We start from the raw sequence: 144,179 nt of genomic DNA on the forward strand, positions 1-144,179 counted from the left end.
CCCAGATCAGTCCCCTTGCTTGATATTAGTGACCTGGGCTTCTGTGGACACCAGCTTCCTATTGTGTTTTATCAGCACAGCCTCCTAAAGTAAATTGTTGTTCTACAAAGTAGTGAAACCCAATCTTGCCTACAAACACGCTCAAACACACACAAGCCTTCCATCTCTGGACAAACGACAATCCCAGCTGTTTCTGCCTGGGATCCGAGTTCTCGTGGCCAAGCACGCCCTCTTTGAAGTGGAGAGCACCTCTGCTGACCTGCATTTTGCAAACTTTGCACTGTTTCTCTAAGCCTGACCCCTGAACTGATTGTCTGATGACTAATTCACATGCTAAGCTTGCGGTATATCAGTATCACTGGTCTGCCTGCGTTTGTCATTAAGGGTTTGTAGTAAAAAGAAAGATGAAAGGGAAAGGTGTAATATTAGACCAGGAGCCAAACATCTTATGAATGTGTTTTGAAAATGTGACTTATAAGAGAAATAAGCAACTCATTTTAAATATGTCTTTCAAGTTAGAAGGAAGACCTATATATTTTTAAGTTCCCAAACTTTCATTCCTTTCTTTCCAAACTCTTGGCTACTGTTAAAAGTGTACCTTATGCATAAATAATGTCACTGCTATGTGAGTTTCAAAATTGTGTAAGAAAGTAAAGATTAATTCAATAGTGCTTGCATTTGAAACTAAACTGCCCTTCTGCTCCATTTGTTGCCACCAAAGTAGTCTAACAGAAATTAAAGATGTATATGGATGCCCCTGATTGAAAGAAAAAGCTAAGTGACTTGTGAATTACCAATTTTTCTGAGTTGTTAGGATAACTTTTGTCTTGCATGTATATTCGGAAGGTGAAAAATCGAATATATTTTAACGTTTCATCACAAGAAAATAATTTCACTAAGCATCATTTAGTCCACAAGATTTATGTGCTATTAATACTGTGAAAGATAGTCTGTTGAGACATCTTGGCAAGTGTTGCAATGAAATTCTTTAGAGAAATAGTAGGGCCTCTAACTGTGGATAATGGCTCTTTGAACAGCCTCTGAAGAACCATTTCCATAGACTGGACCGATTCTTTTAAAGGAGTACATAACGAGAAGTCAAATAAAAGGGGTGGGGCAAAATGAGAAGATTAAAAAGAGAGTAAAAGATTAAAAGAGAGAAAGAATATAAGGAAAATTCAAAAGGAAAAAAGATCAAAAAGGGGATTAACCATGTTACTTGTTGTTTTTCAGAAATTAAAAAAGTATGGTGGATAAGGAATTTGTTTCCTTTTGGCCCAAGAAAAATGCCAATTATGGTAGCTAAATGGCCTGGATCACATATCAGCATGCTTTGGAAATGTGAGAAATGGATGGGAAATATAAACATGGAGCAATAGCTTACAGTTATGTTATGAATTAAGCCAGAAAAATATCAAGATTTAGTCACTGAATAAGCTGCCAACGTTAATTTTCCCTGATGAACTTGAGCAAGATCAGAATAGAAGCGATAGCACTGTAGTTCCACGTTTTGTGCGACACCCCCACTGCCTTCGAGAACCAAATTCTTCATTTTCTCATCAAACAAACAAACAAACAAAAAAACTCAGGCAAAGAGAACACAGTCAACAATAATGTCATGAAATCTCCTTTCATTTCTTGATTTTTATTTGATCAGTGCCCTAGGTTCTGAGTTGAAATCTCTGATACAGTGAAACCAGGTAGCCAACACTGCCATGTAGAGTCATTTTAATTGTGGTCTTTGTATATTATTACCTTTTGGCTTTTTTATTATGTCATTTTGATATCAGGAGCTAATCACTTAAATTTACTTTAAAATATAGAAAGTGTTTCAGATTGTATTAATTTTATATCAAATTGATTTGAACATCTTAAAATGGAGTATTTAGTTTATCATTAAATATGTGTAGGTATTAGACTAGTTGATTTTAGTCCTGGTGAATTCATTGGCAGTTTTTTCATTATGTTTTTCCTGGTCCACATATTTGCTTTGGCTTTTTTTGGTGGTTGTAGTTGCTGCTCCTTTAACTTCCGTTAACCGAAAACTAAAGATTTTTTAACCACCAAATCCTAATTGCCAAATACTACTTGCTTGAAAAATACAAAAACTAAGTAACTTAGAAGCTCTAAAAGATAAAACTGAGAACTAGTAAATCATGAAAGAGAAGCCAGGATGAAGAGACAAAATCAAAAAGGTTATTCTATTACCCTAATGCCAACTGAATTCCGATAAAAATACAGATTTGAATTCTAAATCATTTGGTGGAATTATTTAAACAACTGTTTATGGCATTTAGGTGCTCTAATGGTGTATTTCATATATTCCTTCTCAAACACTCGGGGGCATATATTCCAGCGACACAACTGAATGGGACTCGAAGCAGCAGCACTTTCCCCTGCTCTTTTATGAATGAACTATGTAAAAATTTTCCAAACTTCCCCATATGTTTAGTTTTATTCAAAGTTCTCTTAAAGGCAGGTAGCACAGAATTACAATCCAGAAAAGCACATGAATTTCATATTAATTGCCCTCTTTGTCAGTGGTCAAAAGGAGCACACTGCTTCTGAGGTGGGGTCACTATAAACAAACAGCTTAGGTCAGGAGCCACAACAGCTACTTTACCTCCCGCTGTCGCCATCTTGTGTGCACTTAGGTGGGGCCGTTGGGGTGGGAGCCATGACCAAGCTAAGAAAAGAGGTCAGGCCTCCTTTAGCTTCACTAGAAGGACTGATGTTGAAGCTGAAACTCCAATACTTTGGCCACCTGATATGAAGAGCTGACTCATTTGAAAAGACCCTGATGCTGGGAAATATTGAAGGCAGGAGGAGAAAGGGACAACAGAGGATGAGATGGTTGGATGGCATCACCGACTCAATAGACATGAGTTTGGGTGGACTCTGGGAGTTGGTGATGGACAAGGAGGCCTGGCGTGCTGCAGTTCATGGGGTCACAAAGAGTCGGACACGACTGAGCAACTGACTGAACTGAACTGAAGCTACTGAAGTGTTGGGACACTGACTGAAAATGAAGTAGCTCACCACAGCAAGCCCATTTCTAGAAATCCACCCTATAGAAACTAAAGTGCCAATATGGAAAGAGATACAGATAGAGACAGAGGTGATAGAGAGATAAACTTACCCCAGTATGTTTGTGTGGAAGCTATGTGCTCGGTCAGGGGCTTCCCTGATGGCTCAGATGTGGGAGACCTGGGTTCGATCCCTGGGTCGGGACAATCCCCTGGAGAAGGAAATGGCAACCCACTCCAGTATTCTTGCCTGGAGAGTTCCATGGACAGAGGTACCTGGTGGGCTACAATCCATGGCATTGCAAAAAGTTGGACACAACTGAGCAACTAACACGTTATGTGAAAATGATATAGTTACATCAGAAAATGGTGTAATTAATTAAGATAGATCCACCCTCTCCAGTATTATGCAACACATACACACACAAATAAAGCACAGTAATGTGCCAGAAACAACTCCGTATATGCAAATATAGGCTTATACGTTTGTGTAAGCATAAGGAATAAGATTGTCGGGAGAAATATCAGTGACCTCAGGTACGCAAATGACACCACCCTTATTGCAGAAAGTGAAGAACTAAAGAGCCTCTTGATGAAGTGAAAAAGGAGAGTGAAAAAGTTGGCTTAAAGCTCAACAGTAAGAAAACTAAGATCCTGGCATACAGTCCCATCAGTTCAGTTCAGTTCAGTTCAGCTGCTCAATTGTGTCCAACTCTTTGTGACCCCTTGAATTGCAGCACGCCAGGCCTCCCTGTCCATCACCAACTCCCAGAGTTTACTCAAACTCATGTCCATTGAGTTGATGATGCCATCCAACCATCTCATCCTCTGTTGTCCCCTTCTCTTCCTGCCCTCAATCTTTCCCAGCATCAGGGTCTTTTCAAATGGGTCAGCTCTTCTCATTAGGTGGCCAACGTCCCATCACTTCATGGCAAATAGATGGGGAAACAGTGGAAACAGTGTCAGATTTTATTTTTTGGGGTTTCAAAATCACTGCAGATGGTGACTGCAGCCATGAAATAAAAAGACGCTTGCTCCTTGGAAGGAAAGCTATAACCAACCTAGACAGCATGTTAAAAAGCAGAGACATTACTTTGCCAACAAAGGTCCACCTAGTCAAGGCTATGGTTTTTCCAGTAGTCATGTATGGATGTGAGAGTTGGACTATAAAGAAAGCTGAGCACTGAAGAATTGATGCTTTTGGACTGTGGTGTTGCAGAAGACTCTTGAGAGTCCCTTAAACTGCAAGAATATCCAACCAGTCCATCCTAAAGGAGATCAGTCCTGAATATTCATTGGAAGGACCGATGTTGAAGCTAAAACTCCAACACTTTGGCCATCTGATGTGAAGAGCTGACTCGTTTGAAAAGACCCTGATGCTGGGAAAGATTGAGAGCAGGGGGAGAAGGAGATAACAGAGGATAAGATGGTTGGATGGCATCACCAACTCGATGGACATGAGTTTGAGTAAACTCTGGGAGTTGGTGATGGACAGGGAGACCTGGCATGCTGCAGTCCAAGGGGTCACAAAGAGTTGGACACAACTGAGCAGCTGAACTGAACTGAACTGAAGAAATAAGTGGAAAGATACTGTTAATTTGGGGAGCTGGAGGGAGCTAGGCAGATTCTAGACTTTTTATAGAGGTGCCTCTTTCTAGTTTGGTAATAAAAATTATAGAATCTTATATACATATACCAGAGAAGGCAATGGCACCCCACTCCAGTACTCTTGCCTGGAGAATCCCATGGATGGAGGAGCCTGGTAGGCTACAGTCCATGGGGTCGCTAAGAGTCAGACACAACTAAGCAACTTCACTTTCACTTTTCACTTTCATGCATTGGAGAAGGAAATGGCAACGCACTCCAGTATTCTTATTCTTGCCTAGAGAATCCCAGGGACAGAGGATTCTGTTGGGCTGCCGTCTATGGAGTCACACAGAGTCAGATACGACTGACGCGACTTAGCAGCAGTAGCAGCAGCATATACATATACTAATAGATGATCATAAGAAAAATATACTAGCTTTGCTCCTCATCCATTTTTTTAGATCCTTTGTCCTAGAATTTAACTTTTTGAACCAGCCTTTAGGCTTCTGAAAATGACAAAGAAAATGGAAAGTTTCTAAGGAAGGTTTCTAAGTAGGTAAAAGAAACTGAAGGTGCTGAATATCTGGATGATTAATGATCCAACACAAATAAACAGCAAGTGCAAATGTCCTGAGGTGATGGGTGCTTGGAGTGCTAAGAAACAGCAAGAAAGGCAGTGTGATTAGGGCTGAATTAATGGGAGAATTAGAACAAGAGGTTGCAAAGAGATCCAGAAGCCAGATTACAAAATTGAGTTTATATTTTTTTTTCTATTGCAACTCAAAGTAAGAAAAAAGCGTCTGCATCAAAAAATAGCATAGGTTTAGATATACGTACCACACAGAAACAGGCACACACACACAGAGATTACAAACCAGTTTGAAAAACACTGAACTTTGTTCTAGGTGTGAGAGAATGTCACTAGATTTGACCTGCATTTAAAATAATCACTGTGGCTGTTGTTCGGAAAACAGACTAGGGCAGAGTGCTAAGACTGGGAACAAAGATCACATTTGAAAGGTATTGAGGTAGTGGTTCAGGCACTGAGAGAGAGCAATGACTGCATTAGATTGTTAACAACAGAAATATTAAGAGGTGATTAGATTTGAGATATACTTTTAAAGCTACTACAATGTGCTGATAATTTGGATGTGCAGCATGAGAGAAAAAGAGAAGTCAAAATGACTCCCAATTTGGGGGCATGATCAACCAGGTGAATAGTGTTGCTGTTTACTGAGATGAGGAGCAGTAACTGTAGATAGAATCAGACTGTAAGCAAAGGAGAATAAAGAGTTCACCTCCAGATACGTTATGTTTGAAGAGAGAAGGACCATGTGACTTGCTTTGGCTACTGAAAAATGACCAGAAGTGTGTCACTCTGATGAATGTGTAAATTCAGGTGGCATCACAATTTACATGGTTGGCAGTGTGTGTGTTCGTCTCTCAGCTGTGTCTGACTCTTTGCGGCCCCATGCTAGCAGTAATGCTATGAAACAGAAGGAAGACTTTGAGGGCAAGATTTTCTGAATTGTTAATTGTGGCCATAAAATTAGTGTACATTTCTATTGAAACCACGTGGACTACACAGTTATAGGACATACTTATAGGACATACCCCAGATTACATAGCATGGATGTGCTAGATAATTATGAGTTCATATAACAAACTATGAAAATTCTGTTTATTCTTGATCAGAAATGGACTTAAGTTAATTGATACACTTTTAATAAGATAAATGAAAACTATTTAAGATTGGGCAAAAAAAATTCAGGTGTTATACAATAAAATAGAAAAAATGAATAAGAAAACCTCCATGGTATTTATACATTTGAGTGCTTACTAACTGCTACCTACTATTCTAGTACGATTCCATATGAATAATCCTTTAAATTCAAGTTCAATGACGAAACAGTCACGCAAAATTTTTATTGAAAGGCCATTAGGTTACAAGAAATTATCTCATTTACTTCTCACAAGAGTGCTTTAAAGGATGCATTAATATCTCCTTTTCATAGCTGAAAAAACCAAGATACATGAGGCTTGAGTTCCCTATTCAGGTAATCAGTGGGATTTAGGGTTGCAAACAAGATCTTTCTGAAGCCAAGACAGGCTTGTTCTTATTACATCACAGTAGTTTCATCGCAGTGCATGTTAGCACTGTTGTCAAAGGAGGTGATTGGAAACCTCCTACCATCAAAAGGGAAGTGATTAAATGAAATGGTTGGATGGCATCACTGACTCAATGGACGAGAGTCTGAGCAAGCTCCCAGAGTTGGTGATGGACAGGGAAGCCTGGTGTGCTGTAGTCCATGGGATCGCAAAGAGTCGGACGTGACTGAGCAACTGAACTGAACTGAACTAAGTGAACCATGGTACATACAGCAATGGCCGCTAATGCAGGAGAACTATATGATGTCTAGAGAGAGATCTTTAAAAATATGCAGAAATAAAACAATCCAATAACCAAGAAAAGAAAAGACAGAATAGCATTTATTGAATATTCTTGAGTACCCAAAAAAGGATGCATGCATACATCTATATATACATTACATATATTTTTATATGAAGAGAAAATTTTTGAGCATGATATACCAGAGTCTGTAAATAGTGGAGAGGCTGGAATGAAGGATTGGGAGTCTAGGGTAAGACACAGAATTACTTTTGTCTACCAAGTGTGATATTAACCCACATTATCATCACAAGAGCTCTAGTTAAAGTAATTTCTTTCCTCCATCTTTTCTGAGGTTAGGCTGCATGGCTTGCTTTGGTCAATTAAATGTGAGCAGATATAAAACATGTCTCAACTGAGCAGAAGTTTTAACAGCCAATGTTCAACTTATCTTGGCCCTTCTCCTGCCCCAGGTTTGTAGAAAGTATGTGCAAAGATAAAACTTCCATCAGTCAGGGCTCCTGAGTGACCACGATGAGCAGAGCTCATTGGACATGTAGAGAAAGTTAGAAATAAATCTTCATTGTCTTCAGTCATGAAGAAGAGACTGTTACGGGCAGCACTGTCCAGCTTCTCCTGGCTGATACAACATCAGAAAGAAATCCTGATGTAAACCTAATAATTACATTAGTTCTTTTTAGTATTTTTAGATGTTTAAGAGAAAAAAAAGATATGTTTGAAAATATAAATCAGTTCATTTATTGAACTAGGCAAATATTTATTGAGGACCAAATATATCCCAGGCCATCACAGGCACAGGAGAAGTACCATTAAGTAGGAGAGACAAAATCCCTACTGTCACAGTTTACACAAACAAATGAGTGAGCAAGAAAATATCAGGTAATGGGGTGCCCTTGGATGAAAATAAACTGCACAGTGTTGCTGGGAGGTCCAAGAGGCCTCTGGGAAGAAACCACGTCAGCTGATGGTTGCCGTTGTGATGACAGTTCTCAACCCATAAGGAAGTTTTCTTTTCAACGTCTTTGTAGTCTCCAAATTTTCTCTGCATTTCATTTCAAATCAGAACAACACCATAAAATAAATAACAGGAAACGGAAGGATGGGGTGATAGAGGCGTCAGTGAGGAAGCCTGGGAAGGACAGCCCTTATTGGGAAAGTGAAGGACCAGATTCAGTTACACCTGCAGATGGAAGCGATCGAGTCCTAAGTGGATGCAGAAGCCAACGTTGGCACCTCTCTAAGCGGAGGAGGCCACCAATGAAAATGTATCCCATAAAACATCAATCAAGATAGCAGTAAAAGGGGTGAAATGTGTACACACGTAAAAACAATTGAAAACATATTTGCCTAATTATGTAGACAAAGATATCAAGATGAGTGCTGAAAGGGGATGAAAACGTAGGAGACGCGGAATCTCTGCTCTAATGGAACCCAACTCCGGGGCTGGTAACACGGCCTCAGGGACAAATGCCACCAATTACAACAACATTAAAGAGTTAATAAGGCCTGTGAAGTGTTTCCAAAGAAAGGAGGATCTGAAAGAAGGAAGCCACAAGTCTGCTTTTATCAGCAATTACTTTTTCATATTTTTGTATCAAGCTAACTTTATTAAATCATTCTGCAAAGGTCAAGTGGGATGTGTCTTTCCTGAACTATTTTCATATTTCATGACACAGACTGAGTAACTGGATAACACTGTATTTCCAAAGACTGGAAGACATTTACGCCCAAGTGCTGATTTCCTGTGGTGTGCTATTGGTCACTTAGACAATGGGGTTTTAGGCAGTGCTGTGTGTGTGTAGTAAGTCAGCCAATTCCTTTTTTGTGCTTGAAAATCTTCCAGTTACCAGCTGTCAGAAACACAATTTAACTGCTTATCATTACAAAAATGAATTAATTCCAATTCATCTCTGCAGCAGGAGGGCATCAGATCCTCAGGTTGCATAGTCAACACTTTTTCTTAAATGAAAGAAATTATTTACAAGGCATAATATCCATTTACGTGCTAGGATAATAATTTATGAGATACCAGAGTTCTCTTCCTCAAGATGTCTGCTTTTCCCTAATATTGAAACAAGGCTTGAGGCCCTGAAATACTGACCAGTCCAAAATAGAACCCCAAAATTTAAATCTTTACAATAATTCTGAAAGTGGCAATGAAACAACAGGGCATTATATTTGTGTAGAATCTTTCATCCAAAATTTTTGAAACTTTTCACAAATATCTCAATTTTCTTTTAGCCTCCCTAACAAGTAGACACTGTCTGCCATATTATCCTCAGTGCAAAGAGGCTAAGAAAACCAAAATATTACCAGTGGTTATGTTTGGCTTCTGTTTCTCTCAGTTAAGTTCAGTTCAGTTGCTCAGTTGTGTCCGACTCTCTGTGACCCCATGGACTGCAGTACACCAACTCCCGAAGCTTGCTCAGATTTAGGTCCACCAAGTCAGTGATGCCATCCAACCATCTCATCCTCTGTTGCCCCTTCTCCTCCTGCCTTCAAAATCTTCCCCAGCATCAGGGTCTTTTCAAATGAGTCAGCTCTTCACATCAGGTGGCCAAAGTATTGGAGCTTCAGCTTCAGCATTAATCCTTCCAATGAATATTCAGGACTGATTTTTTTTACTATTGACTGGTTGGATCTCCTTGCAGTCCAAGGGACTCTCAAGAGTGTTCTCCAACACCACAGTTTAAAAGCATCAATTCTTTGGGCTTCAGGCTTCCCTGGTGGCTCATCTGGTAAACAATCTGTCTACAATGTGGGAGATGTGGGTTCAATCCCTGGGTTGGGAAGATCCCCTGGAGAAGGGAACGACTACCTACTCCAGTATTCTGGCCTGGAGAATCCCATTGACTGTATAGTCTGTGGGGTTGCAAAGAGTCAGACACAACTGAGCAACTTTTACTTTCTGTTAATTTAGATGGCCTTTTTTTTTTTTTAATCTTTCTACTTTTCTATGGTTTCTAATTTTTTTTAATGGTCCATTAGTATTTTTAAAATGAAAACATAATTTTTAATGTTGTGAATACTAACAGACATTGCTACCCCTATAATAGACCAGGGGCTTCCAGGTGGCACAGTGGTAAAGAGTCCACCTGCCAATATAGGAGACCCAAGAGACACAGGTGTGATCTCTGGGTTGGGAAGAACTCCTGGAGGAGGAAATGGCAACCCACTTCAGTATTCTTGCCTGGAAAATTCCATGGACAGAGAAGTCTGGTGGGCTGCAGCCCACAGGCCCACAAAAATGTTGGACACAGCTGAGCAACTGAGCACATACATGTATAATAGACCAAGTAAGGAAAGCAGTAATATCTTTTCTTTGTTTTACTTTCATCAACCCATTGGCCTCAATGCCACACACACACACAGACACACACAGACACACACACACACACACACACACACACCTTCACTAAGAAGTAGAGTATCAGGTCCTTTATCTACTCCCAGTGGGGACGGAAAGAGAATTAACATTTCTTGGAAGTTCACTCTATGCAACAGTCTGTGTGGAAACACATAGAATTAACTCAATTAATCTCACTATCCTATGAATTCTTATTCACTTAATTTTGAAAATGGCAGCTCAGAGAAGCTATTGCTTGGAGGGAATAAGTAAATAATTATAGGAGATTGAATCAGTATTGAAATCCACATCTAAGTATTCACACAGGACAACACATGCAAGTTAAGTCTCACTATGTTACCTCCCAGGATCTCCAGTCCTGCATCCCTCCAACACGTCCTCCACGAAGGATGAAGATTAGATAATGTCCTTCCTCTGCTTGAAAGTCCTCAGTCCCTTCCCACTGCATACAGAATCAAATCCAAGCCCCTTACTGTGGCCTATAGGGGACCTGGCATGACCCAGCCCAGGCCAGCCTCATTTTTCTGCTCTGCGTATCAGATGCAAGGACTTAATTTCAGTACCTCAAACAAGCAAAGTTCGTTCTCATACCCAGGCCATCACAATTGCTGTGCCCTCTGTTTAGAAAATTTCACTGTTCCCTTCCCAAGAGTCACTGTTTCTCATTTTCTGCCAGGCCTTCCCTAAAGGCTCAGTCTAAGTCGATCCCGTTAATCTCTCTTTGCATCTTATTCTTTTCCTTCCCAACACTCAGCACGATTTCTAATTATATGTTTGCTTCTTCTTTCATTTATTTATTTCGGCTGCACTTGGTCTTCGTTGCTGCGTGTGGGCTTTCTCTAGTTGTGGCAGGAGGGAGCTACTCTCTAGTCCTGGTGTGCGGGCTTCTCATCGTGGTGGCGTCTCTTGTTTCAGAGCGTGGGCTCTAGGGAGCCTGGGCTTCAGTAGTTGCAGCGATCGGGCTCCACTGCTGTGTGGTATGTGGGATCTTCCCCGACCAGTGTCCCCTGCATTGACAGAAATGGATTCTTAACCACCGGACTACAAAGGAAGCCCTATATGTTTGCTTCTTTATTCATGTAGATCTACGTTCCCTCCATGAGCTTCTGAAGTCAGGAACCACTGTTTGTTGAACAAAACATCATAGACAATAAAACAATTCCTGGCTGGCAGAAGACTCTCAAAAAGTGTTTACCAAATAAATGAACAAAAGGGTTAGAACTCAGATCTCAGTGGCTCCCAGTTCACATTCTAACTGTTAGCATAATACTGAGCATTTGCCTCACTGTCATCTCAAGAGAGTGTCTTGAGGTATTGCTAGAACCCAGTGATTCTTCCCTCCCTATCTATGCCCTGGATTTCACTGGGCTCTACTGACCCCAGTATCTGACTGCAACACAACTGAAAGAAGTTGGGGCTTTTTCAGCAAAGAAGACAGATGGGAACCACCATTTAGGTAGTCAAACCTTCTGCCCTGGATCATGAGGTTAAAAGTTCCCAGACTTGTGCCTGCAAAAAATCTACTCACACTTTCTCCCCTGACAAATACAAATTTGTATTGACAAATTTGGATTCCTATAAAATCCAAACCCAAAAGAACTAGAAATGCTTCTCCCCCCCAAACCCCTGATATCCCCAATAACTGCTCCTCACTGCCATCATACACTGCTAAGTGTCAGTCTTGCAATGAGAATCTACTGTCTCTGACTGACCTTTACTGTACTTCCTTTGCATCTTAGAAACATGCCTGTTTTACCATGACGAAAATTGCCCTGATAAATGAGCCATCATCAGTAAGAACTTTTTGGAGCAGAGGTCAGCTTATTATTTTCTTGTTTGTGACTTCAGTCCCATTATTTGGGGAACTCTCAGTGGTAAGAGAGAATCATTTAAAAACCATGACCATATATGGCAAAGAAAAAAAGAAACTATGAATACGTCTGCTCAATAAGTTATATTCACATAAAAGAGCTATTTTCTGACTTTTCTATTCATAGTCATTAAAAATAATTCCTCATTATTTTAGCAACTTGGCTAGGTTACTGTGGAAGTTAAAAGTCCAGGAGCACATTTTATAATCTGCATATTACGACCAAGGTGATTAACTAATAATATCAATAGCTAAAGATTTATTTATTGCCCACCATCTGCCAGGCATGTTCAAGATACCATTTAACCCTCTATAGAGTCCAATAAAGAAATCATCACCATTTTTTGTTCTTTAGAGTAATTTAAATTAGTTTAGAGAAATTAGATGACTTATTAGTAGCACAAATTTTAAAATTGCCCATGGAGAATTTAAAACCTAGGTCTAGCGTTCTTAAAATCTATAGCATTAGGCTACACTGCCTTCAGAAAACTACTTTTAGAGCAGTATGTCATTCTTAAAGACGTGAGGATGCTAAGGCATAGGAGAACGGTTTTCTCAGAAGATTGTCCCCTATACTTTGTAACCCTGTCAAGTCTAGGAGCTTGGGGTCCATTGTATCTCTGAAATCTCTAGGCAGAGATGTCATCTCTTCTCTGGTGTGCAGTGGATCCCATTTCAGTTCTCATCACCAGCACCAAACGGCAGCTTTCCAAAATGATCTTTCCAACAATGTATGTCTAATTGTATTTCCCCCTGCTTTAAAATACTACCATGTGTAAAATAGCTTTTTTATAGGGAACTTGCACAGGGAGCTCAGCTTGGTGTTCTGTGATGACCTAGGGGAGGGAGGTTCAGGAGGGAGGGGAGATAAATATACATACGGTGATTTACTTCATTGTACAGCAGAAACTAACACACTGCAAAGCAATTATACCTCAATTAAAAAAAAAATCCTAGTCTAGCAGTCTCATAGGTACTAAGGAGGAAGCTCTTAGAATGGCCTTCAGGGCCCTGCAAGACTTAGCTTCTTCCATCCTCTCCAGCAGCCTTTCCACCACTCATTCCTAACTGGCGATGCTGCAAATGCCCCTAAAAGAACCAGTCCAGTCTCCAGTACACTCAGTCCCCGTGCGTGAGCCACCAAGCGCAGCTGAACAAAGTCATCCTGCCCTCTCCTGGGTGCTCAAGGTTGCTCCACATCCTGTCTGTGTCCCACGACAGGTCCCTCACTGTTCCACTGAGGCTGTTTTAAATGTCTGCCTCTTCCCACTGTGTTCAACTTCAGAAAACACAGAAGAAGCAGAGGTGAATTCCTGCAACTTCATAGTCTCCTCATCCACCCACCAACATGTCTATATTCTTCCTTACTTCCCTTATTTAAGTAGAAAATGTTTTAAAAGCTGTTCTTTGCCCTGAATAAAGCCTGTCCCTAACTGATTCCATTCCTACTATAATTCACACACCCTTGAGGTGGAGATCCTCCTTCAGAAGATCACGTTGGGATAGTTTGAGACACTCTTCATTCATTTATGTATTCAACAGGCAGGCACGCAGTACTCATTTGGGGACACACATGGGACTAGGTACTTGGGTACCTATCAGAAATACCAAGGAATGGGTCTATGACAAAGAGAGAACTCGCTTATATCACTGGCATTTAGCAAGAACCCTAAACCGAGTTCTTTATTCCTATCTTCTCGTATATCATCTAACACTGACTGAAGATCCATGAGTGCTTGTCCAAGGCCAAGGCTTGTCCAAGACCTCTGGATCTCCTTGCATAAATATTGCCACATGTCACTTTTTGATGTCTGATGCCAGTTCTCCTTACTCCCAGATGGCGCTAGTGGTAAAGAACTTGCTTACCAATGTAGAAGACCCAAGAGATGAACATTGTATCTCTGGGTCAGAAAGATTCCCTGGAGGAGGGCATGGCAACCCTCTCCAATATTTTTGCCTGGGGAATCCCATGGGCAGAGGAACCTGGTGGGCTACAGCCTATAGGGTCACAAAGAATCGGACACAACTGAAACGACTTAGCATGCTCCTTACTCATAAATGATTAAACATCAAAAAACCAGATTCTCAGAATGGTTGAAGCCCAAATCTTCACCCCCAAAATGGATTTCCTTCCAAAGAGATCTCAGTTTGGGTTCCATGCAGCAATTATATAGTTTGAGGAGAGATTCATCCATGGTATGTCCACACAAAGGGCATTAATTAATCCGTCCCGCCCCCACTTAAGTCTCTTTCTAAATTCACAACCAGTGACCTGGTCAATTACACTGGTTCTGTATGCCAACACTAATGAAGATCCCTTCTAACAAAGGATGTTCTCCAAATATCTAAGTGTGTGTAAACATGCATTTTCAAATTGGGCTAATTAAAAGCCTAAAGCAATATGTTTGTTTCCATCACAGGCGCAAAATGTGTCAGTTTCTAGGAAAATTGCCAAGGAACGACTCAGCAGTTAACATTCATAATCCACTGTTTAATAATTTTAAGTTCTAAATTTCAGTTTTTAGATTTAAGGTTTTTAGATCAAAGTGTATAACTACACGGACAAAGGGGAAGCCCTTCATACAAAGTCAAGTTTGAACTCAGTTGAATGCTGAAAGTTCAAAGTCCTGAGGGCTGCCTGTCCTAGAGGGTGAGAGTAGAGACCCCAACTAGGGTTAGGACTGGGGGAAGTCAGAGCCCCAATACCCTGGAGACAGATTAGATGCCAAAAGAAGTCAGGGGGAAATGATCTACAGAGACTTTCAACATAAGAAATACAAGCAGAGTAACAGATCTCAGAGACATGTAGAAATAAGAGAAGGGCAAAAAGAAGTATCAAAAAGAGGTATGAGCCACATATGGCAAGTTCTGAGATCAGGAAGGAAGGGAAAATGATATGTAAGATCAGTTTCTATTGAGTAACCCCATGGCCTGGTAGCATTTCTCTCATGTGTTGGGAGTGAATGATTTTTCCTTTAAATACTTTGTTTTCAACTTGAGTTTGGCATGAGGATAGGTTGACATGATGAAGTGAGTACCGCAAGCAGGATATGCAGAGATATAGTAATAAAGAGTTCCACCACCAGATTGAATGGAAGTCAAAGTCTGCTTCTGCTATTTCTGATGGTGTGACCTCACCCAAACTAATGAACAATTCTGGACCTCAGTCTGTTTATTTATAAATTGGGGCTTATTTTGTGAAGATTAAGCTAGATTACAAGAGTAGGCATTCAGTAAGGATTACCTTCCTCTCCTTGTATTATTTTTGGAATAAATAATTGTCAGAAAAGGGGAAACATATTGACTTGGAAAGATGGGTGTCCATGCTTAAAAGACCTTAAGGCATTTAAAGAATTTGGACATCTTTATCTACAGGACTATGAGTCCTTGGAGTTTTTACCAATGAGCTCAGGTGATCTGTTCTCAGGTGGCACTAGTGGTAAAAAACCTGCCTGTCAATGCAGGAGACATAAGAGGCGTGGGTTCCATCCCTGGGTCAGGAAGATTCCCTGGAGAAGGAAATGGCAACCTTCTCCAGTATTCCTGCCTGGAGAATCTCACGGACAGTGGAGACTAGTGGGCTACAGTCGGACATGACTGAAGCAACTTAGCACACACACAGGTGCTTTTAGATCAGTGCTGAACAACAGAACATTCTATGATGGCGGGATGTTCTTTATCACTGCCCAATATGGAAGCTTCTGGCCACACGTGGCCCTTGCACACTGGGGATGTGGCTACTGCAACTGGAATCTGAATTGTATTTACTTTCAATTACTTGTTTAAATTGCCATACATGGTTAGTTGTAGCTTCCCTGGTGACTCCGATGTTAAGAGTCTGCCTGCAGTGCAGGAGACCAAATTTGATGATATTCCTTTATTATAAGGTTCTCTCACAGCAGTCTGGCCTTGGGGAAGCAGAAAGAATGAGTTGAAGCTCACAGGCTCTGAAGTTGGATTGCTTGGGTTTACATCCCAGCTCTGCCATTGGGTGATCTTACCTAAAAGAAGAATGCTAATGACATCACCTGCCTCAAATAAGATGTTGGAAGGAATAAACACAAGTCAATACAAGTAAGGGAGAAGGCAATGGCACCCCACTCCAGTGCTCTTGCCTGGAAAATCCCATGGACAGAGGAGCCTGGTAGGCTGCAGTCCATGGGGTCGCTAAGAGTCGGACACGACTGAGCGACTTCACTTTCACTTTCATGCATTGGAGGAGGAAATGGCAACCCACTCCAGTGTTCTTGCCTGGAGAATCCCAGGGACAGCAGGGCCTGGTGGGCTACGGTCTATGGGGTCGCATAGAGTCAGACACAACTGAAGCGACTTAGCAGCAGCAGCAGAAGCAATACAAGTAAGAGCTTCAAAGAGTATTATGATCATTTCCCCAGTAAAGAGTCCTCATGCTTTACTACAGCCATGTATTTGCTTCTCTGTCTCATCCACGAGGTTATAATTACTGCTGTAACACCAAGGCCAAGTACTTGCCTGGTGCATTTAGACTCTCATTAAATAAGTGTTTAAATAAAGTGTTGAGGGAACAGAGAGAGGGAAAGGGAGGAGGGGGAACAGCACAAGAGGAGGAAGGGAGGGAGGGAAGAAGAATGAATAAAATAGGCAGTAATGCTTTTTCATGAAGAGTAAAGCAAGCTTCCAAAACAGAAGAACAAAGTATGAGAGCTTTCAATAAAAACCTCAGTGGACATGACTGCTGGCAATGAAGGTGGAATGACGTTCTCTGCGGGAAAACACGTTTCCAAGTGACTACGAAGGGAGCTGATAGCTCTGAGAGAACCAGGGGGATAGGAAGCTGGCCTTGAAGGGATTGTCTACGAAGAGATTCCACACCTATTAAAATACAAACTTCAGTCCTTAAAAGTATTTTCAACCAATCTTCATCAAGAAAACAGGTGTGGGTTGTGTGACCTTGTATGTCCATGTGGTAGTCTAATCCAGGGGTCCCTAAACCCCCAGACCATGGACTTTTAAGATCCAGGCCTCATGGTGGGAGGTGAGTGGTAGACTAGCAAGCGAAGCTTCTCTGTATTATAGCCACTCCCCATGGCTCACATGACTAAGTTCCACCTCCTGTCAGATCAGTGATGGCATTAGATTCTCATAGGAGCATGGACCCAACTGTGAACTGAGCATGCAAGGGGTCTAGGTGTGCGATCCTCAAGAGAATCATCCCAAGCCCTCTGCCTACCCACCCCGTGGAAAAAGTGTCTTCCATGAAACCAATCCCTGGTGCCAAAGAGGGTGGGGACTGCTGGTTTAATCTAAAAGGCAGTAGATTAGAAGTGAAGCATAAGCCTTGATGGTTCCACATTTCCACGTTATTATTAATACTGCATTCACCAGTTCCCCCAAAAAAAATCAGTGTTGGGCAAGTTTTCATAACTGTTTATTCATTATAAATAGTAAATATTTACTGCACTTTTTTACAGGAAAGACATTTTTACAACACATCGTTGTTGGTTGAGGCTGCAACACGAAGACAGCTCTTCTCTCGATCCATCACCCCCTAAGACCAACGTAGGAACTAAACTCAGTACTATGTCTAGTCTCGCTAACTCACTACATCATAGTTTTTAACTCTAAAAGGAATGTATTTGTGCCTACCTCATTCATGGTTCCAAGAATAGAAAGAAATAAATAACACTGCCTTCCACCATCCTGTTCCTCTGAACATCTCAAAAAACAAATTTATTGACATTCTAAAATGTCACCACACAAACATATGTAAACCTCAGTTCCTATCACCTTTCCATATTGGATATTATTGTATAATTTAAAAGTACATGAGAGCCAACATGGACATCGGTATTGCTGCCCTGCCTTTCATAGAAAAGACAAGAATGTAAACGTAGTCATTTAAAAAGGATTATTCTCGAACATGTTCTCTCATCAAAAGGGGCAAGCCGGGTGTTGGTTGTCCAGCAAATGGCAAACGTCACTGCATTCTACCACAATGAATCATGGGCTGTGAAAAATAAAGCACCTGCAAAAATAGAATTCTGCTTCTGTTTCTAGGGCCCTGGACTTTGCCAAAGCGTCCGTGAGGTACACAGTATTGCACTCTGATAAGCAGCTGTGGGAATGCGCACCACTTTTTCACCCCACCCCACCCCCCACCCCAGGTTGGCTTTCGAATGAAAATAAACTGGGCACATGTCACACACCTCTTCCACACTGAGAAAGAAAACAAGCTTTCCTCCTGGATTTCCCCACCCTCCCGTCCTGTGACAAGACGTGTCCACCCAGGTCGTATATTGACAACCGAATTACAGATGAGGGTAAGATAACAAATAATTTATTGGGGACGTCCTTTACATCTAGTCTAACTTCCTAAAAACGGTGGGACTTATTCTTATATCCATTTCCAGTGTGTCAAAGACTCCTCCGTTCCTGCTTCATGGAGCGAGCAGTTTTAAAGTTGTAGAAGTGTCAGCATCGGACGTCAAACTCGTTCTACTTTCTTCTCCGACTATATTTTCAGAACGTTCTGCTTACCCAAACCAGTTAAAATAAATCACACACACACACACACACACACACACACACAAATGGAATGTTTTAGCTCCTTGATCATCTGCACTAGAGTTGGGATATTTGATATGTAGCCATGTTAAATCATTGCCTTAAAATGTTGCATTTGTCTTTTATTGTTCCAGATCTTCCTTTTCTCCACTGCTTTTGTTCGACACGTTCAAAAGAATTTGAAACCAACTACTGGAGAAAGAAAATCAATCATTCTCCTTTGTCTCCTGTCGAGATTGCCCCCCCAAAAGGGTAATTTTTTTTTTTTTTTTTTTTTTCTGAGAAGATTCTTCATGTCTAGGCCGTGGAGACCGGATACAGGGCCAGTTTACACTCCAAGTGGACAGTTCACTTATGCGATATCTGGCTTGAGATAATGAAAGGCACCTGTAAGGAAACACACGCAGCTTTTCAGGTCAGGCTGGGACAATTCACAGCAAGGGGCAAAATCAGCTACAGGCTGACAATGTCATATTTAATACCGGGGTATCAAAGGATCGAGACTAATATTTTTATTCCTGAGACAAGTTTGACAGAACTCTGTGTCCTGGGGATTATACCCCGTATGATCCTTGGGCTGACCTCATTAAGAACATGTGTTTCTAATGCCAGGGGTTATTTCGTTTGGGCCAACACTTGTGTTCTACCTAGTGGCAATCAGCTTTCACGTCTCAGCAATTAATAACCGCAAGAGGTTGTTGACATCAGTTAAGAAAATAATTATACAAGGAAGCCCTTGCTGGAACGACCAGCTGGCTTTGCCACAAAATTGATACCGGGATGGAAGGCTTAATCATGTTGGCAGCTCCCCTTTCTCCAGGAAGAGTTAAAGTGTTTCACTCTTCCAGGAATAATCACTCCCTAGAAAGTCCAAGGCTTACTTTGTCCATACTGCCCATATTGATAGCCCGTGACAGGGTCCATACTGTAGCCCGTGGTGCTATAGGTGGGTGGACAATAAGATTGAGAGGTCGGCAGACTGTCCAAGCTCTTCATATGGTCTAGTCTCTGACTGCAGCTGGCCGACACCGTGGTGGTAGGTTCCAGGCCCCCAGTGAGAGGCGAGAGCGCGTAGTCAGTCTGGGGTTGGTGGGGTACCCCGCCGTGGTTGGTCAGAAGTCCCATTACCTAAAATAAACAGGCAGATGGGGAAGAAGTGAGAATGCAGGGAGGACCAGACCCTAGCCTGAAGCTGAAGGGATAACTGGAAAAAGCCAAGTTTGATTGCTTTGGAAATCTGCTGTGAGAGGGCTGTCCCGAAGAGGGTAACCTCAATTCAAAGTGGCAGAGCTATTACATCATGCCCAGTGATAACATCGGATTGCAGTTTCAGAAAGAAGGAGAGAGGGTGGAAGAGAGCGGACACCATGCCCCTAGTGATAAGATCAGGCTGGAAATTCAAGGAAGGAGGGACACAGGGACACAAGGATGGAAGGAGGGAGAAATTGTAACTGTTCATTTTGAATAATGTTTAACCATGTTATAACTGGGAGTGTCACGTGTCATTTTAAACAGGCATTTGCTTATATTTTTTTAAGTGACATGAATCTAAATCAAATTCTCTTTGTGTATTTTGAGATCTCTGTCTTTTTTCATAGAGTTCCCTCTCAAGAAAATTACTCTCCTTATGTTGGCCATCCTTCAGTAGTTACAAATAAAGTACTCCTTCTCTGACATTCCTTTGTGTTTTCCCCATCCTTCTTACTGTGCAATTAATACTTGGTCACCTACTTTGAACTGTGAGTGTTCTGAGAGGAGTGAACTACTGAGTCTTATATTCTTAGCCCCTAACAGTTCTTAGCACTTATCAGGCAAATGATTCTTCAAATAACTTCCTCCATTTACCTAATCCTTTCATTTCTTCTCCAAACTAACATTTTCATAAGAAATGTCAAAAAAAAAAAAGAAAAGCCTGAAATGCAAACATACTATAAGAAGTCCGTTTGGCTTTTTAAATAACCCTGGAGAGCAAGAGAACTTTTAAAACAACAAAACTGTAATAACAGAACAACTTTCTGATTAGCACGGTGACGAGTTTCACAAACTCAGGCTCGCTGACCCTTACAACACACTGTGATGGAAGCAAGTGGATAATTAATTTTGCAGCTGGAAAACTGCCACCCAAGAGAGGAAGTGATTTTTCTCAACTTCGTACAAGTCAGTGGCAGGGCTCAAAAAGCAATCGCAGAGGAAATAGACTGCTGGGTAAAGAGCTTCACCTGCTCACAAAGTATTTCAACGCAGGAGCCCACCAGGGCACAATACTTCCATCCTAGTCCCGCTGTGTTTTAGGAAGTCTGAAGCATATGGAGATGAAAATGCACAAATAAAAGCAAGACGGGAGGGCAGTAATGGAACTCAATCTTGACTGGAGGCCTCTGTTACCCACTAAGGTAATTCAGGCCACAGAATCCTGGATGGAGGTGCACCAGTGAGGCAGGAGGGAGGGGTGAATCTTGCATTCCAGAAAGCTTCCTAAATTAGATTCCAAAACCAGTGAGGCCACAATCCCCTTTGGGAAGGGTTTGCATAATCCTCATAGCTAAACAAAATCTTCTTGAAACAAAGCTTTAAACTGATCCATCTTCAATTAGCCCCAAAAGACCAAAAAAAGGGGGGATGGGGTAAGAAAACAAAAGAGAATCTGTTCACCACCTTCTATGGATTACGCATTCTTCCTCCAATCCTTCTCACCTCCCTCTTCCCCACACACCCAAGTCTCTGTTCTCCATTTCCTTGTCTCCCTTCACTTGAGTTCTTGTATAAGATGTGTGAGCAGATGGGAAGGGGGGCCAGTGTAGGGCAAGCAATGCAGTTGTTCCCAAATTTTAAAAGACATTCCAAGGGATCTAAATTTTCTTGAGCTTGAGATTTTTCAAAATCTCTAAAATTATATTCAAAAAAATAATTATATGTTTCAGAGCATAGTTCTGTTTTCTTGGGGATTAGAGAAAATGAGAGTCACAAAGTACAGTAAGAATCAATAGGATTCCCAGCTCTAGGAGGATGAAAGTCACCAGAACTTGGGCTCTCATATAATGCTATTTACAGTAAGTTGATTACTTCATTTTCTCATTTAAAAAAACCTAAACATAATGCAAAATGCATTTATTTCCTGAATGTTCTTCCACCTATACTTTTTTTTTTGCCTTTCTTTGAGCTCATATAGGTGATTTTATGGTATATGTTAGGAAAATTTGTAAAGGTCAGTTGACATACTAATTTATTAAATATTTTCTTTCAGCCCAAATTACTAATGTCTATTAGAAGAAAAAAGTCTTTAAAATAGAAGTTGCTCAGTACCAAACACAAACCTTTCAAATCAGGAGTACCTCCCTGTATACCAGCCTAATGGACAAGAGTGGATAAGGAAAATAAAAATACTAAAAATGTACCATTCTGGGGAACCCTCCTACACTGTTAATGGTGATGTAAACTATTACAGCCACTATGGAGAACAGTATGGAGATTCTTTAAAAAAAAAACAGCAATCCCACTCCTGGACATAAATCCAGAGAAAACCATAGTTCAAGAAGATACATGCACCCCAGTGTTCATTGCAGCACTATTTACAATAGCCAAGATATGGAAGCAACCTAAATGTGCATGGACAGATGAACAGATAAAGAAAATGTGGTACATATATACAAAGGACTATTACTCAATTATTAAAAAGAATGAAATAATGCCATTTGCAGCAACATGGATAGACCCAGAGATTATCATACTAAGTGAAGTCCGAGAAAGACAAGTATCAGATGATATGAAGAATCTTAAAAAATGATACACTGAACTTATTCACAAAACAGAAATAGACTTACAGACTTAGAGAATGAACTTACAGTTACTAGAGGGAAGTGTGGGCAGGGAGGGATAAACGAAAGTTTAGGATTGACATATACACACTGCTACATTTAAAATATATAACCAACACAGCCCTGCTGTAGAGATCAATACACTGTAATAACCTAAATAGGAAAAGAATTTTTAAAAGAATAAATATAGCTATAGGTATACCTGAATAATTTTGCTATACATCTGAAACTAACACAATATTGTTAATCAACTACACCCCAATAAAAAATAAAAAAAATTTTTAAAGTATGATATTTTTAATGAAAGGGGATTTTAACACAGGGCACAAATATTTTACTGTGTAAATAATCTGTGGTAAGTTTTTTTCAAAAAGCACTTAGGAAAAGCAACTTTGTAACTATATCAAATCAGAGAAGAAAAATATACAGTGTTACTGGATAAAAAAGAAGTATATTTTTAATAGTGTTTTTCATGAGGCTGCTGCCGCTGCTGCTAAGTCGTTTCAGTCGTGTCTGACTCTGTGCGACCCCATAGACGGCAGCCCACCAGGCTCCCCCATCCCTGGGATTCTCCAGGCAAGAACACTGGAGTGGGTTGCCATTTCCTTCTCCAATGCATGAAAGTGAGAAGTGAAAGTGAAGTCGCTCAGTCGTGTCTGACTCTCAGCGACCCATGGACTGCAGCCTACCAGGCTCCTCCGGCCATGGGATTTTCCAATTCTGTTAATGGTATATCACTTTAAGGAAGAAATGGTATACTCTATGTACCATTACAGTTGAAGAGTAAGAGCAGAATTTTATTCAAAACATGCCCACTCTCCCATGAGCTATATGTACATTTTTGTGATAAACTTTTTTAATCCTCTGCCATATATTTCTTGTTTGCAAAACTCTGAAGGCAGTAATAACTTTGTCCATGGGGAAAAATACATGAAGACCCTAAAAGAGAAGAAATGAGTCCTTCCGAGAAGCAAAATTCAACTAATGCTGTTTATGTACCAACTTATTGGAGTTGCTGAATTAGAAAATATCTTAGGACAGGAAGACCTTAAAACATTATCTACTGATGGATGGAGAAGATAGGGTACTATCTCCAAGGCTGTATTCTAGGGCAAGAGAAACAGAGTTCCTTAAAGGTGCCAGGGCACAGTATCCTGAAGATATCCTGGGTCCTGATCCAATCAGGAGGAGTGGCTGCTGTGTGAATGGAACAAGAAGGATTCTTGTTAGGTCTTCTTGTCGCTATTACCAATGTCACACACCGGAAGCTAGTGACAGCTTCTGTATCAGCAGCTGCCCTTAGCTCAGCAGCCCAATATTTCCAGAGGCTAATGTGAAGAAATAAAGAGGACCAGAGACCCATTATCCCTTTGACTTCCCTGAGCAAGCCCAAGAGACAGATAGTCTCCCATGAGTTTTTCTTTCCATTGAGATAGTCACACATTGTAACCATGACTTCTTTCTCAGGAATTGTACAAGGATGGAGAAAGAAACACTAATATAACCCTACATTTGCTCTGAAATGGAAGTTAGTGAATGATGATAACTAACACAATTAATTTCAATGTTTCATGCTGAGAAAACATGAGATGTATATACGTCATTTTACTAACATATTTAAAAATCAAAAAGGAAATCTGTGTTAGGAAAGAAAAATAACTATATCAATACAAAATGTATTACTTTCCCCTAACATAATTTAAAACCTCAAGTCTCTATGGAAGGGTCCCATTACACTTTTATGTACGTTTCTTTGAAAGCAATTTTGCTATTCCATGTGGTTCAAGGGAAGCTATGGAAATTTCTTTTTGCTGCACAAAGTTGGGAAAAGAACTTCTTAGAATTCCCCAATATGGCCACAGAATATCTTCCAGTCATATTTTAAAGAATGTTGTCAGGATCTTTTTTATATATGTTTTTCCTAAAGCAAATTGTAGTTCAAAGCCTAAAATAAAATCTTCACTGGTTGCAAAGTGGGGTTTTTTCCTCATAAGCCATCAGTAAGGTATTTCTGCTGCTGCTGCTGCTAAGTCGCTTCAGTTGTGTCTGACTCTGTTCGACCCCATAGACGGCAGCCCACCAGGCTCCCCCGTCCCTGGGATTCTCCAGGCAAGAACACTGGAGTGGGTTGCCATTTCCTTCTCCAATGCATGAAAGTGAAAAGTGAAAGTGAAGTTGCTCAGTCTCTATTTTTGCCCGATTTTATTTTTTAATTTGAGATAGAAGAAACACAATTGCCTGGTTTTCACAAATAATTTCAAAGGAAAAAAAAAAACTCAGGGCTACTCAGTTCTGTCAATTGAACACCAGTCATATTCTTATTAAATGTCAGATAAGTCCGGGAACTGCAATGAACAAGAAAATTATTCCTTTTATAAAGATATCTGTCTGTCTCCTTGGGAAGGGAGATAGGAGGAGGATATTTAACTTTTAGTTGAGTACAAATCTAAGGTGAAGCGTATAAAAATCTATTAAATATATTGGTAAATATTTCCCAGATGTCATTTCTAAATTGTTTTATGGACAACCTTTAAAAATAAATTCAAACCTTAGAATTGTCAACCGGGACTTCTGCTGGTTCCTTAGTCATTCCCATTATTAGAGGCCTTTTTGAAGATCCTTTTAAACTCATTCTCAAGTTTCAGAATTCCAAATAGGTTGTTTATATCTTGATTGGAAGATTATATGGTTCAGGAAAAACTAACTTTACAATTGCTTCATGCCGTATTTCTTGAATTAATTTTAAATATAAAAGATAAAAAACTATGAGCCAAATTAAGATTTACATTTAAAACAATGTGTCTGGAAAATATTTGTCTTGGCTTACGTGTTATGATTTTGCCATCAGTTAAAAGTGCTTAGAGCTTATCAGAAATCTAAAATGATTTAGCATATTATGGTGTACGTCTAGGTACTTCTTTTTTTCCTTAGCAGGAATCCTGGTTCATGTCTTTATTTTCTTTTTTGCTCCTAAGTAATCAGATGCTCTTCTAACTTAACATTTACTAATACACATTTAGTTGCATTTTGGAAAACCACTGGGAGTTACAGCTTTGTATGATACAAAGAGGTTTTATTTTAATAGCTTCTACACTTTTCTTGAACTCTGGGAGATGGTGATGGACAGGGAGGCCTGGCGTGCTGCGATTCATGGGGTCGCAAAGACTCAGACACGACTGAGCGACTGAACTGAACTGAACGGAACACGTTTCTTAAAAATCTAATGATTTTAAACTTTTAAAATCTGGATATAATTTATTTCCAGAACCAAACAAAAAATCCAAATGTTTATGCAAGTGTATTTTTCAATACGGGTGCTACTGAAGTTATCTGATAGTTAAATTTCAGCAACTATATTTTTAAGGCTATACCTAAACCTAAACTTGAACAGTGGAGACTTTCCTGAAAATGTTATCTTCAGATTCAAATGCCTTAGGAATTATCCTGCAGTTGATTAGCATCTAAATAATTAGATTTTTTTGCCCTCTCTGTTTGAAAGCTGTAAGAAGGAAGTTGCCTTAAGGCAGAAGTTTCTCTTAAGGTAAGAATGGTGACCTTCTCACCCATCCAGATTTAGGGAAGGGCATGGCTGATCTCTGCCTAACCAGAAAGAAAACTAGTACATGTAAAATGTCCAGCCAAATACATACTTATTGTGTTGGCCAAAAAGTTCGTTCGGGTTTTTCTGTACATTTATTTAAAAGCCCAAACAGAAAACCTCAAATGAAATTTCTGGCCAACTCAATATTTTTCTTTAATGCTAATCCTCAGCTAACATTTTTAAGTAGCTCTGTTTCATGCATGATGAAAAGGTATGAGTGCCAGACAAGTGTGGTTCATATGGTACATACATTTCCAAGATTTATTTGAAAAAAGCACTGTAAGTACTGTATAAGCTAAACTTTTAAGTGTTACATGTGCTTTAATCTCCAACTCTGTGATCAGTTACAGAATGATTTTTACTTTATCAGTTCTGTAGAATACCTCTTTCTCAATAGACCTAAACTGTCAAATGGACAGCAACAGAGATTTCTTTAGACACTGATGACTAAAATATAAATCTAGGCAGAAAATTCGGAGAAGGCAATGGCACCCCACTCCAGTACTCTTGCCTAGAAAATCCCATGGACGAAGGAGCCTGGTGGGCTGCAGTCCATGGGGTCGCTGAGGGTCGGACACGACTGAGCGACTTCACTTTCACTTCTCACTTTCATGCATTGGAGAAGGAAATGGCACCCCACTCCAGTGTTCTTGCCTGGAGAATCCCAGGGATGGGGGAGCCTGGTGGGCTGCCATCTATGGGGTCGCACAGAGTCGGACACGACTGAAATGACTTGGCAGCGGCAGCAGGCAGAAAATTAACATAGAAATGGCTTGCAAGAGACATATATACATATACACATACATATAGAGTGTATTTCTAGACCATGATGGACAATCATATCATGTCCATCTATTATCAATAAAATAAAGCCCATTAAGAAAAAGCTCATTTCACCTAAATGAACACTTATGGTTAATACAGTTGCTATTTGACTATGTTAGACCCACCATGGGCTGTAATAAAATTCTCATATGTTTTAATTCATTTACGCATGCCTGCATTTAATATGCTTTGTGACCATGTCTACAATTAATATGATTTATGAGAAAAGAACATGTGTGATATTGGGGGGGGAGGGGATAGCATACATATTTTTTCTTCTATGAATGAAAAATACAGCAAAACGGCTCAAGGAAAATTGTGGGCCGTTAGCATATTAAGATGGACTGACAGAGCCCTGAGTAAACTTGAGGGAGTTAATGATATCCTCTTATCTGACCCTGACACATTTGCAGCATGTAATTTACAGAAGCTCTGTCCAGGGAATCTTGACAAATGCTCCTAACGATGTCAGGGCAATGTTCCATTCTAATGTAAAACACATGTGGGTCAGATACCCTCATTCATCACTTAGCACAGAGAGTCTCCCACTCTTTCTGGGAGGAATGACATTACCTGCTGTTAACTCCTCTCCTTTCAGGAAATTTCTCACCACCACAGTAGCCCTCTGAAGAGTAAGTACTCAAACTTATCACTGTTTCAAAAACCTGTCTAAAAAACATGACTGTGGAAAATCAAGCATATATCTTGGTTTAATTTCATGACTACTTCTGGACACGTTTGCTAAATATTAATTGACCTTTTGAGACCTAAGAAACCAAATATAGACAGGGAAAAGCTCTACACCTGGGCATTCCCCAGTCCTTCAATGAAATGGCGTTTAAAATTCTAATTGCCTATAAACTATGCCTGCATTCAAGGACATGCAGGGCTGATGCACCCTAATAACCATTCATAAATACACACCTTACTGAATCTTAACTGCCCAGTTTTGTTTGAGATTCTCATACAACCTTACAATAACCTAGCATCCACATTACCTTTTAGAAAGAAGGGCCTCAACACTGCCCCCTCTGAAGCAGAAGGATGCTCGGTTATACTACATCTCCAATCCCCCCACAAACTTGGAAGGCAGACATTCCAGGCTACTAAGGGAGGAAAAAGTTGCCCAGCTCAACAACGAAATTCCTTCTTTCTTCCAGACCATGTGTGATGTAGGCAAATATTTTTGTGGTTGTCCAAAGCCCGTGTCATAAGACTCCATCTACTAAATGCCTAAAGACTACAGAAAAGGACCTTCCGATATGGCCTCAGGACAGAGAAAAGAGCCAACTGAAAAGATCAAGTGATACTGATTTAACAAGTAGGTATCAGGGAAACTATTTCTATTAACCATGGGAAAGCAGATCCCAGCCTCAAAAAAGTCTGAGAATGAACTTACCCTTCAAGAAGAGTTTTCTGGCCTGTTTCATAGGTTTTCGTGTTAAGGCAGAATAAACTTTCATTTAAAATGCTTGGAAACTTGTAACAACTGTATACATATGGGACAACATCTGAGAATGCAGTCTTCTAAGAATCAGAAGCTACTATTCCAGTAAGCTAAAATCCTACCTACTTTAATTCCCCCACCTTCACAATGCCAGAGACACTCGACCAATAAAGACATGGTGATGCTTTTTCACATCTAAACTTATTTGTGTCCTTGATTATAATAGGCAGGGGCTAGATATGCAGATGACACCACCCTTATGGCAGAAAGTGAAGAGGAACTAAAAAGCCTCTTGATGAAAGTGAAAGAAGAGAGTGAAAAAGTTGGCTTAAAGCTCAACATTCAGAAAATTAAGATCATGGCATCTGGTCCCATCACTTCATGGGAAATGGATGGGGAAACAGTGGAAACAGCGTTAGACTTTATTTGGGGGGGCTCCAAAATCACTGCAGATGGTGACTGCAGCCATGAAATTAAAAGACGCTTACTCCTTGGAAGGAAAGTTATGGCCAACCTAGATAGCATACTGAAAAGCAGAGACATTACTTTGCCAACAAAGGTCCTTCTAGTCAAGGCTATGGTTTTTCCAGTGGTCATGTATGGATGTGAAAGTTGGACTGTGAAGAAAGCTGAGTGCCGAAGAATTGATGCTTTTGAACTGTGGTGTTGGAGAAGACTCTTGAGAGTCCCTTGGACTGCAAGGAGATCCAACCAGTCCTTTCTAAAGGAGACCTGGGTGTTCTTTGGAAGGACTGATGCTAAAGCTGAAACTCTGATACTTTGACCACCTGATGCGAAGAGTTGACACATTGGAAAAGACTCTGATGCTGGGAGGGATTAGGGGCAGGAGGAGAAGGGGACGCCAGAGGATGAGATAGCTGGATGGCATCACCAACTCGATGGACATGAGTTTGGGTGAACTCTGGGAGTTGGTGATGGACAGGGAGGCCTGGCGTGCTGCAATTCACAGGGCTGCAAAGAGTCGGACACGACTGAGCGACTGAAGTGAACTGAACTGAACTGAACTGATGTCTCCTATTGCCCAGGCAACCTGAAGTAGCTGGCAAGATTCAGAGCCCATGTACATAGATAGTTCTTTTATCTACAGAAATGAACTCTGCTCCTACAGATCTTGACAAAATAGAATCTGTGTAATTTAGTGATAAAAAGAATACTCCCCAGTCAGTTAACTCAGAATTACTTAAGGTTGTTCTTTACTTTCTAAAACCTTTCTATTGCACCTGTTGTTTTAGCTAACTTTCTCCTTTGCTGGTTAGAGAGTATAGTTCATCAGATTCTCCTGCCTTTGAGGTATCTAGTATCACAGAAGCAGAACCACTGATTTTTAAAAAATGAGTTCATGTCACTATTGCTTGCTTACTAAGTCACTTCAGTCGTGTCCAACTCTTTGCAACCCTATGGACTGTAGCCCACCAGGCTCCTCTGTTCATGGGAGTCTCAAGGCAAGAATACTGGAGTGGATTGCCATTTCCTTCTCCAGGGATTCTTTCCCACCCAGGGATTGAACCTGTGTCTCTTGGGTCTCCTACATGTGCAGGCAGCTTCTTTACCACTAGCACCACCTGGGAATGTCAGCATTACATTTCAATAAATCAAAACAAGAATAAGAATAGGAAACAACAAGACAACCCTGTCCCATCCCTACTCTTAGCCCCATGTAATGAAGGATGGTTGCCTCTTGTTTTCATTATAGTGCATGCTCCGTCACTGAGTCATGTCCAACTCTTTGAGACCCCATGGACTATAGCCTGCCAGGCTCCTCTGTCCATGGAATTCCTGACAAGAATACTGGAGTGGGCTGCCATTTCCTCCTCCAGGGGATATTCCCAACCCGGGGATCGAATCCACATCTCCTGTGTCTCCTGCATTGGCAGGCGGATTCTTTACCACTGAGCCGCCTGGGAAGCCACAGGTGATCTGAATTACTCAAACAAAACTAATTTTGGTACAATGTATGTTGGGGCAGTATCATATCCCAAGTATATTAATTACAATGACTGCATTCTGAATGGACACCACTATGAGTCCTTGGGCCTTTAAAATGTGTAAGTAGAATAACTGAAAATACCCCAGTCACCAAGAAACTGCTTTTCCTTTGATGGTATTCAGCTTCCACATTTGCCTTCTTCATCAGAGACAAACAAAAGTATGTTTTTTTTGTCAGAGGCCCACATGATTTTTTTTTTAAGTAAACAGTAATGAAAGCTCTATTGCAACAAACAGTATTATCTCTTGACCAAAATGCATTTAGTTCTTTTAAGTACTATGTTTCTCAGCATAGCTCTATAGGGTGATTCTTTTTCAATACCTTCCAAGTTTGACAAGAGAGTGGAACAGAAGATGAGATAGTTTAAGCAGCTTGCCCCAAGACACACAGCTAGTAACTGGCTGTCAAGTATTGCAATCTAGTGCTTTTGACTCTGGTGTTCCTGCTTAAATCGATGAGTTACACCCACATGGCCATCAATTCACTAAACAGGAATTCTCTGTATTTACTCATTTTCATACCTATCGATATTATTAAGCAGTTTATAGCTTCTTTTCTAAAATTACCCCTTTTCCCCCTAAGGTCACCTACAGAGGATGACAATGTATTCAAGCAGAAGATAATATCAGACGTTAACAGAAGAAACATTCACTGGTGAAAAAATGTAAAGAACAATTCTAGAAATGGACAAATCATGAGTTGGGTCTCTACTCTCCACTGCTTTCATTCAGCACTTCCTAGAAAATGTTCCTCAAAATTTGGTAGTCTGATACTCAACAAAAGGGATCCAAAGTCAAATTAGAGAATACCAAGTTAAACATGTTTTTATACTGCAAGATTTGTCAGAGCCTTTAGTAGGCTAACATGCACTGGACTCTGAAAGATAAAGGGATATAATTTGAAATATTTACCAGATTTTTGATTCAAAATCTTTTTTTCCCAAACCACCATTCCACAGAGCCCACTTTGGGAACAAGCCTTTATTATGAGACACTGTTTGGCTTCTAAGCATTCAAAGATGATTACTACCTAGTATCATGCCTCTAGAAGCTCATGGTCTGAGGGGGATGGATATATTATAGTACAGTGTGGTATGTGTTTTAACAAGGCATAAACACACTACTGTGGCATCAACAGAGATTAAAGAAATTCTGCCTAGAAGCATCACAAAAGGGTTGACATTGAACTAGAAATTTTCCCATGGAATTGTACATATAGAGGGGCATTTCTTTTGAGGATTTTTACACTTCATCTTAGCCAAAAGGCCAAGAAGTGATACAGACTGTTTCTTTAATCTATAACTATCTAATTAGATTTTTTAATGCAAGCAAAGCAAAATGAGACATCAGTATTTCAAGGGGGGTGGCGGGGAAAGACGGTTATTTCTTTAAATAATGCCTGCATCCTTCATTAGTTTGGTGCTGAGGACTGCCTGCCCAGTCCTCTCACAGCTAAGAAATATTCCCTACAAGTAGGAACAACTCTTTGATTCTACAAAATGCACTGTTTCAAAGGGTCTCCCAAATTTATCATCTTTTCCATTGATCAGTGGAGACAATGCAATCACTAATCTCAGAAACTCTAGTTCACTGAACTCTAGCTAAATGTCAAGGGTAATTTTTAAATATTATACTACACATTGAAAAATATACACCTCTGATGGAACCCAGACTGTTTTGCAGAGACAGATTCTTTAAAAAAAAAAAGAAAAAACAACAAAAAATAGTACACAACTAATGACTGAATCCAGTCTTCTGCGTCTGCAGTACAAAGCACACATTCAGCCTCTAATTGAATAAATATGCAAGTATTCAGATTTCTGTAGATATTGCCGTTTTGCGAATGCAGTAATAAATTAAAAGCTTTACGTTGCATTCCAACCACATATAAAGGGTTGATTCAGACCGTGGCCTCACACTAGAACCCAGCACAGCTTTCCTATGTTTTACTGATTACAAAGAAAAACTTTTGATTCTAGTAGCTTAATTACAGACCAAGCAATCACACTCAATTTTTTCTCCTCGATGGCTAACAGAATTCAAATGGGCCTAAAAACCATGGGGTTGTTACATTTGATTTGTTCAGTGTACAAGAGAAAGTAGCTGATAGAATTTCTATTTAAATCAATATAATTCACACACACATACAAATTTAATTCAGCAAGAAAGGTTTTCTCGTGGCTCGTTTCAGTGACATGAGTTAAGATTCAGTCATTGGAGGCTGCTGCTCCTTTCTTCTCCTAAAAAGGGAGATTTTGGCCATGGACTTGTTTCTCTCACAATTCTTCAACTCTGTATAACTAACGCAAGAGGCTGTGGCTAGAACTGATATAAACCAGTGCTCTCCTCATACTCTTTAAGGGTAGCAACCACAGCCTTCAGAGAAAAACCAAAGGCACCATGTCAATTACAGCCTGCCTTGATTCAACAAATGGATTAGCAGCAATGTTTTCACCACCAAGCAGGACATCTTGAAAACCTAATATGGCAAAATGGAAACCTGCAAATGGTCAGCGGCTACTCTGGTGTAGCTGAAATGGGCTTATTGATGAGCATAAACATCCTTGAGCCTTCATAAACATGTAAGGCTTCTGCACCTCATGAATTGCTTTAGAAATGAAACAGAAAGAGGCTGAAGCTTCAGAGAGGTTGCCACTTTCTCTCTCCAGGCTTTGTTTGACACCCAACCAATCTCTTTAATCAAAAGCACTCTTTTCCGTCCACAGATGAATCTCTGGAAATTGTAAAAAAAAAAAAGAGAGAGAGAAAAGAAGTGCCTCTGTTGGGAAATGAGTTGGTCCAGGCCACCTGCTTGCCTGCTCCTTCATGATGATAAAGGTAAGTTGAGGGCAGAGGATCTGCAAACTTGTGTGTGAAATGGACAGAACAAATGGCCTGGCATCAAGTAGCTTCTGGATGTGTGCCCAAAATGTCCAGAAAAATAGCTCTCCTGAAACAGGAGCTGCCACGAGGGTAAGTCTTACTGCTTTCACATGCATCAACAGTACAAAAGAAGGTCAAGGAATTGCCATGCCACAGTGAAAGGGATATTCTTTCTATAGGAAACAGAAGAGTATCCATCACAAGCATTCTTAAGGTTGGTACCCCATTCACATAACAAACTGATCTGTAGTAAACCCTTACACCTTCGATGGACACAGATCCCTCATCTTGCCTTGCAGCTAAGGAATTTGAGATAATTAGGAACACTGTGGTCCAAGAAATGACAAGCAAAATCAAAAGCAGTCTTGAGTTTGGTGTATACATATTAACACTTAAATGCATCTCCCTAATAAGTTTCAGGATTAACAAATGTTTGTCAAAAGAAACTGTGCTGAGCAATTGAAATCTGATTTGAAATGGAACCACGACAGTCTAATACATATATGCATGAAATGGAGAAGCTGCCTAACAGGCGTAGCTGACACCAAATATGCAATTTACATACATTACACACTAATAATCTCAATTTTAATATTATTCTTTAAAAGCAACTGGATGGGTGGTGAAGTTAAAGGGTTCCTTTTGTAAAATGTGAATAAGAACAAAAGTTGATTCTGGCGTCTTCTGCCATTAACCGCAATCTCATTAGTATAAAGATCTATCTGCTCTTTCTTGGGTCTGTTTCAGAGACAGCATCTCATCCCCACAAAGCTGTGATGATTCAACCAGACTTAACAGAGGTATGGTCCATAAACTTGATGAGATCTGCAGACCTACTCTTTGTTCCTGAGGTGCTGAGTGGTGAGCAAACATTCAAGCATGTTGAAGCCTGGTACACAAATCTTTATGAGAATTTTTTTTCTTTCCTCAGTAGATTACCCATGAAATAGGACAGGTGTACTGGTTATTCAATTACATCTTACCCAAGACCTGGACAAAATTTGCAGTGAGGTCTGTGAGCGTAGATCTTACCACGGGGATTTATTAATAACAGTTAAACGTTGTCTAAAACAAAACGTTTTTTGTAATTTAAGCCTATTTTCTTATTTTATCATTGGTTTCACTCATAAAACCAGAAACAAAAATCACTCCATCTGTTCTAAACATAAAATGTGTTCATAATAATCCAGATTTATACCAAATGTATTTTTTAAATATTGCTGAATTGAGAGAGTACTCAAAATTTACAGCCTCTGAGGTTGCAAAGAGGACTTCCTCTTTTTAAGGAAGAAAATGCTTAAAATGAACACAGCAAAGGCTCAGAAAGCTTCTTGGATATCAAATGGCTCCACAGGAAAAAAAAATGTCAATGATATAAGAGTAAATGAATCAAAACCATATGGATCAAATTTTCCCTAAAATACACAGTTTGAAAAATTAAGGAGGAAAAGTGCTTGGCAAAATGTGTTTTAGGTTTTACCAAACCCAAAACATTTGAAGAATCATTTGCAATGGTTGATGAACTCTAAATGCAGCCAAGTTGGCCCATTTTTGCATACTACATAACAACAACCAAAAAAGCTTCCTAGAAACCTGTAACCCACTGATACTGTATTTCACTCAAGAAATCATTAGAAGCTGTCACCAAAAACTGTGGAGTTTTGTAGGATTTGGGTCGGGGGGGTTGAAATGATATAAGTTTGCTCATTTTATTGGCCTTGTTTTGGAGGTTTAGCTATGTGCATTTTGGAGGTGGGGGAGCAGTCAGGGTAGTATTTCTTGCAAAGGAAAGTTAATTAGAAGAACATGGGCCAAATGTTAATTAGTCTCACGTCTCGAGCATCTGGTTGTATTTCCTTGGCTCCATATTCCAGTCGGCGTTCCTTTTTCTCCACTGCACATGCAGGAAGGTGCTGGGAACATACCAGCTGGGTTTGGAGGGAAAATACATGGTCTCTATTTCCCTGTTTTCTTTCCGTGGTGTCCCCACACCAAGAACACACAACTTTTCAAAAGAGGGCGCTACTGCAGGGTATAGTGAGTTGAACGGTTTTCTTAAGGGGTGTTTTGTCATTTGTTATAAAAGCCTCATCTTCTAGAATGGTTACATAGAAATTCAGAAACAGCAGAAAATTTCAAGGAAATTATCCTATTCTCCTTCCACCCAACACTGAGAATCTCAAGATATCTTAACAAATTCAGCTCTGGAGGGAGTGTGAAGCCCAGTCATTCATCTGTGAAGCCTTTCCATTCTTCCTGCTGGAAAACCAAGTTGAATATCAGCGCTGGAGCCCATGGAAAACTTTCTACGACATCATGCCTCTTTGGCAAATTAAATGTGTAATTTGGTTTATTAAAGAACTAGTGAAACTGGAAGAGAGACTTCTCTGGCAGTCCAGTGGTAAAGAATCTGCCATCCAACGCAGGGAACGTGGGTTCGATCACTGTTCAGGGAACTAAGATCCTGCACCACGGGGCAACTGACACTGCAAGCTATAACCAGAGAAGCCTGCACGCCACAACTGGAGAATCCCATGCACTGAAACCAGTGAAGCCCACACACGGCAACTGGGAAAGCCTATGTGCCGTAATGAAGACCCAGCACAGCCAAAAAAACCTGGAAGAGACAGACCTGGCTTTTACCTCTGCCGGTGACTCTGACTGTGTTGCCCTGGCCTCAGCTTTTCCATAAATAAAATAGATACAGTTATGGAGTCCCTCAGAACAAACTACACTTGCCAACAATTCAGTAATGCACAGACACTTTAAGCAACTTGAGGAAGGATATGATCAATGTCTCTAAAAGTTTCCATCAGGATTCTGAGATTCAGAATGTCACACATGTTTGTCAATCTGTTGCTACTCTCATCTGACCAACTGGACAGTGACCTTTTCCTCAGTCCCTGCTTTACACCCATCCCTCCGAAAGCTGAGAATTTCTCTGAGGAAAGCACTAAGGGCATCTGAGAAACACCCTTTGACTCATGGCTCTGATGCCAAGCCTTAAAAGAATCTTTGTTTGAGGGAGCAGATAAATATGTTAGAGGCCTCAGAGGAAAATCAACTAAATCCCACACACAAACCGTAAGGAATAATTTGCTTATCATAATGGTGTCTATTAATTCCATTAACTAGAAAGCTGATTTTACAATAGTTCACACACATTCTAACGCATGATTTCCAAGTCTGAAGGACAAATGATACATCAACATCAATGCCACTAGGAAAAATATCAAATAAGATGCACAAATAAAATGGCATCTACTAAAGAGATCTACAATGAACTGATCATAATGACTCAAAAAACTTTAGATCCAATTTCATTTAAATTAGTAGATAAGAAAAGACCTATGATGAAATGCAAAGGCAGGGAAAAGGCAAGATGGAAGCTTACATATTTTATGAAATAGTATATATATACTATCTCAATTATGTATGTATTTTTAAAGCATAACACCCAAAAAGAGCTGGAAGGTAAAATGCAAAAATATTAGCAGTGGCTGCCTAGGGGAATTTTTTCCATACTCCAGAGAAAGGAAATCTTAAAAAAAAAAAAGTTTTTTTCCCCATTTTCTACAATAACCAAAAAGTACTTTTTATTACTAGGGGAAGTTAAAAGATTGATAAGAAAAATGCATAAAGCAAAAAAGCATTTAAAGAGTGCATTAGAAATGAGTGTTAATTAACCTAAATGCAAAAGTTTAGAAAACTAGATTCTATAAAATGATTTTAAAATATGAATAAAGTCCCCACCTTTATTTTTTTTTTAATCTGTCTTCTCTCCACCCAACTGGGTGCTGTAAGTAATGAGGTTCTAGACGAGGAGCCAGGAATTTTGTCTAGTCCCAGCTCTCTCACTATCAGCGATATGGCTACAAGTTCTCTGAGCCTCAGTTGATTTGTCTGCATATCAGGCTTTCAGCCAGAGATAGGAAGTGCAAGAGTTGGAGAAGAGGAGAAATGGCAGTTGTAGGATTAGTTTCTTTAAGATATTTTTTTTTTTTGATGTGGACTATTTTTAGTGAATTTGTTACAATATTGCTTCTGTTTTGATTTTTTGGCCCTGAGGCATGTGGGATCTTAGCAACCAGGGATTAAACTCCCACCTCCTGCACTGGAAGGCAAAGTCTTAACCATTGCACCACCAGGGAGGTTCCCTATATTTAATATTATATGATCCAATATATTAATAAGCACTTCCCTATAACAAGCAAAAAGACTTGGCCATCACCATTCTTTACCCTTTTCTTTAGATAACAGGTAAACTAGCTGTTAAATGTGGACTCTTTTCTTCAATTTTCTTTACAATATTTTTTTAAACTTTTTTTTGGCGTATAATTGCGTTACAATGTTGTGTTAGTTTCTGCTGTACAACAAAGTGAATTGGCTCTATGGATACACATATCCCCTCCCTCTTGGACCTCTGGCCACACCCTGTGTCATGGCAGATCTAGTTCCGCGGCCAGGGATCAAACTCACACCCCCTAGCACTGGAAGGCAGAGTCTTAACCACTGGACTGCCAAGGAAATCCCTATGATATTTTTAATAAAGACAACCAAAACCAGTGGACACATCCCTTTTTGCTTAAATAGAGGCATTCCTGAGAAGTGGTCAGTCTCAAAGGCTATAGAAATCTAAGTCCTAATTCCCAATTCCCCTAATGCTCCTATTCCATCTATTTTGTAGATACGTCTGGCAAGATGTTGATGCACTCAGCTATTTTTCTCCAATTTTGCCTAAGGAAATAAGGAGGAACTTCACATTATTCATCTCTCTTCTAACTCACTAGAGATGCTACAGTAACCAACACAAGTGGTGGTTTGAGGAGGAAATATATGGTAGAAATGCAAAATATTCTGGATATCTGCAATATAATAAGTAAGGAGTTAACATAATGTACAAGAGTATTGTAAAGAAACACAGGAGAAGTTGCCTGAGGAATTTTCCATTGCTTGATAATGGAATCATTCCTGCCCTACTTACTGCCAACTCTAGAATCATAGCCAGTCTTCTTGAAATCAAGGACTAACAGTTTCAAAGTCAAGTGCTAGTCCCTCCGCTTAAATAACACAGTATAATACATGTGTTATAACATAAAAGGGTAGACATCTACAATACAAGATACTAGCAGCTTCAGTGTCTTGAGAATACAGATTCGTGTCATTTTTATTGTACTCGACCACTGACAAATGCCAAGAGAATCCTGGGTCTCACCTTACAGAGTTAAGTCTACTTTTATGCAAACTCTCAACCGAATTATGTTCATAAAAAACTTTTCTGTGGCCTCAAACCACTTATGTTTTAAACTGCACAGGCAACAACTACTTCTGATGTTCCTTGTAAACTGTGGGAGAAGCTTCTATGCTCTAAATGCAGGCCTTTAAACATGAATCTATTAATATAAGTCCATGATTTTCATGCAAAACCACATTCACAAATGCCAGTACTTGGAAATTAAGTCTATTAAAGTCCTGTAGGAAGCACGTCCATTGTTTTCATGTTGCTGTTTTGCAGCCAAGGTTTAAAGCCACCTCTTAGTTTTTATCCCAGGATGTGCTATAGGAATCTATGAAACTTAATTACATTTACTGTTACAAAAAAGGATTTATGAACTTTTGCCTTTAGGCAGAAATGTTTATTTCATTGCCTTTGCTATTCATTCTTTTCAACTGCAACAGCTTTGAACTTTTCAGCTGCTCAGAGTTATCACCGTTGTGCAGAGCCCAGGAACTCCACTCTCAAGACGCAAACCACAAGTTGAAGAAAACGAAGAAGGCAAAGATATATGAGTCCTTATTTTGGCCACCCTTTGTGCCATTAAAATCTCATTTTCTGCCTATTAGAATGCCCTCTTGGTGCTTAGGCAGTGGTGATAGCCAGTGATTAGTGTGTAATTGAGTATAATTGTCTTTTCACTTTTCATTTGTGTCATTCTGAGCTTCTCTCTGTTTTTCTAACCACCAAGAGGAAAAAGGGGGTTAAGAAAAGATAAAGCTGTTAAAACTCTCACTCTCAGCCCTGAAGAGATTCTTGATTGCAATTATAGATTGCAACCCCTTCGTGACACTTCTCCAAATTTAGCGGGCAGCTCTCCTCACCACCTGGGCCAAGTGCTCTCTAATAAAATCAAGTGATCTGTATTTAAACAACTGCTAATAATGTCAACCCCAGACAGATGCCACATGTAGGAAATTTAACCAACCCTCTGACATGCAATTATCAAGGCAATTTATTAATATAATCTCTCAAGAAAAGCTCATAGTCCAATGCAAATTAGAAAAACAATTACAACATTCAAATTTCTATATATTCCCAAGGAGCAGTAATTCTCCTAATTTTTGCATTTATAACTCATTTATCCCAGAGTTCTGCAGCCATCAGATGGGTCATTCTCCACACAACTTGTTAACCTTCTCTATGAAAATTATAGAAACGCTGTGGTGTTTTTTTATTAAGCATTCTTGCTCACAACCCTATCAGCTGACCAAATACCATTTTAAAAAATATGTGTGAACTTCTTACCCAAAACCCAGAACTACTACATGTGGAGAAGATGACACCTTGACAACTAAGTATAAACAGAGAATCTCCCTGATTATGATAAAAGTCGCTTGAATTTTAAGTCTAAGCTCTAACTTTTGATACAGCCCATAAGAAGGGTGGAGAGAAAGGAAACCAGAAAACTGAAATCATGTGGCTTGTATAAAGAATACATTATGGTTTAAATTTGGCAATTCATTATATGACTGCCTCGGGGAATTGACTATTTGGTTCTGGTATACAGCAACTCGTCTGTCTGGAAACACGGGACTGACCTGAGGTGAAAGGCCATTGCCAATGGCGGGGTTCATGGGGTTGGAGGGCCCAGATGGAGGCACAAAGCTGTCTGTATAGCTGGAAAATCCATGCCTGGTGCTGGGGAGGCAGTAGGCAGAGCTGCTGTCCGGGTTGGAAGGAAGAGTGCTTTGGTGTACAGTGCTTGGAGGAAGCGGCTGAGGTCTGTGGACGGTGCTGCTGGGGTCTGACACGGCTGCAAGGAAGAAGGTTATCGGCCATAAATCTCCTTTGAAGGCTGGCAGAGAAGGTTCAGTGCAAAAGTTCGCAGTCACCGAGCCATCAGCATATCCACTGGTCAAGTAAATGTAAATTTCATACTGTACTTCTTGATATGTAAGTATAGAACCACTCCTAACAAATAGAGCCACATCTCTTCTGCACGTATGTTCAAGTACATGGTTTATTTATATACTTCCAAGGAACACTTAACCAGAACAGAATTCAGAAATCACCTTAACAGTGAGAACAAACCTATATTAGTAGTGAATGTTACTAATCAACATAAAGATTAACCAGTGTAAGAATTGCATCTTAAATTTCTTTTTTTTTTAACTGTTTTATTTTTTTTTTACTTTACAATATTGTATTGGTTTTTAAATTTCTTATCAAATAAACTTCCAAAACATCTAAATATTAGTGTGAGAGTATAGTTTCAAATGCCCACAATGCTATCTTTTGTAATCCAAAATAATTTAGTCTTCCTATTTATCCCATTCACCTCTATGCACTAACATTTTGTTGCTGTTGTTAAGCTGTGTCTGACTCTTTGCAACCCTGTGGACCGTAGCCTGCCAGGCTCCTCTGTCCATGGGATTTCCCAGGCAAGAATACCGGAGTGGGTTGCCACTTCCTTCTCCAGGGGATCTTCCTGACTCAGGGATCGAACCCAGGTCTCCTGCATGGCAGGCAGATTCTTTAGCACTGAGCCACCTGGGAAGCCCATGCTCTAACACAGAAGGACTCTATCAAAGTTTACCTACCCTCAATTCCTACCCCAGTGAGGAGCCATCAGAACTTCAGTTAATTACAAACTGGAGTACAAACGTAGAGGTTTTAACAAAGGAAAAGCCAATTGCATGCTTATTTTGGGAGATTGCTTTGGTTCATTGTTTGGTTTTGTTTTAAAATCCTGAAACAATATTATATTACAACACAGTTTAACTAGAGAGATTCAGACATGTCATAGAAGAAACTGTTTCTGAAAGGTGACAGGTACTTTCAGGACAACCCGATATAATGTAACAAACATACAGACAGCCACAGGGACATCACAGAAGATTTCACCATATAAAGTAAGCAACTGGGAACAAGACTGGGGATTACATTTTAACCCCTTGACTGCCTTCCTCCATACCTTGTGGAATAGCTGTGGGCTGGTAAGAGGTCTCTGACAGCTGGTACGTTGGCAGGGTCGGCATGGCTGTGGGAGGGAATCCCCCCGGAATGAGATGGTTGAAAGCCATCAGTTGATTGGCCCCAGCCTGCTTCCTCCATCTTGCACGGCGGTTGCTAAACCAGACCTATGGATTTAATTTAAAATTTGAGAATTTCACTGATGAAATAATAGTACATTCTTAATGAATTTTTCATGCTAAAACAGATTAAAGGCCCCTTACTGACAGGACAAACAGACACAAGAGTCCTCTGCCTTCTGGCTTGTATTGTCAGGGAAGAAAGGAAAGTTAGATGTCAGGGGTCAGTAGAGGGACTTCAAGGGCTTTTCAAGGTCTGGCAAGAGCCCCCACATGAACTCTGGGGTGACTATGGGGAGGGATGGCTGAGCAGAGGTGCCATCACCACTGGCACCCTCCCACCATCGTGTACTACAGCACTTCAGGGAGGATCCCGGAGTCTCTATGGCCCCCTCCATGACATGTGTCCTAATTTGGCCTTGCCTACTGCACTAACCCTTGTATTTCCTAGTCTTATCAATGTGTCTGTATTTCTATGGACATTATGTGCACAGCTCCTAGAGAGTCTTATAAATTGACCAGAAGGATAAGTGGAGCGATTTTTTACCATCTCTTCCAAACTGTGAGACATTATACTGATCTTAATAGAAATAAATGTTGAAGAGGTACTTCAAAAAAGAAAGCATTTTATCTATGAAGACCCCTTACAAAATGAGTTTGTTTTATTATTTCTTTCCATAACAGCTGTAAGCACCTATCTTTTTATCAGAGGAAAAAAGAAGTAGATAAGATAGGATCCCTGAGCTCAAGGAGCTTACTGTCTTTTCTTCAAGGAATTCACAGAGTGGTCAAGGTCACCAAACTAACTGCTCACTAGAGGTAGAAGTTCCATGTTTGGAAATGCAGAGAATCAGGAAAACTTTAGATGAGCGACAGAATGTCAACTCATTTTAAGTTTGGATGTGACTCCAAAAAGCGGTCAGTCCAGATGGAAGAGACGATGCAAGAGACCAGCATGCTTGAGAAAAGATGACTTGATTTCCCCACAGAACAAAGTTAACACTTAAACAACTTAATTGTAAATTTTAAGTCACAAAATTTTTAAAAGAGTGGAGAGAGCAATGTCTTCCTCCCTCCTTTCTTAAACAAGAAAGCCCAGTTTATAATAAGTACTTTACCAAGGCATCTGCTTAAACTTTTGCTATTCACTCAAGCATCTGTCTGAAAAGGAGTCTGGTCTTCTCTAGCCATGCTGCAAGATACTGGTAAGGAAAGCTGTTTGAACTTCCTCAGAACACTAACATTTAATACTCCTTAAGTATCCCACAGGAAAAGAAGGTAAGTCAATATTTTCTCAAGTTGATACATAATTGAATTAGAGTTTTACTTAACTTAATAAATTGCCACCTGGGATAATAGAACCAAGAACGGCATTCAATTTCGGTTCTGGATCAATTGTGTTTTCTCACTGGAAGTCTAAGTGTCTGTTACCATGACTCCCAGAGGCATCAGGGCAAAAAAACTGTTTTCAGGGAAGTGCTTGGAACAAGCTGGTTAGTCACACCTGGCTCAAGTGAAGGGCCCTCACACTTATCTTGACCAACCCATGTATAGTGAATCTTCAGCTGCCTAGGCAGGGAGGAGAGTTGAATTTCCAAAAGTTATGATGTGACTTCACTCATTCAGACTTACTGTCACCAAACCTACTGGTGAGATTCATTATGAAGATCTCAGAAGCTTGCCCTTCTGACATTATCAGAGCGTGTCTCCAATCTCTCTGTGTCAACTTCCTGCTGTAACCTTTAGATAAGTAAACCAAATTTGATTTATCCAGTGGGTGGCCTCTGCCTGGTTACTCCATCAATCCCAACCTACTTTTGATTTATGTTCATGATAACTCCTCCATAACCCAATTTTTAAAATCAAAAATGTCTTCATTCAGATAATAAATTAGAAGGAACATCATGACTTTCTACAATTCCCTTCAAAAGATTAAACCCAAAAGGCTAGGTGTACAAGGCTGTTTGGTTTTGTTTCATTTTTCCACAATGATACAAGTAAACACTGATGACATGGAATAAACCCACCAGGAGGTGGATTTGTAAGTTCTTATATTTACCATACAGTATATATTATAACTACCACAAAAGACGAGGAATAGTTGGAAAGCAAATCTTTACTGAAAAACAAACCTTTAACAGGAGGTCTAAGAGTTTCCCAAAGGAATGAATTTAAAAGTTGTTTAAATTCAGGCTAAATAAATCCAGAGGGCTATTTCTGAGAGAACCAGGGCTTCTTGAGGGCTGAACTGCCTGTCTCTGGCCAGTTAACCAGAGTTTTCTATCATCTTGCCCCTGGCAGCCTCTGCATCTCCAAGAAGCAGCTGAAACTGCCAGAAGCAGCACTAAAGTTGCAAAATACACTGAAGTTGCAAACTTGGAAATGGTCCTTGCCTTCTTTAGGCTTTGAAACTCATAAAACACACATCTATTTTTAATAGGAAAAAGGTGCCCTTGAAATCACCTTCATTTTAAGTACCCAAGCCAAGCACAATGATTCTAGGGTGCTGTTATTACCCCATCTGTGACTGAAAGACATTCCCCTGGCACTCAGAAGTCCTACCTAACTCTTCCAATATTCTATCACCTAATTCCTGACAATCAAAGAATAATCTACTGAATGACACGTGTAAGTGCATAAGACTGAACAAAATCACTTAAAATGGGTGGAAAGTGAAAGTGCGAGTCGCTCAGTCATGTCTGACTCTTTGCAACCCCATGGACTATAGATCACCAGGGTGCTCTGTCCATGGAATTCTCCAGGCAAGAATACTGGAGTGGGTTGCCATTCCCTTCTCCAGGGGATCTTCCCAACCCTGGGATCAAATCTAGGTCTCTGGCATTGCAGGGAGATTCTTTACCACCTGAGCCACCAGGGAAGTCCCAAAATCGATAGAAGGTATTTATGATTTGGTTTTTACAGTGTCTAGAAACTTTTCTTTGTTTTGAAAAGAGTAACAAATAGCAACAATCCGGCCTTTGAGGTTCTAGAGGAGAATATGAGTATTCCACCAATGTCTTAGCCAGTAGGGCAGAAAGAACAAGTTTACAAAGTCGGCTTGTAGTTGCTGTTGTTCAGTCAGTAAGTCATGTCTGACTCTTTGCGACCCCATGGACTGTAGCCTGCCAGGCTCCTGTCCTTCACTATCTCCCAGGGTTTGCTCAAATTTCTGTCCATTGAGTTGGTGATGCTATCTAACAATCTCATCCTCTGCTGCCCCCTTCTCCTTTTGCCTTCAGTCTTTTCCATCTCAGAGTCTGCTACCTTCCTGTTAAATGTCACTTTACAATCTCTAATTCAGTGTGATTTCACTCTCCCCAGCATCACCTGGCCTTCCAATCACATTTCGCATAGTAAGGAAGTAGGGCACGAGGCACATATCAGTGGATAACTACTATCAGACACAGTTGTTTATAACTGCCTATGCAATATCACACAACATCAGAACCTTCCCTGGCAGCAAGTTTTTATTTCGTTTGATGAACTGCAGCCCGGTTCAATTTCACCTGCTCCCTAAATCTTTCCCTGCTTGTATGTCTCTCTTCATGCTTTTGGAAATGATCTTCAGGTCCATTCTGGAGTAACAAAACATCCGATGATTTTTTGAAGCAAAATTGAAATTGATTGAAAGATCCCTATTATATCACAATAACTAAGGGGAAAAGATAATCACAAAAGAACAGGTTTTTATAAATTTTCCTCTTCCTGAATAAAATAAGTGACCAATTTGGTCTCAGCAATAAAAGCTGGACAAAAACTCAGTATTTTAAAAAATACAGTCATACTTTACATTCACATGGGAGCGATGCAGGCAAGAGTTGAATCCCAGCTTTTCCTGTCTCTCACTACCTCTGTAACCTTGAAAAATTTGCTTAACATCTGTGGGCCTCTGTTTTCTCATCTACTAAATGGGAGAAATAAAAAACTCCTTCACAGGATTAAACGAGACAACATAGTTAAATGAGACAATACAAACAAAGCTTATAAAAGAATACTATAAAAAAAAGTGTGTTCAGTAAATGTTAGTTATTAAGTAAAAATGTCACATTGAGAAATCCAAGAATTAAAGCCTTTGTTTTCTGAGTTCTGTCTATAGCCAAAGCCTTTCATGCCCCTGAGCAAGCAGGAAAGTGCCCAAATAACACCTCAAATAATTGAAAGCCAGTCTGGCTTGAACAGAGGCTTAGGTCCAAATTGTTTCCAAGTTTCATGGATTAGTGCTAATTGTCCCATGGTGTAAGCCTAATTTTGCTCTCAATAAATTACTGGTTCACATTTTTGGTGTGGTCCTCAAAAGCAATCTAACCTACATTATTCCAGATGGGTTATTTCAAATACAGTTTGAAAAATGGGAAGAGAGTGTAATCGTTAACCCTTAGAATTTACAACAAGATTACAAAATGTTTCATTAACTACCAGAGCTGATACTAAAGTGTCAATTACAGTACTTTCCAAGTAGGTAAATTCAGGACAATCTGCTTGTTCCCTGGAACTTCTTACTCACTTCACTCGCCCAGCCCTCCTACCACGGCTGCTACCCAGCCTTGATCACCGTGTAGAGAGCAGGTTGGGGAGAGGACAGGCCCGGCTGACAAGAAGAAATGCCATGCTGCTGTGAATATCACACATGAGGGCATACACAACTTTATACATCACAAGAGCAAACTGCAGCAGAGAATGGCAGGATGACCACATTTTTGCTTCATTATGGAGTTCAGGACCAAATATTTCATACCTATCTTAACTTCTGAACTACAAAGATCTGTTAGATGGTTTTAAACCATCATTGGACGTCCATGAGAATCCCAAATTATCAATGTTAGAAGGGTCCTGAGAGATCATGCATCTTAGGGGCTTTTAATTAATGAAATGATCAAGGGGTGGTGATTTGTAAGAATATGAGGAAAGCTAGTGGCCCTCTCCCTACCTCACACTTGTGTGCACACACACACAGGCAAAAGCAGAACATCTGTGTACAAATGTCAAGTTTCCCAGGTCTCCTGAAATCCATTCATGATTATCCTAGTCATTCATGGACCCAGCCTAAGGCCATCTGATCTAAATCCCATATTTTAAAAATAAAATTAGAAAAAATGAAGCCCAGTAGGATTAGAGCAAAATTAAGTGACTTGCTTGACAAAACCCTTTGGGTAAAGCTGAGACCAAAACCCACATCTTCTGACTCCTAGTTAAATCCTTTTTTTCACAAGCAGCTTCCTTTCCTGTCTTCCATTACCTGGGTTGCAAGAATAGTTCTTGGATGGAATATTTACTAAAACGTCTACACATCATAAGTGTTTGCAAGTCATTCCTTACAAAATTGTAGTTTTTGCCATTATTTGCATAACAACAGCTACCAGGGAGGTGAATTAAGCAAATTAGATCTTTGCTGTACAGTAATTCTTATATTGTGTACTCAGATTCAGCCCTGATAAATATAACATAGTTATTGTTCAAACAAATTTTTTCAAATACTGACAAAGTTCTACGTTATTAAAGCTTTAATCATCTTTATCCACAAGAGCTTAGAAATTTTCTTCCATGGAGGGAGGGGAATGTAGACACATTTGGGTTTTTTTTTTTTTTTTTTTTTGGTTTGGTGTTGGGTTTTCCCAGGTGCCCCAAATTAAACTAACACACTCTCTGGCTATCACTCAAACTGAACTGACGCTGCTACTGCTTTCCCAGATCCTTCTAAAAACTAAAGGATTTTGTTCTGGCATTTTAATCAGTGATTAACTACTCCCTTCTTTTTCCTGCTGGGTTAAGTAAAAGATCCATATGCCGGGTGTTGTAGGGAATTTGTTAGGCTGTAGATCATAGCTGTGGTGCAAGACATGATGCGTCTCAAGGGAACTAATGAAGCCATAAGGAATGTAAAGAGTCACCGGGTTAAAGCCACATTAGGACAGCTGTTAGGTTAATGAGGGCCCTGCTTTGGAGAGGAGGTCACTGTACAGAAAAATATGAACCACTCTTTATTGGTTTGATCCCTTGTCCTCTGGAAGTTAATGGGCCATTCTTACTCTCCTCCACATTTCCTGAACCAGATGCGAGTGCCCGGCGCTATACAAGCTGCACGCGGTTGGGATGAATTCTGTCTCCACGTACTTGTCTTTGGCGAATGCAACAAGGAGGCAGAGGAACAGGGAACACTCTTCTCAGTTTTCCATCACTCTCTTTGTTTGATTTCTTTAAATCCAATGTTTGTTTTTTGACTCTGAGTTCAGAACTGATCTCCAGTCTATCTTAAGGGCAGATCCAGTATGTGGGCTTGGCCAGCCTCGGGGGTTAGGGACCAGACCCTGGGATATAGAGAGCACGCAATAAAGGTTTGTCGAAAGAAAGGAAGAACGAATGGACCTCAACTTCACATTTAAACTAGGTGATCAAAGAACTATAATAAAAGCAAACAGATTTGATGTAAATAATACATATAGCATTGTTATATCGGAGAAGGCAATGGCACCCACTCTAGTACTCTTGCCTGGAAAATCCCATGGACGGAAGAGCCTGGTAGGCTGCAGTCCATGGGGTCACTCAGAGTCAGACACGACTGAGCGACTTCACTTTCACTTTTCACTTTCGTGCATTGGAGAAGGAAATGGCAGTCCACTCCAGTGTTCTTTCCTGGAGAATCCCAGAGGCGGGGAAGCCTGGTGGGCTGCCGTCTATGGGGTCGCACAGAGTCGGACACAACTGAAGTGACTTGGCGGCGGCAGCAACAGCAGCATTGTTATACAATTATAATATGTACACTGTATATGTTACTATAAATAATATGATATATTATGATATCATATATTATATATGCTATATAAATATGATATGTGAGTATATGTTACTATAAATAATATGTGATATATATATACATCATGATTTGTGGTTGAAAAAGTGATAGTCATTCAGTCATATATGACTCTTTGAGACACCATGGACTGTAATCTGCCAGGCTTCTCTGTCCGTGGGATTCTCCAGGCAAGACACTGGAGTGGGTTACCATTCCTTTCTCCAGGGGATCTTCCCAACCCAGGAATCGAACTCAGGTCTCCTGTATAGCAGGCGGATTCTTTACCATCTGAGCCACCAAGGAAGCCCAGTTTGTGGTTAGAAGTGGTCATTTCTGGGAAAGAGCACTATATCCCAATGTACTAAATACAGGGATTGAATAGGTCCAGATGCAAAACATTTGTGCTATAAATCCCAGCATATCTGGACTCTTCGCTGCATGTACCTCCAGCTCACACAATCAGATGCCTACATTCCACCTTCCACAGCAGTTCTCTCCTTTCCATTCCCACTGCCGCTGACCTATTTCATGCCCACCACCTTCAATGCCCTTTGCGTCAAGTTTAGCTGCCTTGCCTGAAACCCAAGCTCTCCACAAAATGTATGTAAGACTCAAAATTTCACTATTGTTTATCCACCACCCCTACAGTCCACAGAGTGCCTGGTACATAACAAGGATCCCTGAAATGGTGAGTGAATAACAAGAATTGACACACCTCTCTATATGTTATGTCTGATAGAATCATATTCTGCCCAGAATGATAACTGAAGTTAAGAATGCACATTTCCTAAGTATCAAAAAATAAACACTAAGAAAAGACCCTGATGCTGGGAAAAATTGAAGGCAAGAAGAGAAGGAGGCGACAGAGGATGAGATGGTTGGATGGCATCTCTGATTCACTGAACGTGAATCTGAGCAAACTCCAGGAGCTAGTGAAGAACTGGCATGCTGTAGTTCATGGGGTTGCAAAGAGTCAGACAAGACTTAGTGACTGAACAAAAACAGCAAGGATACAAAGAAAGCAAACAGATTTCCAATCAGCTTCCTTCCTGCCACCCTACCACTCCCTCTATTTAACCAAACTGAACTGTTCACTGTTTCCTCAACATGACTAGAGAGAAAATGAAAGTTCATCTGACATGTAGCTCGTGTGCGTCCAGCCCTCTGTGCTTCTGCTCATTATTCTGTTACTAAAATGCTCTCCCACCTACCCTGCCCCTTGAATATCTATCTAGACCCAGAAGTCCATCTGATCCCTCCCTTCTTCATGAGCCCCCCTTTTTTACCCTAACAAGATCTCACACCTTTCCTCCTCTCAGCTCTCACTGCACTTGATCTCTCTCTAATACACTTACCATATCAGCTCTGCTTTCAAATTATTTGTGTGTTTACTTTATTACTGCATTAAACACTAGTTCTTTGAGAAATTTGTCTTCATTCATCTTGGTGTTCCTTGACTTTTCTAGCACTGTGACGATCAGATAGAAAGTCAAGCTGAGAAAAGCAATCTGACTTGGCTCTGCAGACTATAAGAGGCTATTCCAGAACAATCTGTGATGGGAGAGATAGTTAGAAGCATAGGGGAAGGTGTCAATCAATCTAGAGACCACACCAACTGCCTAGTTCACTGCTGAGTCCTCAGTCTGACTCTGACTATGAAAGTCAAGTATCTGGGAATAACATGACATTTCCGGATAAGGTAACTTCAACTCCTGGGCCAGTAAAGAATTCCAGGATACCCTGAGGCACTTGTAATCTTTCCATCAGTGCTTTTCTATGTTGGGGAGACTGTTTATCATTCATAATGAAACATTATTCAATCACTCAATAGAAACAAATTACACCCAAGTAGCCTTTCTCCAGGGTTCAGAACACTTCTAAGTTGAAAAGGTAATTTTACATGTTCTTAAAATAATAGTTACTTGAAAAGCTTCTAGACTTAAAGAAAAGGATTTTACCTTATACAGCTTTGCACTTCATCATGACTGAATGGCTACAGAGAAGAAATATATGGAATCCAATTACCGTGATCACTTACTAGCTACATGACTTTGGGTAGTTTACTTAAATTCTCTGAGTCTCAGCTTCCTCATCGATAAACTGGGGATATTCATAGTACCAAACTAGGTTTTAATTATAAGTAAATGAGTTAATCCATACAAAGCATTTAGAATAGTGCCTGGCACACAACAACCACTCAAAACTTCGTTGTCGTCCATGTACCACCCCCAAAATCTATGCATTCCCTGATACATAACAAGGATCCCTAAAATGATGCATGAGTAACATGAATTGACATACTTCTGTGTTACATTTGATACAATTATTAACACATTCTCCTCGTAATGACAACCGAAGTCTAAAATAAGAACGTACATTTTCACAAATACAAAATATACTAAGAATAGAAATAAAGCTAATTAAATAGATCACAGTTTTAAATCAATACATATAAAATACTCGTATCAAACAGTGTGACAGAAAAGCCAAATATAGCCATCATATCAATAATTGGACTTACCGAACTATTAAGAGGAAAAAGAACATTTTCTGACTTACGGTTAGCATAGTAAAATGTTGCTGTATCCCACAGACATACCTTGAGGAAGGGGGCAGGGGCTGGGGAAGGGGCAGAGGCGGGGTGGGGGGTGAGGAGCAGTGGCCGGAGGTGGTTGGACCACACAAGTGCAAATAAAAAGAAAAAAGACATGACGATATTGTTATCATGACAAGGCAAAATGTAAAGGAAAGAAACCAGAAAGGGAGAACTTTATAATGTGAGAGGCTACCATTCACAATGAAGGACCATTCCTAACACAGTTACTTTCTTGGTTTGAAATACACCTTAGAGAAGAAGATGCTCTTGTTCTCTGTCTGGGTTTACGCAGGACGGGATGTTGGGACGTCGGTACCTGTACTCGGGCCTCTGTAAGCTTTGCCCTCTGGGCCAGTTCCTCCCTGGTGTAAATATCAGGATAGTGGGTTCTCTCAAAAGCCCGCTCCAGTTCTTCAAGCTGTTCTGCTGTGAAGGTGGTGCGGCTCCGGCGCTGTTTCCTCTTCAGGGGCAAGTCTGGTTCAGAGTCGATGTCAGAGCCTTCATCTGATTGGGGTGCCGAGGCTAAAAAGCACAGGAGAAAAGAAGTGATCTAATGTATGTCAACAAACAAGTCGGTGGCATTCCCTGCTAGCCTCATGGTTAGGATTCTGGACTGTCACTGCCAGGCCCAGGTTTGATCCCTGGTCGGGCAACTGAGATCCTGAAAGCCGCTTGCTGGGGCCAAAACATGGGGGGAAAGAGGTCTGACCAAGATATAATGACTCAAATCCTAGTCTAAAGTACACTGCCAAAGTCCTCCCATGGACACCAAGCCCCTCCTTGCAGGAGTACATTAAATAGTATTCAATCTCTTCCCCAACCCCATCTCCAGGCTCCCCCAGGCAGAAATAATTGCTTTCTGCATCTGTCATTCTAAGTGCATTACAAGCTCTTAAAAAGCAAGGACAGGCCTCCTCCATTTTTTCTGGCCCTCACCCTTAGCATTTAATGGATACTTGGTTCTTGTCCAATATGAATCACATTTCAGTTGGTTCCTGATAAATTTTCACCAGCTTTTAGACCAGGAGAAAATTTGTTAAAGAGTGATTTTTAAAAATAAATATTCCAAAACTGACTTTGTATCTAAAAAGGCAATAACAGTAAACTATCACAGGAATCCTATAAATCTGTGGACTGTACTGCTCTTATTGACATTGTACAGGAGATAGGAATCAAGACCATCCCCAAGAAAAAGAAATACAAAAAAGAAAAAAGGCTGTCTGAGGAGGCCTTACAAATAGCTGTGAAAAGAAGGGAATTGAAAAGCAAAGGGGAAAAGGAAAGATATATCCATTTGAATGCAGAGTTCCAAAGAATAGCAATGAGAGATAAGAAAGCCTTCCTCAGCAATCAATGCAAAGAAATAGAGAAAAACAATAGAATTGGTAAGACTAGAGATCTCTTCAAGAAAATTAGAGATCACGGTGTGATCACTCACCTAAAGCCAGACATCCTGGAATGTGAAGTCAAGTGGACCTTAGGAAGCATCACTTCGAACAAAGCTAGTGGAGGTGATGGAATTCCAGTTGAGCTATTTCAAATCCTGAAAGATGATGCTGTGAAAGTGTTGCACTCAATATGCCAGCAAATTTGGAAAACTCAGCAGTGGCCACAGGACTGGAAAAGGTCAGTTTTCATTCCAATCCCAAAGAAAGACAATGCCAAAGAATGCTCAAACTACTGGACAATTGCACTCAACTCACACACTAGTAAAGTAACGCTTAAAATTCTCCAAGCCAGGCTTCAGCAATATGTGAACCGTGAACTTCCTGATGTTCAAGCTGGTTTTAGAAAAGGCAGAGGAACCAGAGATCAAATTGCCAACGTCCGCTGGATCATCGAAAAAGCAAGAGAGTTTCAGAAAAACATCTATTTCTGCTTTATTGACTATGCCAAAGCCTTTGACTGTGTGGATCACAATAAACTGTGGAAAATTCTGAAAGAGATGAGAATACCAGACCACCTGACCTGCCTCCTGAGAAATCTGTATGCAGGTCAGGAAGCAACAGTTAGGACTTGACATGGAACAACAGACTGGTTCCAAATAGGAAAGGGAGTACGTCAAGGCTGTATATTGTCACCCTGCTTATTTAACTTCTATGCAGAGTACATCATGAAAAACACTGGGCTGAAAGAAGCACATGCTGGAATCAAGATTGCTGGGAGAAATATCAATAACCTCAGATATGCAGATGACACCACCCTTATGGCAGAAAGTGAGGAGGAACTAAAAAGCCTATTGATGAAAGTGAAAGTGGAGAGTGAAAAAGTTGGCTTAAAGCTCAACATTCAGAAAATGAAGATCATGGCATCCAGTCCCACCACTTCATGGGAAATAGATGGGGAAACAGTGTAAACAGTAGCTGACTTTATTTTTGGGGGCTCCAAAATGACTGCAGATGGTGATTGCAGCCATGAATTAAAAGATGCTTACTCCTTGGAAGGAAAGTTATGACCAACCTAGATCAGATCAGATCAGATCAGTCGCTCAGTTGTGTCCGACTCTTGGCGACCCCATGAATCGCAGCACGCCAGGCCTCCCTGTCCATCACTAACTCCTGGAGTTCACTGAGACTCAAGTCCATCGAGTCAGTGATGCCATCCAGCCATCTCATCCTCTGTTGTCCCCTTCTTCCCTCCCAGCATCAGAGTCTTTTCCAATGAGTCAACTCTTCGCATGAGGTGGCCAAAGAATATTCAAAAGCAGAGACATTACTTTGCCAACAAAGGTCTGTCTAGTCAAGGCTATGGTTTTTCCAGTAGTCATGTATGGATGTGAGAGTTGGACTATAAAGAAAGCTGAGTGCCAAAGAATTAATGCTTTTGAACTGTGGTATTGGAGAAGACTCTTGAGAGTCCCTTGGACTGCAAGGAGATCCAACCAGTCCATCCTAAAGGAGATGAGTCCTGGGTGTTCATTGGAAGGACTGATGCTGAAGGTGAAACTCCAATACTTTGGCCACCTGATGCGAAGAGCTGACTCATTGGAAAAGACCCTGATGCTGGGAGGGATTGGGGGCAGGAGGAGAAGGGGACGCCAGAGGATGAGATGGCTGGATGGCATCACCGACTCGATGGACATGGGTTTGGGTGGACTCCGGGAGTTGGTGATGGACAGGGAGGCCTGGCGTGCTGCAGTTCATGGGGTCGAAAAGAGTCGGACATGACTGAGCAACTGAACTGAACTGAACTGACTGCTCCTTATAAGAAAAACCATGTTAAATTTACTATCTCATTACCAGGTATTAGGAAATGCTTTAAGGGGAGTTTAGATATTGTTAATGTAAGTCTCAAGAACAGAAGCAGGCATTGTCTAGTGAATTGTTTCTAAACAGAGATTCAGAGTCTGGATCTCTGCTGAATGGATAGGCAGCTGCTCAGAACAGCTGCCTAATTTGAGGCATAAACTGACAGTAAAGAATCTGCCTGTAGCACAGAAGATGGGTTCTATCCCTGGGTCAGGAAGATCCCCTGGAGAAGGGAATGGCAACCCAGTCCAGTATTCTTGCCTGCAGAACCCCATGGACAGAGGAGCCTGGCAGCCTATACAGCCCATGGGGTCGCAAAAAGTCAGATATGACTGAGAGACTTAGTGGACAAACCAGTAAACAATCCACCAGCCAAGTTAAAAAATTTAAAAAAAAAAAAAAAAAATAGAGTCATACCAGTACTCTAACTTGAGGAACGCAGTGCAAAAATGAAAATGCAGGACCCTATGTTCAAAAGTTCATCATGAATTCCAAGATGGCAGCAACAGAGCATAAAACTAAGCACAGGGCCTCTCTCTGCACAAGCGGGCCTGGGTGACTGAATAGTTCACATGGCCCTGAAGCCAGCCTTGCTGCAGCCCCTTCCACCAAAGCTTGAATTTGCCTGTGTATGAGCACAATCAGGGAAGACCTCCAAATTGAGTATGCAGGTGCCTAAGAAAGAGGAGCAGGAGCTGGGAAATTAAGTAGAAGTTTGTGTTCGTGATGCAATTTGGTGTGTGTGACATAACAGTAACCGAGCACCTGTTGGCCAACAGCAGGTTCTGCAGTTTGAGGACGCATCACACAAGGGTTCTCAGTAGGAGAGCAGTCCTCTCTCAGAGTCCTGGACCTCAGGGCAGTGGCAGAGGCTGTCAGGGGGCTGTCAGACCATAAACTCTGAGCACAGCACAGGAGCTGGAGCCACCGTGCTCCTGAAAATATCCAAATGCACTCAGAAAACTCCCCAAACAACTGGGGGATCCTCTGGGGAAAGGGCCTATGTATGCTGCCAGCCAGAAAATTGTAGATTACTAATGGGCTTCCCAAGTGGCACAGTGGTAAAGAATCCACCTGCCAATGCAGGAGATGAAAAAGACGTGGATTTGATTCCCTGGGTCAGGAAGATTCCCTGGAGAAGGAAATAGCAACCCATTCCAGTATTCTAGACTGGAAAATCCCATGGACAGAGCAGCCTGGTGGGCTACAGTTCATGGAGTTGCAAACAGCTGGACATGACTGAGTAGACATACACAATGTCAAGGTAATTCATTTGCCCCCTCAGGCCGGAGGACTTGGGGAAATGCAAGGGGTGCTAGAAACAATCTTAAAATGTAGTATCTCCTACAATACCAATTTTCTTTTCTCTTGAGCTCAAACCTAATTCTGCCCCATAGAAATTTTGAATTTCATTCAACTTTAGAATAAGCTATAATTTGCCCCAAAAATGTAACCATACAAAAGAACTCATAAATATAATTCTAAGTTTTCTATTATTTTAGTACTTTTACATTTTATTCACATTCAAATACTGTGAAATTAAGAAAGTAAACTAATAATATATATAACAAATTAAAGAAAACCAATTCTGGTATATAAAAGCAAAAGGTAATTATAATATATAATGCTCCACTGTGTGTTGGCCATTATGCTTGGTTTTTCAATTATGTTATCTAATTTAATATAAAATGGTCTAATTTAATATAAATCTTATTTTAGGATATTTTAGCATTAACTGAAAGAAAGAAAAATAGACTTTCTTTAAGTATGGGAGTATTTTACAGGAGTATTAACATGCTGACTGCATGCTGCAGTCCATGGGGTTGCAAAGAGTCGGACTCAACTTAGCAACTGAACTACAAACATTAACTTGCTAAAAAACATGTTGTGCGTTGCGTGCTAAACTTCAAAAGCAGCCAATACAACTTACATGTGTCTACCTTTAATAAATGTGAACCAAATTAAAAGAATAATAATTTGTGCATAATTGTAGGGCAGTGGTTCTCAAACCTCTAGAGCATCAGAGCCACTGGATAAACTTGTTAAAACTCAGATGGCTGTCCCTTCGTCTGATTTCATTGGTACAGAAGGGGCTCTGAGAAGTCACATTTCTAAGACATTCCCTGGTGACTGATGCTGATTTTGCTGATCCTGGACTGACACTTTGAGAACCATCTCTATAGAATATTCCAGACTAGTTATTTGCTTCCCCTGCAAAATTCCTGAGTATATAAAATATTTTTCCACCACAATTTATCCAAAAACTTGCCCCTACTTGCCCCTTCAATTATAAATAATATACTCAAGAAACAAATTACTCATCCGCCTAAGAAGAAAATAAATTTTTATAAATGGTATTCCTTCCATACTTTCAGTTTTTGTTGCCTTGACTTTTTTGTCTAATGTGAATTCAAGTAAAAACCTCGACAGCATTTAAAAACTGACCTAAATCTCTCCTCTGCCTGTGAGAACTTTAAATCTATGCTTGCACTTTCTCTTACTCTGATCCCATTAGGATAATAGTATGTGGAAATTTTCATGTTTCCTTTGGGAGTCTCTGGGGCTATTAAATCCTCCCAAGTAAATATGATGTGCCATGCACTGTCAGGTCAATTAATCAAAATCACCGCTAGTTTCTAGAGAAAAATGGCTGCTTAGATGTACAAGAACCAGCCAGAGCTAATTCTGAGGGTCAAGACCACTGTTTCAACTTAACAATTAATGCCCGTCCACCTCTACCCCCCGCAGAATATACACTCTGTGAGCTTAAGTCCCTTCCTTTGACTTGTTCATTGCTAGAACTACTGCTGAAACATAATATGTGCTCAATAAATACATGCTGAATGGCTAGAAGTACAGGAGAAAAATTCAGTTTTGAACTAAAATTTACTTCTCTGCCATCATTTTAGATCTTTAAAATGGAAATTCTGCTCTTATGAGTCACCCACCATTTAGATGAGCTTTGAGGGTGGAAGTTTTGAATCCTTAAAAATTACTTGAAAACTGTTGCAAGCATTTGAATGCAATTGAATTTTTTTCTGAAGAATAATTATCAATTCAAAGAGGATTGTGATTAAAAAAAAAAAAAAAGGTGAGGAACTATCAAAAGCCAGTGATGAAAAAGACTCAGACTATCTAAGAGTTCAGTAACACAGCCTTCACCACCAAAAATAAATTTTTCTTTAACAAGTTAGCAAATTACTACTTTTACTTCTAGACTATATATTCAAAAGCAATCCAAAGGTTCCATCTAACTAGGAAAAACTCCAAACAGCATAATTTCAAAGGCACTGAGGAAACGATTCGCCTGATTTTTCTGCTGGAAAATTATCTGAACAAACTGATCATTTTTGACACTGTGAAGCCACAGTCTTACAAGCTAATTCTAACTTTTCCCCATCTGTGAATTCCAGAGGGATGTGGGCTTTAAAAAATGTTCAGTGAACCACCCTAGATTAATCTACAAGCTAGGAAATACTAGCTCTTTCTAAAGACAGAAATACTACCATTTCTTGTATCACTCAACAGAATTAAAATGTATTAGTCACACAGAACATGGTTTGCAATAATGTCCTGAACTTGAATCAGTTTTTACCAAAAACAAGTCTAAAACTTAAATCCCATTTTGATAGCACAAACTAAATCATTCCATTGAAGTTCTAGTTTACATATTTAACTTTGTTCAAAACTGGAACAAATTAGATACTAGACACCAAGTTTCTAACCTTGCTAAATATTACAGCAAAGTAAAAACAAGACTTTTTTTTTCAGACAGCTTGACAGAAAGAAATTATATATTTTTTTTCTGTGTAGAATATTTAAGCTATGACTTTGAAACTACAAGCAGCATTAACAAGATGATAATCTAAATGTTCATAAATTGCCAGGCTATAGCAACTAGATTAAATATAATTTCTTCAGTCTACTTGTACTGTCTGGCCTTAATACTGAAGGGAGATGTTCGTACATATAAGTTGCTCTATCACATTCTACACCTGCCTTCACAAAGTTTGTTTTATCATTCATTACAGATACTATCCCCCAGTTTGAAATTCCAGAATGGTTCTCATAAGAAAATCCGTATCGATACATAATATAGTTTTTTAAGTGGAAATTTTATTATTTTAAATTGTATAAAAACTCTCAGATTTTATCCCAATCCATGTTATCAGACTTCGAAAGTTTTGACCCTATTACCAAAACCTCTTCACAACCCATTCTCTGATTTACACGTTAGTTTAACTCAATGTCACCAATGAACCTGGAACAAATCTTACCAAGAGGTTGAGAATTTCTCTCCTTTCCTTATGTAACTAGACAAAAATCCTGTAAAGTAAATACTCACCCCATTGCACAGGAAATGGAAAGACTCAGAGAGGTTATTCAGATCATACAGCTGGTAAACTAGAATTTGACCCAGGTTTATGGGACTTGAGAGAACTCTCCCTTCTAGCCTGGAACGTCCTAAATAGGTGTTGAGTTCCTCTCCCTCTCTCTCTCTCTCTCTCTCACACACACACAGTCCTTTTGAAGAGGAATACCAGAAACACATGAAATCAGTAATTCCAATATAAATCATTTAGCTGATTGCCACCACCATTCTCATTTGTCTCAAATTTTCAAAACTTAGACTCAAGCAAAAATCGACAGAAATACAACAGTTTGACAGTTAAAGTGTGAAAATGTTAGTCATTCAGTCATGCCTGACTCTTTGTGACCCCATGGACTATATACAGCCTGCCAGGCTCCTCTGTCCATGGAATTCTGCAGGCAAGAATACTGGAGTGGGTTGCCATTCCCTTCTCCAGGGGATCTTCCCAACCCAGGGATTGAACCCAGATCACCTGCACTGCAGGCAGATTCTTTACCATCTGCCAGGGAAGCCCCCATACTTTGAACATACAAAGAATTCAATAAATATTTGTTGAATTAAATTCAATTGGGAAATTGATAAATCAATTGAATTTAATTAACAAATATTCATTGAGTTCTTTGTATATTCAAATAAAGCACTAGGAAACTAATCAATTTTCCAAGATATTGAATCAATTTAAGAAATTAAAATTGTCTGACCATTTGCAGTCTCCATTAATAATCATCATAGACCCTTGGTCCTAAGTAAGATCCAGGGTCAGGCTGGAAAATATTATTGATCACAAGCAGTTGAACTGATCACTCAGTTTATATCCGTATTAAAGCCTTCTTTTTTATATTAAAGGCACCCTGATGAAAGGATATCAAGAGCTATAAGGTAACCTCAAATTCTTTTAAGACAAAAAGAACAGGAATAAAAGTTTGAAATCTGTTGGGATATTCACAAGTTATTCAGCAGAAACCTCAGTGTGATCGCTGGAAAATGTCACCTTTCACCAGATGCCTAACTATTTCAACCTTGTGTTTTATTCTTAATTTTGAAAGAAGTTCATTTCTTCTTTTTCTATGTCCAGCTAATTCTAAGTGTTAGGAGCAAAAATTTTAGTTAGTTATCCCAATGATCTCACACTAACTCCCAAAACCAACCTTGGGAAAATGGATATTTTCAGCTTAAAAAAATAAAAAAGGTCAAGCATAGGCAACAATCATACCCCACAGGATTACAAATTCTTCCTTCAGAAACAAACTGGGAGGAGAAGGCAAAAGTCTTACCACCAGCGACGGACCATGAAGTTTAATTAAAGAAGGAATTACAGAATTAGAGAGTATGTCTTTGTCCGTTAACCCCTTGTGACCTCTTCTGTAGCCTCAGGAAATATTTCATCCTAGTTAACGCTATTATACATGAGATCTTACCTCAATTTTATAGGGATTTAGTCATGTGGGATTCTATAATTACTGGTTTCCAGACCAGTATAATTCAGAGATGCGAGACAGGCAAAAAATGGAGAAACAAAATAACTCACAAGAGTGCATTTGGCACTGTCTTTCTTCTCAGCAAGACCTTTCATTTGAATAATTAAAGAATCAAAACATGACAACCATTTAAACTCTATGTTTGCCCCTGATATAATACAACGCGATTTACAGACATGGGAGGAGGCCCTGCAGGTTTTGAGGCTGAACTTCCTTGGTCATAGGTCATTTCTTCTTAGACGGCCTCAGACTGAATCACGCGGTCCCGGTGTTCTTACTAACCTTTTGGAGCTAAACCTGTCAGCACCGGTCCTCAAATCTGTGTTTCACTGATGAAAGAACAAAATAAAAATAAAAATGGTTCCTGAGAGCCCCACGAGGTGGTTTCACCCTGTGTTCAACACTGAACGGGTATTTCAGAGTTATATCCCATGAGGTCTTTAACGGGTCAACTTGAAGTTGGATGCACTTACTTGGCATCCAATCCTAGAACGTCTCGTGTGTTTGTGAGTTTCACTATTCAACACAGGAGGAGACAATGGGACAACTAACTGTTTTCTGATCTGAAGTGGTCCTTTTACACTGAGAGAGATGTGAATGACCTCTCTCGTGTTTACTCGGGTGAAAGCCAGGAAGAGTCTGATATTCCCTCATGGCCCCAGAGTAAATGACAAATGACATTTTCCCTTTGTGATCTTTGGGATTTTTGTTGACTTATTTGGAGGCTTTTGTTGGATCCCCAGAAATGGCCTGTGGCCGAGGCCTATTCTACCGATTTCCACGCTCCATCTGTGGAATCCATCAGCGGAGCGTTTACCCTCATTCAGGGCTCTGACACCTGCCTGGCAGGGAGCAGCAGACACAAAGAAAGCCGGAGTGGATGAGAAAGGGGAGGTTGGGTACTTTTTTTTTTTTTTTCCAGAGGCGGGAGGAGGGGGAGGTTGAAATGGACGCACAGTAGGGGTTAATCCAAGCCAGTAGAGAGACTTCAGCACCTGGAAGCTTCTCTTCCACATTAATTCACAAGCTAAAAAGTAATCGGCGATTTTATTTAATGTTTAAAATTGTATATACGTTGAGAGAAAAAAACTCCGCTGAAAAGAACAAACCAAAGTTTTACAACAAAATCCTAAGGTATCTAAGATCTAGCCAGTGTGTGTGGGACCTAACAAATTCTCGAACTTTCCAGAATTCCTAATTCAGAACTAGAATTTGAGTAATTCTGACTGTGTTCGTTGATAAACTAGGAGAGACGGTTTAGTCTATAACCTGATCAGCGGCTTCGTGGGCGAGATGGGCGGGTAGAGGTCTTGTTTTGCTTTCACAGCCACTACAATTTCTCCCGCAAAATGTGCCAGCCAGCCCAAAAATCTTTAGCAATTACAAAAAAAAAAAAAAGCAGGACAGTTTATGGGAAGGATATTCTGGGCTCTCTCGGAAAGGTTCTTCTAGAAACTCTCAATATAATTAAGACCCTCCGGCCCTTCACCTACCCTTGTTCCCGCCCAGCAGCGCCCCCCACCCCCACTTGGGGGCTGCAGAAACGTAATGCCGGTCCCCTCCCCTCTGACCCAAGCCCTTCCCTCGGAAGCTGCCTTCTCACAGCACGGGGTCATTAGAAGGAAAATAAGCTCCTGCCAGGTTGGTGCTAATCAAAATAGCACAAATAAACCCTGACACTCAACAACTCCCGGAGTCCCCGCTGCCCTGGGAGGAGAGTACAGATTGGTTATGAATATGGCCGGCCGCGGGGGCAGCCCAGAAGGGCCGCGTGTGCTCCGGACCCTGGAGTCACTTGAAAAGGACAACGTGCACCATTGGGTGTTTATGTAAGATAAGGGCTGCGAAGCAGAGGCTGGCTGTACAACCTAGTTGCCTGGCCCACAAGACCCCCCTCCCCACCCATCCTGAGGTTCCAGTAACACTGAATTTCACGTGCGCGTGAGGTCTCCATCCACTTTACACTAAGGAATCGTATTGGGGGTGGAGCTCTCTTCTCACAGCCACTACCTGACCATGAGTCACTTACAAGGCCTCTTGTGTAAAAATATAGGTTTATTTCTCTCATCCATCTCAGCCCTGCTAGTGATTATTTTTAGGAGCTTTAGAAATTAGTATTTTGTATTCCTTGATATGATGAAGTAAAAACAGGCTTCTGCCCTTTCTTTTCCCCTGACACAAGCAACATTTTGCTTAAGGGAGCTACAAAAGCCAAAGGAACTGTTTCCGTATTTCCCTCCAAAAGTATAAAAAGGAAGAACTGGTTTGGGGGGACTCTGACAGTGACTCAGATGAACCCAGTGGCTTCTTAAACCCTTTGAGACTTACCTGGAACAAGAATTCTGGAAGGAAATGAATCTCTCTCATGGAGCAAAGATGAAGTCACACCTATCTGCCCCCTGCAAATGATTTCTACTGGCACATTTTTTTTTATTAATAAATTGCTTCTTTAAATTCTGTGGTAACCAGAGTATTTCAGCCACCAGAGTACTTCAAAGAGGAAAAGAGATAAAAGCCCCAAGAAAATGTATTGCTATTCAATTAGGAAAACTGATTAGTTAACTAATCAGCTAACAGCTTTCTAAGAATAGTCTCCCTTGATAAGAACTTTCCTCCCTCAAGAGCTTAAAAGTCAGTCATAATTAAAATTAAGAGCCAGAGCTCCCTCTCTGCTGAAGTCTCTGAGTCTCAAAAAACAGTAAACTAGGTTTTGCTTTACCGGGATTGGATTGCAGGGAGCAAAGAAAGGTAATTTGCACACTGAAGGGGAACAGGAAAACAGTAGTTCTGGTGAAAGGAAAAGGGCCAAGTGACTTTTATTTACAATTGCCAAGAGAGAGGCCATTATTGACCATATGTGCCACAATTGCCCTCTTATCAAGGGCTGGCCATCATGTCCTTTGGGAGCTGTTAATGAACTGGGTAATTGAGCTGCTGACATGTGTTACCAAAACAAAACAATAGGAAGAAGAGACAAATGAACATTTTATTTGCCAATCAGAGTAGGTTCAGCTTTTCACTGAGCCGCAGCTAAGTAACTGACTGAATACATAAAACAGTGCATTGAAAGCAAGCAGATGCAGACACAATAATAGTTAACTGACAGCTTATGGCCCATCTGTGCTTAACATTTTGTTAAAGAAATTACTTGACTTGCTAAAGAGACAAATCATACAGCTGCCCCAAGTGCTGCATTATAAGAGATAAATCATTGGCTAAACTGTTTCATGCTTAAAATGACAATGCTTATTAACAGTTATGTGGGGATATTTTGTCATCACAGCTTGACACAGTTATTACTTACTAAAAATGTGACAACTCATAGGTATTCAACAGAATTGAGTCAGGAAAGAAAAGCTGGACACAGCAAACAATTCGAAACAAGAGGCATTTTTCATCTCTCGGGGTTAACTATGCATTTCTACGATGTCATGAATGGAAAAATAAATAAATAAACCCAATGAAACAGAAGATTGTGTTCCCTATGGTAATTATATCTCTTTCTTCCACTTATACCTTATTCATTCAGAATTGTAGAATATTAGAAATGCTCTCATTCTGGGTTGCTTACTATTAATATCAGCAGTGATATCAGTTTAAGAAATAATTGTGTCAAGCCCTTTTACTCTCCCAAACATACTCACTTTCCTTTCCTCCTATGGAAAAATATTTCTTTAATAGGGAAAGAAAAACCATGTCACAAAACACTCTCTTTATGAGGAGATTTAGCTTATGTTTCTGTTCCTGCATCTGAATTGAAACCACATTTTTTGATCCAAGTGTGGTTCATCCGCTGCAATGTAGAACAATTTAATTCTGAAATCATTTCTGTGTAAACTGGTTAACTAGAGGCAGAACATGGATCTCTCAAAGACCTTCTTGTGATCACTTCTTCAAAGTTCTGGGCAAAATCAACTCAATAATAATAATAAAGATATTCTTAAAAAGCTGTTATTCACTGATTTGCTGACAGCTTAAGATAGCCCACCTCTGCTTCTGGCATTCTTTATGTGCATATTCTTTCAAAGTTCCCGAAACCCCGTATGAGTACTGTCATCCCCATCTTATAGATGACAAAAAATGAGATCTCAAGAGTCCTGTAACTTACCTGATCCATGAGAACTAAGATAAGCTGCCTAAATATTAGATCTTAAATATCAAATATACACTTTTATTAGCATTGTCTTTTGAGGAGTAAGTTGGTTCAACCAGTGAGGTGGGCTGAGAAAAAGACTGGCCAGTATCGACACATTTTTTCTTCCTGGTCACAGTCAACTCTATAAATTCGTTGTGAAAACATGACCATAAAAGGTGAGTGATATTTTCCATGGTGGTTGGTGTATGTGAAATTAGTTACGTGCAGTCACTAAGAAAGAATTCTGCCTATGAAACTCAAACCTTAGCCATATTTACAGAGCTTTAAATAAAACACAATTGACAAAGAATCACCCTGCCTTAAATCATGATTTAAGGCATGATTTAATCATGCCTTTCCATGATTGAATATTTTTGATATTATGTGCATTGGTCATTTAAAAGTCAACAAATAAACTAAGGTTGAATATATAAAAGAGGTGACAAGTTACACAGACAGCCTTTCAGAGGGCAGAAAACAAAAGAACGCTGTTGCCACTCTTATTAAGACAAGACAACCTGCTGCTGCTGCTGCTGCTAAGTCGGCTCAGTCGTGTCCAACTCTGTGCGACCCCATAGAGGGCAGCCCACTAGGCTCCTCTGTCCCTGGGATTCTCCAGGCAAGAACACTGGAGTGGGTTGCCATTTCCTTCTCCAATGCATGAAAGTGAAAAGTGAAAGTGAAGTCACTCAGTCGTGCCCGACTCTTAGCGACCCCATGGACTGGAGCCTACCAGGCTCCTCCGTCCATGGGATTTTCCAGGCAAGAGTACTGGAGTGGGGTGCCATTGCCTTCTCCGTAAGACAACCTAGAGATGCACAAAACCTAAACAACCAAACTTTGTCAGGATCAGCATGACTGAAGATGTTTGGAAAAGAGAAGAAAGGCAGGTTTAAGAAGAAAGTTAAATACTGCACTTTTGGTGCCAGAAACCTACCAAAGGAGGTAAGAAGATAAATGACTAAGAGACTTGAAATACAGAACAAAACACTTATAGAATTACAGAATCATCAGAAGAAACTTTAGGACAATCCTTTCATTCTGCAGCTGAAGCTCAGAGAGAGCAAGGGGGGTTGCCTCAAATCACACATCTTTCAGTAAACATTTACTGAAAGCCTAAGGTTTGTCTGATATTGTTCTTGGCATTGGGGATGCAAGTATGATGCTTAAACTCAGAAAGTAAAACTTAAATCACCTAACTCCCACTCCAGTGCTCTTTCCACTGAATCCAAGTCCTGTATCAGTATATACGGAAGGTAATACAGCCATGCCCCGAGGCAACAGAAAGATTAAGTGGTCTCTCAAGGCTGAAAAACTCAGATACATTATTTACTAAATAATAGAGCCATAGATTCTGTGCGGCTGTGATCTTTAATATAAAGATCAAATTAATACATAAATGCTTTAAGTGACACCCCCCATATGGCATTTCAAGATTGTTTTTTTTGCTTTTCGTTTTCTGTCGGGTTCCATAACGAAGAAAAGAGACAGCGCAAGAAGCTTTTTTGAAAATCCAAATCTTATCTGGGTCAATTACTGCTTGTTGGAAGATAGGAAGAGGTAATAACTGAATATAAATGAAAGAGGAAACTTCCTGGAGGCAAAAGAGGGAGGCTGAGCTTAATTCTTGCTGGCAAAAGCATTAGTAGCAACATCAAGGTCATCATCAGAAAGCACTCATGGGAAACCTACTGTGCAAGTAGTACTTTGCCAGAGGCTGGGACGAAAGGGATAATGAAGAAGAGAGTGGGGTTTCTCTCTTTCATCCTGCAAAGGTATGATCTCAGGCTTGGAAGGTTGGTTTCCAGATTGGTGTCCTATCCCACCAAAACCCCAGGAGGAACTGGCAAACCAGTCAAGATGATTAAGTAGATAATGTGAATGATTTATCACTATCCTTAGTTAGATAGGGATGGCTGGTTTATGAAATTTTCTCTTTACATCTAAGCAACGGTCACCACTGAGTTCAGAAGAGATGATACCAAAGGTATGAGCAAACAAAGTGGGCAAAAAAAAAAAAGCTATGGTAAAAGACCTCCAGTTCTAGAGAAAAGTCAATCTACTTCAAACGCCCACCTGGCCACTTCCTCTCTGATTTGGGGCCAGCTGCTTAAGCCTCTGATTCAATTCTTTCATTAGTAAATGTGGTTTTTAAACACCTGCTTCATAGGCTGGTTTTAAGGAAAGAAGAGTTTGCAAAGCACACAACAGCTCCCAATGCACAATAGATCCTCCAAACATGTAGCCCTCTGCATACCTTCACCTTCATATTATCCAACCCCCAACCAGGCATTAAAAAAAAAAAATTAGCATGAGAAGAATGCTATGTTCTAAGACTGAGGGAGAAAAATGATCACCAAAACTTCGAAGATGTTCGTAGAACTTCCTGACTTTGTGAAATAAGATCATCATCCAATCTCCCATCTGCTTCTCTTCTGAAGATCCTGCCCACTATCAGCTAGTATATATGTATCTGCTTTAAAAGGATGTTCAGCTCTGCATGAGAACCTACTACATAGCACAGGTTAACTCTACTTAATGCACTACGGTGACCTGAATGGGATGGAAATCCAGAAGAGAGGGCATGCATGTATAGGTATGGCCGATTCACTTTGCGATACAGTAGAAACTAATACAGCATAGTAACACAAATGTACTCTGGTAAAAATTAATTTTAAAAATATCTAAAATGTAACCCAGTGCACTGTACTCATCCTGGCCCAGGACATGCATCTGTGCTGCAGAATCAAAGATTAAGGTAGCTATGACAGTAAATAAATTCTGTGCTCCCAAATATCTCAGGGCTTAAGCAAGAGGGCTGAGCTTAATAAACATCCAGCAAACAGCCTAAAATAAATGAAGGACACTTGGCCTCTACTCTGTGCCAACATTCATTTTGGTTTCCATGGGGAAGAATTTCCACAGGCAAATCCTCATCTTCATTTTTGTCTACTGATATGAATCAACATAGGTAAAATGAAGTATAGCTTTGAGCAATTCTCTATCTGCTCATTTTAGTGTCCCTGGCCAATGTGAATAAGTCAGGCTCCCATCTCCACGAGAGATAAAATGAAGAACTCCTTCAAAAGCAGGCTTCCAGGTGAATTTTTGGGCCACTGCATTTCCTCTCAACATTCTCTTTCCAGAATTATCTTGCAGAGCTGAAAGGGAAGGAATGGAAGTACTAGGTAGGACAGAGCAAGGGAGGGGAGGAGAGAAGAGGAAAGAACAGAAGAGGGTCCCCTTTCTCACAAAGAAGAGTAATAACACAATAAATGATTTCAGAATTAGAGGGTTGACCCCAGGCACTCCTTTCTCCAATGGCTCTGATGACAAGTCTTATTGAGTTAGGAATGCCTGCTCTGAGGGGTTTGGGGTTAAGGGTCTAAATGTGTGTCTTTATCTTTGGCATAATTCTTGAATAAATTAAGGATCCTGGATGACCTGGATGGACCAAAGATAGTCCTATTCATCCTTCCTACCCACACCAACCAATAATGTAACCGGAAATCATCCCACTGACATGTCAGTATAATGCCAACATCTAAAAGCTATGTTGCCAATTTAGTTCAAACTGAAGCCCTACTCCTCATCACCCAATTCCAAGTTTATTCCTAAGAAGTGTTTCCTGGACAAAATACATTTCTTATTTTGTTGTATATTTTTGTCTTTACATTATAAAAACACATTACAAATTAAAATTTGAGCAGTATATAAAAATAAAAAACTATAGTTCCAGAATTCAAAATAATCACTATTGATTTTAAATTAGGGAATAGATTATATAAATGGATGGATGGATGCATGGATGGATAGATGGATCAAGAGAGAGAGATGAATTAGTCAAACTCCATGGTGTTTCTTTCCATTCTTTTGTTCCATGTATACTATTAACAAAATGTAAGTTTTTAAAACCTTTCTCTTGATTAGCTACACAATTAAAAAGTAAATAAAATTCTTTCCTCCAGTAAGTATTCAGTGAATTTGTCTCTGTTGTTTTAGTAATAACAACAAAACTGTTTGGTAGTATTGCTGATACATGAACATTTCAATTCAGCTCTGAGATTACATAGGGTTCTTCCAATTTGCTCATCTATACTTGTATATATATTTGAATGTACAAATACAAGCATCTGCCCATCTCTATACATGAAGACCGAGATAAATGATATGTACTCATATTGCATTCACATAAAGCAGTGATATAATTAATTCAAACAAGCACAGAAGCCACTCTCATACATCTCTCTACTCTCATAATAAATAAACCACAGTTTTAAGAAAGTCTGAGACATCAGAGATGGTTGTCCTTGCTAACCATCCTCCCAAATCCTCATTTCTAATCATGATTCAATTAAGTAAGAGGAGGCCCTTAAAATGCTTTCTTCTTCCTGGTAGAAGAAGCCAGAGCAGGATCCGTGTGTGAATGTCTGAGTATAAGATGGGCATGAAGAGAGACAGTGGCTACAGAAGAAAAGCAACTGATACAGGAAGGTGATGTTCCAAGTAACTAATCATGTAAACTACAGGAGGAAAATATCAGGAATATTGTTTAAAGTATTTCTTCAATTATTGGCTAGAGATGTTCATGTGTGTGTTGAGTGCATGCTCAATCACCCAGTCATGTCTGACTCTTTATGACCTCAAGGACTGTAGCCCACCAGGCTCCTCTTTCCATGGGATTTTCCAGATAAGGATACTAGAGTGGTTTGCCATTTCCTTCTCTAGGGATCTTCCCGACCCAGGGATCAAACCTGCATCTCCTGCTTGGCAGGTGGATTCTTTACCACAGAGCCACGTGGGAAGCCCAGAGATGCTCCTGTTTTATATTAAAATGTGCTGCTGAACACAGAAATTTAAAAGCTGGAAATCACAGCTTTTAAAAATCATCAGACCATGTTTTACCTTACATATAAAATAATAACTGAGTTTCAAATGGATGAAATGATCCATCTATCATCTGCCTTTTTAGTGGCAGAGTTAAATCTCAAATGTAGATCTTCAAATTCTAAATTATTCTTGTTTTTCAAATGAAGATGATACTCAGGGTGTTTAAAAGGACCCAAAGTCTCAGGAAGCCAATGAAGTATCAGAACTAAGAAGATAATCACCGGTCTTCACTCTAAAAATGCATTAAAGTGATTTCTAGATCATCTGTTTATTAGTATCATTCTCAAATTTCTTTGGTCAAGTAACGTAATTATTCAAATACCAACCACTAATAACCAATTTTTATAAGAAATAATGATTCATATATTCCTGAGTAAATCAGCTTTAAAAATTAGAAAACTATTCATTAACATGAAATTGAATGTGTACATGAGTATCTGCGAAGAGTTCACTGAGTAGTGTTTAAAGGTTTCATTCGACTGAAACAAACCTACTTCCCCGAATCCCAAGTATTTGCCAAAATGGACCAAGGATTGGTCATATCTTGACCTTTCCACCTTAACCCATTATCTGTTCTACCTAGAATGCCCTTTCTACCCATGTCAAAGGACTCAAAAGCCCATTCCACAAACCTTCCCCGAACCTTCCAATCCTATACACCCCTCCTTCCTCTGCACTCAAGAGCACTTCATCTTTTGCATTCCGCCAGCACTTTTCCTTCTTAACTGAACTACTGACTAAACTTCCAGATCAACTCTTTCACAACCACACATTTCTCTGATTGAGCACATCCTTGAATGTGTATAAATTTAATTATGTGTCCCAGTGGTGCTTTTTCATTTAAAAGGTCAAACAGTCAGAGGTCAGCGGTATGTTTTTACAGACAAAGCTGATGAATGCAAACACTGCCTTACTAAGAGTAGGTTTTGAGGGAACTGAGTTCTTTGCTTGCCAGTCGAATAGTTTTGCAAGCAAAAATTAGAAGCCACTTGAAGAGAAGTAAACAGTTTTGTGTGTCAAAGTTCAATGGTTATTTTGACTGTCCCAATGCTGAAGAATTCACAAAAGAAGAGAAACTGACAGGTGTCATGGTTTTTATCACAAAATAAGGAAAAAAATAGGTGCTTGCCTAGTGGCTCAGAGGCAAATAATCTGCCTGTAATGTAGGAGATGTGGATTCAGTCCCTGGGTCGGGAAGATCCCTGGAGAAGGAAATGGCAACCCGCTCCAGTAGTCTCACCAGGGACTCCAGTAGTCTCCACTGAGACAGGAGCCCGGTGGGCTGAGTCCAGTAGTCTCCACTGAGACAGGCAGCCCAGTGGGCTGCAGTCCATGGGGTCACAGAGAGTTGAACACGACTGAGAGCCTGGGCACATGTGCACGCAAGTAGAGAATAATTACAAAGACCATAGAGACCATTCCATCTCAATCTTTCACAGGATCCCAGTTAATTCTGGAGGCATCCAAAGACCATAAATAAAGAGATGCTTTCTTGGCTTCAGTGGTTACCAATGAGAGAAAGTATGTGAAAGTGTTTTATAAATGGTAACATTCATGTAACATATGTATTTTTATCATCATCATTACCAGCATTTCATCATCATTATTATAGCAGATAATGCAGCACTAAACATTATCAGCCAGTATCAAATTAGACAATATATGAAGCATTCAAAAATATGAGTATATGAGGTTCTTTTCTGATCAGCTTAAGATACCTGCCCTTCTTTTTCTCAGACATCCTGATTTTTCTTTTTTTCCGGAGGTGGTGGGGTGGGGAACACAGGAAAACACCAACAATGTCATTCCTCTCTCAGTTTCATGCCCCTTTCCCTAAGAAAATCTTTTACATTTTCTTCAGTCTGAGCCCTTAAGATTTACTCACAAATCCCAGAATCCTCCTAATCTACCAACAAAGGTGTTTTTCTTCTCACCTTCCAAAAAGGTGTAAGTCAGTCCCAGCCTACAAATACAGAGCCTGAAGCAGATCCATGTTTTGTGGGGTCTAAAGCTTTTACAGTTCAGAAGGGCGGAGTTCTTTAAAAATAACCCAGTAAACTAGGTTATTTTTGCATATTTCACAAAATTGCAAGACCACATGACACAGTTTGGGGGCCCTTTGCAAGGATTTGGAAAGGGGGTTCTGAAGTTAGCTTCACTGTAAATCTACTTTTGCTCATGAACCCCTGACGAAACTAGAGTCCTTAAGTGCAATGAACAAAAGAAAGACACTCTCTTTCTACACTTCTTACCATAAATATAGTGCAAAGATCCCTAAACAACAGCAATGAAGCCCAGTTTACCCCCCAAACAGCAGGGACAGACAAGTCAACCAATACTCATGATTGTGAACTTCCTTGAGTCTTTCATGGGGACATGGGGTTTCTTCCTCAATCCCAGTAAAATCACCCTTCAGGGGCAGCCACGTCCCCCACCTATGAGCAAAACCCATTCTATAAACTATGATAACTGAGTTATAAGGTCACAGAGAATGCAGAGAAACTCATGGCAAATAAAGACATTCTGCTTTGTTTTCAAACCTTAAAGAAATATCTTGGGAACCTGGGACATGTCCCTACCCAAGAAATGCATGTTTGCATTTAAAGAACCACTTAGTCCATCACTTCAGTTGTCTCCTAGAAGTGTTCCACGTGGTGGATATAACCAGTCTCCAGTGAATGAGGAAGCACTGTTGACACCCCATCACATGCTTTGCAGCAGAACCAGCAGTGGCCAACAGAACTCTAATAATGGGCATCTCCACAAGCACAGATGTGGCCCTGTGCTGTGCTGTGCTCAGTCGTTCAGTCATGTCCAGCTCTGTGCAACCCCAAGGCTGTAGCCCACCAGGCTCCTCTGTCCATGGGGATTCTCCAGGCAAGAATACTGGAGGGAGTTGCCATGCTCTCCTCCAAGGAATCTTCCCAACCCAGGGATCAAACCCAGGTATCCTGCATCACAAGCAGATTCTTTAACATCTGAGCCACCAGGGAAGCTCACTAGGCAAATAAGACTTCCAAACTGAAGATGTGAAGGTCTATAGCAGAGGTCAGCCAAACATGACCCACTGCTTGTCCTTGCATGTCCTGTGATCTAAGGATGGTGTTTACACTCTTAAATAGTTGAACAAAATTATAAGACGAATAACATCAGTGCATGAAAACTAAATGAAATATTCAGTTCAGTTGCTGAGTCATGTCTGACACCTTGAGACCCCATGACTGCAGCACACCAGCCTTCCCTGTCCATCACCAACTCCTGAAGCTTGCTCAAACTCATGTCCATCGAGTCAGTGATGCCATCCAACCACCTCATTCTCTGTCATACCCTTCTCCTCCTGCCTTCAATGTTTCCCAGCATCAGGGTCTTTTCTAAACAGTCAGTTTTCCCCATCAGGTGACCAAAAGTATTAGAGCTTCAGCTTCAACATCAGTTCTTCCAATGAACACCCAGGACTGATCTCCTTTAGGATGGACTGGTTGGATCTCCTTGCAGTCCAAGGGACTCTCAAGAGTCTTCTCCAACACCACAGTTCAAAAGCATCAATTCTTCAGCACTCAGCCTTCTTTATGGTCCAACTCTCACATCCATACATGACTACTGGAAAAACCATAGCTTTGACTATGTGGACCTTGTTGGCAAAGTAATCTCTCTGCTTTTTAATATGCTGTCTAGGTTCATCATAGCTTTTCTTCCAAGGAGCAAGTGTCTTTTAATTTCATGGCTGCAGTCACCATCTACAGTGATTTTGGAGTCCAAGAAAATAAATGAAATATTAGTGTCCATAAATAAAGTTTACTGGCACATACCCACATCTATTCATTTATGTATTTTTATGGCTACATGCTTGAAGAAAATGGCTCCCATGGACAGAGGAGCCTGGAGGGCTACAGTGGGGTCATAAAGAGTCAGACATGACTCAAGTGACTTAGCACAGAGCACATGGCTACATGCTACAAAGGTAAACTGAGTAGTTGTGACAGAGACCAGTAGTCCACAGAACCAAAAATATTCACTATATAATCCTTTATTAGATAAAAAAAATAGCCAACATTTTATGAGTACTTACTATGCTCCAAATACTGTGTGAAACATTTTTACTTGCTTTTGTTCATCTAATCTGCAAATTGAGACTATTCTGGACTTTATGGGTGAAAAATCTGAGGCACAGAAAGAGTTACTTAAGTAGTATGGAGTGGAAGTAGGTTTGATATAATAATTTTCTCATACAGATGCTCATGTTTATGAATTCTGTGCCAAATTTCTTCTTCACATCCCCTATTACCATCCAAGCCCACCACCACTCTCATTACCCAGGGGTAGGCAAAACATAAAGCCCACACTCTCATTTTTCCATAGCATGGTTCAAGTCCCACTCGCTCTGCACTGTGGGTGGAGGGCTCCTCATCCTGTCTCCCGCTGCTGTCACTCCCTGTCTCCAGGCATGAATGAAGCCAGAGTTGCAGCAGAATTTTTTTCCCATGAGAGCCCAGGTCCATGTGATGTTACTCAGCTTTACAGAGTTGAGTGCCAAACCTAATTCATGAATTAATTACATCCAAAACCAAAGTTATTACTCCGTTTACAAGGAGATAGAAAACGGAGAAATTCTTTTAATTTGGACAACAGTTTCCCAGGTGACCTCAAGTCTTGCTGCTATGGTTACTTTAGCTTAATGTTCACCTTGGCTTTGACTTTAGAGCCTCAGATTGTCTTGGAGCTCCATGCCATGAACTCAGTGACCTCTGACACAAGCCACTGGCTACACCTGCAGAAGTGCTAGAACCATACTTGTCCCCTGCCTCCCCAGTCCTGTGCCCTGATGCCCCACACACCACTCTCATCCTTTTTATCTAAGTGGCCACCACCAAGGCAGCAAATCTACCTATTTTGTAAACAAGGAAGTTAAAAATAACATAAAGAACTAGTATGCTACCTCCAGGATTGTATTCTCAACCCAGACCTTCAGATGGACAAACGGTTGCCTAAATTGTATCAGTCTTAGATATGCCATCTGTTAAGGAGTCATAAAAAGCCCACAGGTGATTGTAAAGAACAGATTTACAGAAGTATGAATAAACCCTGAAAAATGTAGAGGACTGTAGAAATGTAAAATAAAAGTAATCATTTTCAAGTATAAACTATGTATCCTGGTTTACATTAGTGTGCTAACTTTCTCAAACACTAAAGACATTCTAGGCTGTGATTCAGGATCCAAATTTTAATGCTAATCAAGGCCTTATTTACACAAATAACCCTAAATGATGCACCACCAGAAATAGCAATAAAACAAGTTGGCAAAGATATAACAAGAGTCCAGACAACAGGACATAATCTACCCAAACACACGTTTGGACATATGTTTTCCTTTCCAGTAAAAAGAGACTGAAATTTTAAATAACCTCATCACAGAATTTTTCTCTAATTCCTCATTTATTATTCACCAAACATTTAGTGCCTACTCTAGGTCCAGGTTTATCCAAAGCAGTACCTGCAGAAAAGTGAACAGAACAAAGCTCAGAGTTGAGCAAATATCAAATTTTTAAGAATCTGACATCCAACCTCCAGGAAACGTCAATTGCAAATTTTTTTATTGGAGTTTCACTTTAAGTTTTCAGTCAGACATATTAGATGGTTTACCAAATAATAGTTGGACTTTTAATCCCACTTTGTGTGTGGTGGATATATTATTTGCCTGGTTGGGGGTGGTGGTGTGGTGAGTCGCTGTCACAGTCTTTTTTCACTTTATATTTTGTCAGTCTTTTCTCACCTCACATTTCAATTTTGTTGTACTGAAATATGTTTGTCTCTTCTGACATACATCGCCCCACCATAAGTACTGTCAATACTTCAGACATATATGGTCTCAGAAGACCTTTGGAAATCTGGGTTTCCCATAGTCTCAGTGTATTATTTTATCATGAAGGCATCTCTGAGACCCATCTCAGGGTCTGCCCTCAAACTTATGTCTCCATCAAGGCCAAGTTTATTTAGGATGTAAGAAATTATTGTGGCTGGCTGAGACCACTTGGAGATCTCTGAGATCTTTTTTCATATTATTTTCATGTCACTTTACAGTGTATGCATGTCAAACATCTCAGTTTATATCAACATGCATTTATCATATACTTAAGATTTACTATCAAACTTCCTAGGCGATGGCATCCCACTCCAGTACTCTTGCCTGGAAAATCCCATGGACAGAGGAGCCTGGTAGGCTGCAGTCCATGGGGTTGCTGAGGGTCGGACACGACTGAGCGACTTCACTTTCACTTTTCACTTTCATACATTGGAGAAGGAAATGGCAACCCACTCCAGTGTTCTTGCCTGGAGAATCCCAGGGAGCCTGGTGGGCTGCCGTCTATGGGGTCGCACAGAGTCGGACACACTGAAGCGACTTAGCAGCAGCAGCATTCTCAATTTAGCCAGTTGGGCAAGTTGCAACATTAACAGAATTAGAGATTTGTTCAATAGTCAAACTCACAAATTTCACTAAGGATAGAGGGAATGTGTGGTGTTTAAACATGTAAGTCATGGGATCTGATTTTAATACTGAAAATGAGTTAGTTTGTGTGATAGGAACCTACTCTTGAGGTTATGAGATAGGAAGTACCTGCCCTGCCTAAATATGGTCAAGGAAGACAGAAGGAGGACCTCCTAGCTGGAGAGGCCCCATTAGGTAATTAAGCCTTCAAGCTCAGTCGCTCAGTTGTGTCTGACTCTGCAACCCCACGGACTATGGCCCACCAGGCTCCTCTATCCATGGAATTTTCCAGGCAAAAATACTGGAGTGGGTTGCCTCTTCCTACTCCAGATAAAGTCTTAGCACTGCTATTAAATGGGGACATCATGCAAGTCATCTACCAGTATAAGCATCAGAATCACCTGACATGTTTGTTAAAAATGATGATTTCTGAGCTCCACTCCACATATGCAAAATCAAAATCACTTGAAGATGGTCCCAGAAATATTCTCTTATGCAAGAAGCCCAGAAATCAATTATAATAATATTAACACTTATCTAGCACTTACCGTACCAAAGTTCTGAGAATTTTTTTTAAAGTATTAACTCATGTTCTCTATGTATGACTCTTAGTTTCTGTGAAGTTGGACCACCGGGCTAGGTTTCAGAGTAAAGCGCACATGGAGTTAAATCCTGGAACTGCCATTTTCCCAGCAGTGTGGCTGCCAGCAGTTATTTAACCTCCCCCGCCGCCACCCCAGGGAATTCAAGGATAAAACAGGGGCAATAATTCCTATTTTGCATGGTGTTGTGATGATGGAATTTCTAATTACACATAAAGCACCCAACAGGAGCTCCCTAGAACTCTGCCGAGAGCTGATCGGGAGCGTGGGGTCTCACAAGGCACACAAGTACCCTTAAGGAAAGTTCCAGCCTTGAGCAGCAATGACAAGGCCAGTCGGTTGCACTCTTTGCTGGTGGCTGTGTGATTCTACCTTGAGAATGAGCAACTTCTTCTCTATGGTTTAAGCCTGACCCTGCCCTGGGAAGCCTCTGAGCTCCTGGGCTTTTTTTTTTTTTTCCTTCTGGGATTAGGCGTGTGCTGGAATCAATCACATTCCAGGAGGCAGTGCTCTTAAGTGTTTTTGGAGTTTCCACGAAGTACTTTTCTCTGCTCACAGAAAACCATTCTTTCCCTTCAACCAACCCCCAAGGACTTTGCTCACCGTTGCCTGGAAGATGCCTTGATCTGAGCAGGACCTCCTCGCGCAGCTAATACCATCCTCCTTCTCAGAACCCCCTGCGGTCCCTCCTTGATCCCTCGGGCTCGCACCGAGGCAGGCACTTCCTGATCTCTCCCTCTCCCCCTCCACTCCCACTGAGACAATCCACCGGGCACAAAGACCCCCTAACCTCCTCCAGGCCCTCCTCCCGGGAGACTCGGAAACTGCGCTTTGATTTCTCTACTGCAAGGAATTAACTTTTCTTTTCTAGTAGCCTGGAAGTCTCATTTTTCTCATGAATACAAAATTAAATACTGTATGCAACAGCGCTGTTTAAACGAATTATCTTTTAAATTTCCTTTTCCTAAAAAATCAGAAAGCGAATATGAACACGGAACTCTTTAAGTTGGGCTTCAACGAGGTAACTTGTTTCAGGGAACGTAACTTGACTCCACCTCGGAAAACAGGCGTGGAATTTGATGGATTGGTTCTCTCTCCATTGTGAAATGCTGCACGATCCCTAGACGGACTCCACCTTGAAAGGTACAGATGTGGCCACACAGGTCTAAACTTCAGTTCAGTCTGAAAGGGGGGGAAGTGGACTCTGCGATTGTGAGGTAGTTTTGTTTATGAGGTAAATTGGAAGCAGTATAAATGACTACTGATAGTTGAATATTAGGTATGGCCTATTGGTTAAATCTAGAAAATATTCACAGAATGGTCACACACAGGTTCACCATAACACAGGCTCGTTTTTTTGGTGAGGAAAAACTACCAAATGGGGGGAAAAAAAAAACTTCCATGTAGATGTATATTTTGCTTCATTTGTCTACATGTGCTTTCTCTTAACAAGGAAACACAAAAAGTTTGTTGACTAAAGGGCTCAGCGTTTTTAGACCTTCAGATAATATCTAATTCCTCACACTCTCTGCCTGACTATTGATGCTATGAGGTCATGGTAATTCAAGGTGTACACTGTTTCCCTTTACTTTTTACTTATACAACTAAACAGCCAATTAATAATAGGCTTTTATGTTTTAAGCATTAGTAATTTGCCAGAACAATTGTTTTCTGCCTCTGCAGCTACCAGAAAAATTAAAACCAGCTTAATCTGTGAATTGTTTTAATTACTATTGGAGGTTTTACCACCCTAATTATGGAGACTTCTGCTCTCAGCAGCTTCCACTGGGAAACTATTTCCCAGACATTGGTTCCAAAACATCCTTCCTTTAGTGAAGAAACAAAATAATCATTATCAACTAACTGTCTTGGTTGATCTTTTTGAATCAGATTGCCTGTAATCACTGGTCCAAATGCCCTCCCGAAATATTTTTCTAAATCAAACAAGAAGGGCTGCTGAGGAGCGAAGGGCCATTAGCATCTGCGAGCAGCGCAGGCATTGGGAGGCCGGGCCTCCAGAGGCTTTTGTGTCCTTGGGGCCTCCCTGCACCATTGCTGGTGCCGGCCGCTGCCACTGCCGGTGTCCCTGTACAGCTCAGAGTCACCACCAGGACTGGCCGGGCAATGTCCAGGCAAAGGACAAAAGGGGCTTTGGACCGATATGGACAGCAAACCCTTCTGGGGAAATGAGAAGAAAAAAAGAACCGCTTCAAGGAAGAGGAATATTTAAGAGACATTTTCCCTCCTAAAACCAAGTGTGCTTAAGAACATTTGTATTTTATGATGAATCAAATTAGGACTAAATCAATATCACACCATTCAGTTTTGGGGGGAGAACTACAGTGGCGGAAAGAACAGTATATTTACATGCCCCTATGACCTTGGGGCTTTCCTGGTGGCTCAGACAGTAAAGAATCTGCCCTCAATGCAGGAAACCTGGGTTTGATCCCTGAGTTGGGAAGATCCCCTGGAAAAGGGAATGGTTACCCACTCCAGGATTCTTGCCTGGAGAATCCCATGGACAGAGGAACCCAGCAGGCTACAGTCCATGGGGTCGCAAAGAGTCGGACACAACTGAGTGACTCTTAACATAAATGACCTTAGAAGAAGTGTTTCAATTATTTCATCTACAAAGTGGGAATAATAATTTATACCTCACACCATTCTTTTGAGGATTAAATTATATAATGTATGTGAGGCTTTATTATTATCATTACTTCATATTTATTATAAATGAGAACAATTTTTCTGATTTCATTATTAAATGGCATTTAATAAACCAAATAGGTTAATTTTGCAAAATACTGAATACCTTGTCACAAATTTAAATACAAAGCTTATATTCAGAATCTGAATGATGACCCTCCCCCCACCCTTTTCATTGACCTAGAGATAAACTTTGACCTGTTGTTTGATAATCACACTTTTTCTGAAGATGCCTTGTTCCTTTTAGGCACAATAGCTTGACCCCAGAATCTGGAAACTGACATGCATCAATATACCTCTTTCCTCCCTCTTTCACTTGCCAGCAAGAACCTTTAACCTTTGGACTTGATTCCTAACCCTTGCATATTGTTTGCAATTAGGGAATATTTGGGGCAGATGGAGGATTCTTTTTAATCTGAGTTTTACTGGGTACTGACCCTATCTTTCTGAAGTGTGGATCTGCAATTCAGTTCTTAAAAAAAAAAAAAAAGTAGTTCTCTTATTGATAATGCTGAGATATTTTCCCCCTGGGTCTTATTCTCTTGGGTCAGATCTGGGATTGAGTGCATGGCACTGATTTTATACACACTATAAAAATCTCAAACCCTGAGGCATTCTGTGAAGTGAGCCACTAAACTGACCTCAGCAAGGAAACTAGAATGAGAAAAATTCTTCCTGCAGATTTGCCCCTCAATGGGTTCCTTTTTAAAAAAATTAAAGTTTTAAATTTTCCTAAACCTAATTTATTCTATATTTTATCTCATCTACAGCTGCTGAGATCTACCTTCCAAGAATGGCTTATTGGGAAAGGAAGAACCTATTCTTACTGTTTTTAAATGAACACTCACACTTGTGCACAAGCACACACACAGGGCAGGAACCAACACACTGTATCCAACACAACATGGTTGTTGAATAAACCCAGTCCCCACTTCCTGATACATTCTAAAATGGACATTCCTGATTCCTGTCATCATATTACATTAAAGGCAGGAATTACATTGCTTCTGCCTGTTTTATATCTAGATCAAAAGGTTAAGACCAAAAGATTGTATAAAACAAATAAGCATTTTGCAGGTACTATGTGATACATCAAATATAAAGACCTGGCATAGCGTTATACCAATCAACATCTATTAAGAATATCAAAATACAAGGGTTTATAACTACTAGCCCAAACAGAGAAATTCCACTGGGAAGTAACACTGATTGTGTTTAGAGAAAGAAAAATACAAATGCCTATGTTTTTTAAAATACTTCAAAGCCAGAGCTGATGCTACAGAATTCAGCATTTTTGTCCTTTTAGTTTTAATGGAACAACTCAAAAGTAACTTTTGCCATAGAATCTGAACTGCAGTATTCTGGAGTCATTCTCTCCCTTTTCTCACAGATATACGATAGGAATTTGTTTTATTTAAAAGTAAAATGGCCTCAGGAGAATGAGGTTTTCAGGCTGATTCTGCTACGTACTCCTAGCTCAATGACTTCAGATCGACCACTTCTCTGAGGCTCACTTTCATCTCTGAGGTGGGGAAAGCCATGCCATTCTGCAGCACGTCACAATATGAAGTGGCAAACAAAAACTACATGTAAAGGAACCGCAGAGAAATAAAGCATTATAATTATTTGCTGAATGGTGTTAGTTTCACTGAACTACATGCCTATCTAGTCTTTAACTAAGAAATCGAAAAACTAATGTTCATTTACCTGTAGCTATGTTTCAACACCATAAGGTCTTGGTTGAGGAACGAAAAAAGTATTTCTGGAAACACAAAATTTAAAAATGATGCTCTCAATGTAAGAGAGCATTAGCAAGAGCCACCTAGACTTGGTATGATTAGAATGAACTCAAGTAGCCACATCCTTCACTTCTCAATGTAAAATTTCTAAAATTACTTAACTGATAAACTTTAACCTTGGATATTCATCTCAATATACAGTTTTTAAAGAGTAACTTGAAATAAGCAGACTTTAACCCAAAGCTTCCAAAATTTAGATCAACAAACTGAACTATTTTGGCAGACCCGGTATGCACATAATGAGCTGCCAAGAGTTTCAAGATAATTGATTTTAACAGCATCCCTCAAAAAATCAACCTTCTACCTGTATGCCAGGTATTAGTGTGTTGAATCCTTAATTATATTTTAAGCTCACTTTCATAATGCTCACATTGACTTAATAAGTGTTAAATGTTCATTTTATTCTAAGTGTTAGAAAATGGATAGGACAAACACACTAATACCTGGCAAACATATCATTCTGTATAAAACATAAGGACATGACAGTCAAAGTTCACTGGAATTTTGCAATGAAGTTCTAGACTCTAAGGAAAAGATTCCAAGAAGATTGTGACATCTTTCTAAGAAGCCTCTTCTAAAGTGGGACAGAGGGTGAATTTCTTTCTTCCTTCAAACCAGAAAAAGAAAGCAAAACTTCCTATCTTCTACTTCCTTTCCTGAGTTCTTGGTGTTCTAGTTTTTAACTCACGGGATGAAGACTTGCCTGGAAACCCCATAATGCTGCACATTTGCAAATGTTTTGAAAGGACCCAAAGGCCTAAAACTGTATAAATTAAATAAATGATACACAAGCCAAGGGCAGGTTGACCTGTTCTTCATGAACATACATTAAATGTTTTACGTATGCCTTCCTTGAGACTGAAACTGATTCTGAGTGTTGCGTGACCAATTCAAAAAGCAGGTTAAACATATGTGGTGTTTCAAAGTTTATCTCTCATGAAGACCTGACTCTGCTCAATTTCTCTGACTCACAGCCAACCATTTCACTAAAACTGAGCACTTTACATAGAGGAAGAATTTGTAATAGAATGAAATCTGCAATCTGATAATTTCATTAATTTTGCGTGAAATAAAAATAGACTTATTTTATTTTCACTCGCTCCTTTCCAAAACTATTCAAAACCAAAACAAATGCCTTTCAAAAAATTAATTTGCTCCCAGGAGGAATTTTCATAGCTATAAGATTAGCTATAGTGAAAGTGTATGTGGAAAATCATTAGAATAGCTAAAAGCTATTTTGAAAAAGAAGTTTAGAGGAATCATATCACTGAATTTAAAGAATGACTACAAAACTATAGTGATGAAGACATTGTGGTACTGGCAAAGGAACTGGCTTATAAATCAATGGAACAGAATACAGAGTTCAGAAAGAGACCCACACAAACACCACCAGTTGATTTTGACAAAATGCAAGCACAATTCAACAGAGAAAGAATCATCTTTTCAATAAATGGTGTTGAAACATTTGGACATCCGTATGCAAAAACAAATAACCTTTGCCCTAAACATAAAACCACATGCAAAAATTAACTGAAAATGGACCACAGGCCTAAATGCAAAATCTGATATATAGGAGAAAATCTTCATAACCAGGGCTATGCACAAGGTTCTTACACATGATACTAAAAAGCACAACCATAAAATTTTAAATCGACAAACTGGACTTCACTGAAATCAAAGTATTCTGCTCTGTAAAAGACACTGTTGGAAGAATGAACAAACAAGCTAAGATCAAGAGCAAATCACACATTTGACAAAGGTGTTGAATCCAGAATAACAAGAACTCTCAAAATTTAACAATAAGAAAACAACATAATTTTAAAATGAGCAAAACACTTGAACAGATATTTCACTCAAGAGAATATATGGATGATAAATAAACACATTCAAAGGTGTTCAGTATCATTAGTCATTAGGGAAATGTGAATTAATGTGATTAGATATCTCTAGACATCTATTCAGAATAGGTAAATTTTTAAATACTGACAATATTAAGGCTAGCACCAACACAGAGCAGCCAGACCTCTTATCCATTGCTGGTGGAATGCAGAATGGTATAGCCATTGTAGAAAATGGTTTGGCAGTTTCTTATAAAGTTAAACATACATTTAATATATAACCTACCAATCCCACACCCAGGCAATTTACTCAAGAGAAATGAAATTCTGTGTTTGAACAAAACTTTTACACAAACATGTATGCCAGCTCTATTTATAATGAACAAAAACTGGACATAATCTAAATGTTCCTCAACAGGTAAATAAATAAACAAACTGTAGCACAACCAGTCAGTAGGACAGTATTCTTCAATATGATTTTAAAGGATACATGCTCCCCCATGTTCATTACAGTGCTTGGCTACAGCGGTAGCCAAGACATGAAAGCAACCTCAATGTCCATTGACAGGTGAATGGATAAAGAAGATGTGGTACACATATACCACGGGGTACTACTCAGCCAGTAAAAAGAATGAAATAATGCCATCTGCAGCACCATGGATGGACCTGGCGATTACCCATAATAGGTGAAGTAAGTCAGAGACAGAGAAAGACAAATATCATATGATATTGCTTATATGCAGAATCTTAAAAATGATATAAGTGAACTTATTTACAAAACAGAAACAGATTCACAGACTTAGAGAACAAACTTATGAGTACTAGGGGGGAAAGGGGAGGGATAAATTGGGAATTTGGGATGGACATGTACACACTGCTATATTAAAAACAACCAACAAAGACCTACTATATGGCACAGGGAACTCTGCTCAATATTCTGTAATAACCTAAACAGGAAAAAAATTGAAAAAAAAAATACATACATGTATATGTATAACTGAACCACTTTAGCTACATACCTGAAACTAACACAACACTGTTAATCAACTCCAAACTAAATACTTCAAACTAAATACTAATTCCAAACTAAAATAAAATAAATATGTCAATTTTTAAAAAAGAAATGAAATATTGACACATTCAATGGCTTGGATGAATCTCAGAATAACTATACTAAGTAAAGGAAACCAGTCTGAAAGAGTTAAATACTGTATGATTCCATTTATAGGCTATTCTTAAAAGGACAAAACTGGAGAAGATACCAGTGGTTGCCAGAAACTGGGAGTGGGAGGAGGGTGTCTGTTCAAAGGGAGAGCATGAAGGCATCTTGGGGGATGATGGAACTATACTGTAAACTGATCGTGATGGTCGTTACATGAATATATACATGTTTTAAAATTTTTAAAAAGAATAAACATATGTATATACAAGTTCACAGAAGTACTATTCATAATAGCCAAAAGGTGGAAACAGCCCAAAGGCCCACCAGCGGATAATTAGATAAACAAACAGGGGTTTATGCATACAAATGGAGTATTATTCAGCCATAAAAAGGAATGAAGTTCTGACACATGCTACAGTGTGAATGAACCTCTGAAACATGATGCTAAGTGACAGAAGACAGACACAAAAGGTCATATGATTCCATTTATATTAAATAATCAGAATATTTAAATCTACAGAGACAGAACACAAACTGGTAGTTGCTGGGAGATGAAGGAAATGGGGAGCAACTACTTACTGGGTACAGGGTCTCTTTTTCGGGGTGATGAAATGTTTTACAACTAGGCAGACCTGGTGGTTGCATCACACTGTGAAGGTTCTAAATGCCACTGAATTGCTCACTTTAAAATGGTTTGTATGAATTTCACCTCAACGCAAAAAAAAACTAAAGTCTATTTTACTATATGACCATTTCAAAATATCATTTTAAGTCACAAAAAGAAGGAATCTAGAAAAAATAGAATTTGTAACTCAGATCACCTCCTTGAACAAAGTGTAAAGGAAGAGTTTGAGTCAGGCTGTTACATTTCCAAGGACCTCACTTCTGTACATCAGGCTCTATTCTTCCCAAAAATGCTCGTCAAAGTGGTCACTCAGAGTGGAAGAATGTTTTGGTTCCATAAAAAACAATGCTCCTCAAAGTGGTCAGTTAGAGTGAGAAAATTTTTGTCCTGTTTAAAAAAAAAAGAACTGAAGTATATGAAATCCATTTTCTTTTCAAACAACACGTAACAATAAATTTTAGAGACATATTTTGATATGGATGGACACTTGAAAGCATCATGCTAAGTGAAATAAGTCAAGTAGAGAAAGATAAGTTCAAACTCTCCTTTACATGTGGAACCTAAAAAAAAAACAAACTTACAGAAACAGAGACCCAAATGGTAGTTAGCAAAGGGCTGTAATGTGGGGAAAAAAGGGAGATCTTGGTCAAAGGGTACAAACTTCCATTTATAAAAATAAGTTCTGGAAACCTAATGCACAACACAGTGATTATAGTTCAGTTCAGTAGCTCAGTTGTGTCCGACTCTTTGCGACCCCATGAATTAGCAGCACACCAGGTCACCCTGTCCATCACCAACTCCCGGAATTCACTCAAACTCACGTCCAGTGATGCTATCCAGCCATCTCATCCTCTGTCGTCCCCTTCTCCTCCTGCCCCCAATCCCTCCCAGCATCAGAATCTTTTCCAATAAGTCAACACTTCGCATGAGGTGGCCGAAGTAGTGGAATTTCAGCTTCAGCATCAGTCCTTTCAATGAACACCCAGGACTGATCTCCTTCAGAATGGACTGGTTGGACCTCCTTGCAGTTCAAGGGACTCTCAAGAGTCTTCTCCAACACCACAGTTCGAAAGCATCAATTCTTCGGCGCTCAGCTTTCTTCACAGTCCAACTCTCACATCCATACCTGACCACTGGAAAAACCATAGCCTTGACTAGATGGTCCTTTGTTGACAAGGTAATATCTCTGCTTTTCAATATGCTATCTAGGTTGGTCATAACTTTCCTTCCAAGGAGTAAGAGTCTTTTAATTTCATGGCTGCAGTCACCATCTGCAGTGATTTTGGAGTCCAAAAAAATAAAGTCTGACACTGTTTCTACTGTTTCCCCATCTATTTCCCATGAAGTGATGGGACCAGATGCCATGATCTTCGTTTTCTGAATGTTGAGCTTTAAGCCAACTTTTTCACTCTCCTCTTTCACTTTCATCAAGAGGCTTTTCAGTTCCTCTTCACTTTCTGCCATAAGGGTGGTGTCATCTGCATATCTGAGGTGATTGATATTTCTCCCAGCAATCTTGATTCCAGCTTGTGCTTCTTCCAGCCCAGCATTTCTCATGATGTACTCTGCATATAAGTTAAATAAGCAGGGTGACAATATACAGCCTTGATGTACTGTACTCCTTTTCCTATGTGGAACCAGTCTGTTGTTCCATGTCCAGTTCTAACTGTTGCTTCCTGACCTGCATACAGATTTCTCAAGAAGCGGGTCAGGTGGTCTGGTATTCCCATCTCTTTCAGAATTTTCCACAGTTTATTGTGATTCACACAGTCAAAGGCTTTGGCATAGTCAGTAAAGCAGAAATAGATGTTTTTCTGGAACTCTCTTGCTTTTTCGATGATCCAGCAGATGTTGGCAATTTGATCTCTGGTTCTTCTGCCTTTTCTAAAACCAGCTTGAACATCTGGAAGTTCACGGTTCACATATTGCTGAAGCCTGGCTTGGAGAATTTTGAGCATTACTTTACTAGCATGTGAGATGAGTGCAATTGTGCAGTATTGTGTGAGCATTCTTTGGCATTACCTTTCTTTGGGATTGGAATGAAAACTGAACTTTTCCAGTCCTGTGGCCACTGCTGAGTTTTCCAAATTTGCTGGCATACTGAGTGCAGCACTTGCACAGCATCACCTTTCAGGATTTGAAAGAGCTCAACTGGAATTCCATCACCTCCACTAGCTTTGTTCACAGTGATGCTTTCTAAGGCCCACTTGACTTCACATTCCAGGATGTCTGGCTCTAGGTGAGTGATCACACTATCGTGATTATCTGGGTTGTGAAGATCTTTTTTGTACAGTTCTGTGTATTTTTGCCACCTTTTCTTAGTATCTTCTGCTTCTGTTAGGTCCATACCATTTCTGTCCTTTATCGAGCCCATCTTTGCTAAGAGAGTAGATCGTCAATGTTCTCACCGCAAAAGAAGAAATACTCATTATGTGATATGATGCAGGTATTAGCTAACATGCAGTTACAAGTGTATGTTCCGGTAATCATTTTGCAATATACAAGTGTATCAAATCAACACACTGTACATCTTACACTCACACCATGTTATATGTGAATTATATCTCAGTAAAGCTGCAGGTAGGGAGAAAGCAATCTATCTAGCCTTTTGAGAATGGTGTTGTGTTACAGAGTATCACTTGTTCACTTTCAACAGTGGAAAGATGAAAGGGGGTGCTTATTTTGCCTTTTAAGACTGAGTGAATCTGGCAACAGGACCCCTTGTTGCCTTCAGCTGCTTCCCAGTCCCTAGGTACACCGTGGGTCTGACTGCTCCATGCCTTTGTCGTCCATGCTGTTCCCTCTGCCTGTAACGCCTTTCCTCTAGTTCTTGTTCTGATCAACTCCTGGTCATCCTCTAATGCTCAGCTCTGACATCTTCTCTTCCGGGAAGCATCTCTGAACCTGGAGATGTCCAGATGAAGGGTTCTCCGCATTTCCTTGGTGCCCTGGACTTTAAAAGTGTAGTTGGTGCTGATTGTTGTATATTTCTCATAAAACAGTCTGAATTGGTTTCTGAACAAGTGCTGGTATCTCCTTACTCATACAGGATCTGTTACTCTTGCTTTAAAATGACTTCTAATTCCCTAGGTTCTATACTTTCCCAGTTGTTTTGAGTTAGCCTCCTATGGAGTCTTCATACTGAAAGCAAGATTTTTCCTCCATCTCTCTCAGGATATTGGGAATTAGAACATTAAGCTAACTATACTTCAAACAATTCCAGAGTAGGACAGTGGTTTTGACATCTTAGTGCATGTACATAGAATCTGATGGAACAGACAGAATTCTCAGGTAATGCCTCTGAATAAATCAAACTCTTAACTAACCTATCAGTAAAGTAACCATTTCCCACTCAGGCCTACCCTGGCTCACTGGTGCCTGGAGAGGATATCTCTCCAAAGGCCAGCCCAATAGTATGGCAACACCCAGTAGCTGATCCAGGTTTGGCAGGACCTTCTTAAGAATATAAATTTACAACTACAAAAGCCAGGTACAAAGGAAGTATTTATTTTGAATGGGAGAAAAATTACAGTAAGTTATTACTGGAGTTACCTGTTGTGTTTACCTCTCAAGGCAGTTTAGTAGGAATTCTTACACAAAAAGTCATCCTGATTTCCTGTCCCCACCCAGGACTCTAGCACCTTCAGGGGCTCATGGACCTAAAAGCCCTATACTTGAAGCTTTATTTGCTTCCTGGGAACTCAGCTCTGAGCCATAACCCACAAGTAAGATGAACAAAGACAGTACTTGACACTTATCGAGGGGCACTTATATCCCTGTGTAATCTCTCATATAATTTTTTTCTCATATAATTTTTATCACAATTTTGTAAGGCAAATATAATTATTGGCCGGACTTCATAGACTTACCAGCTGCCAGAGTTGCTAGGCATGCTCCCTGAAAACAGACCCCCTTCTCAGTACTTTCTTATTGTCACCTGCCTTCCCAGAAGCCACAAGCCAGTTACACAGTGGCAGTTCTGGATTGCAACGAACTTGGACCAGCTGGTCCAAGCCCAGCTCTGCCTTTACAAGCGGTGTTACTCTCCCACTTCTGTATCCTTAGACAGAAAATAGGAATACATTTATATTGCTACTTTCTCATTACCTGTCTGGCCCCTGGAGAACTGACTGTTGATCCAAGTATAGGGATAAATTCTGATTGGGGGGAAATTATTAAAACCACGAGATCCGAAAGATCATACAGATACTAGGAATTCCTCATGTATCTCTAGGAAGCAGCCGAGGGGATGACAGAATGGAGTTCTTTGCATTACAGACCTATGAAAGGATACGGCATTGAACCTGAAGGTAGCAGGGGCTGTAAGTGTAGTAACTGCAACTGGTGCTCTGTAAGCTAGACTCATCCATTTCAATTCAAATTCTCCACAGGTATAAGAAGAGCAAATGATAAAATGTATCTTCTCTCAATTCCTCCCACCCTCTCCTTCCATCTCCTGTGTCAAGCCTGTTCTCTATGTCTGTCTCCATGTTTCTATTCTGGTCCTGTAAACAGGTTCAGCAGTACTATTTTTCTAGATTCCACATATATGCCTTAATACATGAAATTTGTTTTTCTGACTTACTTCATTCTGTGTAACAGGTTCTAGGCTCATCTACCTCACTAGAACTGACTCAAATGTGTTCCTTTTTATGGCTAAGTAATATCTCACTGTATATATGTACCATCCATTCATCTGTCAATGGACATCTAGGTATACATTATCATATGTAAAACAGATAGCTAATAGGAACTTGTTGAATAACACAGGGAGCTCAATCCAGTGCTCTGTGACAACCCAGAGGAGTGGGATGGGGTGGGGGCTTGAGGGGAGGTTCAAGAGGGAGGGGATATATGCATACTTATGGCTGATTCACAGTGTTGTATGGCAGAAGCCAACACAATATTGTAAATTGATTATCCTCCAATTAAAAATAAAAAATTTTTTTAATGTATTGTCTTCAGAACCAGTCTCCTAGAGACTGCACAGGATTCTGAGTTCAGGAAGGGTGGGCAAGGTTAACACAGGAAACAAAAGGGAACCTAAATTGTTCTTCACCACTATTCTCCAGCCTTCACTTCTGGCAACAAAACTGGGGGTTTGTGTGGGGAAAAGAGGCTAGAAGGGTAAAAGTTGGTGAAAATCTACAAATCACCCAGGATTAGGAAAAAGACAAAGAATAACAAAGATGTCCCCAGTCTTTCTTCCCACTTTGAGCTGATTTTGATCTGAAAGTTATATCAGTTTTTAGCATTCTAAGATGATGGACATTTCCTAATATTTCCAGATAACGTGATTTTTTAAATCATCCTGAAAAACATAAAATTGAGCTTTAAATTGAGTAATTTTAAAACTAAAATAAAACAATTTTTCAAAATCTGTCTGAAAAAAATTTCTCTAAGTGTAAAAGTTTCCACAGTTTTTTATTGGTGAAAATATCCTAGATTATTCTATTTCTGTTGCCTGAGTTTCCCCTTCTGGCTTTGCTGGTGGGCTAGAGGGTAAAGAATCTGCAAGCAGGTCACCTAAGGAAATTTGTAAATTCAGTGAATTCCAGTTTCTTAAGCAGCTACTGCTCTCCGTTTGAACTTTGTTTCCAAGTAGAAATGCCCTTTAAGCCCCCAAACATTGTTCCATCCTAAGTAGCATTACACAGGGCAAGAGAGAATTTATGTGTTGACGCTACTAAATAGCTGAAGTTATTAATATATTCAAAAACTGACCATATAATTTGTTTTCCTAGCTCTGTTTACAATTCACCCTGGGTGACCTTCAAATCAGATTTTAAGAAGGCAGTTTTCAAGTGCTAGGACTGGTGTGTTAAAATGCCAAGCAACTGAGTACTTAGTTCAGTAATGGACTTTTTACAAAGGCAGAAACTTTTATATTAATAGATACATTCTGGAACAATATGTCAAAAAGCTGCATAACAGACCCTTCAGATCTATTACTGTCCCTCCAAACAAAACCCATTATGCACAAAGCCAACATCAAACAGCAATCCACAGCAGCCCGTTACAAAGGATCCGAATACAGTCCTCAGCGGCCCCTTTAAAAGGTGGCCACATTTTGCAATTCGGAGATCAGTTCGACCTATCTGCAGACATTCTAACGGGGGCTTGGGGTTTCCCGCTCTCTCACCCAGACACCCCTGAGGGAGTTGGAAATCTTTGTAAAATCAGTTTGCTCACACCATTCAAAGAAGCGTGTGGTTGATGTTCTTCTTTTGTTTTTTACAATGACCCCATAAAACTGGAATCCAAAAATATCCTTCCTAACCCTAGGAATAGAAACCCATTCTGCCTCCAATCAGTCCTCCAGTCCTGCCTCCTCCCCTCGACCATCTACTAAGGTTAAGGGCTTATTCAGGACTTTTCTTGCAAGAAAGTGTCTCAACAGCCAGGCGCGGAGGGAAGAGCTAGGGTCCTGGCGGCGGCTTCACCCAGTTTCCACGGAGGCAGCGGGAACGCTCAGCCCAGTCCTTCATATTATTTGAGCACAGCTTTTGCAGGTTAAGTTTTTTGGTTGTTTTTTTTTTTTTTTTTTTCCATGAAAGAACTTTTCTTGGATGGCTCAACGCGTTTGTCTTTAAGGGTTGTGAAAGGAGAAATCATGCATATTTCAGCCAGCTCCAGATGAAACGAGTTAAGTGATTCTCCAGCATGCTAATGTTTGAAAATGCCATATTTGTGCCATATTTGGTCCTTTGACTAGGAACACAACTTCAACGCGACCTCCTCCCCCCTGCAGCCCCCTTCCACCTCCTCCCACCCCCTCCTACTCCTTTATGTATATATGTTGCATAATTATGGAGCAGTGAGTATTTATCACCTTTTCTGGGCAGTAAGCAGAAAGAAATACAATACCATTACTTCCAGTTACTGCCTTTCCCAAGATAATTAGGTAACACAGTGGAGGGAGCTCCGATCGCCTAACGCTGTTCAAGTTAAGTGATTGACATGGCTCTGTCTGGCTGCTCTATTAACTGTTTCATTTTGTTGCTGTTTGCAGTTTGCTTGGCTAATACTCCGAACAAATACAGACTGTTTCTTTAGCCCTTTTTTTCTCTTTGACCTTCTCCTGCCCATTTTCTTTGACTCACTTCAAACTGTCTTGAAAAGGCCTGTTGAATACACACAGTCCATCAGAGGCCCAGGTTCATCCCTACCCCTGCCCTGAATGCCTTACTTCAAAGATGGGCCGCATTCTTTAATTGCCCTTTGAATTAATATCAAAGGGTCACAATGCGAGTGCCAAAAGAGAAAGGGGCTTTAATGAAGCAAAGAGCTACCATTCATTTGCAGATAAGCACGTTTTTATGCCTGAACGGTCACCAAGCTACAGGCTTCAGGAAGAGGAGGCTGTCCGTCCTGAGAGGACTATTTCTTAAGTAGTGATTAGTTCAAACAAACAAGAGTAAACAAATAAGAGAAAAAGTCTACAGACAGCGACAACATACAATAAATAATAAGACGAAAATCAGGAGCTGCACATCCCCCTCCCGTACTTCCCTTAAAAAAAAAAAGCTGCACCGAATTAACAAATCCATTCACCATTTTTAATCCCATATTTCAACACTGAAATTCCAAGGACGAGGTTCAGTCACATGCCTGAGATGAAATATTTTCAGTCTGAAATTTTGCACCATGGGTAACACAGAGGGACAAGCGTATGACTTTAAAATGCAGGAAAGAAACAGTATCTTTCAAAAATATATCCCAGTGCTCAAGACATAATTAACTTTCAAAGTGAATATTTGTGCTTAAATAATTGATTCTTCATGAACACTTTCAGTACAGAGACTGTCGTTTGCATCTAAAATAGGAAAATACCTCTGTGTATCTTTTTATGCATGAAGGTCATATTTTCCAACTCTCCCAGATAAATCACCATTTAGTGGCCATTGTCTTCATGGTGGCCCCTGTAATACTGTAGCAGCAAGTCTAGAATGATCCACTAACAGCACCAGAGGTCACTGTAAGGTAAAATACAGCTCAAATCATAAATGATTACAGAGTGAAACAGTAATCTATGCTTCCCCTCGTCATCACTCACCTTTTGGAGAGCTTGGTGATTAAGGAAGGATTTCAGTCCTGGTGAATTATCATCCTAGCTGAAACTCAGACAACATTCTTGGTGCCTAGCTACAAAGTACATGGCTGGCTTCTGGTAGACATAACATTTGGACCATTGCCTGGACATTTCTCTTCCGTGGATGCCTTGGTAAACAGAGTTTATGTTACTCTCAATGACGTAACAAGGAAAGTCCTTGTTCAAATGTTCCAATCAGTCTCCAAAAGTGACTTGCCAGTTTTGATCTGTGCACACACACACACACACACACAAATTGCCACAGCTATGTTAAAAGAAAGAGAGAAAGAAAGTGTTCTCCCTTATCTTTGAAGAAATCAAAAGCATCTTCTCTTCACTGGCCTTCATTTCCATGGGCTTGTCCATCTGGTTCAGAGTTGCCAAAACAGTGAGAAAAGGGCAGCAAATAAATGTCAGACAGGCAGCCAATCTGCATAAATCTCCAACTCCTTCCAGAGAGACTCCTTCCTGACTTGCTGGGCCTTCCAATTTTGTGACATGAGCCAACGGGCATCGGAACAATATGGAAATCAAAAAGACTTATTTTGCACAAATCCAAGCCTTTGAAGCAGCTTCTCCCATACCACTTTTCCACTAGATGTACACCAGTGTGCCGCTCTGCAATAAAGCGGAATCATCCCAGCAACCAGGTCCCACATGTCCTGGATATAGAATTATTTCAGGGTATTCTGGACTGACCACAGGAAGACCCACTTAATTCTTGTTAAACTGTACCCTAAGAAAGCACATTAAGGCAAATGGACCACCAAACCTTGTTTCACTGAATACAAAAGCGATGGGTAGATTATAAAGAAGTAACTCTTTATACTTGCTCAGAACTTGAAATGTATTCAGGGCCACTAACACATCACAACAATCCTTGGAGACAGCAGAGCATCTTACTGTCCACCTCACTTCAGAGGAATCCAACTCGGAATGGCTACTAAGTTTCCCTTCATCACTCAGCTAGCTAGAGATTGAACTGGGACCTAAAGCAAAATCTTTTAACAACAACAACAAAAAATCCTTCATAAAAACCACAGTTATATCTGGTGCAGAACTAGATCAGCAGTCCAACTGTGTGGGTTTTTGGTTTTTTTTTAACCAAAATCCACAAGTGGAATAAACTTCAAGACACTGCAGATCCAGCTTCATGAGCCACAGGAAAATTGTTTGGATCATGTATTTCAATACTTCCTCAGGATGCTACAGTCATACAAATACAACCATTGAGAGGCTCCATTCAAACATTGTACTGATACTGATGATAAGGGTACTGATGATCATGATGAAGTCTTGCATTCCTCCAGGGCTTTAACTCTTTCATATCCACTATTGGATGGAATTAAATAATTCTTTGACATGAGAAAAAAAATTTTTTTTTCACTGTCAAGTGCCAAGGAATACAGTAATATAAGTCTCTTTACTCAGCCATTAAAAAGAATACATTTGAATCAGTTCTAATGAGGTGGATGAAACTGGAGCCTATTATACAGAGTGAAGTAAGCCAGAAGGAAAAACACCAATACAGTATACTAATGCATATATATGGAATTTAGAAAGATAAAAAAAAAAAGTCTCTAATATGTCAGGTGAAGTGAAGCAATGTGAAGTTTTTAAATCAAAACAGCTTAGTCACTGAAGCTACCCCAGTCATAGGTTTCTTACCACCTCTGTTACTCTCAATAAAACTAAGGGGCACTTAGTACCCAAGTAAAATTTGTATCCCCAAGGGACAAACTGTTCGCGATAGAGTTCTTTTCCAGCCACCTACTCTTTTGCAGCTTCTGAAATTCAGGTTCACGGAAAAGACCCCTATCTGAAGCTTAATTTGCAAGCTGAAAAAATGCAACAGGAAAGGTATTGCAACTTCACGAATAGCTGTTTTATTAAAGGGGCTTTCTAGACTTAAAGCCTTGTCCAGATGCAAGCTATATCTCTCTCCCGAAGATTTCCACTTTCTCTGCGTCACCAAGTCTTAACCAACAGCGCCGCGGTTTTGCATGCAACCTTCTAGGCAGACAATGTTGACCTGAGAGCTGATGATGACTATTAATAGTTTAGGAAATACCGCATAGCAGTCTCCACTGTTTATCCCCATTAGGCATTGAAAGCACACTTGGAAGACTCTCTCACCTTGAAGAAAAAGCAGAGTAGGCTGTCCTGAAATCTGGAGACTTACAAAAGTGGTATTAGCTTGACTTCTTTTAAAATGTCAGTCTACCTCTTCTGTTCTTGCTGCCACTTCTCCCAAGAAGCAGCACGGTGCCCAAGCAAGGAATAAGTGTTATGTCAACTAAAGAGGCTTAAAGGGGAAGAAAATGTGATCTAAACAAACCTCCCTGAGCAGACATCCTGCTGTAGGCTTCAATGGGAAACATTTGTTATGAAGTAATAAGAATTTGCATAATTTTGGGGAAGACTTTGTTTTCAAAGTAATTCTCTTTTTCACCTGCTTAGCCCTTTGCCGTGTATGGCTTTGGTTAAGTTTTGTTGATGGAGGCTCATGTTTAACCAACTGTTTTTAATTTACAAATTAAACTTGTCAGAAGTAGAAATCCTTCCCTTGGAACTCTTCCAATATGTCAAGAATTAATTCTAATGAAAACGGCATTGCCTAAATGCAGGATGGCCAGCCACTTATTTTATTTACACAAAGTCCTTCTCAGTTTCTTTGATAAAAGCAGCTAAATCTTTTTCCTCTTTCATGTTTTGTCAGCACTTGATTCCTTTTGTCCCTTGGCTATTTGCCTAGCTGTGGACAATAAGGCAGGAAGAATAGAAGCAGATTGTTGGAATGGCCCTCAATAAACCTAATTATGACATGTTGACTGCCCTCACCATGACACAGTCAAGGGACCCAGGCTTATTCAATTACCCTTGCCAGGTTTCTCTTTCAGACCTAAAGTTATCCTTTGACTGTTTGTATTTCTGAACAGTATTCATGTTCATTGTGAAAGAAAATCCCCTGGACTTTGAGGGGTTTTTAAGTTGATGCTGTTATTGTAGCTAATTTTTATTAACTGAATGATAACATGATAAAGAAATAGACTTTTGTTATGTAATAAGAACAAATCAGTGTGTGCTTAAAAGTTACACCTCTCTTTCCCTTCTCTTCCAGCCAGCCTGGCAGGACATGTAACCTGAATTAATAAACAAAATAATTTCTCCAACCTGCATGTCCCTTTCAACATGATACTGAGTTGAGCTCCACAGATCGGCACTGTTGCTTCAGAGAGTCTTCTTAACTTAAAAAATAATAATCACATAATTGGGGGTAGCTTGGAGTTCTGTTTTTTGTTTTTTTTTTAAAACCACCAAGAAGGTTCCTTGCCGTATTAACCCCAGAGAACATAAGTTCATTGGTACCTTTATGCCAACAGCAATTTCTTCAGCTGTTTGAGATAGACGGGATGCACAGTATTTAATTAAAACGCTGGCTGCTGGTTGGAGGAGCCCTTTCCTCCTCCGACAGATTGTTCAAAGATCATGCCAGTGGTTCCTGCAAAGCCAGTGTATAAAAGCTGCGTGTCAAGTGAACAAAAGAGTGAGAAAATGAAGGAATGCCAAAAATCAGCTCCTGATCCATCCTAGCTTTTAAGTCAACTAGGTCTGATAGAATCAATAGTCAATTGCATTTAAAGCTATAGGAAGCCTAGCAGGAGAGACTGTTTTGTAAGTCGCAGCATCTCTGGGTAATTTCTTTTTCTTTTTCCTTTCTGTTTTCTGTTGAGAAACTCATTGTTCTCTTTAAGTAATTTGACAGCTCTTGGGACTATAATAGAGTAAAAAAAAATTCAGCCACAATATAACAAAGTTGGTGCTATAATTTCTTGAATTTGTTCCTCAGTTCACTTTCCTCATTAAAAAATTCCCATCATTTGAGTAAAAGCAAATCTAAACTGTTTTCCATCCTGCAAGTGAATGTGGAGTTTGGTGGGGTTTTGTTTTTCACTTTCTAGGGAAATTATCTTTTTAATCTTAATGTGAGAAATCAACTTCAGGAAGGACTCTTCATTCTGTATATAAAGATACAAAATCCTTAGCCTCTGAAGAAGAAGTTTAAATATTCCTTTTACTTCCCTAGAACGTGTTCTCCTCTGTGGGTCCCTTTCCTTGCAAATAGCAACAGTTTCAATTTCTCCAAATCCTAAAGGGATATTTTTCCTCTAGAACATTCAAACGGAATTGTAGAACAGTCTTTATAAGTATTATTAATATAAATACTTAATGTATATATTATTATATGGCATATATATTTACTTTATAGAATGTCATCTTACTGTTTAGTTTTAGCATTTGTTGATTTCATTTTCTTTCATTCGTATACATTTGCATTCACATTGACTTTCAAGAATTGTCCCTCTGAACAATTACAAAAATGATCATAATGGTACTCTATCTATAAACAAATAGAAGCATGGAAAACATTAAAAAGTCTTACCACTAGAAAGTTGAGTGTCCTTCCAAAGTGTTCAAATTACTTTAATCAGCAAATGTAACCTCATGTATAAAGTTTTTAAAAGTCTGCTTTTGCTACTTTAGAGTGGAAATGTTATTAAAATATCCAAGATGTCTCAATATTTTAACCTGAAGCATATGTATTTTTGCATTCCCTAAAATGTTTTAATGTTTTTATATAGTTAAATAGAATAACAAGTCTTCTTAGAATCTCAACTAGCACTTCCCTAAGAAAACATGAAAAAAAAATAAGTACAAGAAATCAAATACTCAGATCGAATACTGCTCACCACCCCAAACCTGGCATTATAAATGCCTGCCGTTTTAAAAGTTATAGTTATCTGGCTATTCAAGCTATGTTAAACAAATGAATGCCATAACTCTCACAAATTCAACTTCTTCAAAGCTGATGGAACTCAATTCACGTGGCAGTGTAAGTCAGAAGTTTGCTTAGGGATACAGAAAAGGGAGTCAATAATTTGAATTGTTTTGATTTGTATGGAGTTACTCAACAAAAATTCTAATGTTGACTAAAAGTAGCTGAGATCAGATTTCCTCTTTAATCTATAGGTCAAGTAGTGACTTTCTCTCCTATCAAATAAAAATTTTAATTTGTGATTCAAAGTTCAAAATTGCAATACATTTGATCTGAGTACAGGATAATCACTAAGAAAAACAGAAACAAACTCTTTCATATGGTAAACAGTAGTACTTATTATTCTGAATGTATAAAGGGGTACAGTTTCTCTTCCTGATATTCTCATTTTATAATGTTCTGCTTCTATTTTTAAAGATTGGTAGATACGTTGTAGCGGTATTGGCTTACAAAATCTATTTGCTTAAGATAAAACTACAACAAAATTAGAGCCAAATATTTCAGAAACATAAGAAAAGTTATAAACGCAAATATTAGATTGGCTATTTTATATACTCTAAAAATTCCTCAAATAAAAAATGACTTTTCACAACACATTTTACATTGTTAATTTTATCATTTGGTCTTTGTAATTAAGGACTGTAGCATCTGAATGAACCATTGTCTATTTTCAGAATATATATTAAAAAGTTGATAAGTAGTATGTGTTGACTTCTGAAATAATTATCCTCCACAAAAATAAAAGTAAAAAAGTGACGGGGAAAAACTTATTGAAATCTTCCCTTGTTAGGCTAGGACAGCTTGCTCTGAATTGTTTTCAATGTAACAAAAAATACTTCTTACATCCTCTCCAAGTTTCTAAAACGCTTCATAGCAAAGTTCTCAAAAACTGATAAAAGTTTTTAGATGTGAATGATCTCCCATTTAATCTTGAGTTTCCTCACCAAATGTTTGGTATGGAAATTTTTAATTGATTCAAATACGATTTTTTAAATTTGTATGTGTATAGGCATGTATTATAACTCAGAAACAAAAAAACAAATCTTGTGAGAACTACGAGTGAGGAAGCTAATTTAAATTTAAGAAATGACAGCAGAATTCGATGAAGTGAACGCACCATTGTCTTGATTCTCTCCTCAAGCCCAGGCAGTTTCTAGCTTTGACCTCGTGGGCTGCCAGAAATCTGTGTCCCTCTCTGGGTGTTGGGGAAAATGTCGAGGCATAGATGATGTGAAAGAAGGAAAGTTACTGTCCTGTTTAAGCAACTCCAACTTAAAGCAAAGTTCTCTAACCAATACCCCCAAGCCTTTCCAGCCTCATCTGGAAGCTGCAGCTATGAGAGGAGGTCCAAGAAAGCAAGTGTTTCCCCACATGGGGAAAAGCCAGTGTGTCCACCTGCTGAACAGTACAGCAAGGCCCCACTGCCACTATCCTTTCCCTGAGACAGAAAACAGGCAGGAGCTACTCACCTTCTAAGACATTGAGGGCCCACAGGCCTCTCCATTCTTGCCCTGATTCCCTGACTGCCTGAGGCCCCACTGTTTCCTCAAACAGCTGCCCGGGCCTTCCCAAAGTCTATCAAGAGCTTCATGTGACCACAGCTGCCACAACCTGCCAGGCTGAGAAAGACCATCACCTTTACCTAGCCTATGCTTCCATCTTCAAGAGCAAGGGAGAATGAGGTCCAGAGAGGGAATACGACCTGTTCACAGTGATAGTTGTAAAGACCTAAAAGAAATATCTAAAAATTGTCAAATACACCTTAACAGCTGAGGGCACCAAGCCCCCACCCCATCAGAATTACAGTCATACCCACTGACCTGTATGCAGTGAGTGAATGGAGGTTCCTCCAGATTGATGGAGCTGGTGGTCTATGATCCCTGTAAGGGTCTCCACGCAAGGATTGAGAATACTGTACAGTAGAAGGGCCATGTGGGTGAATTCTCAGCACCTCTGGATTGCTAGACACAGACTTTGGCTCCATAAATAAACAGGTAGGGCATAAGAAACAAGGAAACATCCTGGAAACTTTTAAAGTCAAAGATACAAGTGGAGGGTAACTGAGTATCAGAATTATTATTATCATCATTGCTTTGCTCTCAAACACAGCTGTGCCAGGCCTTTACTGTATGTACAGGCAGCCTCTACCTTTCCCACACTAAACTGAACAAGGACAAGGATAGATGCAGTTTCATGAGCCCCGAAGCTTTTATAATTCAGAGAGCCCCTGTAAGGAACACACACAGGTGAGGGGCTCTGGAACTGAAGGTTCATCAGCTCTGTGGCAAACCCACCTCTGCCCAGGACTCCTCTCTCATCCTCCACTTGAGAGGGCCTGGGAGAGACGGGGGCTGTTTCTAGGTGCTCGTATGCACTGTTGTTAATACTTGCAAAACATTAATCAAGTCTAAGTGTCAACTTTGGGGGCTCAGCAGTAAGCCAAGATCATCAGAGTCAACAAACTTAGCAGGATGTTTCTGAACCCCATATATCACAGGTGGACCAAATGCCAGGGGTCCCTCTGGGACCCTAGTGGCTTACATCCTCCAAAGCCACATGTTTCTGAGGCTCTCCAGAATGCCAGCACTAAGACTTTAGGAAACTCTTGCGTTCCGGAAGACTCCTGGAAGTGCTTCAGAGCACTTTCCAGAAGCTCTCCTAGCCAGTGGATCCATCATAAATGCCCCTTGGGCCCTACCTGTTTTGAGGAGGAGAACCTCACTTCCTCTGACCACTGACAATTATCCAGGCACCACTAGAAGCACGGATACCCAAATCAGATATCTGCTTCCTGGGAGGGTTGTGAGCACAGAGGCAGGATGGGCCCCAAAGTGCCCTCCCTGGCTCCAAGCCAGAACAGATGCTGTACGTCCTTCCTCTGGCCCTGCTTTTTGCCAGAAAGCCCAAAAGACACAAGCCAAGGCCTTGCCCTGGCATCCTGGATGTATCAGAAATCCACCTGCAGGGGAGAATGCTCTTGAGCCCCACCTGGCCCTGCCTCCCCCTGAGTACTCAGTGGGGTACCATGCCCTGGAAAACCAAACTCACCAGCAAAGAGCTTCCTCAGAGCAGAACTAATCCTTCCCATTCACAGTGAAGCTGGTATCTGCTGGAGTGTGACCTGAGGGGCATCAGAAACCTGCCCCTTGCCTCCACCAAAAAGCTGTCCTACATGGGTACCTGGAATTCTGCCACTGGAGGTTCATTCCTCTATGCCAGGAGACCAGCTCCCAGGGGCCTGTAGGTGTGTGTGGAATCAGGGTACACAAGCGGAGAGTAAACCAGGCACAAAGAAGCGGGATGGCAGGCAGACAGGAAAGGAGAGGGAACAGCAGCTAAGACTGACCTCCCCCTTGTTACCCAAGGTCAGCCCCTAAAGCCCTTTGTGAAGGGCAAGTGACAAAAACATTTTCAAGGAGTTTGGGAACAGAGGATTGAGGGCAGGGAGATTATCAAACGTCCCTGTAAAAAAACCCAAACTTGGGACTTCCCTGGTGGTCCAGTGGCTAAGGCTCTGAATTCCCAATGCAGAGGATCCAGGTTTGTTCCCTGGTCAAGGAACTAGATTCCATATGCCACAACTAAGAAATGGTGCAGCCGAAGAAATGATCTTAAAAAAAAAAAAACCAAACTTGTTCCACTAACATCACTTCTTATTAAACTATGGTCTGAGTGACCATCTTCTAAAGTTTTTCCAAAAGGATTTTCCAAGAACCAGAAATGTCAATGTGAAAGATAGTCAATGTCTTCCCAAATGAATTTAATTTGAGCTTTCTATTTCAAAAATAAATAAATAAAAAGGATTCATTTCAGGGGAAAAATCGTTACTTTTAAACGAGTAACATTAAATTACAGTAATTCAATAAAATGATGAAAGTTCGCCAACCAGCAAAATGAAGACCAAATTCAGCTCTCTATGTCATTTGTATTTTGTAATAAGGAAATTGTTCCTCTCCTTATCTGCCCAAGGTATCTGCTAGGACTCCACTGGGAATAAAAGCTTATGCAGTGGCTGTTGGTTTCAATTTTTCTAAAAAGACAAACCACATGACACAAAGGTGTGCCAGGGAATGAGTACTTGACCTGAACACGATGTGTTTGTTTCCACATCCATTTATTGAACCTCTGATGAAAACAAAATTAGGCAGCCTTCCCAGCCCCCAAAGAGCGTTATGCTCATGACGACCCAAGAAAACCCACTTTCCACAGGCAGGATGAAGGCAGAGATTAAGGCTCAAAAAATTCAGACAAAAGCCCAGGAGCTAAATCCAAAATAAGCCAGGGCTTGAGTTACCATCCAGGCCCTCTACCGGGAACTGATTCCCTGTAGAATGGGAGAAATTCCCCGAACCAGGCATCCCGCCTCACCCCTGCAATCTTAGCCAACCAGGTTCTTCACGAGGTTCTTTACCAGCCAGTTTCTGATCCGATGCTAAGTCCGCAGTCCTTCATTTCCTTTCTTCTTTTACACAAAACTTCAGTGAGATTTCCGGGCTTGGCAGGGCTAGCCAGTCACCACAAGCAGACATTGGCTTCTAGTAAAAGACTACACAATTTGCTTTTCTACAGGCCCCTGATAAATACGTGTTGCGTGCACACGAGCCCCAGATGTGTCCTGTAGGAATAAAAGTTAGGGCAAATCTACTACCTGGAAAGTTTCCATCCTGGTTAGTTTCCCAAATCCTATTCAGCCCTGGAATCTTACAGGTTCCCCAGATGCATCGAGGAGACCCAGATGCACTGCGTAGCCAGAACGGCAGGTTCCCCGGATGCACTGTGAGGAGACCCGGATGCACTGTGTAGCCAGGACTGCAAGTTCCCAGGATGCACTGGGAGAGATCCCCATTTATCTGCTCAACCTCCTGACATGGGCTATCATTACCCTTTAGAAATAGTATGAGAGGCTGTAGTAAGTTCTAAACGTTATCAAAATATATCCAATAATTCCTGGCACTGAGATCCCAGTCACTTGGGATTCTTGCAATGGAAAGTTGAAGCGTTTCTCCAGATGAATTCATGGGTCTCCTTAAAAGTTATAAATCTAAAATTCAGAGGGGGCAGCTCTCGCAATGAAACCCCTGCTCCCTAATATTAAGCCAATTCCCCAGAGAAACCTCAGCCTGCTACCTTCTTCACCACTGTGATCAGAACAACGTGAGGATATGTGGAGAATCTAAAGTATGGTTACTCTGCTGACATGGACCCGAAAACCACTAATTTTATATGGTCTAAATTTCTGTTGAGAGCGTCACAGCAAGCTGACAAACAGGTCAACAATTTTCCTCGTTGGGATTAACCCTCCTAAGATCCTCCTTCCTACATGGAGGGCTGCATACTTTTGCAGGTAGTAATCAGATGTCACAAATTATGGGTCTGATTCAATCCAAATTATGCACAGAGCTGGGAGAGGGGAAAAAAGCTGCTTTTGATTCTTCTCAGCTCTTTGCAGATGCTCTAAATGCCAGGCCTGTTTACATCCCCAACTGACTCCTTTGGAGTTCCATAAGCCAGTTGGAGGGGAAGCAGGAAGAGAACCAAGGCATCCAGATAGCCGTTTCTATCCAAGCACAAATAAAAGCTCTAGCGTTAGGAAAACCCACTTTCCTGCCTCCTGTCTAGTAGAACACTGCTACATGCTGTGGGGCTGGCTGTAGGAACAGTCAAGAAAGAAGACCTGTGTTTGTTTCTGTTATTTTAAAAAACCGAATCAAGATTTTGATTTTCAAAAATAAATTCTGAACATTTAATTTGTTCTCCTGTTTCTGAAAGGCCCAGTCCTAAGAAGGAATGACTTGAAATATCGACCTTAAAATATTTATTGGCATTCACATCTCCAGCTTTCTCAGAGGGCTTTGGAGAGGGTTGTTTTTCTCATGTAGTTGGAGCACAGTTCTTTCTGGCTCATTCTGCAGATTCGAACTTCCAGCTTAGGTAAGCCAGGTACTCAGCAGCATCAACAACTGAATTCCTGAGCATCAAATTTAAGGGAAAATGGGCTGAAATGATTTGAGGGAGGCAAGGTATGTGCAAAAATATAAAAAGTCTTTTGTACCTAGAAGGGAATGGATACATACCCCCTTAAAAGTTCATAAAATTAAAAACTAGCCTTTACCAAACTCAAGAAAACCCTAGAGAATCAGGCCAGCACTTTTTCAAAAACGAGAAATAGAAGACTGCTTTATTATTCATAACCTGCTGTCTTACCAGTTCAAACCTAATTTGGTAACCCTGAGAGTCAACAATTTCTCTTGTAACTAAATAATCAGAATAAGTTGTCTTTGAATTGTTCTGAAAACTACCAATAATTTTTCCAGTAAAGAAAGAAAAATAAGTGCTTAACATATGTGTACTAGTTTCGATGGAGGCAAAGTGAAATAAACAGTAGATAAAAATAGAATAAAAAGAGGCACCAATAAGTCAAGGCAAAAACCTTTCCTTGGATTTAGAGAATGTTCCATTTGGAGAAATACCAAAATACTGGAGGAATTTCCAAGCAGAAATTTCAAAACCTATGTTCCTACCTACATACAGTGGTAGAAGCAAGCGTCTCGTACAAGGGGCCACAGGCAAACCTGCACACGCTCCATGTTGACTAAACATTCCTTCACCATTTGTTCTCAACGCAGAACCCAAATTCCACTAAAGCTATCAAGATCACTAATGTCGTTCCCTTTTTCCCTACCATGGAGGAATTATTTTACAAATAAACTCACACATGTGCCAAATGGTGCTGTGGAATTGGAAACACTCTAAATGCTGGTAAATAAATCATTTGCCAACAGGATGGAATACTATGCAGCTATACAAACAGGCTGAGGAAACCCTCAGCCTCTGATGTGGAGTGATGGCAAAGATATATTCGAAGGTGGGGGAAAAAAAAAAGCAAAGTGCAGAAAAGTTTCTACAGTGGGCTACCATTTGTGCAAACAAAGGAGGAGAGAATATTTTTAAGAGAGAAAGAAATACAATTGCTTGTTTATACAGGCTCTCTAGAAAGACAATCAAGTTACTGAGTGACTTGGGTGAGAGGAAACTTGTCCCTGTACACCCATTTCTATCTTTTGAATTATGTACAGAGTGAAGGGTTTACCCAGTCAAAAATAAATGTGATTTAAAAATCTGGGGACTTCCCTAGTAATCCAGTGGTTAAGATTTCATGCTCCCGATGCAGGGGGCAGAGGTTCGATTCCTGGTCGGGGAACAAAGATTCCACATGCCACGTGATGCAACCAAAAAATAAACAATTAAAAATTAAAATGCCATCTGACAAAGCATATATTTCACTTGAGTGTTCAGATGGACAAGAGGGCAATCCTTGGAATAAAAGATCGCTTCCCTTTTGAGGCTGAGCATTGGCCCCCATAATCCTGGAGTCCTCTTGCCTCTAAAAGCCTTCAGGGGGCCAGCACGGTCCAGAAGGAAGGCCCAGGGCTCGCCAGCGAATTTTTTATCAGTTCACTGGGGGCCGACTGGCCAAGGAGCCGGGCTGCCTGCTGAGACGCCTAAGCCGTGACAGCTGCATAAACTGGCGGTGCCCCAGCCTGACCTATTTCAGAGACAGGTCAGCCCAGTGCATGCGAGGATAAGAAAACAACCTTCCTTCTCTCCAGTGGCTGCATTGGCAAGCTGCTCCAGCGGGGGAACCATAGGGCAGGAGCTCTCCAGCCGTGCCCCTCATCCCAGTCTTACAAACCAGGCTACTTTCTTTTCACCCTCACATAGCACCTCAGTCACACAGAAGTCCCCAGCTTTGGGGACTAGACAGAGTACAACTGAATAGCGAGGTCACTGAAATGTATCGCCACCCCCTAGCTTAACAAATGCTATTTTGGAAAATTTCCTTAATATTTGTGAACTCAAATTTTAAAGGAGAGAGATTAAGAATCATGCAGAAAGCTTTAAGAATGCACACCATCTCACATGCGGAGCCATAAAGACATTTTAGAACAAGGAAGCAGGCTGAAGAAGGGACACGATGAGGAATTATACAAACACAAACAAAGGATTGTGCCAGGATTTCAGGAGTAAGAACGTATAGACGAGATCCATTTTCAAAATGCAATTTATTTGTCAGATTACTGGGGGGAGTGAGGGAAGACTTGTGCAAATACACAAAGAAAACAAAGTTTGATTTGGAAGAGTTTTCACCAACCAAGTTAGTCTAAGAGAGAAATAGAAAAAAGTAATTAAGAAATATCTTTGACATCCCAGCAAATGGTTTTTGAATTTTGTTATTTTTCATATCTATTAAATCAATACAGACTTTTCTATTAAAGAGTTTCTTATAAACTCAATTTTTTCTGACTCAGTGAAAGTGGATTTTGTGGTGTGCGTGAGTGTGTGCATGTATGTGTACTGGTCTTCATTGTTGCTCCTAAGCCTGAATTAAGCTTTTATCTGCCCTTGGGCAGAGCCCATCTGCCAGCAGACTAGTCACTTTCTGCAAGTTCAGAGTTTTTTTTCCCCTACAACATTTTGAGTTTTCCTATGAGCTAGGTATAACTTGCACCTTCTCGTTTCATTCTCATATCACTCTGGGAAATTGGTACAGTATAATATGCCCCCATCTTACCAGCTGTCAAAACTGAAGTTCAAGGGATCACACCCAAAATGTGCTTGGTCTCAATTTTAGAGCAAAATTAGTGATGTAAGACAGACTACTTTTACCTTGGGTGCTATGCTCTTAAAGGCAAGCAAAGACATGATAAAGGACTTTGGGGTATGTTTAAGTCAGACAAGAAACACTCAATTGTATTAGTGAACCTCAGTTAGGAAACCAGCCAAGTGGGGATTCAGAAAGAAGGAACCTGTTGCTTTTTTATATAATAAAATGAATTGGACCAATTAATTTTCTTTAGTTCAGGTTAAGCTCAACCATGGTAATTGGGAGACACACACCCTGTGGCCAAGATTTTCTTAATCATGATAATATATTTGAATACTGGAAGAATTTTTTAATATGTGTTTGAAAATAGACTCTATGGGTCTATAATTGTTTAAAAATAAGATTTTTTTTTCAAAAAAAGATAAACCCTATAAAAGAAACAAAAACTATGCTAATACCCCCAGACAATGCCTAAGTGCCTGTTGACTGGGTAAATTAATGCTTATATTAGGGCTTGCCAAAAAAAAAAAAGATATAAGTATGGTGGCTGTACTTCTCCTTTATCTGTGTACTTGTAAAAATCATAAGCCAGGCTTTCTGTTAAAAATGTAAATTTGTACATGACCATGTAAGCGTTGACTGTGAAAGTATACAAAAACCAATTCCATGTTGTAAGGTAACTTACACAAAGCCATTAACTTTCCTTTCTTAGCTATTCTATCCTAACATACTTATTGTTTCCATCTAATGACATAAGGCCAAGCACACTGAATTCTGCAGTTGTTTCCAGAAATATGCCTACCATCTGATTATAAAATCTTTTTAAATTTCCACTTAAGCCTCCTTAGCTGTACTATTTGAATTCCAATATGATCCTGAAAATTTTTAAGGCTGAAAGTCAGTGGTATTTCCTCTCCCCCAAACCTATGTTAGTCGGCCAAGAAGAGTCTCCCACTCTTGTCACAAAGCATTTTGATCAGCTATTTTAAAACAGATCTAATGGAATCAGATCCAGAATGAGTGGGAAATTGGTTCCCAAAATCAAAAGTTTATATTAATATACTATTGTAGATACAGTAAAGCTGGCCAAATAAAAGTACATAAGAATCAAGAAATCACTAAGTGAGTTGAAGGAGACAAACACGGCTGGTTTGCTATTGCCTGTCATGAGTTCCAATTTGTTTTACGGAGGAAGACTCGTTTCCCAGCCACAGCAGTAAAAACTCAGACTACCTACTTTGACCGAGTTGCTTCATCAGAGAGAAGGGGTTCTTTGTTGTTTGGGGTTTTTTTTTTTTTTAACTTAAAATCCTGCAGCTAAAATTTAAATGTTATGAACTTTGTTATATACAACATCTAAGGTAAAACTCTTCCTCAGGAGTTTTTTTCTAGGACAAATGTACACCAAATCAAATTCTAAATTTTACACCATTATCCTTTATTAAGATGCAATTACTTCTTTAAAGTGAAGTGGCCATTGCCGTGGCAGAAATTATGTCAGTCTCCTTGGTCTTTATCAGGAAGGAAGAAAAACTGACTTTGACAATAAAAATTCATAAAGCCTTTTATTACTCAACTGTCTTCAACAACTATTTTCCATGGTTTTCATAATTCCCTTTGACAATGGTGAAACTTCTAACTCATCTGTCTTAAATAAAGGTTTTATAATCCTAACGGGCATTTTGATAACTGCATGTTCCAGATACAAACTGGAAAGTATATTCTGTTCAGTTGAGGGCATAATTCCATCACAGACAATCTGAGAGGATGCTTTCTTAGAAAAGAGACAACCCCATTCCCGCAAAGTTCAACACTACTGGAGTTCAGCATTTGGCCCAATACCACAACATAAAGCTGAAAGCTGAACTGTGCCACTTTCCACGCAAGACTGGGACGAATGGGGTGAGGAAACCTTTCCCAGCAGAGTAGAGAATGGTCCTCTGTCGCCACTTTGGTGTGCATCTTCCAAGAGAATAGCAACTTCTGAAATTCCCTTTCACTTTCTTCAATCACAATTCTCCAGCTAAGGCAGCCAGCACTTTTCTATTTCAACAATAACATAAAATATTTTTTCTAACCTTATTGAGATATAATTAACATAAGCCCACTGTCAAAGTCAGTAATTCTGCCTTGGTACTGAGGTCAGGCTCCACTCAGAGTATGACTCTGTGTCCCCCTGGCAGTATATGAACACATAGCCTGATATCCAAGACAGGACAGTCACTTTCACTCCACATGTATGTGAAACATGAAATACACATATACGTGAAAAATGTAGCAAAGAATTCTCTAGCATTGCATCTGGATCCAGGACAAGGCAGTCATAATCAATCTGCACTGACTCACATTTCCAGCTTAATCTATTTCAGGCAGTTGTCCCAATGCCCAATGATTGGGACTATTTCAAAGGACATTTGAGCACAGATAGATTATTAATTAATTGGGAATTATAACAAAAAATGTTAGAAAATACTCACTAATGATTCTGACTGTCAAGATTCATCTTGCTCAAGAGTGAATGACATAGTAAAATAAAATCAAATGAAATAAAAATAAGTCTCTAAGCACAATTATTTAGCAGAGAAATGAACAGAGAAAGGGCTTCAGAAAATCTCCCCCACAGGCAGATTCATGATGCTCAGTTGAATATTCAAAGCTGAATCTGGCATAAATTTCACAACCTCAGTTAGAGTGATTTGTTGGAATTTGCAAATTAAGCACAGAGATGGTATTTCCAAAAGAGCCTTTGCAGGAATTTTAGCTCTCATAATAAAAGAAAAATCTTTCCAAATATATTGAATTCTTAAACCAAAAAAAAAAAAGTCTAGCAGTTCATCGAAAAATCAACAGTCCAAAAAAGTCATAAAATTATTCAGGGAAATATTTTTCCTAGCATTCAACAGCAGTGCTGAGTATGAATTGGGAAGCTGTACTGTTACTTCAAATTCTGATGACTCTAGAAAGTGTAATCCACAGGACAAATAAACCTTTCTGTGTGTGTGTGCAACGGGGTATAGTTTACTGCCAGCATAATTCATAGTGACCGACTTATAAATAAACTCTAACGATGCACAAACTACACACACAAACAAACACATATCTGCTCCTACATTGTAGGAGGTTTAAAAATATACATGGGACTCATCTAACCATCCATAAACAGAAAAATTGTGGAAACATATGTAGGGAAATGCAGTTAATCTAACTCTCAGTTTCCTGTGTATTTAATTATTCCCCACCTAGTTTTACATAAAACTCTGACATCTTGCCTTTGCATCATTCCAGCTTGGAAAGCAACTTCAGTAAAACTTCCATATTTAGAAATTTAGTGGACACTGGGATCTTAGCTTCCATGCCTCCCACCACCTCCAGGCCAAGGAAAATCTATTTGATGATAAATTCACCATCTTAGCTTAAGTTTTAAACAAGAAATCACCATAGGATAATTACAAACACCCCATGAATCTCTTCTCTACAAACCTAGGACATGTAACTGGTTTCGGTTCCTATTTCTTAAAGAGAATTCGGTCAATCCTCCTTAGAGGTTTCAGAGGAAAAGGGGGATTTTCCAAGACAGATAAGTTGAAATGATCCCGCTTTGATCTCAGTGGTTAAGAATCCTTCACAATGGAAGATGGCCACTGAGAGGCCGCGATCCTGGCCTTTTAATGCGTAACAATGGTATCAACAAACAGCTACTTAATCAATATTTGGCCAGAGCTGCTGAAAACTTCCTTTTCAGATTTTAATTCCTTGTTGTAAAACAACCCCAGAGCAGCCAGTGAGATAAGGCATTAAACTGACTGCTTAATTGCCTTTTACTGTCTTGTTAGTTATATATGTACATTCTTAATGGTTCTTTAATCTTTATTTACCCGCATAAATAAATTACCTGGGGTGGGACCCCACCAAACAGAACCTCCTTTGCCCCCAAGCCTGGCGAAAGTCTCACCGTGTGTTTGTTGCTGTTGTTGAGGCTTTTAACATTTATTGACTATCTATGTACGTTAACATTTAACCTCGTGGTTACGAAGGATTTTTGTTGTTGTTCTCAAAATACAAAATACTCGTTAAAGTTGAACCTGAGTTCGGCGGCAACACTGCTATTCACCTGATGAATTTCCGCATATTCCACCCCTTGAACCCAGGCGCACTTGCTGGTTCCACCTCGCCGCGCGGATGGGTTTTATTGCACAGCCCTGGGGACTCCTAAATGACCCTTCAGTAATTATTACGCACTTGAAGCCCCAACGTCCCCGTTCCGGTGCTATCACCCAGCAAATCAAACTTCAAAATAAACATACAATTTCAAGCATTAATTAGAAAATCTGCATGTTTTCAATAAGGCTATAAAGTAAGCCGACAGCAGTCAACCAGACAAAACCAACCAGCGAAAAAGAAAGCTACAATCTGATCTTGGTTGCTTCCTTTCAAATCGGTCCAACGGGAAAATCGTTACCGTTACCTCTTCGAAAAGAACACAGCGTGCTGTTTCAATTTAACTCAAGTTCTGGTATTTCCCATAGATTTTTAAATGGGTGATATTTCTTTGTTGAGTATTTTAAGCGCTGCAGAAAACATGAAATTTACCCCCCAAAGACAAGAGACTACATTGGGGTCAAATTCGTGATTCTGACAAATGGAGACCGGGCTGTCCACTTTAATAAAGGTTCCGATGCCACAAACCTAAGATCTTATAGCTCATGATTTTAATCTGTGGGAAAGATTTTCCCCCTCCCCCCGCCCCGCCCCCGCCTGACCCCCGCCCTTTGCCTCGCGCCAAAAAGTCCTTCCCTGCTAACTGGTGGGGTGGTATAGAGGGGGAGAGACACGAAACTGCCTTCAGTTCCCCTCGATTTCAGTAGTGCTCCCGTTAATGATAAAATGTTCGTGATCCCACAGGAAACGAAATCGTTCCAGAACCTTTAAAATGTCAGTACGTGTTTAATTGTTTTATCGTATGCCCGGCTGAAAAGATGACGTCGTCTTCGTTACTTTTAGAAAAGCTCACAAGTTTGCAAACTTGAGCAAAGCTTTTGTCACTTTTACTTTCTCAAATTCAAAAAAACAAAAAACAAAAAAAAAACCAAAAAAACAGTGCTTTTCATAAATGTCAAATTGAAAGGGATCGATATAAAAGAAGGGTAAGCTCCAACCGACTATGCTTGGGTCTCTTGGCTCAAACTTTGAAATTGTTGCAAACCTCCCACGCTAGCTGGTGATTCTTAAAAAGGGTTAGGGTCCTATGAAAGTGTATCTCCAGCCCCAATCAAAACATCAATTTGGCAATCTGGCCTCTTTCCCCCTGCACCCCCGAGCTGCCACTTCAAAGCTGCTGCAACAAGTCAGTAATTGTAACTTTGCATCTAAATATTTAAGCGAGAGTCTTGCAGTCGCGTGTCCATTTACAGTCCTCATCTGTCCTCTAATTCCATTACGGCACAAAGCAAAAATGTTTCCCAAAACTCACAAACAGGAAAAGCGTCACCCTGCCGCTGGTGGAGGAGGAGGAGAAGGCTGGGGGGAGGAGCTGATGAAGGAGCAGTTTCTATTGATTAGTCACCGCTTTTGTGTTAAGGGCTTTCTTTAAAATAAGAGGGGAAAAAAAAAAAAAATAGGGGGAGGTTGCAGAAATTTCACTAATGTGAGCCTCAGGCAAGGAAGGGGGAAAAAAGAGGAGAAGAAGGAGGGGGAGGCGGGCTGTGTCTAGATGAAAGTGAGAAGGACATAAAGGAGGCAATTGAGTCGGCTGCAGCCCGGCGAGCTAAGCTTCGAGCCGGCCAGAGCGCAGGGGAGGGGGCGGCGCGGCGCGGCGCTTTGGCTCAGGGCGCAAGAGTGGGGGCCGTGCCCATTGTGGCGGCGCCCGCGGGCCCGCTCCGCCGCGCCGGGGGAGGAACAGAGGCGCCCATTGAGTGGCCGCGGCGCGGGCCGTGCCCAGAGCCCCCCGTTGCCGCGACCGGGGCTGGGTTTCTCCGGCTGCGCCCGGTCGGCTCTCGGTGCCGAGTGGGGAGGGGAAGGAAGGGGAGTGAAGAAGGTCCTGGGAAGGGTGGGGGATTCCTGGCCGCCCAACCCTCTCCTTCCACACTGGCAAAACAGCTGGAGGTGTAGATCCAAGGAGGGGCGCGCAGTCTGTTGCGTGCCAGGGCGCACGGGCCTGCGCGCACCGGGTCGGTCAGCCACGGTCGTCTTGGATGGGGCGAGGCACAAGGCAAAGTTGGGAAAGTGAATGGGGCCATCTAGAACGCGACCCTGGGGAGAAAAACGAGAGCTGTTCTGACCTCTTTCAGGGTGCCTCTCACCCTATGTCCTAGTCTCTGACAAGTAGAAAGATGCACCCGAGAAGAGCCAGTCAGCAACAGCCGGCAGGCCGAAAAGGAATCTGGAACCTTCAGAAAGCGCGCTCCGCCCTGCTCAGGACGCCCAAACGGCCTTCCTTAGGCCTGCCTGGGAGCTCAGACCCCTTTATCAACATTCATTCTATTTTCCAAGCCGGGAAGCCTGGGACTTTTGCTGCCCAAACGACCGGGAATCTTTTTTTTTTTTTTTTTTTTGAGATTTCTAAACTTCCCTTCCAACTCCACTCCACTCTGTCCTTTCTCTGGGCCCTCTTGCCCTCCAGGGCTCATCTGGAAAAGGAGCTAGAGGCGCTGAAGAGACTGACGCTGCCTCTTGCTTGACAACCCCAAATTAAATTAGACTTCAGCCTCCGAGTTGTGTGTATGTGTGTGTTTTCAACGGTTCAGCCCCGCTGGGGAGAATACTCTGCTTTTAAAAATGGTAGCAATTGCCCTTGAATGGCAGCAGCCCCAGCTAGACAGCCCGAAAGACTAGAAACATTTTGTAGGTGAAATGGCCACTTTTTCCACGGCTGGAGAGTCCATAAAACTTCCTGGCGCAGCAGCTCTTGGGGCTCATTGAATAATTCATCCCTCATTGCAAGCCCATAATGTCTATTCTCAGCCCTTTGTGGGGCTGTTTTCTCTTCTTTTCTCCTTGAATTATAAAAAGGTTGCCTTCCTTTGTTCACATCAAGCTGCTGCGAGCGGGAGCTTTGTCTGGGCCGAGCTAAAGTGTGAGTTTCAATGGACTCTCCAGGCTTTGTCTCCCAAGTTCATCTCCAAGTGTAGATTGTGTAGAGAAGGCCTTCTTTGTAAAAGCTGGAAAAGTTGTACAAATGTTTGACCAGCTCATTTGGGGCGTTTTGTCTCCTGGGCCCTCGGTTGCTGGTGCGGCGAGGGAGCGATGGAGCTGCGGCGCAGGCGCCTCCAGCAACAAGTAGCAAAGCCTGGCCACCTCCACCCTCCTTCCCAAGCCTCCCTCTGGGTTCAGTGCCTACAGGGGCCCATTGGGTTTGGGGTTGGCTGGCTTCTCACCTTCTTCCCTCCCCAGCACCTCCAATACAGCATCTAGACCAGGACTAAAAGCCAGGCATCCTCTCAGAGACCAGGGCAGAAAGGCACCCCTTCAAAAAGAAGGGCTTACACTGAGTCTGTGTGAGACCCCTGCTTCAAAGGAGGGAAGCCACAGGGTATGTGTCTTCTTCACTCAACCTGCCTTGGGTTTTTATGTCTTGATTGCCTGTGTGTGCCAGAGCACCTAGGCATCGGTTTAGCCCTACAAACTGTGGTTTGGATTTGTAACATCTAAGTATGTGTCTCTTCGAGGTTGTGTACAGATTTCGTATTGATTTGTAAAGCTGTCGGCTCCGGAGGGCCAGTGGTCTGCGCTGGAGTTGAGCAATGAAAGTAAAAAAAGCGACCAGTTTCCCGAACCACAGTCCTACCCGGGACACCACTGGCGGAGGGCTCAGATCCAGTAAGTCGAAGTGGTTGACCGCTCCAAGCCCACCTGGAGAGCCGCCTGCCCTTCTAGGTCAACTCAAAAGTCCACTCAGCCTCAGAAGTCTCAGCCCCCAGCAAGGGAAGGCCATGCATGGGTGGGGACACCGGGCAACTCCTGACCCTTTGGGCCTTGGAAGAGGTGCAACCATCCCCCAGGCCAAAAGTGCTGAGAGGCAGAACTTCGGAGACTCTCCTTGTGCCAGGATCCCTTCCCAGTTCAACTCCCACGGGGTTGACTTTTTCCGTGGGGCTCTGAAGAAAACCCCAAGGCTACATGTAAGGCTCCACAGGGGAGGTTTTTCTCTTGAGGCTGACAGATTTGCCAAGGAGAAGACACCCCTGGGAAGAGAAAGTGCGCCCACATTGCGAACCCGAGAACCCAGAGCCCCTCGCTTGTAACCAAGATCTTAGGATTGTTTTTCTTCCCAGACACACACAGTTCAAACCCTACCGCACTTGAAAACCAATTTAAAACAAAGGAAAAACCACCGACGTACACATATACATTTATAAGGCAATCAGTGTGACGCAACTTTGAGAACCTACTGCCTTCAAGAGTTTTGAGTCTCTCTTCCTCTCCCCCGCCTACCCACCCCCTCAACCAAGGAAGCTCTTTGGAGACTCTGGGCCTTTCCTAAGGGCACAAAATGTTCCTTTAACCTCGGGAGGCTCAAAGACTGCCCCCCAGGCCCCAAACTGCTCAGATTCAGTCTTGCAAGCCTGCGGGCAAGAGGGTAGCCCCTCAGCCAGACCGCAATTTGTAGTTCTAGATTCCGAGGGACTGTGAGTGGTGCGGAACAAAGATTTATAAAACAGAAAAGAGAAAGAGAGAAAAGATTTTTGTATTCAATGAAAGTGCATCTCGGGTCTTTCTCTTCAATGCTCTTACCCGGGTGCAGTGGATACGAGTGAGGAGGGACCGTGACATGAGCCGGGGAGTCGCAGCCCGTAAGCCTCCAAGGTCAGAGCGCGGAGTCCGAGAGGCGCTGGCCCGCAGGGCGCCGCTCAGCGCGCCGCCGCTTACCTCGCTCGCTCAGGATGCCGTCGATGCTGTGTTTCGCTTTCTTCTCACTCTCCTCGGCCTCCTTCCTCTCTAGGTCGGCCTCCTCCTCTTCGCCTTTCCCGAATTTACTCCTCAGGATGCGGCTGATGGAACTCACTGGGGGCGGAAGGAAGAAGGGGGCGCAAACGACTGAGATTTGCAGGATCGTGCTGGAAGGGGCTCCCCAGCCCCTAATCGGAGTGGGGGTGAAGAAGGCCTGCCCTGCACAGTTTGCTTCTGCCCCCTCCTGCATCTTTGGGCATCCTTGTCCTTCTACACCCCGCCTCACCCTCCCACTCAACCTGCCCCCACCCCACCCCCATTGTATGATCGTCTTCTAGGATCTCGGAGACGGCAGCCTGGAGCTCACACCTCCGGGTTAGGGGCCGGGAACAGCCGTACCGGTCCTCTCTCCCCGGTAGGAAGCCTCCCTCCTGACTCCACAGACGGGTCTCTAGATCTCCAGTCTCAGAGAATTCTCCCGCCAGCCCACCCGGCACACCCCCACCCCAAGCTGAAGGCCTTGCGCCCCGCGGTTCGCGGTATGGCAGGAAGAAGGAGAGCGGCCCCATCCCCTGCAATTCGACTTTTTTCTTTTCTTTTGCGACCATAAAAGGTTTAAATTTCAACTGCAGAATCGTTTCCTATTGTAAAAATCAAAAGAAAATGCACTCTTCCCCGTTTATTTTTTCCAGATTCCAGTCTGGTAAACAAATCCATCCTCTGAAATATCTCGTTCTCGCAGGGGGGGGAAAGGGAGTTTCCTTCTAATTAAAAACAAACCGTGCGCCCTCGCGCTTGCCCTGCTCTCGCCCCTATTCTTCCTTCGCCTCTCCCTGGCCGCCGGGGGCGCCGGATGGTCCCTGGGACTCTCCCGTAAAATAATCTCCCGGCCATTGCCGAAGCCTCCCCTCCCGTGCGCGCACGGAGAAGCCTCGGCTGGCGCGGCCCCATCTCCCTTCGGTTAGGGTTACCAAAACATTTGTTTCTCTTTAAAAGGGAACATCAATATTAATAAACGCTTGGCCTCCGCCTCGCGTTTCCTGCCCTGCCCCTTCGACAGAAACCCTCTTTGGGGAGCCCTGAGCGGCGATCTCTCAACCCCAGGACAAGCAGCTGATCACTACCTCCATAAAACGGCTAGTTCGTAAATATTTCAGAGCCCCTGGAGGGACCGCCTCCCGATCATCCAGATCGATCACTGGGGGTGGTTATGGTTCAGATGGCCCGCCCGCGTAATAGCGACTGACGCCTAGCCTTTGGAAGACGCAGATGAGCCTGGTACCTGAGGGTACGGTGTTTCGATCACAGACCGCGTCCTTGAGTAATTTGTCTCGAATTTCCCAGCTGAACATGCCGGGGTTCTCTCTTTTGTATTCCTCTATTTTCTTCTCCACGTCAGGCGTTGTCACCTGCTTTAAGAGAACCGGCAGACCGGCGTTGGTACCCAGTTCTCTGGGCCGGATGTGGCGGCCTCACCGCCTCCGGGCCTGGCGGGATGCTCCTTCTTGCGCCCCGTGGCAAGTTTCCCCTGGTTAGCAAAAGGACCCCAACTCTCTGAGCAGTGTACTTTAGAAAAGGGCAGAGAGAAAACCATCCCAACCCTCTCCTCCCCAGATCAGCTCTCACAGTTGGGATAAAATAAGAAGAGTTATGACCTCTTGGAAGGGGTGTACTTTCTGATCCGTGGGAATAAAGAAAGGCAACCCCTTATGCTGAATCAACACGAAAATGAAACTAAAAAAAGTAAGACTTGAAAGAGGAGCAGAAAAAATCAGGTTAGATCTGTAACTTGTGCCTTTTCAAAGGAACTCAAGGTTTTAGCTCAAGTGAAGAGCAAAATGAAACGCAAAAGTTGAGTGTCCATTAAAAATCAGAGTGGTAGCAAATATGATTAATCGGAAAGGCAGGCTCTTTATTCCACCCGACCCCACCCCCCAAGAAAAAGAGTTTCCAGAGATTCTTAGAGAGGTTGCAAAGCGGGCTGGCATGCGAGGAAAGGCAGTTGTCTGGAAATTTTCAGTTTACCAGACCCCTCCTTTTGGTTTTGCCCTGTGGCAACCAGAAAATTATATTGGATTTTCCCCACATCCAGAAAAAAGGGCAGCTGTAGGCAATCCCCTCCCACTCAGCCATAGCCAGTGTGATTCTCTTTCCTTTTGTAAGGAGAACCAAAATAATTTGAGGATAGCACCAAACTGCCTTTTAAAAGCCAAGTCATCGGCTCATTACAAAGAAAGCAAATCACCCTAGCTTTTGATTCCTTGAAGACAATTTGGACTGGAGGCAATAGGGGAGAAGAGTTGGAAGTGAAACCATTCAAAAACCCAAAGTGGCTCCTTGGATTACATTTGGAATGGGCAATGTAGTCGCTGGGAGCTGGGGAGATACTTGGAGAAGAAACCAGCAACAGGTGAGCACGTACAGCTTGGACGCTTTGGGTGTCTGCCTATTAAAACAATTTGATGAGAATTTCAGGATTCTGAGGCATACAAAACAAAGGCTTTATCTCCTTTGCAAAAAGGCTAGAGTTTTTCCTTAGCATTTATCAAGGAGTACCAGCTCAAACAGCACTGTAGACCCTTCTCTTCACCACCACCACCCTCCCCAACACGCACACACATACACACACCTTCCCAGACTTGGAAAAAAACACCTCAGAAAGTCCCAGCTGGCAGTCCTTTCCCGCTGCCCACTCTGCCCTAACTTCAGACAGGAGGCCCCCAGGGCCAGGCCTGCGAGCTCACCTTGGGCTTGCTGCCACCAATGGCACCAGGGCGGATGGAGCCAGTCTCCTGATACCTGCAAAGGATCTTAGAGACGCAGCCATGGGACACACGCAGCTGGCGGGAGATGACGCAGGGCCGGATGCCATGGTGGGCCATCTCCACGATCTTGTGGCGGATGTGGTTGGGTAGTGGCCTGCCGTTGATAAAAACACCTCCAAGCTGGTTGACCCGGCCCTGGCCGAGGGGAGTGGACACTGGGAACAGAAGTCAAGAAGAGAGACAAATGGAAGATCATTTGGGGAGAGAGGAGAGCAGCCCAAAAGATGAACCCCAATTTCACACTCTTCTGGCCAATCGGTATGTTACAGCCTTAGCACTGAAATTGCTCCATTCGGGCTCCCAACCTGAGACCCTACTTTAACCACACTTGTTCAAACTATTAAGCAATTCAAGGGCACATAATCTTGTGTGAAAGGAGCAACCAGGGCAAAATAAACTCGCTATAGTGAACCTGTCTTCCCTTTGGACCCAAGAAAGGGGACAATTTGCAGGGGCAAGGGGTGGGGTGGGGAGACCTAGAGGCTGGTGAAAGAACAGCCTCCCTGCAGAGAGAAGTTCACCCAGGCCTTCTGCGGCTGGCATTAAACCCTGTCTAACTGGGGGGCTTTCTTTCTAAGAAACTTGGAAGAGTTGATAACCCTTTGGGTTTTGGGCTAGGAGTACTGCAGCCAAAGGTCAAAGAGGGTACTGAAAGCAAGCCGCAGGTGTCATCGTGAGTCACCTGTTACACCTCGGGCCAGAGACAACAGTCCAGTCTGCTCACAGGCCCCTCGCCTCCGCTGGTGCTCTGATTATTATTAATAATACATACTATTTCAGACTGAGGGCCAAGCCCAGGCACCGGCAGGGTCAGCAACCCGGCTCGGGCGACCGAACCTGGCAAACTGTCTAGAAAATCCGAAAAATGATTTGCAAGGTCTCCTGCCTCCCTGGAGTCCAGAACCTTCACTCTAACTGAAAGACAGTCCCCCAAATGGATTGTGGAAACTTCCAGATGAAGCTGGAGATAAATGGGGCCCTAATTAAGGAATCAATAAATACTAAAAATTCCCCAGCACGATTCTGCACGGGCATGCGCCACCACAACTTCGCACCCCCTAAGAAAATCCTTCCAGAATTAACAAGAGTTTAGCGAATACAGGAACAGCCGGGGTAGTTTTGAGATGCCTTCGGGGGCACAAAGTGCTGAGAAGTTGCTTGCTGGTGCTCAAAAGCCGGTTGATCCCTGCCCCACCAAGGCATTTCCAAAACAACAGGGGAAAGCATACCCGCCCAGGAGCAGGCCTGGCCACCAAGCTCCGGCAGGAGTTACAGAGAAAAAGGACGCTTCGTTTACCCAGAGAAACTCGAGAGGGGACCTCGCCCAACTGTTCCCTCCTGATATGGGGGTACCCTGGGAATGCGCTCCTGGACGCGCCGAAGGAGCCCGTGGAGACCCCGGCTGGGTGGAGCAGCCTGGCCGCGGATCCACGATCTGGGCGGCGCTGAGGCCCTTTCTTACCTTCCAGCGGGAACCCGCTGCGCGGGTAGTTCTGTCCCGGGCCCGGCCGCATCATCCTGGGCACAGCTCCGGCCAGTGTGGTCATCTTGGGGGCAGCTTCGCTTGGAAATTATATCCAGGTGAAGGCGAAATAGATGATACAGGCGCTGGTGACCCCAGGCAGCTCCCCCGAGCGTGGAGAGTCCCTCCCCAAAAAGGCTGGAGAGAAAGGAGGGACCCGGGAAAGGGGAGCTGCTCGCTCTTAGTCCAAAGAGAGGCTCGAGGTGGAACCGGGGGAAGGGGGTGGGCAGGGAGGCCCCGGAGTCCAGGATCCCGAGCCCAGGGCGGAAAAGTTTGGTGCGAGTCTGGGCCGGCGGCCCCGCGGCTAGGAGCGCTGGGGAGGGGTCTCGGAGTTCGGCAACGAGCCGGGGAGGGGGGATGGGGGCGGGAGCGTGGCCGGCCTGAGTCTCCTCCCGTCGTGACACCGAGTGCGGGGATCTGGGCTCGGGAGCATTTATTAGTTCTTTCACCCAAAGCTTGGTCAGGAGCCCTGAGCTGCGATTGGCCGACGGGGAGACCGTCCCGGGTGGCGGAGATACGCGCTGATTGGGCGACAGCGGCCACTTTCTCTTCCCATCCCCGGCGGTGCCCAAGCCTCGACCGGCCCAGAGAGGGACCCGCGCTGCGCCTCTAACCTGGGGAAAGAAGGGTAGACCCACGGAAACCCGGAGAGACAGTACCGAGGCGATGCCGAGACTGAAGAGGGATCCGTGCCTCTCTGTCACTCCATGTATGTCTCTCTCCTTGACTTTCTGTTTCTCTGTCTCCTCATCTCTGTGTATCTCTGTATGTCTTTCTCTCTGACTCGTCCTCTCATTCTGTCTCTCTGTGTGTCTCTATGTCTCTGTTTTTCTACCTGTGGCTCTCCCTCTCGCCCATTCTTCTTGGCTTACTGCCAATGAAGGGGGCGCAGTTCCAAGAAGAAGGCATTGGAGCCCCCAGACCTCTTTAGTCTTCCTTCCTCTGGCCCATGCCCCTCGGCCTAGGCTTATTATGAGGGTCTTCCCTATGGGGTTCCTCCCAGAAAGAGCCCAGGATGTGCTGATAAGTTCTTTTGTCTTCACCGTCTGGCAGCCAGGACACTGAAGCTTACTTAGGTAGTGGCCGGAGGCCCCAGTCCTGGTTACCCGAAGCCTGGGAAGAGGAAGAGAAAGAAAATTATCTCCTCTTCTTGATTAAAAATACCCTCTCTCAGAAGCCCCAGCTCTAAATCTAGAGGTACAGATCCCCCAATGCTTCAGCAGAGATTCGTCTATATGTTAAAGTTTTGCCCGGCTGCAGCATTTGTTCTCAGGAATTTATTATGGTATTCAGACTAAACTGCTGGAAAAATAAAAGGAGCAAAGTCTTGGCTAGGAGCTGAAGTGTCCCCAGCAGGATATGACGCCAGGAGTGTTGTAAAGACTGTCTGTCCTTAGAGAAGGTGCTATTGTGCATAGGCTTTTATTTATAACTTGGTAAGTGCCAGCGAACTCGCCTCCTTCACACCCCCGAGTGCCAGCCCCGCGCTCTGCACTGCGCTTTATTCGCTCGAGTCTATTCAGAGACTGTCACTCTGGGCCTGCGAGGTATTCAGGGCCTTAATCAATCAAAAGGATGAGAATCGGGCAGGTTTTTCCCTTTGAAATAAAGGAAACAATGACTTCTGGGCTTCAAGTTCCCCCTTTTCCTTTTACGATTTTTGAATTTTTTCTGTGTTGGAGTTCTCCACCCTCTCTCGTCCTTTTCCCCCTCAACTCATTTGACAGTTTTTACGTGAACTCAGCCCCCCCAACCCCAACTCTCCACCCCCTAATTAAGTCAAACTAAGAAGGCAAGATGGGGGGTTGGGGGGAATATAGCTGCTCAACTGTGTGGGAGCCGGCTTTTTAAAACTCCACTCGCAAGTGGGAAAAGTAGGCAGCTTTCATCTCACCCCAAAGTCAAAAGGGTTGTTTGACCCTCTGAGCAATGGGAGATGGGCAATGGAGACACCAGAAAAAATCTGGACACCCCCTCACCCACCCAAGGGGGGAGGCCCTGTGCACTCACACTACTCTGGAGGGATGCTGCTTAGCACGCAGTCCTGTTTAACTTGGTTTTACACAAAATGATTCAGTTTGTCAGGGGGAAACATTCTCATTTCCTTCTTGCACACTTAAGGGCCACCAAAGCCTGTGTCTTGTTTCCTATGCTACTTCTCAAGAGCTGGGCTTTTTCCAAGTTTTCTGCCACTAAAGTTTGAGCAGTGCAGCCAGAGCACCTTCTAGGGTCCCTGGTTCTTGTTGGAGGAGGGAGGTACCCAAATGCAAACTCAACTCGCAGTTAAAAGGAACCCAGGAACCACTCCCCACCGCCGGTAATGACGGTGTGAAAAACTTAAAGAACGGCCAGGGCTGAGGGCTGTGTCTCATTTGTTGCAGAGCCGAGGGCTCGGGCTTCAAGCTCTCCCCATGGACCCAGTGCTCTCTCCCTGGGCGTTCTCTCTCCCCAGGGCCCGTGGATCCGTGAAGGGACACGAAGCCAAAGACTCACTCTCCCAGGTTTTGCATCCTCCTTGCAACCATAGAGCCGGCAGGACACTTGAATGGGGATACTGCCGATTGAAATTGATTTCGAGTTCCCATAAGTGCCTGGCTAGCACGCGCATCCATAAACCAAACACCCCTTGCTATGAAAAAGTACAAATGGAAACCAGAGAGGGTGAAGTGGAGACCTGCGGCCCAGGAGTCTCTCTTTCCCGGACTCCCCCACCCCCACCCACCAGAGCGCTCTGGAGTTTATATGCCACCAGTTAACTCGACTCTTCTGCACCCTGGCAACAGCTAGAGGAACCTGAAGACCCAGAGATAGGTGGGAGGACATCCTCAGGTGCTTGGTCCCATAAGGTTATGGGATCACTTCCAAATTCCCCAGAGTCCAAATTCTCTGAGGTTGGTAGACCCAAAGTCTGACTCGGGAGGGCCAGGACAGCAATGTTGCTTGAGACTCTCTGGCTGGTGGTGCCCACTGCAGTCAAGTCAGACAGAGGGGAGGGGGAAATGTCTCGCATCACGTGAGCAACTGGTCACCAGAGGGCGGAGTGGTTACTGGTTTCCTACCTGGTTTCTCAAGAAGGCACCTGATTCTGCATTCCAGCCACTCCTTCCCTGTCTTCAAAAGCTTTGGCCTCCCCTTATTTCTTTCCAAAGTCTCTCTGGAAGCCAAAGCTAGCCCACCCCCTGACTCCTGCAGCAGAAAGCAAGTCTCCTCCAGGCCCCACCCCTGCCTGGAACCTGTAGGCTACGGAGTCCCCATTCTACTCATTGGCAAAGGAGTGACCCTGCAGTGGGCTTGGAAAACGAATGCGCCTGCAGCCCTGAATCCAGGTTTGGAAGGCAGCGTCATTTCTGCTGACAAATTACTCAGAAAGCAGCCAGAGAGTCTGTAGCTCAGTTTTGTGAAGGAGGGTGGTGTCCACCCGCACTATCTGTGCATACGCAAGATGAAACTGGAGCCTTGAGGACAACAGTAGGATAATTCAACCAAAACAGGATCATAACTTACCACTGCTTCCTCCGCCGGCCCCCCCACCGCCTCCCTAGTTTCAGAAGCCCTTCAGGTGAAATAGACAGCAGCTTCCCCTCCCAGCTCTGGGGGAGGGGAGGACAATGCCCAGATCCTAGAAAGCTCTCCCTCCGGGCAGGATTGGATGCAAGGGTCCACAGTCAAGTCAGGTTAAGTGAAGTCTGCCTGGGCCAGGTGACACCCAGAACACAGCTCCCGCACTTGTGGGCCCCAGGCTACAGTCTTTCATGACCTATGGACTTCTCGGGCCTCTGAGAGATGACGACCTTATTCTATCCAGATACAGACCTTAAGAGGAAATTATGAACTATATGAAATAATGTGCCTGAACTAGAGGGTCCCTGCCACCCAGATCTTTTTTTGCCTTATCTGGAGGGAGTAGCCTCTGAGGGAGGCATCTGACCTCCCGCCGGGTCTCAGGCATCTCAGGAGGCAGCCCTAAGGCTTGAGCAAATGCAACGGGAAACCGTCAGTTTTTGAGAAATGTTCCCCAGGAAGAAATCAAAATGCCAGATACTGACCACGCATTTCTTCCGGGCACCAGATTGGTGATTGCTTGAGGCCTATCTCAGAGCTGGACTTAGCAACTGTCATCGGCTCCCTGCAGTCTTTCGTGAAAAGCTGTGGCGCCTCTATTCTCCCGAGTTGGAAAATTGGTTGGGATGGGGTCCGATTTAGGGACTAGACGGAAATGTGGGCGTCTCACTGAAACATGGAGTGGATCAGCTGCAGTGGTTTTGCCCCTGTAGCTGGGGGAGCCACCCCAGAAGGGGTTCTCAATAAAGAACATATGGTTTGTGAAAAAAGAAGAAAAGGAGGAAAGGAAAAAGAAGGGAAAGAAAGAAGAGAGACGTAAAAAAGTATTTTTTGAAAGGTGGTGAGGGAAGGAGAGAATGAATGTCACAGCAACTGGTCTCCTATCCATGTTCATTTGGTTCTGCAAAAAATTATTTTTTATGCAAATAAGGAAGGCAGGATGCCAGAGCCCATTTGGGGCTGGGGGCAGGGTGGTGGGTAGGGGTGGGGAGTTCAGGAGAACAGTCTTATAGAATACTACCTTAAAAAAATATCCTGCCCAAATAGGAAAGGGTGAGTATGTTGGGGGCTGGGTGGGAGGTGTTGTTGAAATTTAGAAGAGAAATTCCCGGTAACTGCTCTGCTGGTGTGTGTACGAGATGAGAACACAAAAGACCTTGTATGAAGGGATCCTGGTGTTGAAGGTAAAGATTGAGGGATCTTGGAAAGGGGATATTATTGGGAGCAGCCTGGGTCTTGAGGAAGAGAGGAGGTGAGCAGGCCAGGTTGGGGGTCTGAAGTGAGTTTGAGAGCAGAGCTGGGAATGTGCCCATGACCGCTGGGGGAAGCAGGAGGTCTTGGGGTTTCCTTGACATTGGGAGCAGAAAGAAAGGCAAATGACCACACCTGGAACTCCTGCCCCAGAGTGCCTGGAGGGAGTGCCTGGACGGTGAGTTCAGATGGAGTGGTGTGGGGTACAGTGTCCAGTGGGGGGTCTGGGGCAGGATAGGAGCAGAAGGGGTGGGCAGGGAAGGAATGGAGCAGGGTGGACTAATAGGCCTTTCTCTTTGATCAGGCCAGGTCTCTCTCAGACTCCACGCCAGTGCGGTGAGCCACCACTGCCTCTCGACCTGAATCCCTTCCAAGCCCACAAGCAATTTCTCTCCCGAGGGATTTCACAGGGAGAAGAGGGAGGCGGGTGACACAAGGAGCAAGAGAGATCCAGCAGGCTGTTCAAACCCAGGATTTCCAGCTGAGCCACAGTGAGGTCCTGGGAGCCTACCGGAGGGAGCCTAGGGCAGCGGCGGCAGCGCTGTGAGTCTGGGACCTGTGGTCCCTGGGTTTTCAAAGCCAATCGAGGGATGGGGACTGTGCTGCCAACTCGGCAGAGGAAATGCAACAGGTTGGGGAGCTGGAAAAGGCCAGTCTCGGGGATTTGACTAAAGCCCTGAGGAGCACGGGTGGGGACCAAAGGGAGATTCTTAGGAAGTTTGCTTGCAGTCTGCCTCCTGACCACCCCCATCCCTTGGAAGCTCACCTGGCATGAGGGGAGGGGGGTTCCTCCTGCTGGGGTATGGCCTGATCACCCTTCCTTTCAAAGGTGGAGGAGAGGAGGAAGAGGAAAAGGAAAGGAGGAGGGAGGAAGAAAGAAGAAAAAAACAGAAAAGGAATTCACCACAACCCAAACCGGTTACCTCAGCCCTTCAGATCTCTAAATACTACGACGGACACCAAGTTCCTTTCTAGGTCTTAAATTTGCTCTCCATTTCTCTTCCCTGCTGGAAAACACCTATTTCCCTCTTCTAAACAAAGTTTCTCTTTCTGGAGACAACCGTTAATCTAGCCTTGGGTTTGGGGTCGAGGAATGGAAGAAAGCCTTTGATTTAGAAGTATAGAGTCAGAAGAACCCTAAGGGGAAACTCTGAAAAGACGAAAACTAATCATCTCATACTGTGAAAGCAATGGAAAGGAGGCGGCCAGAAGAAGTTTGAGCTGGAGCGAGCGTTCGATAGAAGTGCAGACCTGGGGCTAACAGACTGCCCAGAGTCCTATCACAGAAAACTGTCCCGGGTCCCCTGGGGGCCCCGCGCTCAGGTCACCCTAGTGGCTTTTCTTTCCCACCCCACCCCTGGAAAATCCTGCAAGAGGCATGCTGGCCCCCAGACCCCCAACGCGCCCTGCCCAGGGCCAAGAGTTAAGACAAGTAGCCCCAAGAGAAATGAGCTTCGGAAAGCCTTTCTTCTTCTTTTCATTTCTAAACGAAATCTAATACTATCTGGCTGCAAAAATATATATCACTGGCCCAGAGTCTGAAAGATTAACATTTGGATATGTAGGAAATGTAATCTGCATGGCTAATTGATTCCCAGCGTATCAGTTTAAAGGATAAAGATCAATATCTACATGATGGATATTATATTAATAGGGACATAAATAAAGGCCGAAGAGTCATTCCCCAAACCTTTGAAGCCGCTTCCCGGCTCCTGGGCCCTCCACGCGGCCACTCGGCGTCCCCCACCTGCCGGCCCCCAGCCCCTGCTGGGAGGGAACACTCCCCCCGCCCCCCACCACCTCCACCAGGAGGAAATAAGTTTCCGGCTCAAGCGAGAGGGTTTTAATGCAGCGAAGCTTGAGAGCGAGAGGCGGCACTGTTTTCCGGGTCTGTAGCAGGTGGACAGTAGGCCGGGAGCGGGGCGGTATTTTAGCAAAACCTGTCGCTAAGATACCTAGAAACAGACATAGAAGACCCCCACGGGGACACACACAGTCACAGGTTCACACACAGGTTTGCACACGCACAGACACGTAGAAATCCACACATGGGCATACTAGCCATACAGATACACAAACATCCATCTCTAGATGCGTTTACACGGTGAATCACACTCACACACGCATATTCCCACGCAGGGGTGAATTCCCAGCATTTTCTGCGCGCACTTGGCCTTAAGGATTCGGAACTGGTTTCTTTCCTTCCCACAGCTCTCTCCCTGCGGAGCATCGACAGAGCCCAAGGATCAGCGATCCCGGCTCCTGGAAGTCCTCTCCGGACTGGATGAGGCGGCACCGCCGGGAGCGAACTCGGAGGAGCGAGAGAGAGGCTTGCCTGTGAGGTCCCAACGCATCCTTTGAGGGAGGGGAGGGCCACTTCGACCTAGAGTGGCTGCAGCCTGAGGAAGCGGGTTGTTGAGTCTCGGGGAGCACGTCCCCGAGACGGCGCGGTGAAGGGGTACTGGCTGCGGGACACTTCGATCCGGAATGAGAACGCCTCTGTCCGGGGGTGGCCTGGATACCAGCGGCCCCCTCCACACCGCAAAGCCCGCGCCGCTGAGGGACTTTTCCAAATGCCAATGAATCACCCTTCGCTTCCTCCTCTTCATTAATTAAGAGGGGTGTTTGGACAAAACGGTCGTAATCTTTATTAATTACTCAACCCTCGGTGTGCGGTCGCATCCATCAGGCCCGAAGCGAAAGTACCGGGGACGCCTCATATCTTCCCACAGCGCCTCTGGGGAGCGAGCCGAGGAGCCGGCGTTGCCCGCCGCGGGCGCACCTTCCTCGGCTGGCGCTGCAGGGGCGGCCGGAGGAGACGGGTCCTCGGGGATACGCCAGGCCTCCCCCAGAGCCCAGAGCCGGCTGCGCGCCGGGTTCCTGGAGCCCCGACAGAGCCTCGACGTCCCCCGCTTCCGTCCCTCCCGCATCTGGGCACTCGTTCGTTTACATACACACAAACTCACAAGCAGACTCATTCAAACACATCGCCCGGCCCCGGGTTCTTCTGGCCGCCGCCTCCCCACACAGCTCCCCGCCCTTGTCTTCCATCGGATGCTTCCAGGAGCAGCTAAAATCCATTTCTGCGGAGCCCCGAATACTGGCTGAGCCGTGTTCCAGGAGTGGGGTGGGGGTTTATTTACTCCTGGGTGAAGGGACAGGGATGAAAAGCAGAAAACCCAGTCCAGTGGCCCCAAGGACGTACCCACTCCCCGAGAGAGCTGCCCTGGAGGGCGTGGCGGGAAGACCCTAGAAGCCTTCCAGGAGGCCAACTCCCCCAGTTGCGGGGCGGGGGAGGGGGGGTGGTGGTGCAAGAGAACGCTTGCTTTGCATAGGAGGGGGTGGGGGTGGAGAGGAGGCTCTACTTCTTGGCTGAGAAATCAGGAAAACTCCAAGCCTCCGGGTCCCTTGTGGGAAAGCTGGCTGGAGATGGGGGTCGCCAAATTCAGGTTCCTTCCGGGCAGCCCTACAGCACTCTGTCCTCTGAGGGCAGAGACCCTTGGGCTCACTCAGGAAAGAGTCCTGGGATAGGATGTCTGTAGACCACCCCCCTCAACCTGGTCAGGACCGGTCTCTTGGTCTGAGCTCCTCTCACCCCCACCCTCACCCCTCCAACACCACGCTAAGCAGGTCCCATCCTCTCTGCGCTTTGAACCTGCACCATCAGGGATGAGATTCTTCTACTGGAGCCCCTTAAAGAGATTCTGCCTGATTAAAGGGGAGGGGGCCAATTCAGGGCACAAATCTAATAGGGTAATTATTTCCAGGGCCATAGCAGGTGAGATGGGTGCTACGCAAGCCCTCTTCGTGGCCTCTCTGGGCTGGAACAGTGAGGATCCGACCTCAGGGAATGTAGGGTGCACTCTTAGCTGCCTCTCTTGGTTTTTGCAACCTCAAATCTGGCGTGGGGGTTGGGCACTCAGCATACTATGCCCTAAAGGACTGGTCCATCCACCCTTGCATCCTTCAGCGTCCAAGGCCAGCGGGCTTTTTGGAGCTTCCCCAGGAGGCCGAATGCCTCTCCACGTAATCCCAGCTTTTCTCATGATTACGGTGCCCAAAGCTACCAAGCCTTGGCCTGCGCCCTGGGGACCCGAAGGCCTGAGGAGAAGGGGAACATGCTATCCTGCTTTGGGCCGCACTGGCCAGGCCAAGAAGTGCAGGATGCGGTGGCTGGCGAGCACTGCCCTCCTGGCTTAAGCTGCACCCTCTGAATGCATCATCTCCTTCTTTCCTGCTGCTTCCTCTGTGCGGAGGCTGGGTACACTCCATGTCCCACAGTCTCTCAATCATTCCTTCCCTCTTCTGAAAAAATTTTCATTAAATGTGCGGGTGCACACTCCAGGTCCCACACTGTCTTAATCATTCATTCCCCCCTCCAAAAAGTTTTTCATTAAATGTGCGGGTTCCTTTACCCACTGGTCACCCCCAGGCCCTGAGACACTTGCAAGTCTGGCCTTTGAAGCCTTTCCCTGGGGCAGTTTTGATTATCTTACTCTACGCACTGAATGGTTGGCTTGTCCTCTGGCTGAGTTCCCAGAGCCGCCCCAGAGCTTTTCGTTTATTACACACATACTTACTGCGCTTCTACTATGTGCAGTTCCAAAAGCTAGGGCTAACCTTGTGATGAAAACAAACGAGAGTCCTCATCCTGGCAGAGCCAAAGTCCCAGAAAATAACCAAAAAATAAATAAATAGATGCAACTTGTCAGGAGATTGACTGTAAGTTTGCAGCTCAGCTCTGAAGAAGCTCAGAGGACTTGCACGGAGAAGGGGTATGCAACCCTGGGGTGAGATGGGGTTGCCGCATTGCTATTTCAACAGAGTAACTTTGAGCAGGCTCAGTAGAGGTAGGTTTCTGCAGAGAACTAGGGTTGGAAGGAGTGATTGCTAAAGGAAGGAAAAGGGTGAAGGTGAAAAAACCCAGTAGATGAAAAAAAAAAGAAAAAACCCAGTAGATGGACAACAGCTTAAGGAGCTACTATTGCCAGTGGGTGGGGCGTTCTGACGTCCTGGAGAACTAGGGGCCGGGGATCTGACCTAGAAAGAGGAAACTTTGGGGGCTGCAAGTCACTCCAGATGTTTCCCACTGTCCTCTTTCCGAAGACACTTCATTCCAACTACTGAAGGAGTGACTGGGGGACTAAATCTTGCCACCAACAAAGGGAGCTTTCCTTGGAGCCATCCCTCACCCCACCTCTGAGAGTAAGGTAGATGTCACTGTTGTGGGTCAGGAGATTGAGATTTCCCTGTCGCCTCTCTTCCAGGTGTCCCTGGCTCTAAAATCCAGCATGAGCTTGAGCGTCTTCTTCTCGATGTCCATGGTCCAAAAATTGAATTTTTATTTGAAAGAAAATGGGGACCCAGATGTCCAGGTGTCTTGGTGTCCAGGTCCCTCCAGTCATCTGGACCTGTCATTCCTGCTCCCTAACTAGGAGAAAATTCCCTGCAGGCTGGAGAGAGTTGGGCAGACTACACATGCCCTGCTTCACATGGCAAGTATGCATGTTCCTCCTGAATGATTCCCACATTTGCTACCATTTGGAGTAGAAAGGGAGAGAAAGGACTCCGGAGGAGGAGCCCAAGACCTTAGCAAACCAGTCATCTTTCCCCAGCCTTGTGAGGTAAATGGGAAAAAACCAGCAGGACCATATAGGAGAGAATGTCTTCACAGGGCTTCGTACATTATTAATAGAAAGGGTTGGTAGCTCAGTCGGTAAAGAATCCTCCTGCAATGTAAGAGAATGGGGTTTGATCCCTGGGTCAGGAAGATCCCCTGGAGGAGGACATGGTAACCCATTCCAGTATTCTTGCCAGGAGAATTCCATGGATAGAGGAACCCGGAAAGCTACAGTCTATGTTGTCAGAAGAGTTGGACACAACTTAGCGACTGAGCCACCACTGCCCCTGTGAAGGTCTGGGATCAAGGGAACCAGCAGATGCAGTAGAGGCAACAGCAGGTAGCACTCTGTGGGGGTCTGAAAGAGGGCCATGGTTTTCTCAGAACAGTAGTGGACATACTGCTCAACAAAAAGGAGCAGTTCTTACTTGTCAGAAAATGATTGATAAAGCAAAGTCCTACTCGATTTTGGAGCTACTTGATAGGGGAGAACTCTCCCTCCTAAAGAAAATCAGTCCTGAATATTCATTGGAAGGACTGATGCTGAAGCTGAAACTCCAATCAATACTTTGGCCACCTGAGGCGAAGAACTGACTCATTTGAAAAGCCCCGATGCTGGGAAAGATTGAAGGCAGGAGGAGAAGGGGACGACAGAGGATGAGATGGCTGGATGGCATCACCGACTCAATGGACATGAGTTTGAGGAAACTCTGGGAGTTGGCGATGGACAGGGAGGCCTGGCGTGCTGCAGTCAATGGGGTCCCAAAGAGTCGGACACGACTGAGCGACTGAACTGATCTGATAGGGGAGAAAAACAGAAACAGCGTGAACCTGCAGCAGAGGTAAGAAGGCCCATGTGGAAAGGGAATTCCTGGGGCATCTCAGATCTGTTTTCTATCTCCACAGCAGGCTGAGGAGGTTCTCAGACAGCCTGGGTTGCTGCCCTGTGTAATGAGATCCTAAGAGTCATCCTTGTAATAGAAAGGATCATCACATGTCCCTCAGAGCAAGGTCATGTTTCCAAGTAGGGGAGGTGTGCAGTGCACTCTTCTCCTCTGATTAATGAGGAAGCCGCAGTATCAGAAGAGCAAACAGTGTGGTTTCATTGGGCAGGATGACCAGGGGAGTGGGAGCTAGATCCTGGGGGCATGTGAACTTTTGAGGGATTGGCAAGTCACTCTGGGAGGGGAAATCAAAGATCTCTGAGCTCAAAAAACAGGAAAAGACCCTGAAAATCGAAGTTCTCAGAGACAGACAAAAGAGAAGAAATTGAAAAGTCCTGGAAGAGAAGAGAATTGCTTTAAGATTGAAAAGGGGAGAGGGAGAGAAAATGACAAAATACTGAAGAAACATGATAAGATATTTCTGATTTTGAAAGTTCTAATTGACATTAGTCAAGGTGGGCTCATAGGAGACAGCACAGAATGACTGTTTCTGATTTGAAGGATACATTTGTGCTGGGAAAAGTGACCTGAATCCCCATTTCACTGTTCCAGAACACATGATAGGAGGGATAGTTGTAGACTAGGGGACAACAGGATACAGAGGGTTGTGAGGAAGAAAAGGATATTAGGAAGAAAAATACAAAAGTGATGATCCTTCTATGTGCCAGACACAGCACACACATCCTTATAGTATTGACTTAAGGATATGTCATTTAGTCTGCTCCCATGGTTTTATAACTCATTTGTGTTAAAAAAAAAAAAAAAAAGACAAGGAGAAATAGAGATTGGACTTTGCCAGCTCACGCATTATACAAGTGCAGGTTGATAGGAGAAAGGATGCATAAAATCAACACTTGGACCAAATCCTTTTAAGGGTGATTTAGTTGCTAAGTCATGTCTGACTCTTGTGACCCCGTGAATCATAGCCCGTCAGGCTCCTCTGTCCAAAAGTACCAAAGTAGGGAGATGAGGCTTATCTTTTACACTGCACAGCATGCAGGATCTTACCTGACCAGAGACCGAACCTGAATCCCCTGCAGTGGAAGCACAGATCCTCAACCTCTGGACCACCAGAGAAGTCCTGCATCAGGCTTTTCTGATGCCATCATTCTCTCGCCACCACCACAGGTGGTGGCTAAGCCATTTCTCCATCACCTGTCACAGTCTACCTTCCAGGAATCAGACCACACTTTCCAGAAGACTTCTCAGAACATGCCTGGTGTCCTGGGGTTGGGAGAACAAGTGCTCAGAAAGCCTTACAACTCCTTGGTCCCGAGGCTTGGGTTCCCCATCTCGAATAAACTATCTTGGGAGAACAAGGGAAATTGTGCAGTGACAATAGCACTAAATAATTCTCGCACATGTTCATTTATAATGATGTAATAGTAATATAATACTATCTAGGAGTAATAGCATATATGTATTGAGCATTTCATAAGTACTGGCATCTTCAGCCCTTTGCAAAGACGAATTTACTTACTGTTTAAAACCACTAGATTGTATCCAGTTAAAATGAGAACAAAGAGGACCAGCGAGTTTACTTAACTTGCTCTAGGTCACACAGCTGCTGCTGCTGCTGCTGCTGCTGCTAAGTCGCTTCAGTCATGTCCGACTCTGTGCGACCCCATAGACCGCAGCCTACTAGGCTCCCCCGTCCCTGGGATTCTCCAGGCAAGAACACTGAAGTGGGTTGCCATTTCCTTCTCCAATGCATGAAAGTGAAAAGTGAAAGTGAAGTCTCTCAGTCGTGTCCGACTCTTCACCACCCCATGGACTGCAGCCTACCAGGCTCCTCTGTCCATGGGATTTTCCAGGCAAGAGTACTGGAGTGGGGTGCCATTGCCTTCTCCGAGGTCACACAGCTAGCAAGCAACAAAACTAGGATTTAAACCACAGACAATGTGGTGTTGTCACTCCTGTTCAATCAGAAGCCCAACAATTTTCTAACTCTCCAATCAGATCTCCAAAGGGATGGGATCGGGGAGTTGGCCAAATACTTTACCTCTCACTGTTTGCCCTGTTCTGTAAATAAATTTCAACAAGTTACCTTTAATGCCTCTGGGAGGCACTGATCTATCTTATCTCGATTGAAAATAATTTGGAAATCTACTCCATTTCAGTTCCCTTTTAAAATGCTTCCAGTAATATAATCCCACTTTAAATTTTTTGCTTATTTTAAACAATCTTTTTTTTCTTACTCCCAGAGTTTATAACTCTGTCTTCCCAGGTGGAGAAGAACCAGAGACGCTTAACATCATTAAGCCGCCTCTAATTCGGGTTGGAGGACACGTGGCAGGCAGCCGATGCATGTTTGCAGAAGGAATCCAAATCTTCGTGCCTCCCGCGGATCAGCGCTCTATGTGGAACGTGTCGTGGGCCGGGCTTCTAGAAGTCCTCATAGGCACCTAGCCGGGTAGTGAACCTCGCGTAGGATGCGGGCAACGCCGGTAAGGGGAACCGCGAGGAATTTCCAAAAGGAAATCGAACACACCAAAGGTACTTCCAAGTCTCCATCCGTTGGTGTCCACGTCCCGCTGACCCGCGCGGGAACAACGCGGTGGTGGTGGGGATTGCGAAAGCCGCGGGGGAAATGGGAAAGACGGCGGGAGGCTGGAGCGGGTTTTTGGCTTCTCTGTTCTTTTTAGGAATAGATGCGAATGCAGGACTTGGGGACGGGCGCTGGGAGGGGCCGGTGGACATCCAAGAATGGTAACGACGCCACCCGATCAGACTCTGAAATCCGGGCGTCACAAAATCCGGAGAGTGACCAGTTTCCATACAAAGGCAAAACAAACAAGCCTTTAAGTCTCTTTACTGAGTGGCTAGGTTGACAGGATACCGCGCCAGCGGCTTCCCGCGCGCTCTACCAGTGGGTTGGCGACAGCGTTGTTGTGCCTTCTGCTTCACCCGGGCCCACGCCTGTCCTTCGGGATCGCCAGTGTAGGGGTTGCTGGGCTGGGGATTGGGGTCGGGGGCTGCAAAGAGATCACGTTTGTGTCATCCCAGTTGTGCTGGGACCAGCCCGTTGCCCCGGGCGGTCTCGAGTTCTCTTCTTCACCCGAGGCTGCGCGGGTGCGGGCACAGGCCGGCCCCAGGAGGCAGACGCCATCCCACCCGCCCAGGAGCCTCCCCGGAACTTGTCGCGGTGGCTGCCCCGGCCCCGGGTTCCCGCGGAGGGGTGAGCCATCGCTTTCCGCCCGAGAGTCCGTGAGCTCAGCCACGAACCATCTCCGGCGTCCGCGTTCAAAGGGGGAGAAATCAAGGTAATCCCCCCGCCTTCCACCGCCCGCCAGCCGCCGAGTCTCAGCACAAATCCCTTTACACCTGGGTCCCAGAGCGTGGAATTAATTTGCACGCTGATCGGCTACTCGGAAGTGTAAAAAAAAAATGTAACTCTTCTAGCAAATATTTTTAAACAGGACTCTGAGCTGGATCTGCTCGCAGGTCCACACCTGTCGGCGACCAGCGGCTTCGCCCTCAGCTGTCATGGTCGATGACACCCAGAGCTGTCAACCGGCCAGGTTTTGTTAATTTAACCTCTAGACTTTTCCTGGTTATCCACATAATCCGCCCTCAAATCCCCACGTTGTCACCGAATTTTGATGACTCGCGGGATTTGGAAAAGCACACACTTATTTTGAGGGGCCGAGGGGAGCCCACGGAAAAGCCTTGGGGAGGCGCAGCTTTCATCCCCACCACATTAGGAAAGACCACAAAGCGAGCCAAATTGGGCTGCAAATATTTACCTAACTTTCCTGGGAAGACAAAGTCAACACAAGTGTGTGAGTGTGTGTGTGTGTAGAGAGAGAAAGCGATAGAGACACAGAGAGAATGTCAGAAAGTAGAGCAGCAATCAAATAGTTATTCAAATTATGGCCACTTCCAAAAATCCAAGCATTTGTCCACAATCTCCCAGTTTCTAAGAAACGTGGCGGCCTTTCGTTCATTAAAGTGAGATTAGGGAGAACGTCGCATTTCAATAAAAAACGTTGTGAAGTCTAATGGCTTTCAAATCTCGCTGCCCAGTAGAATCACCTGCGGCGCCTTTTAAAAATACTGATGCGCCTCCCCTCCCTACCCCCATCCCTACTCCCAGACCAATTAAAGAAACGTCTCTGGGGGTGGGACTGGTGCTTTCGCTTTTTTTTTTTTTTTCTTAAGCGCTTTAGGTAATTCTAACCTGCGGCCAGAGCCAAGAACCTCTGCTAAGGCTCCAATCAGGAAATAAGTTTGTTGTGTGTGAATTTAATAAGAAATTGGCTCTAGGGACAAATCTTCTTGCAGAGTTCAGTTCCCAAGTTTCTTCCGCACAAAAACTATCTACTTCACAACTTGAAGTTAATCCTTCCCCCAAGCTGCAAGTCAGGTGCAATGGTTCTCTACCTCTCAAGTTTGACTGCAAACTACTTTTAAATACACGCACACTAGACATATAAATCCTATCAAAGTATCCTTTCCATATGATAAGGAGTTTCATCATTGTGGTCAGAGATAGCTGAGTCATTCAAATACAACCAGACCATGGTTCTTGAGATAATAATTGCTGAAATAAAAGTGTTCTGTTCTTGCAAAGATTAAATGCTTTCACTCCCGTTTATTTTGGAATGTGTGTTTGTAATATTAGGGGTTAGGAGAACTTTTTTGCACATCTTCTCTACGCTCTTTCTTCCCACATCAGCATTTCCCTTCTTCCACCCTGTGGAGATCTGGTATTTCTAAACCAAAGATAATCCAATTTTACATGCAAAGACAATTTCTTCTAAGGGAAGTGTGCACATTCTTCCTGAGCTCCTAGGAATATTCTTGGAAATTGAACATTAAACACTCTCATTTCCCTGAATATATTTCAAGAATGATAGTGAATTTATGACAGAAAAAAATTTGCCTCTCGCCTCAGGTATAATTGATGGATAGAAACAATGCTAAGGGTATGTATTACAAAGCTTTCCTTAAATGAACAATGAGAAGAAATCTAGCAAAAGATAGATAAAATATCTCATGATTTCTTTATTCACATAACTCAGAACTAAGATCTGACTGCAGTCATTTCTAATACTCATTTCAGAAATATTTACTGTAGCAAATACTATTCTGCAGACAAACTCACACTATAACATATATAATAAAAACATATTATTTCAAAGAAAGAAGTATGCAATTTACCTTTAACAAGGATGCAGTTCAATGCTGAAGGCATGAACATAATTGTCTTTGTATCATAACAGAACTTTAAAATACAAATATTAGCTAACGGGAATTAAGTGATTAAAGAGGATGAGTTGGATCACAGACTAATGGGGGATTACTCAGCTACTGAGATTATAAATTTAGCCAGTCTATGAAGGATAATTTATGTAAAGTGGCAAAGACTGAAGAATTAATAACACAGGGGGTAACAAATAATGAGAAATTTGATAGATCTTAACATAAATGTTGTGAGGAAATTTCACTGCAATGTAAACTTATCCCAAACATGTAGGTGCTGCTGGCTTTGGAGTGGATGGTTCAGACATGCTTATAAAGAAGGAAGCCAAAAGGCATCACATCTTGAAATCTTGCAGTGCAGAAAATGATTGGAAATGGAAGCCAAATGTCTTTTAGTTTCTTCAGTGTCTACTTTCACTGACTATATTGCAATTAGAGTTTCATTGTGCGTGAACTGATTTTTATCAAAACTCAAGATGCTTTGGGGGTATATTTTTTCACCTTTGAAAACTCCAGATGAAGTTGGGAAAATCAATTGTTTACCTAAGTCCCCCAGGGTTTCAGGAGTTACTGAGTGGCAGTGTGCGTAAAGGGAGCCAAGGCATCTAACATTTAGTACAGGGTTTCCCATTAAGGCAAGTCAACAGACTAGTTAATTGTCACTTACCAAATACCTAGAGCTGGTTAAGGTTTTTGTGGATAGAGTGAGTGACCAGACAAGTTTTCTCCGCTTGTTTCCATTCTGGTTACAGGAGATTGAGATAAAGCATATAACAAATGCAACCACTGCAGATAGTAGTATTAAGAAAAAAGAGAAAACTTCAGTAGACATTCCCTTAGGAATAGAGTGGTGAGGGTAGATCTCTCTGTGCTGCTGTGCTTCGTCGCTCAGTCGTATCCTACTCTTTGTGACCCCATAGACTGTACCCACCAGGCTCCTCTGTCCATAGGGATTCTACAGGCAAGAATACTGGAGTGGGTTGCCAGGCCCTTCCTCAGTGGACTTCCCAACCCAGGGATCGAACCCAGGTCTCCCGCATTGCAGGCGGATTCTTTACCAGCGGAGCCACCAGGGAAGCCCTTCTCTGGGGAGGTGATATTGGACCCTTGCAAGCCTGAATGAAGCAAAACTATAGATCCACATAGGGATTGTTTCCAAAGTATTTTCACCTGTATTCCCTCTTTTGTATACAAGGCCTTATATCAATCCCAAAAGGAAAGGAGGGCTGATCCTTTTTGTTCCCATTTTGTAGATGAAGAGCCTGGGACTCAAAGAGGTTAAATGACTTGCCAAGGTCCTTCCAAGAAAAGAGAAAGCCAGTTTTCAAACTCATAACTCCTGATGATGTTACTGATTTTTAGAATCCAAACCGATGTTCTTTATGGATGTGGACCCTGTTCACCAAATCATATTACATTCATAGGCCAAGTATTTAATCTATCACTCCAAGATGAGTTTCTTTCACTTGAAATTTAGATGCTATTGAAGCCTCATGATAATTCTACCTAATCATGATAATTCTACCTAACAGTCTCAGAACGTAAGCAGAACCTGGACGATGGAAACCACAAGTTCTTGAGCATGTGTGCAGCCCAGACCAGGTCTGGCATTTTGCAGTGACTTTACTGGTGGTTCATACTCAATAGCTAGAGATGTGCTCAGGACTGAGTTACTGCATTTTTATAAGAAAGGAGTCTTCCACTTTGACAGGAGTCCTCCAGACATCTACTTGGTCACTTCAACAATTACTGCTAAATTCATGCTCTAAGGTGATGGAATTCCAGGACTTTCCAAAGGAGATGGAAATGATGAGGTTATATCTGCAAAATGAGGGGGGATGGGCACCTGAATGCCAGAAAACCACTTAAAGTTGGAAAAATGTTTTCGATCACCTCATCCTGCCACTCAATTCCTGATAAAGAACTCAGAAATTAGCACTAAAACAAAGCAAAAAAAGTTAGCGAAGAAAAAAACAATCTCTCCATGTTCAGGTACTGAGCTCCTAATTGTATCTACTTGGTTTTAAAGTCTTCATATTTCTCATTATAACAGCTTTACATGTATACAACCTATGAAAGAAGTGCAATGTGGCTTGTATTGTGACTCAAGCAATTCAAAGATCTCTTTCTCATTTATGAGCAGTAATTCAGTTTATGTCATTGTTGTACCTTTCTCTCTGGAACACAGATTCAAGCAAGCTGGTCCCCAAGTAACTTTAGACAGACTTCTAGGTTGTCAATTTGAGGGAATGAAATAGCAACCACATGGGCGTGCACACATGTGGATGTACACTTGGTTACATCCACAAAGCCAAGTTCTGTTACTAGCACGTACTATACATATATGTGTAGTTGCACTTGTACAACTGAACATATGTGAATGCTAGAATCTCAGCACTGGAGGCAAACAAAATATAAAAGATAAAAATGAATATAGAAATTAAAATAGCACAAGTAACTTGGTGGAGGTAAAAGTAAATTAAAACCAACCTCTGGAATGTGATTATTCATATTAGGAACCTGAAAATATTTTACAGAAACTGAGAACAAAATCTGACAACAGAGTTTCATTTTAGGGGAATTTTATAGTAGTGGGTGGGTAAAACTTTAAAATACAACAGATCTCACTTGGCCTTCAGGAGTTCCAGTAATTCCATGAAATGTCCTTGTAGTGCATTCCCACACGTGAATTATCTCTCTCTAAGCCCTATTCAAAATGTGAAATTAGAATCTGGTTGAGGATATGTGTATTTCAGAAAAGGAAGTGCGGCCCCAATAACATGGAGCAATTTCCCCATGAAATAAGTTTCATGAAAGTAGGTTTTTCTAGAAATGCTTCTTGTTTTTATTGACAGTGCAGACATAAAACACATCATATTGCAATTCCTAAATTGCAGCCATACCACACTATCAATGGCCAGTAAATTACTTTAGGATAGATACAAACGCTCCATTCAAGTTCAGTTAATAGAATAGCATTCAAGTTCAGTTAATAGTCAGGATATCATGCAGACAGCTTGCATAAATACATGAGGAATAACAGCATACCCTCAGTAGCTTCTGTGGTGTTTAGGCATGAAAACTTTATCTTATTCCAAACTTCAAAAGATGGAATAAAGAATGTTTTCATATAAAACACATTTGGAACAACTGTTGTGTTTTTTTAAAAGCATCGAATCCACCTGCAACATACACTCCAATTCATCTTTTTAGTTACAAAACCGGATAGATATGTATTCTTTTTCATCTAATGTGATAAGAAGTGAACATTTCATTGATTTCTAACAATATCAAACAGCTACATTCAAAATAATATATATTTGTAATCAAAGGAAGAAAGACTTGGTATCTGATTTATCGGTTTCGTCTTTGGGCAGTATTTTCTTTTTTATCAGATAATTGAAAGTCAGTTATTTCACAGTATAAAATCTTGAATCAACTACCAACACGCATTTATTGTATGCCCCTCATTTCGAAATGTATTCGGACTAGAGGTACAGGAGAAATATTACTGCTTATCAAACAACTTTTCCAGAAATTTTAATGCACAAAATTTCCAGATTTATATACTCTAAAATAAATTATTTTAAAAATGAAATTAAGAAAAAAGGCAGGGGAAGCCTACAGTTTCTATTCTGCGCGAATAGCTTTCAGTATCTTCCAGGTGGGGGCAACAGTAAGTCAGTTTTGAGAAGAGAAGGGAGAACGGGCTCTTGAAGCTCCCTGAGTCCAGTTACAGAAGATGAAATGACTTCCTGGTAGCAACACCGAGAATAAAGCGATCACAAGTTTCCAGGAGGTGGGACTTCTTGGACTTTGTCGGGCCACTAACAGAAGGATCCACCGCCCATTGCGCTCCACCACCATTCTGCTCGAAATAATCTGGAGGCAGATGAGGGCGCGCACGCGCGCTGAGCACCTGCTCAATTGCTCACAGATGCTGGGCGGTTGTTCTTTCCAGCCTCCCCACGCGTGACGCCCCCGAAGGTTGTACATCACTCTCAGCGATCCGGCTCACTCACTCTCCAGGACCTCCAGGGGGCAGGAAGACCTTTCTCTCACGTTCACATCTCATTCGTTCTTCCTCAGGACAGCTTAGGTCCATTCACAACTGCTGCGGGCTTGCGCGCGCGCGCACCCATACCCTTAAAGAAACGCCCAAGTCACGGCATTCAGAAAACCAGCTTCCAGGCCAGGCGATGGGTGTCCCACTCCTCTTTCCTCCTCTTTCCTCCTCTTTTTGCAAATCTTCGCACTCCGGAGAGGGATGATTTTGCATTCTGGCGAGGATGAGGGCGGTGCATGGAGGGGGCTGACCTTGAACAGTCCACGGAGATGTGACACCCCACCAGCATCCCTGCCTCTTCGGTTTCCCTCTCTGGCCCAGCGCGAAGTGGACGGTAAAGGCCAGAGAGGCGGAAAACCGAGGCTCCTCAGTGGCCGGGTGGCGAAGGGGTGCGCGTCCGGGGTCCAAGGGGAGAGGGCGGAGAAGCTCGATCGCACGGGACCAGAGGCCCCCTCCACTAGGGCCACGCGGGGCTAGAGGTGCACGAACGAGGCCAAGCGTGCGGCCCCGCTACGTACCGCTCCTGCGCGCACCGCTAGCCGCTGCCACCGCCCGCGCCCTCGGGCCGCCACCGCCCCCGGCAGAGCCCGAGGCGGCGCCCTCGGGCCGGTACTTGAGCCAGCAGATGATCCAAGTGATGACGACCGAGAAGAGGGCCAGGATGCTGGCCACCGACAGGCAGATGGGCCCCACGGGCGAGGGCGAGGGCGAGCCGGCTGCCGGGGCTGCACCAGGGGGCGCCCCGCCCCCCGGGGGGGCTCCGCCGCCGCCGCCGCCGCCGCCGCCGTAGTGGTTGACGAAGATGAGGCCGGTGAAGAGCAGCACCACCATGGAGAGGAAGGAGAAGACAACGCACACGCAGCCGGCGGTGAGCGCGGCGCGCTTGCAGTTCTGGCAGCTCTCGTAGTTGCCCGGCGCGCGCAGGCCGGCGCGGGCGCTTGGTCCTCCGGCCGCGTCCTCTGAGGACCGCTGCGGCGGCGGCGGGGCCGGGGCCGCGGCGGTCGACGGGGCCGAAGTGGGCGCTGGGCGGCGCGCGGGCAGCGGCGGGAGGCGGTCCTGGGGCAGCGGGTCGTGCGCGGCGCGGAGGGCCAGCGGGAAGGCTTCGGCGAGCTTAGTGTTGTTGGGCAGGCCGTGCACGCGGCTGTCGGGCAGCGGCGTGCGGTGGCGACACACGGGGCAGGCGATGGCGCCGGGCGGGCCGTGCCAGGGTGGCGGGCGCGGCGTGCGCTCAGGCACGGCGGTGGCGGCGGCGGCGGCGCGGAGCTGCAGCTGGCTCAGGCACTCCTGGCAGAAGGTGTGCAGACACGCCAGCAGCTTGGGCGCGCGCCGGTCTGCGTCGAAGTAGTTGTAGCAGATTTTGCACTCGTAGTCCTCGAGCGGAGGGAGGCCGGGGACCGTCACCGCTGCGCTCCGGGCTCCCGCGTCCCCGCCGTCCCCGGCTCGCGCCGCGGTGCCCCCCGCTCCGGTCGAGCTCCCGGGGCTGCTGGTTGGGTTCCGATCGCCGCAGCCGCCGCCGCCGCGGTCGCTCGCCGGTGCTGCCATGGCATGATCCGCCCCTCATCGGGGGCAAGGTGAGGCGCCTTGCTGCCCCTGCGCCGCCGTCTCGGCTCCAGGCGGGGAGGAGGCGCTTCTGCCGCCCCCGTCCGGCTGCTGTCGCCTGGCGGGGGAGGCACCGCTGGCTGGGCCGGGCGGGGGCGCAGCGGCGGCCGCCTCCCCCGCCCCCCCGACTCCCCCGAGGAGGAGCAGGCGTCGCGGTCCCTCCCAGTCCCCGGGAGCCTCTCTGCCCAGTCCCCCTTGGACCTCTCAAAGCGACTTCCCTGGCTGCTTTGGATGTCAGAATTGAGTCTTGAGGACGGGTGGGGAGTTGGAGGGGGGGCGATGCGGGAATGAAATTTGGGGTGCGGCTGCTTAAGGACCAGAAGCCAGTGCAACGCCCTCCTCACATTCGGAGGGGTAGTGGGAAACGTGGTCCTCCTTTTTCCTTCTCCTCTCCCGCTCGCCCCCTCCCCCTACATCCTTGCTGCTCTGTATTTATCCTCTGGAGTCAGGGGATACGACCCTGGCGGAGCCTGCGCTCCCCTCACCCCCCCACCCCACCCCCCAGGAGCTCACCGGTGATGTAATACGGGACCCGCGCTGGGAGAGGAAGCGGCAGACTCCGCGGTGGCCGCAGCTGCGGTTCTTTTCCTTCGTGAAAACCGTGATCTCATTTCTCCGTCCAAGGGCGAAAGCCAGTCATCACCAAACCATTTACACTTTCCGCTTTTATTAGCAAAGCCCAGGCGGCCCTGCAGCGTTCTTCTCAGGGTGGAAGCCGAGAGATGGCATTTTCCTTTTAACCATCTAGAGGAAAATTTGGGAGCTGAAAAGTACGTTTTCCTCCCCTGAAATATCACTTCCTGAAGGAGGCATGAAGACAGTCGCTGATTTCCTGACGTTGACCCTTAGGGATGGAGGTCGCTACTTGGAGGCTGTGCATCTGTTTACAGACCAGAGAGGGGAAATGTTATTGGCACAGAGAGGGTCACAGAATTTCAAGGTACAGCTTAAGTCTACCCCTGGCATCACTCCCCACTGTGGTCGACTTAAAGTTTTAACACACACATGTAGAGAGCTGAAAACTCCATGATTAACAGGAGAGGTATCTTCTTGATGTTATTAATTAAAACCAAGGGAAGCCCATGTGAGCAGTTTAGCAAGAAGTAGCACTTCTTGAAGGAACACTCAGGAGGGTACAGGAATGGAGGATGGGCATCTGAGGGGCGATGTTTAGATATTCCTAATAAGAAAGTTCTGTTCTTCTGTTTCTCCAGGTTGGTCCTCACTCTATGAAGAGAAAACCTCCCCAGCCCCAACAGGGAAGGGAAAGGGGAGAGCTCTCTGGGTTCCCATGAGATGAGAATGTTCCCACTTTCTCTCTGGATTCTCTGCAGCAGAAAGCAAGATACCCCAGGGGATATTTGTGGAAAGGATGAATGAATGAGAATCAAGCTGAAGGAAGAGAGAAGCTGAAGGAAAGGAAGACACCAACAAACCACCAATGTACAGATCAAAGATGGAATTATCATAAATAACTATCAGGTTATTTCTCTGACACTTGAAAATAAATAGACCTTTTACTCTATGTGAATAGAGAATGTGATTGACATGGTAAGTTTGAGAGACCTTAGGTGAGGCTCATTAAAAACCGTGAGCTTTCCATTTCCTAGTTTAAATTTTACTTTAAATTTAAAAAAAAATTATACTTAAAAAAAAACTGTATCATTTTGTGATGGAGGCTGTGACAAGCAGAGGGCAGGGTAATGAACATCGTCAGAAGACCCTAGTCTGGCCTTGGAATAGTACAAACTTTCACAAACCAACCTATTGTGGACAGAGTTAAGTTCCTGTCCTCGCCTCTCTTTCCCTCCTTTATCTGTTTGATTGTGAAAAGCCTCTGAAATTGCATTTAAAGCACAATTTTAAACTGGTTCTTCTAAATACTTTAAGCCCTGAGCAGCCCTAAGCTGAGAAGATAGATAATGCTGCTATAGGGGAAACTTTTCTTTTTAATTTTATGTATTTATAGTTTTGACTGTGCTGGGTCTTTGTGGCTACGAGGGCTTTTCTCTAGTTTCAGAGAGTGGGGACTAGTCTCTAGTTGCGGTGGGCAGGCTTCACTTGTTGTGAAGCAGGGGCTCTAGGTCATGCAGGCTTCAGTAGCTGCAATATGTGGCTCAGTGGTTGCTGCACATGGGGTTTTAGAGCACAGGCTCAAGAGTTGTGGTACACGGGCTTAGTTGTTCCATGGCCTGTGGGATTTTTCCAAATTAGGGATCGAACCCATGTCTCCTGCACTGGCAGGCAGATTCTTTACCACTGAGCCACCAGGGAAGCCCAAGAAAGAAATTTTTAAACAGGGCACGGGCAGAAGAGAAATTCGGAAACATGAGGGCCTTGTGTGCATTTATGTCCTTGTCCATCCCACCACCCAGTTCCTAAGACACTGGCAACCTCCGTGCCAAAGGGGACTGAAAGCGTTCCGAAGATCTACATATTCACATGTGGTGTGCATTTGGACAAAATGTTTAAGATTTCAAAATGTCACTCTATTATGCATTCTCACCACTGAATGAAAGAACTGAGGAATGGAGCATGTGGCTCCACCAGGGTTTCTCAGCCTCAGCTGTTGACATTTTGAGCTGGAGAATTCATTTTGAGGGTGCTGATGTATGCATTGTCAGATGTCATGCAGCATCTCTGACCTCCATGCTCTTGATGTTAATAGCAGCCCAGCGGTGACAACCAAAAATGTCCCATCAGGACATAATCACCCCTAGTTGAGGATTTATACAATAGCCACCAGTTTG

General features: G+C 42.6%; 2 protein-coding genes and 1 long non-coding RNA gene across 3 annotated transcripts; 1 reads left to right on the top strand and 2 right to left on the bottom strand.

The window, feature by feature from the left end:
* Window positions 1-19,083: 19,083 nt before the first annotated feature.
* PAX3 (paired box 3) lies at window positions 19,084-119,689 on the bottom strand. Its single transcript, XM_027514537.1, has 9 exons — window positions 119,124-119,689; window positions 117,581-117,816; window positions 116,119-116,248; window positions 114,816-114,950; window positions 51,394-51,599; window positions 41,574-41,739; window positions 40,198-40,412; window positions 19,685-19,931; window positions 19,084-19,190 (listed from the first exon to the last, which is right to left on the bottom strand). Exons 1-9 carry the CDS (start codon window positions 119,206-119,208, stop codon window positions 19,156-19,158), a joined length of 1,455 nt encoding a protein of 484 aa, XP_027370338.1. The 5' UTR covers window positions 119,209-119,689; the 3' UTR covers window positions 19,084-19,155.
* An 18,896-nt stretch (window positions 119,690-138,585) lies between these two features.
* LOC113875876 (RING finger protein 225-like) lies at window positions 138,586-142,497 on the bottom strand. Its single transcript, XM_027514551.1, has 2 exons — window positions 141,943-142,497; window positions 138,586-141,487 (listed from the first exon to the last, which is right to left on the bottom strand). The coding sequence occupies exon 2, from the start codon at window positions 141,370-141,372 to the stop codon at window positions 140,341-140,343; it is 1,032 nt and encodes a 343-aa protein (XP_027370352.1). The 5' UTR covers window positions 141,373-141,487; window positions 141,943-142,497; the 3' UTR covers window positions 138,586-140,340.
* LOC113875880 lies at window positions 140,619-142,954 on the top strand. The gene is made up of 2 exons (XR_003506350.1): window positions 140,619-140,698; window positions 142,644-142,954. It is a non-coding gene; the product is annotated as an uncharacterized LOC113875880 (long non-coding RNA).
* The last annotated feature ends 1,225 nt before the right edge of the window (window positions 142,955-144,179 follow it).

This window comes from Bos indicus x Bos taurus, chromosome 2 (genome assembly GCF_003369695.1).
Source record: "Bos indicus x Bos taurus breed Angus x Brahman F1 hybrid chromosome 2, Bos_hybrid_MaternalHap_v2.0, whole genome shotgun sequence".
In the NCBI taxonomy this organism is placed as follows: Eukaryota; Metazoa; Chordata; class Mammalia; order Artiodactyla; family Bovidae; genus Bos; species Bos indicus x Bos taurus.

Coding starts and splice junctions, on each gene's coding strand:
- PAX3 (XM_027514537.1), bottom strand. CDS start 119,208: ATGACCACACTGGCCGGAGCTGTGCCCAGGATGATGCGGCCGGGCCCG. Junction 116,249..117,580: donor TTGGTGGCAGCAAGCCCAAG/GTGAGCTCGCAG, acceptor GTTCTCTTAAAG/CAGGTGACAACGCCTGACGT. Junction 19,932..40,197: donor GCAATGGCCTTTCACCTCAG/GTCAGTCCCGTG, acceptor TGTTTATTTTAG/GTAATGGGACTTCTGACCAA.
- LOC113875876 (XM_027514551.1), bottom strand. CDS start 141,372: ATGGCAGCACCGGCGAGCGACCGCGGCGGCGGCGGCTGCGGCGATCGG.